General features: G+C 42.2%; 1 protein-coding gene across 1 annotated transcript; it reads right to left on the bottom strand.

Moving 5' to 3' along the window:
* Positions 1–6,275: 6,275 nt before the first annotated feature.
* On the bottom strand, positions 6,276–54,624 carry CCDC83 (coiled-coil domain containing 83). The gene is made up of 10 exons (XM_068979039.1): positions 54,530–54,624; positions 49,108–49,192; positions 39,885–40,047; positions 36,368–36,535; positions 23,294–23,385; positions 20,608–20,676; positions 15,302–15,423; positions 11,166–11,242; positions 10,418–10,626; positions 6,276–6,437 (listed from the first exon to the last, which is right to left on the bottom strand). Exons 1-10 carry the CDS (start codon positions 54,622–54,624, stop codon positions 6,276–6,278), a joined length of 1,242 nt encoding a protein of 413 aa, XP_068835140.1.
* Positions 54,625–107,696: the final 53,072 nt, after the last annotated feature.

Genomic DNA, 107,696 nt, shown 5'->3' with positions numbered 1-107,696 from the left:
AGGACAGAGGAGCCTGGCGGGCTACAGTTCATGGGATCGCAAAGAGTCAAACATGACTGCGCAACTAACATTTCACTTTCTTTCACTAATGTCCTATACACACAGTGCCTGGATGCAGGGCTCATTTAATAAATGTCTTGTTGAATAGTTAAGAGTGATAGGAATTCACAACTTTATTGAGATTTGCTTTGTAAGGTAGTCATCTAAGAAAGCTACCACATTAAGCTGTTAAGAATCTGGGTTGTTAGGAAGATCCAGATGTGTTTTAGAGATACCACTATCTGCAAAGTCTAAACAGATACACAAAAATGATATTAACAGAATAAAATAACATTCTTCCTTTTCTTTTTCCAAAGAATGTCTTTTCTACTCTGGCATCTTGGCAGCAAACAGGAGTTTTAGTCATTTGATATTTTCTTCTGATTCAAATTCACATTGTGAAGGAGAAGCTGCCACAGCTAAGAAATTAATGCTGGAATCCTACCATGTTATGCCTGGCTTGTTTTAATAATCTCATGGTCTGAACTTTCCAAGTGTGAGAGAAAAACAATGTCAGTTTCTGCTGACCTCCTGGAACCAGTGAGCTGTCACACAGGCTATATTTGTTAGTTACTGGAAGCTCTTTGGTTTGTCCCAGGGGAAGGTCAGTCAGTTTTTTTTTTTTCCTCCTCGAGAAATGTAAAGATAAATCTTATCTATAAAAAGTTTACCTTTTTTTCGCAAAAAGAAAATTGGCAAGTTCACTCCATATTGTTATTAACTTTTTCAAGGACATTTCTGTTTCTCTTGACCTTTCAAAGATTGTCCTAACCAAGAATTCTGTCTTCCTGTCAGGAAACCCTTGCTGCCATTCACTCTGTCAGTTCATGAAATAGATTGGAATATGGTTATTTAGGGGGTCCCTTTTTAAAAAAATCTTTTTGAATTATACAACATATCAGTCTAGCACACAAATCTTAAGTGTCTTGCATGATGAATGTTTGCAAAGTGAACACATCCATGTTAACTGTCATTCATTAAAATGAGCAGAAAACTCCTTTATGTACCTTTTCATCATTCCTCACCACAGAAGTAACCTCTCTTCTGTCATCAAGGTTAGCGTGCTTGTCCTGTTTTGGAATGTTGTGTAAATGAAGTCACACTGGATATGCTCTTTGCTATCTGCCTTCTTTCACTTCGATGTTATGTCTATAAGATCGATCTCTATAGTAATAGCTGCATCTGGAAGTTTATTCTGTCACTGCCATTTACTCAACTGAGTGAATATAGCACAATTTACTTACATCTCCTACTGCTGATAGTCATTTGGGTTGATTCAAGTTTTTGGCAATTATCAGTAAAGCTGTTAGGAACGTTCTTATTCATGTCTCCTGGTAAGCATAAGCATTTGTTCCTGTTCCATGTTACGGTAAGAGTGAAATTGCTGGATTGTAATGTGTGTGTATGTGTGCTTGTATGTGTGTGTATGTATGTGTATATATACACACACATATGTGTTCTTCCAAGGTGTTCGTGCAAGCTTATGCTCCTATCACAAACTGGGCGGTCGCAGTGCTCAGTCGTGTCCGACTCTTTGCCACCCCGTGGACTGTGGCCCACCTGGCTCCTCTGTCCGTGGGATTCTTCAGGCAAGAATACTGGAGTGGGTCGCCATGCCCTCCTCCAGGGTATCTTCCCGACCCAGGGATCAAACCCACGTCTTCTACATCTCCTGCACTGGCAGGCGGATTCTTTGCCACTGAGCCACCTGGGAAGCATCGATAACTATGAGGAGTTCAAATCTGTACCCTTATCAATATTTACTCATTTCAACTTTAGTAAAATTTAGTAAAATTTTCGCCATTCTAGTGGGTGTGTAATATTGTGGTTTTAATTTGCTTTTCCCTCATTACTAATCATGTTAATCTCCTTTTTAGTTATTTAGATATATACTCTTCTGTGAAGTGTCTGTTCAAGTCTTTTTTTCTATTGATTTGTACAAGTTCTTTATATATTTTGGATATGATTTTTTTGTTAGATATATGTATAGGAAATATATTCTCCCAGTATGTGGCTTGCCTTTTGACTCTTAACAGTGCCATTTAATGAAAAAGGTATTTTTTAATATTTATTTTTAATTGAAATATAATTGCTTTACAGAATTTTGTTGTTTCCTATCAAACATCAACATGAATTGGCCATAGGTAAAAATTGTATAATAAAATGCAATTTATCAATCTTTTTATGATGAGTTATTTTCTATTATGACTTCTATTTTTCCCAGAAAGGTGGTTGATTTAGGGAGCAGTAGGCTTGGTGGGACCCCGCAGAACATTGCTAAATCCACATATACCCAGGTACCAATGTCATTTAACATTTCAAGCATAGGTTTTGTGGATCCATTGGATGTGCACAGGGGGACATGAAGATATTCTTTTATTTTCTACTAAAAGCTTTATTGTTTTACCTTCCATATTTAGGTCTCTGGTCCACTTTGAGCAGATTTTTACTTACAGCAGGAGCTAAGAGTTAAGGTTTATTTTTTGCCATACAGTTGCCTCAGCATCATTTATTATTAATACTAAAAAGACCACACCCCCTAACTGAATTGTAGTGGTATCTTTGCAGAAATCAAGTGACTGTAAATGTGTGGACTTGTTTCTAGTTCCACTGGACTTATTCTTCATCCTTGGACCCCTGGGGTGCTGTCTTAACTAATGAAATGTTATATGAGGTCTTGCAATTTGGTACTGTTAAGTGCTACAGTTTGTTGCTTTTCTTCAAGATCGTCTTGGCTAATGTAGGTCTTTTGCCATGTTATAAATTTCCATAATAATGTCAGAAACAACTTGTTAACTTCTATAAAAAATGCTTTAATTTTGATCTGGATTCACTGAGTCTGCAGATCAAGTTGGAAAGAACAGGCTTCTTAACTATTTTGAATCTTCCACTTCATGATAATCATGTATATATTTATTCCATTTAAGTCTTTTATCTCAACAACATTTGTCTTCAGTATAGAAATTTGGCTTATATTTCATTACAAGAATTCCTTGATATTTGATGTTTTGATGCTATTGTATTTTATTGTTGCCAATTGTTTGTTGCTAGTATAAAGAAATACATTAGATCTCTACTGACCTTGTAGGCTGTGACCTTGCTAAACTCACTTGTAAATTCTAATAGTTTGTAAAATACTTTGCATTATCTATATACAAAACTTGATATCTGTAAGTAAGATAATTTGCTTCTTTATTTCTAATCTCTATATTTTAAATTTCTTTTTCTTGCCTTTAATTGGATGGGTTAGAACACTTTAGTGTTCTAGTCAACACTGTTGAATACAAGCATGATGATGGATATATATGTCTTATTCCTGACCTCAGTAGGAAAATGTTTAATATTTCACTATTAAGTACAATATTAGCTCTAGGTGTTTATTTAAAAAGATACTCCTTGCTTGCTAAGAGCTTTATCATATTGCTATAAATTTTTATCACAGTATTAAGTTTAGCAAATGCTGTACCTACTAAGATGATCATATGAGCTACCACCTATGTTCTGTTCATTATACCCTTAATTTTTTTCTTTTGAGACAACTGTAGATTCACATGCAATTGTAGAAAATAATACAAACAGATCACACAGGCTTTTTCTCCATTTTCCCTCAAAATAAGCATTTTTCTCAAAATTTAGTACAATGTCACAACCAAGGGACTGACATTGATCTTGTTCATGTTTCCACTCTGATTTTTGAATATTAAGTCAACCTTGCTTTCTTTATTCATGAAATATTATTTATTGTTATGTATTGCTAGATTCAATAAGCTAATATTTTTTGAATGATTTTGCATCTATATTCATGAGAGATATTGGCCTTTATTTTCCTTTCCTGAAATGATATTACCAGCTTTTGATATTAGGATTATAGTGACCCCATAGAGTACTTTGGAAGTGTTTCTTTTTTCTCTGTTCTCTGAAAGATTTTATGTATGTTTGATATTATGTCTTTCTGAAATGTTTGGCAAAATCCACCAGTAAAGCAAGCCAGCTGGCTTTGAAAAAAATTTAAAATATAGATTTGATTTGTTAAAACAGATCAAGGCCTACTCAAAATTTTTGTTTCATCCTGTTTTTCAAGAAATGTTTCCATTTAATATAAATTGTCAAATTTATTGGGAAAGTTTTTTTTCCCCCTTAATTTCTTCTTGACTTTTTAATAATGTCTGTAATCCTGTAGTGATGTCTTATTTTTCATTTATTTTCTCTCTTTTTTGGCTAGTCTTTCTGGTGGTTATCACTTTTAATTAACCCTTTTGGCTTTATAGATTTTCTCTTTTATATATCTACTTTCTATATAACTAATTTCTGCCCTTTATTTCCTTTCTTCTACTTTCTTTAGGCTTATTTTTGCTGCTTTCTTTTTTAAGGTTTTTGAAAAGGAACAGATGATTGAACTTTCAACCTTTCTTATTTTTAATATATAAACTTAAGCTCCGGGAGTTGGTGATAGACAGGGAAGCCTGGCGAGCTGCAGTCCATGGGGTCACAAAGAGTCAGACATGACTGAGCAACTGAACTGAACTAAGGTTATAAATTTCCCTTTAAACAACATTTACCTGGAGTTACAAGTTTTGATGTCATATTTTTCATTATAATGAAAAGTATTTTCCTTGTGATTTCTTCTTTCACCTATAGCTTTTTCATAAGTATCTTGTTTACTTGAAAATTATAGTTTTTTGTTATTGTTGTTGTGTTAGTTATTTTCTGCTGTGGTCAGAGAACTGTTCACGCATTTCAGCTTTTTGAATATTTGTTGCCACTTTTTATGGGCCAGGATACAGTCTATTTTTGTAAATATTTTGTGTACATTTGAAAAATATGTGTATTCTACAGTTGTTCACCTTTTTAAATCCTTCATGATTTGGGTGTTTTTTATTTTGTTTTGTTTTTGTCTATTAGTTACTGAGAGAGGTGTGACAAGATCTTCAAGCTTGACTTGGAATTTGTTTCTGCCTTTTTCGGTTTTTTATTTTGGTAAAATATACATAGCATAAGGTTTACCATATTGCTTTTTAGTTTGGTAAATTTGGCTTTATATATTTTGAGATTATGTTATTATTTAGAATTGTTATGTCATCCTGATGAATTAATCTGCTTATTATCATGACATATTTTGCTTCATTTTCTCTTTTTCTTAATACTTCTTACCTTAAAGTCTACTTTAATAGTTTGGTCATACCGCCTTCCTTTTGGTTAATGTTTGGTCAATCTATCTGTGGCCTTATATTTAAAATGTGTTTCTTGTAAAAAGCTTTACAAGCAGAAGTAGCTTTAAAATGAAATGCCAGTGTCAAATTCAGGTACAGTCAGAGTGTCCTTGCCTTGTGGTACCAATAACAGGGAAGTAATGAAGGCCTTGGAAGGGGCCTCAGAAGTCTAGATCTGATACCGCTGACAGGAGACGGACCCCCCTATTTTCAATCCTTTTCCCCTATGTTTATCTATGGCTGCACTGGCCTTGGTTTCTGGCTTTTCTTGGCTGGGGGCTGCTCTCGCTGCGGTGTGCTGGGCTTCTCGCTGCAGTGTCTTCTCGTGGCCGAGCACTGGCTCAGGCGCACGAGCTTCAGTAGTTCGGGTCCAGGGCTCGAGAGCGCAGGCTCAGTAGTTGTGGCACACGGGCCCAATTGCTCCGCAGCATGTGGGATCCTCCCCGGCCAAGCACTGAACTTGTGTCCCCTGCATTGCGAGGCGGATTCTTAACCACTGGACTACCAGGGAAGCCCTGGACCTCCCTACTGATGGACTATTTCTACAAAACAAACTACCACCCTCAAATGGGTTTATAAAATGTGTCGTATTCATTATAAATCATGTCAGAAGAGTGGACTTGAATTGTGGACTGGCTATCATCCAGCACCCTCTGGGTGGGAAAGATGTATAGTCAGTGCTATGCAAACCTCTGAAGTTTCCTCAGAAAATTTCTAAATGAACTATTTCATATGGGTATTCTAGATCAATCGGTAAAGGTCTAAGTGGTAAGCACCCTAGGGGACCATCTTGGTCCACTGTTATGCTCCTGAACACTTGAAATATGAAGTGTACTTTCATTTTTGTCTCTCAGGCCATGCAAGTAAATGAATAGCTGAATACTCAGAATTTTGATTTTAATTGTAATTATGACCTTTAGAAATATTCACTGCTTTAAAAATGGACCAAAGTGTAAATAAAATGGGCAAGTGATACACCTCAGTTCCCAAGAGAAAAGTACAGAAAATTGTTTTCACTTTTCAGTTTTAGAGAAAAGACTTCATCATTTTATAGGTGATGTGGCTTTCTGGGCTCCTGACATCTTCATAGAATTTGACTGGAGTTTCCTTCTCTTGGAAGTGGATGGTCATTTTCTTGCTCTCCACAGTCATGAGCTTCACTTCCAGGGGGCCCAGGTTTACATAATCCTGTGGTGAACAGACACAGAGCAGACAGGAGAGGTTATTTAGCAAGTTACCAGCCTTTGGCAGCCAGGTTTTATCTATTATAGTTGGCCTTTATCTGGCAGATTACATTGTGTCCTAATTGTCTGAATGCTGTATAACATGTGAAAAATAAGAGCTACTGTAAATAAAAAACTCAGTAAACGTATACACCCACTGGGTCATGGTAGGCAAGATCCCCCAAAGAGCAGGCAGCAAGGCTAGAAGGCTTGTGTCTTGGGGACTTGGGCAGTGGGTCGGGGTGGCAGGGTGTGGGGAGTTGGGAGGCATCAATAGAGTAGGGAGATATATCCTCTACAAGCTCTTTAATCAGTAAAATAAAGTATTGGCTGCATTTATATAGCCCTCTGCTGGCCAGGATATAACCACAGCAGAGTTTTCTATATTATTCACAATCAAAGGGACAGATTTGCTAACATCTTTGACAATTAAGATTAATACTGAGCAAATCCATATGAGTTTTACACATTTCACAGGATCTACTGTAGGTATGAAGCTTACCACATTCTGCCAAACTAAATATAGTTTAACATATCGACAAACAGAATGGGAAGTCTAATTGATATGAAATCCCACAGCTAACCCCAAACTGGGTTGAAACAGCTCCAGCCCTGTTCAATGTGTGCCTTCCTTTCGAAAGCTTCTCCAAGTCATACCTCCTCCTTTTGAACTCCTTCAACACTTCAGCAAACCTTTCCCAAGTGCCCACTGTGTGCCAGGATGTGTACCAAGTGCTGGGGCACAAGACTGGTCACGGAGACAGAGGTATACATTCCCCCTGAACAGTAGTCAGTGGTTGTCTTACCTGCTTTCTACTAGCAACATGTGATTTAGAGTAGGGCCTGCCACACGGGCATCTTGAGACTATACTTCTTCCTGTTCTTCCCTTTAAATTCTCAAGCATCTAACAAGTACTTGGCATGTTGTGAGGTTATCAATAGACATTTATAAGAATTTAGGAGAATCAAAGAATGGAAAAGGAAGGCAATGTTTTATTGCTCAGAAATGCATATAACTGTATTTAACTTTTAAAATACACAATTCTAGAGCTGCAATAAATGCATGAGAGAAGAAAAGCAAATTAGTGGAAATGTACCATATATTTCAGAACCGTCTAGAGCAGGATTCTGAAGTGAAACCCCATATTAGTCTGCTTGAGCTGCCACAGCAAAATACCATAGGCTGACCGACTGAAACAGCAGGACTTTATTTCTCACAGTCCTGGAGGCTGGAAGTCCAAGGTCAGGGGGCCAGCATGATTGGGTTCCGGTGAGAGCCCTTTTGCAGATGGCTGCCTTCTCACAGTGTCTCACAAAGCAAAACCTCTTCTTATAAAGTCACAGTCCTATCAAATTAGGACCTTTATGACCTCATATAACCTTAATTACCTCCTAAAGCCCCCATCTCCAGATACAGTCACAATAGGAGTTAGGGCTTTCAACATATGAGTTGGAGTGGGGGGCAGGAACACAGTTAAGTCCATAGCAATACAATACCATTTTCACCACATCAAGAACTTCCATGGAAAGTAAGAAGGTCTTAGAAGAGAACATAAGCAAAACATTCCCTGACATAAACTGTACCAGTGTTTTCTTAGGTCAGTCTCCCAAGGCCATAGAAATAAAGATGAAAATAAACAAATGGGACTTCAACTTACAGGTTTCTGCACAGCAAAGGAAGCCATAAACAAAACAAAGAGCCTGCAGATGGGAGAAAATATTTGCAAATGATGTGACAGACAGGGGCTTAATTTCCAAAATATACAAACAGCTCATACAACACGACAACAAAAAAACGAAACAATCCAATCAAAAAGTAGGCAGAAGACCTAAAGAGACGTTTCTCCAAAGAAGAAATACAGATGGTCGATAGACACACGAAAAGATACTCAACAATGTGAATTATTAGAGAAATGCAAATCAAAACTATAACAAGGTACCACCTCATACCAGTCAGAATGGCCATCGTTAAAAAGTCTACAGATAGCAAATGCTGGAGAAGGTGTGGAGAAAGGGGAACCCTCCTACACTGTTGGTAGGAATGCAAGTTGGTGCAGCCAATATGGAATCTAGTAGGGAGGTTCCCCAGAAAACGAAAAATAGAATTATCATGTGATTCAGCAAATCCCACTCCTGGGCATATATCCAGACAAAACTATAATTCAGAAAGATACATGCACCCCTATGTTCATAGCAGCAATATTCACAATAGTGGAAGACATGGAATCAGCCTAAATGTCCATCCGCAGAGAAACAGATACAGGAGATATGGTACATGTATTCAATGGAATACTACTCAGCCATGAAAAAGAAAAATAATCCCATTTGCAGCAACATGGATGCAACTAGAGATTATCATATTAACACTAAGTGAAGTAAGTCAGAAAGAGAAAGACAAGTACCATATGACGTTACTTATACATGGAATCTAAAATATGACCCAAATGAACCTACCTATGAAACAGAAACAAAACAAAATCAGGGACATAGAGAATAAACCGGTGCCTGCCACGGGGGTGAGGGGTGGCAGAGAGGGTAGGAAGGGGAGTTTGGGGTTAGCACATGCAAACTGGTATGTATATATAGAATGAATAAAGAACAAGGTCCTACTGTATAGCAAAGGGAACTATATTAATATCCTGTGATAAGCCATAATGGAAAAGAACATATCTATATCAGTCACATTATTGTACAGCAGCAGTGAACGCAATGTTGTAATTCAAGTTTGCTTAAATAAAACATGAATTTAGAAAAATAAATAAATTCAATGGATAAAGGCAAAAATAAAAGTAAAAAGGTTTTTCACTCAACCAAATGGTGTGGAATTTTGGAATTTTGTAGGCAGTTGTCCCCTAGCGTGAGGTCACTAACATGCCAGGTGTCCTGACACCAAGATACCCACGTGGGTGTTTGAGTGCTATAGAGTCTGCAACCATAGTCTTTAAATTGTCATTTGATGGTAGCAGGACTGAGTTGTACTTAGTTAAAATGGTTTTTATTGACATTCAGTTTCTGCTGCTTTCTAAATCACTCTTTCTCCTATCAGACTTTAAGTTCTGGGAGAACTTTTAAGGTTATTGGTAGTACCAAGAAGGAAAACAGCAAGAGGTGGATATGAAAGTGACTGGAAGGTACCGAGAAGGTTTTAAAATTAAAAGGCTTGATAATCCAGGTTTTGCCTAATGGTGTTATGTGGCCATTTGTACTTTCCAAAGATGGTCACACTGATACACATGTCCTATCCCATGCTTTTCTGAAAATATGATGCTGACCTTCTTCTTTCAAGATGCAGGAGCTATGTTATTTCCCTTTGGGTGGAAATTTATAGAAAATGATGGACTTGCTGGTGTAAGATTTCCACGTCATAGGAAACATTTGGTCTCTGGGACTGATGGCTTGGGAGAAGCCAGATACCAGAAGAAAGGGACAATAAAGGAGAGCCGTGTCTGTGAGGAGACCCATGTGGAGAGGAACTGAGGCCCAAGCTCCGCCAGCGTCACCTGGCCAGCCAGGTTGATGAGCCTCCTCAGAGGTGGATCTCCCTGCCCAAACCCAGCCTTCAGCCAGCATGCGGGTGCGCCTGCTACGGAACTCAAGTGAAGACGGACCACGGAAGACCTGGCCAAATTCCTAACCAACAGAAGCCTTGAAAAAGAATAAATGGTTATTGTTGTAGGCCACTAAGTCTTGAGGTAATTTATCACGTAGCCCTAGATGTACTGCCTTATACCATATACTGGTAATGGAGTTCTATCCATACATAGACGTAGCGAGCTGGGCAAAAGGAAGAGTGAAAATAGTATCTAGCAACAGGCGTGAATGGCAGGCTGCTTTTACTAATAACTTGCAAATAGAAATTTTCAGTATATTTTCGGTTAATTTTCTCCACTAATTAATAAAACAACATTTTCTCTAGCAGTGAAGATGTCTTCTCATGAATCTTACCTTGAAATCCTGCTCATCCTCATACAGTAAGTATTTCATATCAGAGGCCCCAAACTCTATGCTTGAACTCTCTTCTTCATCTATCTTCAGAAGCTGGCCGAGTCTGCTGTCCTTGTGACTAAGATGAAAACCACTGCTCCCAAATGAGATGCTTGACACGTCTCTGCTTTTTATGTCTATAGGTTGCGAGTCTGACTTTTCTGGGATGACTGCGAAGAAATCAATTATGTACAGCTTTTGGACAGATAAAAATATAGCACGTATTCTCTGTGACACTTTGAATTTGAAAGTCCTTTGAGAATCTCCAGGAGGAGATGAATTTGAGAATTAGAAATGTAGAATCGAGGTATCAGAGTGAGAGGGAATCCCATTGTTAGCAACCATGTCTTAGGTGCATGTCCCTGCATCAGCTAATAAGTTAGCATAATCATACGGGGGTCTGTGAGTATGCTGGCCTTTAGGTTGGTTGGCTGAACTAAAGTGCAAACCACACTGGTATAGACATCATCCTATCCTCTTCACCAGCTTCTAGTTCATTCACTGTGACACATGGTGACTTTGATTTGAAAACAGGGCTAAGGAAAGGAGATGGATTGGGTCAGCTCTGCAATGACAAGAGGAAGGTGGAGGAGCTGGCAGGTATCTAACCCCTGAATCGCTCTCAGCTATGAGATGCCTGTCCATAATAAGAACCTCAATAAGTGTTGGCCAAATTTTTTAAAAAATTACCATTACAATAAAATAATACCTTTATGTGTTTCTGACAACTCCAAAGGCACTTCAGGTGGTACTTCCTGCCCAACAGACTGGGTAAGATACAGTCGCCTACAAACAAATAAGAAAAGTAGTCTGTCAGCCAACAAATGTTGTAGCCCCTGCTCAGGAGTGTCTATCTCTCTGCTGGGAGCTGGAGATGCACAGAGGAAAAAGGGGCATCAGGCCCAGTGGGGTAGCAGACAAGATGACAGTGTTTCATGATGATGGTTTTTACCAGGATGGGTAATTAGCACAGTGTCAGGAGTGCTGTGGTCTTCCCACGTGGTACAGAAGTGAAGAATCTGCCTACAGATGCAGGAGATGCAAGAGATGTGGGCTCAGTCCCTGGGTTGGGAAGATCCCCTGGAGGAAGAAATGGCTACTGACTCCAGTACTCTTGCCTGGGAATTCCCATGGACAGAGGAACCCGGTGGGCTACAGTCCATGGGGTCAAAAAGACAAGACTGAATGACCGAGCACCCGGGCGTGTGCACACACACGCACACACACACACACACACACACACACGCACACACACACGAAGTGAGCACACACACACACGTACACACACACACAAGAAGTGAGCACACACACACACGTACACACACACACAAGAAATGAGCACACACACACACACACACATACACAAGAAGTGAGAGAAGCACCAGATTTAGTCTTAGGAGGTGAGGAAAGGTTTCCAGGAGGAGATGACACCTGAGTCAAGTTCTGAAACACCAAGAGATATTTGTCAAGGAAGAGCTTGGGGTAGGGGTGTTGTCCCATGATAAGGGAATAACAGACAAAGTCCGAGAAATGAGAGTGGTTACACCACCAGTTACATCACTGGTGCAGGAATCCAGATGAGGAATGATGGTGGCCAGCATGGGATGGATTTGAAAAAGAAAAAGAGAGAGAAAAAGACAAGACAACGAGCAGTAGGAAACCACGATGGCATCACGCTTTCACTGAGTGGCGTGTCCCAGCTACAAGCCTGGTGAGCTGTGCGTGTGCAGCTGCAGCTCTCTGTGCTGCGGAGGCCCATGGAGTTTTCCCTCAGAAGACACGATACCTTGGAAGCTGTGTGTGGCATTTCCATGAAGTTTACAAGTGACCCTTGCAGATACGCTAACAACCCTTCATGCTCAGCCAGCCAGCATCCAGAGTGAATCCCCTGGATTACAGGCTGTTAGTTTCTTAAAGCACACGAACAAAGTATCATCTGAGATACTTACAGCTCCAACAAATGATGTCACTGCATACGATAGTTATCTCTTAAAACCTTCTTGAGACTTGGTGAAGGTGTGTCTCGGTGAAGCTCTGGTCTGCGGGTGGTCAAGTCTGAGGCCACAGAGTTCTCTGCCTCTTGAATGACTAAGATCTTACTAAACACTGTGACCTTCACAAGTCTGGCTTCTCTCTTAACCATAGGTTTCTTGTCACTTTTGGACCACCACAGGGCAGCAGCACTTGGTGTTTGATGGTGCAGAAAACATTTCAAAGAATGCCATCATATGAAACTAGTGTTAGATAGATTTGAAGCACTGGTTCCCCTAGACTCAGCTCTGTGGCACTGAAGCCCCTGGGCAGTCACCTCTGGCTTACTCATCTAATGTTTCAAACAAATCCTGCAGTGCCTTATTGGAGTCATGAAGGAAAGCCTTGAGGGGGTCTGATGGGAAATAGAGGATTAATAACTATTAGCTAGAATACTCGATTCTTCATCCAAATAGGAAAGAAGAGAACTTTTTACATGTTCACTGGGTACACTTCACCTCTATTTCTCAACTAGAATAGACAGGACTAAATTCTCAACAAAGAGGTGGAATGGACAGTTGTCATAAATTACATACTATTTATTATTTTGACTTGAAAATGGGTACAGTAAAAGTTCCTAAGGACACTCGACATTTTCCTTGTGGATCAGCAGCGTAACAGATAACTAAGGGTTTGCACATATCTCTGTTTCTTTATGTGGTCTTTCTAAAGTGTCCTAAAAACTTCTCTTGAAGGAATTTACAGTCTAGGAGGGAAGCAGGTGTTAAGTAAGTAATCGCTAGTGTGATAAATGCTAGTTACAAAGGAAAAGTTCAGGGTGTCCTGGACGTATACACCAGGCACCTTCTAGAAACACAATCTGTGTTGTTTCTGTCCCCTTAGATGGATTTTGATTTTATCTCTCTCAACTCTGAAGCAAGACTAAGTATTCATGTCTCCCACTAAAGAAAGCCAGCCCACAAAGCGCAGACGAACAATGTGGGTTTTACCAAGGATTTCCGTGAGGGAAGCTAGAGGACAGGGCGAAATGACATCACAACAAATCACACAACTTCATGAAAGCCCTCTTTAAAACTTGCTCATCTCCCTTCCTGTCCTTGCCAAACTCTCTGTATCCTGGGAAGGAATTCCGCTTTATTATAATGAGCATTTCACCTGCACATCAGCACTGAATCTGGAACAACAGACCGAGCTGACCAAAGCATGAAGTGAGGTTGGCAGTTTACAGGGTATCTCTGGAGGTTTGGGTGGTTTGGAAGAGAGAAAAAGAGCACGGCAGGCAACAGGTGGAGCAGTGGTTAGAAGGCCTGGCTGGCAGAGATGCGTGATTACAAAGAGATGTGGGCAGCAGGTGCTACACGGCAGAGGCTGTCTGGGTGTGGAACTGGAGAGGTGTCATAGGGAAGGAGGCTGGCAAAAGACAGCATTGCCCCTGGGGGGACAGTGAGGCCCCCACCCCCTAGGGACCCTTAAGGGCATCAGCTCAAGAGATGGAAGTGCAGGAGTCCTGTAGGAAGCCAATTCATTCAGCCCGATCGCCCACTTCGCCTACTGGTACCTACCGCCCTGGGGCAGTGGACAGATTGTGGAAGGGAGCAGGTGACTCTTCCTCTGTCCTGCCCACCCAGTGTTCAGACTATAAAGTCATCCTGCTGTCTCCCAACTTCTCCAGTCTTGTATCTTGACAGCCATCATTTAGCTCAGCAAAAACAAAACAAAAACAAACAACCTGCAACTTACCCATATCCACCCTTCCTGGAACACATTAGGAAGTTTGCCATCAATAAATACTTTACTGGGTCTCAAACAGTACTTCTTCCATGCCACACAAACAACAGAACTACTTGGGTGTAAATGTTTTCCTGGGCCTTCCATCATGTTGAACTTCTCTGCCCAGACGCAGATATTCTTCTCCCATCTTGCACATGTACACCCTACATTTGAGTGGTTTGATTCCTCTATCTTTCTAAGCATGTTCTTGTTCAAATTATGAATGCCACTTCATTTTAATTCCATATTGTATGTGCTCAGTCACTCAGTTGTGTCCGACTCCTGGTGGCCCCATGGGCTGTAGACTTCCAGGCTCCTCTGCCCATGGAATTTTTCAGGCAAGAATACTGGAGTGCATTGCCATTTCCTCCTCCAGGGGATCTTCCCAATTCAGGGACTGAACCCACATCTCTTGCGTCTCCTACATTGGCAGGTGGAGTCTTGACCACAAACGCCACCTGGGAAGCCCAATTCCATATTCCAGGGCTCTGATTTTCCATCAAGATTGGTATATTAAGACTTATTTTGTCAGATAAGGAAAAGCAGTAATCTAAAATGCAAAGCCATATACACATTTGATTTCACTTATGCAGAAATAAATGTGACTTGGAATGCCAGGCTATTTTCTATGCCTAGAAAGTAGTTTGGCTCTTTCATTAACTGTCAGAGGAAACCGTTCTATAGTCTACAAGGTAACCAGGAGTCCCAAACACCTCCAGAAGGCGCCCACAAGTTGATCACTCCCTCCTCCTGTGCTCTGGCTTTGCACCCATACTTCTTCTGCTGTATTATTATGCATTTATTTTTATGCCCAATTCCCCTGCTGGCCCAGAGGTTTCTGAAGGACAGCAGTTGTGATATTCATAGTAAATGTTTGCTATTATGAACACAGTGCAATGTTAGATAAAGCAAGTCAAAGTTTGCCTTGTAGCAACGGTCAATGGTGATAAATTTACAGTTTCCCCATGGCCATTTTGTGAGTGTCTTTCTTTTCAACTATTAAAGAATTGTCATCTTAAAAAAATAACTTTTTACAGATCCAGATGTTTAAAAAAATATTCCTAACTATGTAATGACTCTCACCTGGGTATCTTGAGATCCACAAGTCTGCAGTTGAATAGCTGATCAATAAGCACCAAATTTTCTTCTTCCAGCTCATGAATAGCATTTTCCAGTTCTTCCACTTCCTTCCTGTGATTTGCAATCTATTCTCAGGAAAAGGAGAATAGGTGTTAGTTTTCCACAAGAAATTTAACTTTAAAAAATGCATTTGATGGAGAGGAAGATCTATCCTGTATTGTTTATTACTGTGTTTGCTCTAAGAAAGAAGGGATGGGGCGGACTTCATTCCAAGTCATTTTAGGCAAAACTTGGTTTCCTGATTAGGCAGTTATTACTGAATGGCAAGAATTTCCTTTCCTACTCTGCAGGAACATCACTGGATTTATGTTCCCTGGAGGCAGAGATAAATAAGAAAATAAGACTATTTATCAGTCTGGTATTAATGCTTAAATGAGGATCTGTCAAAGGTTAATGATAAACAACACAATGAAAATTAATAGCACTGGAGAAAAATCTGTACTATGGCATTTAAAAACAGAGAAGTACAAGCCTAGGAGTCCTTTCTATCAATTTCTGTATGACAACTATATTCTGAGTGTGCTGGAGTCATTCTGAGAAATATCAGATAGCTGAGATGTTATTCATTCATTCATGAAATTGTACTGTATACCTACAACGCATCAAAAACTATAGTGCACTTTGGGAACAAAGGACCAACAAGACGCAATAACCTTCAGGGGTCTCTTAGCTTAATGGGAAGGAGAATGATAGCAACAGAAGACAGCATGATGAAATATAATGATGGAAGCCATCCAGGTGCGGTGGGAGGAGGGCATGTTTCACCCCACGTCTGCCAGGTGTTGGGGGTGGGGGAAGGAGAATTAATGGAAGAGATGACCTCCATTCTGGATCTTGAAGGCAAAGAAGGGATTCTCTAGCCAGACGAGAGAGGATATATTCTAGGCAGAAGGAACCACACGTATTAGGCACCACTATTTTGCTGTAGATAGAAACAAAATGGGCGTGGGGACAAATAGGAGAAGAACTGGACAAATGTGGGAGCCAAATAATGTGAAGTAGTCTGATTTTTATCTTGCAGGTTAGGCAGTAGGTCCATTCATAGACATAGCAGGGTTAATTAACTTTAACTGCAGAAACGTGGCCAACTCAAACATGAACACAACTTGCTGGTTCTGTTGATACAGTTCCCATCAATCTTTAAGAAATATATTTTGATAATTTTTGGTCTAAAGAAGGCTTGATCATGGGGAAACTATATAGAAGAATGTTACTAGATAGAACCCCCAACTTACCTCTCTGCCCCCCAAAACAGCATGAGCTATGCAGGTGCTGGATTGAGTGGTGCTAATGGGTGGAAGTCAGGGTAATAGCAGAATTAAGAGTGTAAAATAGAAAGTGATCAGCTGGTGAGAATGATAGAAAGATAGCTGGGAAAGGTACTATGTCTCTCAAGGGAACATGATGAAAGAAGAAAGGCACAGGGGAGGCGTATGCATTATCTCTTATGAGGAGTTGCCAAGAGTGTAACTGAGATGAATACTTGGAAAGAGATGACTAACACAGTTTTGATTTGCAGTTGAAGTTACTGTATTTTGGAAGCATTCAGTATATTCCCACATTCATATCTCTTTCACATAAGTCATTTATTAAATGCCTGAATTCTTACTAAGGGTAAATTCTTGCTTGAGGTAGATGGATACAAAATTCAATGAAGCATGGTTCCTTCCCTCAAACTAGGAAAGAAATCTACAAATCCAGTGAACAAATACATAAACAATTATAAAACAATACCAGTGTCATAGAAAAGGCTTAAAGATGAAAAGAACAGCATCCTAACCAATTTCACAAGACAATTTAAGTTCGTAACTCTACATCACCAAGTTAATGGTTGGTGTTTTAGGATCTCATATTTTATGAGGTTATCAGCTTGATTACAAGCCTGAATGCCTTAAGGAGAAATTTATAATTTTCAAATGTCAAAGGATGAGAAAGAAATTATAGTTAGAGGTTATAAAAGAAAGAATGAATAGAATGTTTGGAAAAGTTTGACCTCAGGGCTTGGCATAACTGGGAGGCAGCATGTACAGTTCTTGGTCTTCTGGCAAGCAGGGAATGAGGGCCCTTGGGGGAGTTAAGTCCCATCTTTCAAGCTACAGATAACCTGTGATATCCCTTATGCCTTTAGAGTACTAAGTAAGGTTCTCAATTGTTGTCTCCCTCTCAATCTTCTGAAATGTTAGGGAAATGAAAACAAATTCCCTTTTTACAGCCGTATCAATACCTTTAGATTCTGCAGGAAGGGTCTTAACTGGTGCCTCAGATGGTAAAGAATCCACCTGCAAAGCAGGAGACCCAGGTCTCCTCCCTGGGTTGGAAAGATTCTCTGGAGAAGGAAATGGCAACCCACTCCAGTACTCTTGCCTGGAGAATCCCATGGATGGAGGAGCCTGGTGGGCTACAGTCCATGGGGTGGTAAAAAGTAGGACATGACTGAACGACTAATACCATCACACTTTTTCTGGGGTAAGAAAGTATAAAGAAGGAAATGGAAGACCTCTTTTCCCTCCCAGCCCTTGCTTCTCCCCAGATACCCAAGGAATGTACTTAAGAAATTGGAAAGGAATAATTCAGGCAACCAGGATCCTGATTAAAATGTATGCTCTTAAAATTTTCCCCTGCAAGAACCAAGTTAGCTTTATGCCTCCTCACATTTGAAACTTCGATTGCTAACCTCTTTGAATCTCTGTCTAGTTTTTCCAGCTTTCCATTTAAGTTCAAGTTATTTGGAAATTTGAATTTTCTTCATTTTTCTAATAAGCATGCTAAATAAAGATAAAGTCATTTAATGAGACCTAATATCCCTCCCAGAGATCTAAGCTTTTTGGTTATTGTTGAAGAACAGTTTAATGGAGAAATATTTGGGAGAGTTCCAGTGTTAAATATCCCTTGTTATTCATTCTTAACCTTCTTCAAAGAAATTAATTAGCATACATTGTTCTATTTCCAGGCAATTTTCAATTCCTGTGATAGTACTTATAACCAGAAATGGTTTTAATTAATTTTGTGAGTAAATTTAATAACAGTATAATGAATATTTATTGAAATAAAGAGAAATTAAATATATTGAATTTCTTTGAGATGATTTTGTTCTTTATTAATGAGCTCTTTTTGCTCATGATTAAATTAAACTTGACATCTTTCTGTCTTTTATTTCCACTGAATTATGAAAATTAAAAAATAAAACAAAACAAAATGTAATTTGTGGCTTTAGTAGGAAGGACCAAGGCACCAAACAGTCTTTCTTATCAGTCAGATATAAATTTTTGTAGTCATTTTCTCTGAACCTAATGTCTATGATATCTTAACAGAATTTAAGATCTGAATTGTTAAATTATTACTGGGATCATACTGTTATATTTAGTAAAAGTATAAGGACTAAGTTCCTCTATAATATTCTTGAACTGTCGAGCTCACCTTGAGTTTGTTTAAATTAATATTTATTTTTTTAAATTGAGGATTCATCTTGATTAGTTTTGGAAATAGTAGGAATTCCTACTCACCATGACTTTATAAAGGCAACTTTAAGATAATTGTCAATATCACAGAAAGCATATTTATTTAAACATTTTTTGTTTGTTAGACTCACCAACTCTATTCAGTCAAATGAGAGCAAGGAAAATAGAAATGAAGCTGATGGTGACAATTTTACCTTGGGTGTCTGAGCAAATGGTGAAAAAGGAAATGCAGGAAAAGATGATCTAAGAAGAAATGTAATAAATTTCAGGTGTGTTGAGTTTGAAGTACCTATGTGACATCCATGTGGAAATATTCAGTTATTGAATTGTATGAACTATTTGTATATTTTGGAAATTAAGTCCTTGTTGTTTGTATCATTTGCAAATATTTTCCTCCCAGTCCATAGGTTGTTCTTTCATTTTGTCTGTGGTTTTCTTTACTGTGTGAAAGCTTTTAGGTTTGATTAGATCTCATTTGTTAATTTTTGCTTTAATTTTTATTGTCTTGGGAGACTGAACTAAGAAAATATTGCTAAGATTTATGTCAGAGAATGTTTCACCTGTATTCTCTCCTAGGAGTTTTAGGGCATCATATTTAGTCTTATATTTAGCTATTTTGAGTTTAATTTTGTGTATGGTGTGAGGGAGTGTTCTAGCTTCATTGATTCACATGCAGCTGTCCAGCTTTTACAACACCGCTTGAAGAGACTATCTTTTCCCCAGTGTATATCTTGTTTTGTTGAGGATTAATTGACCATAGGTATGCAGGTTTATTTCTGGGCTCTCTACTCTGTTGCATCAATTCATATGTCTGATTTTGCCCTAGCCATGCTGTTTGGATTACTGTAGCTTTGTAGAATTCTCTGAAGTCTGGGAGGGTTATGCCTCCTGCTTTGCTCTTTTTCCTCAGGATTGCTTTGGCAAGTCTGGGTCTTTTCCATAAATTTTAGGATTATTTGTTTCAGTTTTGTGAAAAATGTCATGGGTAAGTTGATAGGGATGGCATTAAGTTTGTAGATTGCTTTGGGTACTATGGCCATTTTAACAATATTAATTCTTCTAATCCAAGAGCATATAGGACATCTTTCCATTTCTTTGAATCATCTTCAGTTTCCTTTATCAACGTTTTATAGTTCTCAGCATGTCTTTCGGCTCCTTCGTGAAGTTTATTCCTATATGCTATTTTTAAAGTGTGATTCTAAAAGAGATTGACTGTTTGCATTCCCTTTCTGATATTTCACTGTAAGTGTAAAGAAATACAACTAATTTCTGAATGCTAATTCTTGTATCCTGCTACCTTGTTGAATTAGTTTATCAGTTCTAGTAGTTTTTGTGTGTAGTCTTTAGAGTTTTCTATATACAGTATCCTGTCATCTGCATATAATGACAGTTTTACCTCTTCCATACCAATTTGAATACCTGAAGAGACGATTTAAAACCGGAGAGAATGAGGTTAGAATGATCCTTCAGCCTTGCTTCCATCAGTCAGGAGCAAATAGGGTCCAGAGGAAGGCCAGGTCAGTTTTAGAACGTCAAGAAGTTTTAGACACTTGAGCGTACTGTATGAAAATTGTGACTCCAAAAATGACTTCTGGTTATTATTGAAATAATTCATGGTGTTCATTGAGTAACAGCTTGTAATAAGATTAAGACTCCACTTGAATTTCATTTTACCTCGGTCAGTCACATATCCATGCTTTCCCCATGACTTCAGCTCATAAATAAAAGTCATTTCCGGTTCAGAAAAATGAGAAAGAAGAAATTGTATTCATTTTTTAAAATTCCACTTACCTCTTTTTTGAGCCAGTCATTCTCCCAGATCTCTCGATAGCTGCCCTTGTCAATGAACCTTAGAGCATTCTAAAAAAAAAAAAGATTTTTTTTTTCTGTATTAAAGAAGTGCTGCCACAAAGCATTTCACGTTTTTTTTTTTAGCAATGATGATACGCAATCAACTTAATCGAACATTTTAAATTATGGTTTCCAGTAACTTTGGGAATATCCCTAAAAACATTGTGTCCCATTGTTCTTTCTTTATTATCCTATTGTGCTATTTTTCCTGATTTAGATTGCCTAACGTAGATGATTGAAAGAACTGGACAGTGGTTGTCCAATCAATTTGGCCGCTGGTGTGACTGAATCTGACTGCCGTGGTAAAATCAGTCATGAAGGGACCTGCTTCGCCGTTACACTGAGTTAATTTTATGCACTCATTTTGGCTGTGCTGGGTCTTCGGTGCTGCTGGGGATCTCCTCTGGTTGTGGCGTGCAGGCTTCTCACTGTGGCGGCTTCTCGGGTCGTGGAGACGGGCTACAGAACGTGCCGGCTTCAGTAGTGGCCTCACCGGGCTGTGGAGCCCAGGCTCAGCAGCTGCGGCGCCCGGGCATAGTTGCCCCACCGCACGTGGGATCTTCTCAGATCAGGGATCGAACCCACGTCTCCTGCATTGGCTGGTGGACTCTTCACCAACAGGGAAGCCCTGTTCCACCATTAAGATGGCTAAACTGCAGTGATCAAACTTTCTTCAAGTTTATGGTCACAGGCATAATTTAACATGTAGCAAGAGCAAAGATAGATGATATAACTACCTTTTAAATCTGAAACATTTCTGCATGTCAATAACAACAACGTACCTATTTATAAACCTAATAGCAAATAGTTGCAGGTTAGCAGGCTATAGCTATGTCCTCTCCTGGAGAAAAGCATTTTAAATGAAGCAAATAGGGAAAGCCTTTCTTTATCAGTATGATCATAAAATGTAATTTCATCTTCAGTTACTAGAATCTTTACAGTTTCACCCAAAGGAATTTTATAGTGGACAACAGGTCACGTTTATATGTGAGGTACTTTTACATGGATGAAAGTGAAAGTTTAAGTTGCTCAGTCGTGTCCGACTCTTTACAACTCTATGGACTGTAGCCCGCCAGGCTCTTTTGTCCATGGAATTCTCCAGGCAAGAATACTGGAGTTGCCATGCCCTTCTCCAGGGGATCTTCCTGACCCAGGGATCGAACCCCAGTCTCTCCCACATTGCATGCAGATTCTTTACTGTCTGAGCCACCAGGACACCACACAACAAAGTAACTGAAGGACACAACCAAAAAAAGAGAAATTGAGAAAAATATTCAGGCTCATAAACATGGATTGAAAGAATTTATAACTATGTTAAAGGTAATTTTTAGTAAGTGTTTTGAGTAGGAAGATTTGCAATAAATTCCTTTTTTTAAAACTCACATTAATTAAACAAGAGTGAATCTCCATTTCCCAAGAACAATATAAAAGTTCAGCTCCAAATGGTAAGACTAAAGTTTATGTAGACATAGAATTTTCTTTGAACAAAAGTAGGAAGTAGCTCATAAATGAATTTAGTTAGCTAATGACCTATTTCACTAACAATGGAGTAGTGTTTCCAGCTTTGACTACACATTAGAATCTCCAGGATATTTTGAAAAATTCAAAAGCCCAGGCAAAGTCTCAGGCCAATTACCAGAGCATCTTTGCGAGTGGGACCCAGGACCCACTGGGGTTAAACAAATTTTCCAGGCGACTCTAATAAGCAACTGTGTGTTAGTTGCTCAGTCGTGTCCGACTCTTTGCGACTGTAGCTTGCCAGCATTCCCTATCCATGGAATTCTCCAGGCAAGAGCACTGGAGTGGGTTGCTGCCATTTCCTTCTCCAAATAAGCAGCTAAGGTTGCACAAAAGTAGATTTAGAAGTTAACTACATGATGAAATATGGGCTTCCTTGGTGGCTCAATGGTAAAGAATTCGCCCACAATGCAGGAGATGGAGGTTCAATCCCTGAGTTTGGGTGGTGCCCTGGAGAAGGAACTGGCAACCCACTCCAGTTTTCTTGCCAGTGAAATCCCCATGGACAGAGGGGCCTGGTGGGCTACAGTCCATGGGGATACAAAGAGTTGGACACAACTTAGTGACTACACCACCACCACCATCCACATGATAAGATGGTCAGAAAAAAATGAGAAAAATTCATTCACTTATGCGAGTGTTTGGCATTATGTGGAGAAAAGAAAACGTACAGTGTGATGATTAAGAGTAATGATCTGAAAAAGACTTCTTAAAGGTCAATTCTGCCACATGCAGAATTTAGGATGGACTGGGTGGATCTCCTTGCAGTCCAAACGACTTTCAAGAGTCTTCTCCAACACCACAGTTCAAAAGCATCACTTCTTCAGCACTCAGCTTTCTCTATAGTTCAATTCTCACATCCATAAATGACTACTGGAAAAACCATAACTTTGACTAGACAGATCTTTGTTGGCAAAGTAATGTCTCTGCTTTTTAATATGCTGTCTAGGTTGGTCATAACTTTTCTTCCAAGGAGCAAGCGTCTTTTAATATAATTTAAATTAATAACATAATAGTATACATCAACTATGTTTCACTTAAAATTTTGAAGTTCTGTGTGAGAAGAATAAAAATCTACTATAAAAAAGAAAAGAAAATTGACATATACCTCTGTGGCCCATTCCTTCTTTTGGTCCAGTTGCAACAAAGTTTCTCTGATTATTCTCTTTCTAGCATCTTCCAGGGTGATTTTATACTGTTCTTTAAACAGAAAATTAGAAAGCTTGAGATCCAAGGTAAAACGATCAAGTTGTAAACTTTATCTTCCATGATCCCCCCCCTCTCCTTTCTTCATGTTTTTTCCCCTGAATTTTCAAAGTACCATCTTACTGAAAAATCTAATACCTCTAATTAGCCAAAATGCGCCAATAATTTACTAATGCCTTAATGGGAATTTGTTGGAGATGGTATCTCTCATGAATGTCTGTATTTTTAAAGGATTTCCAATGCTTTAGTACCTCTGAAGCCGTCTACCCTTCATATCAGACAACATCTGATTCCACAACATAAATATGAAGAGATTTGATTATACACTGAAGTAGCATCCTGTACATTTCCAATATTCTTGGCACACGTTTCCTGGGCCAGGAAAGACAGAATGAGGAGAGGAGAGGGAGGCGGAAGAGGGGCTGGGAAAGTCAGCAGACTGGGTCTGAGTTGGGCTCAGGGCAAGAGGGGAGAACAGAGATGCAAACAGCAGGACGCACTGCCCTCTGCAGATTTGCTTACATTATAAATGTCGGAAATGAGAGAGCAAAGGATCACAAAATGTGGGGCCTTGAATGATGCTGAGAGATCATATAATCAACACTTCTGTTTAAGGAAACCAAGATAAAGTGACATGAGGGCTGCTTTAGGGAGTGGAGAGAAATGAATCTGGATACATGAGTCTCGTTTGTTCATTCTTTCTTTTATTCAGGAAATCATCACCAAGTTCTTTTGCTGTGCACGACACTATTTAAGGCACTGGGAATATTACCAAATGAGAGACAAAACTCCTGCCTTTATGACACATACATCCTGGTGGGGAAGCCAGTGAATAATATTTTAGGTGGTGAGGCATGTGATGAAGAAAAACAAAAATTCTCAGTCTGCCCCGGTGATGCAGTAGGTAAGAATCTGCCTGCCATTGCAGGGACACAGGTTTGATCCCTGGTCCAGGAAGATTCCACATGCTGTGGAGCAGCTAAGTGTGTGTGCCACAACCACTGGGCCTGCGCTCTAGACTATGGGGACCACAGGTACCAAGCCTACATGTTGCAACTACTGACGCCCAAGTGCCTGGAGTGTGTGCTCCCCAACGAGAGAAGCTGCCGCAATGAGAAGCCTGACCACTGCGACAAAGAGTAGCCCCCGCTTGCTGCAACGCAAGAACGCCACGCAAAGCAATGAAGACCCAGCACAGCCAAAGTGAAAAGGGGAAACAATAGGAAAACTAAAAATTTCTAGTTTAGATAGAGTGAGCAGAGAAAGCTTTTTTGAGGAGGTAATATCTGAGTGAAGACTGAATACAGTGATGTAGTGAGCCGTGTGCAACAGGAGGGCAGTGTATCCTCCAAATCAGATTCGTCAGAGTTGTGCTCTATGATGACATCAGTGTTATATGTCCCCATTAGGTGTGTTTTATTTATAACAGTTGGAAGATAATTATTTGGAAGTCAGAGACTACTGTCTTCTACAAATGATGTTGACAGTTATGGTTGTAGCCTTTGCCTCCTCCAGGGGATCTTCCCAACCCAGGGATCAAACCCAGGTCTCCTGAATTGCAGGCGGATTCTTTACCAACTGAGCCACAAGGAAAGCCCTAGATTTCTAGACTGGTCCACAGCAATTCATTTAACTTATTCTGTAATGAAACAATACTATTGTATTGAGACTATTGTGGGACATAACAGCCATTTAGGACATTATTTCAAAGGGAAAAATTTCCCCTCAGACCAAGTCAGCCAAAGTTGACTCTAAGATCTCTTGGGGGTCTTAGGCTACAGGGAAGATGTGCAGGTCTGGTCTTTCAATAGTTTGGAGGCAACCGAGGCTCTGAAAATGGGCACAGGGAGCTAGGCTAGAGCCGTTCAGCCCTCATTGTGTTTCATACTGGCATAACCACTTCCCCTATTCAAGGAAAACTCTGAGAGCAGAGTAAAGATTTCTCTTCCATAATCTTCTATTATTGCAATCCCGGGTGATTGTAGCCATGAAATTAAAAGATGCTTGCTCCTTGGAAAAAAACTATGACCAACCTAGACAGCATATCAAAAAGCAGAGACATTACTTTGCTGACAAAGCCCCATATAGTCAAAGCTATGGTTTTTCCAGTAGTCATGTATGTATATGAGAGTTGGACCATAAAGAACGCTAAATGCTGAAGAATTGATGCTTTTGAACTGTGGTGTTAGAGAAGACTCTTGAGATTTCCTTGGACTGCAAGGAGATCCAACCAGTCCATTCTAAAGGAAATCAGTCCTGAATATTCATTGGAAGGACTGATGCCGAAGCTGAAACTCCAAAACTTTGGCCACCGGATGTGAAGAGCTGACTCATTGGAAAAGATCCTGATGCTGGGAAAGATTGAAGGCAGGAGGAGAAAAAGACAGCAGAGGATGAGTTGTTTAGATGGCATCACCGACTCAAGGGACATGAGTCTGAGCAAGCTCAGGGAGTTGGTGATGGACAGGGAAGCCTGGTGTGCTGCAGTCCATGGGGTTGCAAAGAGTTGAACATTACTGAGCTACTCAACTGATTAACCCTGCAGTTGTAAATACTCCCAGATAAAGTGGGAGTATGTAAAAGTCTCCTCCCCAGAAAAGTCTGCTGCTAAGTCGCTTCAGTCATGTCTGACCCTGTGCAAACCCATGGACTGCAGCCTACCAGGCTCCTCCATCCATGGGATTTCCCAGGCAAGAGTACTGGAGTGCGTTGCCATTGCCTTCTCCTCTAGGACCCTGAAAATGGGAGATTACCACTTTGTGCTTTTAGACTCCTGGCTGCTCAGATGCCTGGTCCAACGTGGTCACTTCTCAGAAGCTGAAGTTTGCCCTCCATTGCTCGCCTTTCCTTCTCGTGTCTGGCTTTGCTTCAGCTCCACCCCACAAGCTTCGGGGAGCCAGTTGTTCACTCTTGACCCTCTTCTGGTGTCACACTCTTCTCTGGGCTCATCCTCTTCCATGTCGCTGGCTTCCTGTGACCCCTCTCTGGACAGGACTGAGCAGGGGCGGATGGTAATACTGGCCACAGAGCAGTTCCTTCAGGCAGAGTGGGTGTTAGGTAAGTCACAGAGTGGGGAGGACTATTGGAAGCATATAGGCTTAGGTCTGACACACCTGGGTTCACCTCCCATTTCCACTACTCCATAAGTCTGTGAGTCTAAAGTTGCAAACTCTTCTGGGCCTCTGTTCCCTCATCTTTAAACTGAGCACAGTAATATCTAACTCAAAGGGACTGGTGAGATGAGACAAGGTTTAGGAAACCAAGTCCTGGAGCCGTGAGTTCTCGTGGAGGTCCCTGAGGTGATCAGATGAAGAAACTGGCATTCAAAGAGGTGGACTTGAACTCGCGCCTTTTAACTCACTTAGTGCCCAGAGAGACTTTTAAGGATCCCTGTCCCACGCACCCGGTCAAGGATGAAAGGAAAAACTCTGTGACTCTAATATCTGCTGTTTTGTAATAATTCCATAATTTCTCTATTCCTGGGACTCATCTAAAGGTTTAATAAAACCCCAAGTTTTTTAAATAAATTAAAACATTTTTAAATTTTTTCAAAAAATTTTAAATTTTACATTAAAACAATTTAAAAAGAAGTTTAAAAAAAATCTACAATTTCCTTTTACTGAGAGCAAGAGCCCTGTCCTGGATGTCAGTGTGTGTGTTCTCTGCACCCAGTATTGTGACATCTCCTTTAAACTGAAGTCCGGGGAGGCAGGCCCAGCTGCCCCCTCCCCAGGCCCCCAGCGCTCAGGGCAGCCGCTGAGTCAGGGAGGCTGGACAGCTGACGGCCCGCGAGGAGTCCTGGGTGGAGATGTTTGGTCATCCTTAACTAGGTAAGTGATCATGATGACGCTCTTCAGAATTAGTCTGCAGGGAGCAAGGATGGAGTGGGGACAGGCAGAGAGGGCAGAGCAGAGGTGCCCTGAGGGGACAGTCACAGACCGTGGGCGGCAACCACGGGCAGGAACCCCATCCCTGGAGCCAGCACCGGTCTAACGGCCGTCTGTCTCCATCCCCCGTCCTCCTGTCCTTCACGACAAGTCCTGTGTCCAACCGACGTGACCACGGGGCACCGACAAACCTTGTTTTTCTCTTCCCTTCATGTTTCTGCGCATTTGTTTTGGCTTTGGCCTTACTGGGTCTTTGCTGCAGCCTGCGGGCTTTCTCTAGGTGTGGCACATGGTACAGCCTGTGGGATCTTGCTTCCCCGACTAGGGACCAAACCCGTGTCCTCCACACTGGAAGGTGGATCCTTAACTGTGGGACCAGCCAGGGACGTCCCTTCTCTCTTCCCTTTAAAATTCATACTGCGAGGCTATTAGCCCTCTCTCGACAGGATGCATGGCATTCCTATGATTTTTTCTGGTTCCTTTGTGATAACAAGATCTTCCAATCTGAAATTAAGATATCTAGTCTTTGTAATAATCAAAAGTTTAAGCTTCATTCAAAGTTATGGCTGTTCCCTTCCTAGCTTGAACCTACTACTGATTCCTCTGGCTTGAGCTGGCATGCCTCCTTCCCCCTCAGGGCTAAAGGGGAGCCTGGGAAGGACAAGAAAGCACTCACCTGACTGATTTCAAGCTATGGCCTTGACTATCTCACTTGACTATCTCACACTAAGGCCTCACTTTCTGGGTCCAGCTGGCATCCAAGATTGAGGCTCCTCTCTCGGGGGTGTTTGTGTAGGTTCTCTGAAGGACCAGCTTCCCCATCGCTAGTTATATTTCACCGGCACGCCCTTGATGCAGGGGATGTGCTGTTATTGGAGGCTGGCTGATGACTGTTCCTTTGGCCTCTGGTTCTGTCTCCTCCTCCCTCCCACATGTACAGGTGCCTATTTCTCTTTGGAGTCAACCCACAGGTAAAATTTAACAGGACTGTGTACCAGCGCTCTCAGACAACAGGTCCACAGGAAACACTCCACTCTTTGCCACAACCTTCTCCCAGAGTGCACGCTGCTACAGACTGAATGTCTGTGACCCCACCCCCTTGCCCAAATTGCTGGGTTGCAGCTTGAACCGCAATGTACTGGTATTCAGCAGGTCATTAGGTCAGGAGGCTAGAGCCCTCACGAGTGGGATCAGTGTCCTTATAGCAGAGGCCCCTTGTAACAGAGCCCTCTCTTGCCCCTTACACTCAGTCAGGTTACAGCAAAGAGACAGTGTCTCTGAACCAAGAAGCAAGCTCTCCCTAGGCACCCGACCCATCAGTCCCTTGACCCTGAACTTCGCAGCCCCCAGAGCTGTGAAAATCCAATTTGTGGTATTTTGCTATAGGGGCCCAAATAGACTGAGACACAGGCCCAGCCCAGGGCGGCAGCCACATGCCTCTTACACGCTCTGCTGTTGGAACAGTTACCTAGTCAGTCTCTTATCCTATAGATTTTACAGGGTGAGTCATAAACTAGATCTCACTGTCCCCCAAACTGGGGGGGATACATGTTGAACAGTCTGAAGAATTTCCTTAAAGACCTTCCATCTAGATTTGAGGTGAAGAAAGAATTACACTTTACCTGGCCTTTGGGGGATAGTGTACAACTTGCTGCACCCACAAGCTCTTTTAAAAAAATGTCCCATAATTTTTAACAGTTTTTTCATGGTCTCTTCAATGTCTTTTATAAACTGGAATTCAGTGCTTGAAGGTATGAAACCTGTTTTCTGCCTCATCATACTGGCAGTCTGCATAGCAGATTCTCACTTTATTTTGGAATGAGGTATCCATTATATAGGGGGCTTCCCAGGTGGCTCAGGGATTAAAAAAATCCACCTGCCAAGCAGGAGACATGGGTTCGATTCCTGGGTCAGGAAGATCCCTTGGAGAAGGAAATGGCAACCCACTCCAGTATTCTTGCCTAGAGAATTCCATGGACAGAGGAGCCTGGCAGATAGTCCACTGGGTCACAAAAGAACTGGACACTACTTGGTGACTAAACAACAACCACCACCCATTGTACAGACACCCAGATTTAAACAGATTTTTAAAAGTTTCATCTTAATATCCCATTTCACTTACAATAAAAACCCTTTCTGCTAAAGTACTTATTCCTTGCAATTAAAGCTGTCTCAGTTCAGTTCAGTTCAGTTCAGTTCAGTCACTCAGTCGTGTCCGACTCTTTGCTGTCTAGCTAACACAAACTCCATGGTCGTGGGTGTGGGAGGAGAATTTCAGAGAAGTCATAGAAGAAGGGGGAAGGTGGGGAAAAAGGGGGATGGTAGGAGTAAGACTTCAGACAAATTGATCTAGGCGTTCTATTCATATTCATTGTGTCCAACGAGTGGCCCCCAAAGTGGTTTAATTGTCCCCAGGCAGAATTGCTGCTACATGCTTGAAGTGAAAGTGAAAGTGAAGTTGCTCAGTCATGCCTCTTTGTGACTCCATGGACTGTAGCCTACCACGCTCCTCCGTCCATGGGATTTTCCAGGCAAGAGTACTGGAGAAGTGCCTAAAACTAATGGCAAATAAGATAAGCCTATAACAGCCATTCTCTCATGATACCTAAAGTTGGCCATATACCAGGGTTCAACCAGCAGCATAAAAATTTTATTACCACCACTCCCAAGTTAGCTACAACAGCATGAAAATTTTCAGCTCAGAGAAATCATCCAAATTTCTTTTTTTATCCATCTTATTTCTTTTATTATTTATTTATTTAGTTAATTTCTTTCTTTTTTAACTTTTTATTTTTACTTTATTTTACTTTACAATACTGTATTGGTTTTGCCATATATTGACATGAATCCACCATGGGTGTACATGCGATCCCAAACATGAACCCCCCTCCCACCTCCCTCCCCACAACATCCCTCTGGGTCATCCCCGTGCACCAGCCCCAAGCATGCTGTATCCTGCGTCAGACATAGACTGGTGATTCGATTCTTATATGATAGTATACATGTTTCAATGCCATTCTCGCAAATCATCCCACCCTCTCCCTCTCCCTCTGAGTCCAAAAGTCCGCTATACACGTCTGTGTCTTTTTTGCTGTCTTGCATACAGGGTCATCATTGCCATCTTTCTAAATTCCATATATATGTGTTAGTATACTGTATTGGTGTTTTTCTTTCTGGCTTACTTCATTCTGTATAATCGGCTCCAGTTTCATCCATCTCATCAGAACTGATTCAAATGTATTCTTTTTAATGGCTGAGTAATACTCCATTGTGTATATGTACCACAGCTTTCTTATCCATTCATCTGCTGATGGACATCTAGGTTGTTTCCATGTCCTGGCTATTATAAACAGTGCTGCGATGAACATTGGGGTACATGTGTCTCTTTCAATTCTGGTTTCCTCGGTGTGTATGCCCAGCAGTGGGATTGCTGGGTCATATGGCAGTTCTATTTGCAATTTTTTAAGGAATCTCCACACTGTTTTCCATAGTGGTTGTACTAGTTTGCATTCCCACCAACAGTGTAGGAGGGTTCCCTTTTCTCCACACCCTCTCCAGCATTTATTGCTTGCAGATTTTTGGATCGTAGACATTCTGACTGGTGTGAAGTGGTACCTCATTGTGGTTTTGATTTGCATTTCTCTAATAATGAGTGATGTTGAGCATCTTTTCATGTATTTGTTAGCCATCCGTATGTCTTCTTTGGAGAAATGTCTATTTAGTTCTTTGGCCCATTTTTTGATTGGGTCGTTTATTTTTCTGGAATTGAGTTGCATAAGTTGCTTGTATATTTTTGAGATTAGTTGTTTGTCAGTTGTTTCATTTCCTATTATTTTCTCCCATTCAGAAGGCTGTCTTTTCACCTTGCTTATATTTTCCTTTGTTCTGCAGAAGCTTTTAATTTTAATTAGATCCCATTTGTTTATTTTTGGTTTTATTTCCAGAATTCTGGGAGGTGGATCATAGAGGATCTTGCTGTGATTTATGCTTACAAGAGACCCACCTCAGAACAAGGGATGTATACAGACTGAAAGTGAAGGGCTGGAAAAAGATATTCCATGCAAATAGAGACCAAAAGAAAGCAGGAGTGGCAATACTCATATCCAATAAAATAGACTCTAAAACAAAGGCTGTGAAAAGAGATAAAGAAGGCCACTACATAATGATCAAAGGATCAATCCAAGAAGAAGATATAACAATTATAAATATATATGCACCCAATATAGGAGCACTGCAATATGTAAGACAAATGCTAACAAGTATGAAAGGGGAAATCAACAATAACACAATAATAGTGGGAGACTTTAATACCCCACTCACACCTATGGACAGATCAACTAAACAGAAAATTAACAGAGAAATGCAAACTTTAAATGATACATTAGACCAGTTAGACCTAATTGATATCTATAGGACATTTCACCCCAAAACAATGAATTTCACCTTTTTCTCAAGTGCTCATGGAACCTTCTCCAGGATAGATCACATCCTGGGCCATAAATCTAACCTTGATAAATGTTATAAAATCAAAATCATTCCAACCATCTTTTCTGACCATAATACATTAAGATTAGATCTCAATTACAGAACAAAAACTATTAAAAAGTCCAACATATGGAGGTTGAACAACACACTTCTGAATAACCAACAAATTACAGAAGAAATCAAAAAAGAAATCAAAATATGCATAGAAACTGATGAAAATGAAAACACAACAACCCAAAACCTGTGGGACACTATAAAAGCAGTGCTAAGAGGAAAGTTCATAGCACTACAGGCATACCTCAAGAAACAAGAAAAAAGTCAAATAAATAACCTAACTCTACACCTAAAGCAACTAGAAAAGGAAGAATTGGAGAACCCCAGAGTTAGTAGAAGGAAAGAAATCTTAAAAATTAGGGCATAAATAAATGCAAAAGAAACAAAAGAGACCATAGCAAAAATCAACAAAGCCAAAAGCTGATTCTTTGAAAGGATAAATAAAATTGACAAACCAGTAGCCAGACTCATCAAGAAGCAAAGAGAGAAAAATCAAATCAATAAAATTAGAAATGAAAATGGAGAGATCACAACAGACAACACAGAAATACAAAGGATCATAAGAGACTACTATCAGCAATTATATGCCCATAAAATGGACAACGTGGAAGAAATGGACAAATTCTTAGAAAAGTACAATATTCCAAAACTAAACCAGCAAGAAATAGAAAATCTTAACAGACCCATCACAAGCACGGAAATTGAAACTGTAATCAGAAATCTTCCAGCAAACAAAAGCCCAGGTCCAGACGGCTTCACAGCTGAATTCTACCAAAAATTTTGAGAAGAGCTAACACCTATCCTCCTCAAACTCTTCCAGAAAATTGCAGAGGAAGGTAAACTTCCAAACTCATTCTATGAGGCCACCATCACCCTAATACCAAAACCTGACAAAGATACTACAAAAAAAGAAAACTACAGGCCAATATCACTGATGAACATGGATGCAAAAATCCTCAATAAAATTCTAGCAATCAGAATCCAACAACACATTGAAAAGATCATACATCATGACCAAGTGGGCTTTATCCCAGGGATGCAAGGATTCTTCAATATCCACAAATCAATCAATGTAATTCACCACATTAACAAATTGAAAGATAAGAGCCATATGATTATCTCAATAGATGCAGAGAAGGCCTTTGACAAAATTCAACATCCATTTATGATAAAAACTCTCCAGAAAGTAGGAATAGAAGGAACATACCTCAACATAATAAAAGCTATATATGACAAACCCACAGCAAACATTATCCTCAATGGTGAAAAATTGAAAGCATTTCCCCTAAAGTCAGGAACAAGACAAGGGTGCCCACTTTCACCGCTACTATTCAACATAGTTCTGGAAGTTTTGGCCACAGCAATCAGAGCAGAAAAAGAAATAAAAGGAATCCAAATTGGAAAAGAAGAAGTAAAACTCTCACTGTTTGCAGATGACATGATCCTCTACATAGAAAACCCTAACAACTCCACCAGAAAATTACTAGAGCTAATCAATGAATAGAGTAAAGTTGGAGGATATAAAATCAACACTCAGAAATCCCTTGCATTCCTATACACTAATAATGAGAAAGTAGAAAAAGAAATTAGGGAAACAATTCCATTCACCATTGCAAAGAAAAGAATAAAATACTTAGGAATATATCTACCTAAAGAAACTAAAGACCTATATATAGAAAACTATAAAACACTGATGAAAGAAATCAAAGAGGACACTAATAGATGGAGAAATATACCATGTTCATGGATTGGAAGAATCAATATAGTGAAAATGAGTATACTACCCAAAGCAATCTACAAATTCAATGCAATCCCTATCAAGCTACCAGCGATATTTTTCACAGAACTGGAACAAATAATTTCAAGATTTGTATGGAAACACAAAAAACCTATGAATAGCCAAAGCAATCTTGAGAAAGAAGAATGGAACTGAAGGAATCAACCTGCCTGACTTCAGGCTCTACTACAAAGCCACAGTCATCAAGACAGTATGGTACTGGCACAAAGACAGAAATATAGATCAATGGAACAAAATAGAAAGCCCAGAGATAAATCCACACACATATGGACAGCTTATCTTTGACAAAGGAGGCAAGAATATACAGTGGAGTAAAGACAATCTCTTTAACAAGTGGTGCTGGGAAAACTGGTCAACCACTTGTAAAAGAATGAAACTAGATCACTTTCTAACACCGCACATGAAAATAAACTCAAAATGGATTAAAGATCTAAATGTAAGACCAGAAACTATAAAACTCCTAGAGGAGAAAATAAGCAAAACACTCTCTGACAGATTTCTAATCAGGATAATGGATTAAGTTAATATGAGGAATGCTAGAAAATTATTAAATGAATGCTGGAAAACTATTAAAATTTTTTAAAATACACTTGAACAGTAACATTTTGTTTTGGCCTTGCTGCATGCCTTATGGAATCTTAGTACCCCAACTGGGGATTGAACCTGGGCCCACAGCAGTGAAAGCACCAAGTCTTAACCACTGGACTGGCTGGGACTTCCCTCTGTGGCATTGTTGCACAAATACATAGATCCATGAAACAGAATAGAAAATATAGGAAGAGAGCCAAACACACATGGGAAATGAAAGTGGGATAAAGTCATCATTGTGGATCATAGGGTTAAAATGGCTCATTTAATAGATGATGTTGAGACAACTGGAAAGCCATCTGGCAAAAAGAAAGTTGGTTCCCTACTTCACAGAAAAAAATCAGAGATTTAAATATAAAGATGAAGATATAATAAATTCTAGAAGAAAATACTAGAGAATATATTTGTAATTTCAATAAAATCAAAGACTGATAAATTGGGCACTATAAAACTATAAATTTTCCTCATACAAACACCATACAAACAGAAGACTAATAATGAAGGGGGAAATATTTGTACCTTAAATCACATTTAAAGAGCTAATTTCCTTGGAAAGTAAAGAGTTCCACAACACAATAGAAAAATGAACAAAGGATGAGAACAGAAAGGAAATCCCTATGGTTCTTGAGTTTATGAAAAGATATTCACTGTTGCTTATAGGAAGAGAAATCGAAATTAAAGCTACAGAGTTACCATTTTCTACCTATAAGGCTGTCAAAGAACAGAAATGTGGATCACATCCCTTGTTGTTGAAGTGGAAAAACAGACATCCTCACCACACCAGCAGGAATACACTCGGTACAGCATCTACAGAGGGCCATGCCTATCAAAATAAAAATGAATGGGCTGTTTGGGCCAGCCATTTCCCTTTAGAGATACACATAAATGAAATTACATATATATAAGGATATTTGTCGCAGTAAAATGAGATTGTGTAAGGACAGTCATTGCAGAATTCTTTGTAATAGTAAGACAGGAAATAACCTAAATGCTTATGAGTAGGGGAGTAGTTAAAAAAATTATAGTACAACAAAACAAAGGAAACATTGGGAGGATGAGGCAGTACTAACACGTACCGATCTGTAAGGATGTCCATGTTGTTACTTGAATTAATAAGTGAAAAACTGCATCTGTAGCGTGCTGTTTTGTAACATACATGTATATTCTGAGACATGAAAAGGATCTTTCTGAAAGGTTACATAAGGAACTAGCAATGGTGTTACTATCTAGACAGGGGATCTCAGTAGCTGGGGGAACAGACAGGGGTAGGAGGGTGTCACTCTTACTCTCTTCTCTTGGGGGAGAAGAACATTTGGAAATATTTTAACTCCAGTTGCAGACTGATTTAGGGCCAAATTTATACCACCGATGTGGTGCAGAGGCCCTGAATTGAGAGACACACATTAAAATTGGTCGAGAACCAGGGTGACTGGGCACAGCCTCAGAGGGCATACTGGGATACCCACATAAACCCTCCTCCCACAGAACAAGCCTCCAGGACCAGCTGGGCTCAGAACCGCCATCCACCCACGCTGCTCTGTGAGGCCAGGTTTCTCCCATTTGCCCTACCCTATGACTTCTGTGCCTCTGGGTCTCTGGTGTTCTTTGAAGGCACTCTGCTTGGCCTCAGGAACAGACAGGTGCCCTCCGGTAAGGTCTGTTACCCCGATGCCTTCCTGTCCCACCCTCCTCCCTTCCTGTCCCATGTTTATTCTCCAGTTTTTTTCTGGCTACAACTTAGCATTTACTTGGCCATTTTTCTATAACAATTCTGATTGTCCAGCCTAGGTAGGTTGCCCTAGCTGGGCCTCAGGTGAATGTCTCCTCTAATACGACCCCTTTCCAGGACCCTCCTTCTGCGGTGGAACTGACCCAGAGCCAGGCATGAGAGCATGCAGACCCCACCCACTGGATGCAGCTTCTTCCTCAAAGTCAGTGGCAGGTTTCTGCCCACACCCCCATCCCTTCACTCCCCCTCCTCAGTTTCACAGGTAGTCCTGGGATAGTTTCTTTCCTTCCTCCACCGCATCCTTACTCGCAGTGCTCACGCTGACAGCAGAGCGTGATGGATGATTCCAGAGCACCTTTTTCTTCCTTTCACCAAATGTCTGCCCCCTAAAGATTTTTTTTTTATTGAATCGGAACCAGTTTTCTTGCAACTGACCTGACATTTTTTCGGCATTCTCCGTAACTCTGTTGATGTCGTTCTGTAAGGAGCTAATGAGTTTAGCATGTCGTTCACTCCCTACATTCTTGTATTCCTCCCAATATTCTTTCTCACTGAGTTTCTCAAGAAATAGCTTCTCAGCATTACTTATTTGGATGCGCATATCTGTTGAAAGAACATCAAGATTTGGGGTCATTTCTATTGTCCTTGCAACCGTCATTATGTGGCAGTCTGATTTTGTGAAGTTAAAGTCTGATATGAAAATATAAACTCATAAATACAATTTTATATCTACAATTTAGAGAAATCTAAACTATTCAAACTATTGTTTATCCCTCATGATTCAAAATCTCAGTAAAAATAAACTTCCAATTTTAAAGTAGATGGTGTGGTTTGGGGCTGTGACCAAGAATGACAGCATGCAATCAGCCTATATGCCTAGGGAGCCACAAGTTTAAATTATGCCTGTGATCGCTTGAGAAGCATACTGTTTTGTACAATGTATTATTTCACGGATACTTTTTATTGTAAATTGTCATTTTTCTGGTCATGATGTCTCTGGGCAAAGTAATTCCAACTTACATCCTTCCGCTGTCCTTGGTGACCTTTTTTTGTTAAGTATGTTGTTTGACGCCATCAACTACAGATCAACTCTTTGCGCTTTCCTTGTGTGAAATGACAGCATATGATAGCCATAATCACCTCGCTTCCCAGTTACCACATAGTAAGACTTCAGAGTGAAAGCTAAGTTCCTCAGTTAAATGTGTACACATTTGGAGCTGTCTCATCATATAAACCTTTAGTTTACCCCGGTGTACTTACTATACACAACATTCTACTCAGTCTTTAGGCTGAGTATCAGGCTGCTGAATATTCTGGAAAAGGAAGCATCACCAAAACCAGGTACAATGAACTTAATGGCTATTTGGCTCACTGTCCTGCCCCATCTTGTTTGAGAGCTCCTGAGGGCAAGACCACATTTTATTCATCTCTGTCAACCCAGCACTTGGCCGAGAATCTGGCCATTAGTTGAGGCTCAGTAAATATTTACAAAATGAGTGATGCATTCTTTCAAGCCAGAGAGATGCTCCTCAGGCCAAACATCCAGGACTCCAAACATGTCTTTGTTGAAGACATGATAATAATACATTTTTAATACATACTTAACATATTAATATTCAAAATATAAGACTATACATTTTCAAATTCCCTTAACAAGTGATTCTTGTTATTAAACAATTAAGAACACTACACGCCAGTGATCAGCTGTCCTCTGTGAGCAGACTGCCCCGGACTCAGCCTTGCACAACATTCAGTCTTTGCGGGGAGGGTTGGTTGATGTCACTGAAGCTTTTGAAAGACAGGTTGGGGTAGCAGCTGCTGTTCTGCTTTCTTAGCACCCCCTCTCCCTTTTCGTCTAGTAACACACGGCTCCTATCCCTTGTTGTGTAAATACACCGACTACAGATGCCCCTTTTCCCGGCCGGAGGGATTGGTCTAGGGCTGAGTGTGCACCCCAAGCTAGGCCTTGGTTCCGAGTCCTTCCCCAGAAAGGCTCTCACTGAAACTGGTAGGAAACATATCTCTTTTGGTCTCCACTCCACTTTGAGGTTATAAGGATGTACGTTCAGAGGTGTCTGTGGTCAGAGTTCCAGACTCACAGGGAGAACGTTCTCAGAAAAAGGAGCCAGCTTTCCAGGGGAAGGCAGAGAGAGAAGAGGGATGAGAGGAGGTGCGGAGGGACAGGGTGTGCTCGAAAGAGGGGGTGATGGTGGGGGGAGGAGCAAGAGAAGGAGACGAATAAAAGGAAGTTGAGCTCTGACAGCATGTGAGGCTCTGGGTTCAGCTCAGTAGCACCGTGCCTTTTCTGTCTGGTTACTTGAAGAGATTAACATCTTCTTTATGCTTGGACTAGTCTGGGTTGGATTTTTATCCTTGCAACTGAAAGCATCCCAGGTAAACATTGGAAGAGGGAGTTTTGTCAGCACTTCTCAAACTTGACTGTGCACAGAAAACCCGTGTGACCTTGTCCAAATGCAGACTCTTTGACTCAGCAGGTCCAGATGGCTCAGAGGCTCTGCACCATCCCAGGCTGCTGGCGGAGCTGCAGCCGCTGCTCCATGAATTGAAGTGAGTTGCAGGTGACTGCCTGGTGCCGACTGTGACAGCCTCAGAGACCCCTTGTAGACACGTCTGTTCCCTCCCTCTCCCTCTCTTCATCAGCATCCATGGGCTTCTTTCTCCCTTGGACCACTGCACACGCCCAGCCCTCCCATTCTTAGTCACCCAGCACGTCCCCAGTCTTGGGTGACACACAACCCAGCCCCAGCCCAGACTTCAGACAGTCACACCTCCACTAACCGGACCATTCCCTGCAAAGGCAGCTTAGTGAGCACGTCTGAGCATCGGCTGAGGTCTCACACCCATCTCAAGAGAGTTCATAAAGCATCCCTTGCACACAGAAGCACGATTCTCCTGGAGACGGCCTGGCCAGGAAACGCATCCACCACCTCGTGCCGTCACGTCACTGCTGTCGCTACAGGGGCTCAGCTGGAGCCGGCTTATGGAACAGTGGTGGAGAGCCCCTAAAAATGAAGCTTGCTGACTGACCTGTGGCCTTGGTAACTATTTCACCCAAAACGACAACTATCTACAAATGGAGCGCCTGCTCCGGACCAACTGCTTGATTAAGTAGGCTCTCTAGAGTGCTTGGGGAAATCCAAGAAAACCTAGCCCCTCGCTTTTGTCTCTCAGGTTCTCATAGTGCTTTCTGGTAGCACTCCAGTCTCTCCCCTGTTTTCCAGGTTCCTGGCAGGGATGGTATTTATAGAGGTTCTGGCAAAAAAAAAAAAAAGAAAAAATCTAGAAATCTGAGCAGCAAGCTCAAGATGAAGGAACAGGAATTTTTTTTCAATGCGTGTGTCAACACTGAGGGTCCAGCTCTCAGGACCCTGGTACTTCCTGAGCCCGGGGCAAGACTATGTCCTGCGTCTTTTACCTTCTCTACCAGCATCATTTCTATCCACGTCCTGTAAACATCCCCTTTTCCAAATCCAATCCCTTTTTCCCCATCTAAATAGGGGGCTTAGCTTCCCTAGAGATACTGGGTCTGGGGAGGAAGCTTTATACTCTCCTTACCATTCCCAAGTCTGAACTGAGGCTGAAGCCATTGAAGACACCAAATGAGACAATTTCCCCGCAAAAGAGCAGATCACCACTGCCTGGAGTTCGGGGTGGCAGCTCACAGGATGCGGGCTGGTGTTAAAGGCCAGAGGGCTCTGGTCTGTGTTTCTGACCACAGCTCTCCTCCTCCTCGCTGGGCTTCATTATCTCCACCCACTTTGCTATTTCCTCCTGTCGCCCACTTACCTCCATGGGTTTGTGGTTGTGGCAGTAATGATGTCCTTCGAAGTATGTCCATGGCATTTTGAACATATTAGGAGACAAAAGCATTGATACATTCAAGAAATAACTTGATATGGCTTTATGATAATTTTCTAGGTTCCTAAATCACCTTTCAAGTTTTGTTCCTGGTCTCTTTCAAACTTCCATTTTTCCTTCATTGCATTTTCAACCTCCTCTCTTGTTACAACTACGGATCCCTCTGACTTCTCTTCACTGAGTTCCTTTAGTAGGTTCCGTATGTGCCAAATTTGTTCATCCTTTAAGCGTTTATTCTGTCATGAATATCAAAGAGTTGTTAATTACCTCTGCTGTAGTATCTCCATTGTTTTCCCTCAAAACAGAATCACATGCTGAGACTTGCAAAATAAGAAATAGTTAATGAAATAATTTATTCAATAGTATCTCCAAAGAGCATGTGGAAGATGGAAGACTCAAAATTAAATCCATCAAATCAGTAGTCACTGAAGAGACCGTTTCCTTTTAAAACCTGTGTTAATAATCTGCCAGTCTATCACCCTATCATAGGATCAATGAACATTAAAATTAGACTTCAGAGGTCAATTTCTTCACCTCCCACGAATTATCTTTCTTTTCTAGGAAACGTCACCCATTTATTCAATATTTATGGAGTTATCTACCATATGCCAAGAGTCATCTAGACACTAGGCATATATTCGTGAACAAAATAGACAAAAGTACTGCTCTTGTGGGATTTACATTATTTTTTGCTTTTCTCACAAGTGACCCTAATTCTCTTCTTCTGGGGTGATGATCACTCACCATTCCAACACTCCACACCTGAAACATAAACCATATTCTTCTTGTGAATATCCCATCCATGTTTCCATGTTTCTTATTTAATCAACTTAGAGTTTATTTTTGCCCTTGCTAGTTTATTATGTATATGTAGAGATATTTTATTGTGTGTGAACCTAATACATATTTCTTGTACTTTTCTTAGCCTTCCTTTTTTTTTCTCCCTTTAAGTTTTAATACTCACTTCCCTGGGGTCTTTCCTTCAATTTCTTAAACCTAAGAAAATATATATACTTAAAATATTCTTATACTTCTTTTAAAAATTACTTATTTTCCTATAATTTAACATTCTCTGTACTATGGTTTTTCAACATTATAGTTTATTTCTGATATTCATGTTTTTATTCTCTTAACCTTCATAGGCAATGGCAACCCACTCCAGTACACTTGCCTGGAAAATCCCATGGACAGAGGAGCCTGGTGGGCTGCAGTCCATGGGGTCGCTGAGTCGGACACGACTGAGTGGCTTTGCTTTCAGTTTTCACTTTCATGCATTGGAGAAGGAAATGGCAACCCACTCCAGTGTTCTTGCCTGGAGAATCCCAGGGACAGCGGAGGCTGGTGGGCTGCCGTCTATGGGGTCACACAGAGTCAGACACGACTGAAGTGACTTAGCAGCAGCAGCAACCTTCATAGATACTCTACTATAAGAATATTTTCTTTCTCAAAATTGATTCTGTAAGCCAATACTTCTGAAACTTCAACATGTATACCCAGCACTTGGGGACCTTGTTAAAAATGCAGATTCTGATTAAGTTTGGTACAATGCCTGTAATTCTGCATTTCTCACATGTTCCAGGTGGTGCTGAACCTGCTGGCCCACAAGCCACACTTTGGGTAGCCAAATTCTTTCTGATAATCTAAATATCTGTGATTTATTGATAGTGCTGCAGCCTACTAAAACTCAGGTCTTTAACATTGAATCCAACAAACTTTAAAGTTGATGGCTGAAAAATTTGATTTCTGAAAATTGCTTAGCAAAATAGACACTAGTTTAATAAACTCCACAGAGAGGATTTTAATGTAACCTTAACGCTCTTTAAGTCGTTCCACAGGCTGATTGTCATATCAGTGCTTTAGAATTTTAATTTAAAACTTTGATAAACTGAACAAAAGCAACAAACAATTAACTTTATGATGCTCAGTATTGATAAATACAGCCAAAAAACAAAAAGACAGACTGGACAGGCTTTGAGTGACTTAAAAAAGTAGAAATAAAGATGAAAAAGATATGATATTCAAAATCCCACAGTTTAAATTCTCTGATCTTTTGTTTGCGATATTCTAAAGTATCTGAATTCTGTCTCTGAAGAATTTTTAGTGCCAAAGAATTCATGGTGTGATATATATCTGAAAACTGAATTTCTTTGCTTCTAATTTCGTAAAATCTTGTAGAGAATGACATAAACATAAGTGGTGGAATAAGACTTCTGAAAATCCGCTTCTTCATAAAGGCAATGAGAAAAAACTGGCAAAAATTGGAAAAATCAACTTTTCAGAACTCTGGAAATCAAAGGCTTTGCAGTAACTTCCAGGGAGTGTTTATTCAAGAAAAATGGTTGAATCTGAGTAAGAACAGTGAGTTTCATGGCATTTCAAACTTACCCTAAAAACCAGTAGCCCCACAATTATGGCAAAACCCAGCAATCTAGCAGCCTGTGGCTGAGGGTTGGGGAGAGAAGAGAGGCAGAACTCTTGCAAAGCCCAGTTCCTAAATAAGGGCCATTATTTGACTTATCTGGTAATTCCCTGGAAAATCCCACTGGCAAGCCTTGTCTTTATTCGACCTGACTCAAAGCTTGCCCAATGTCTTAACAGCCTTTTCCTAGATTGGTTTGTCAAAAACAATCAACAGTTGTTGAACATTACAGCTCCGTGTGTGTGTGTGTGTGTGTGTGTGTGTGTGTGTGTGTGTGTGTGTGTGTCCGGCTCTTTGAAGCCCTATGGACCGTAGCCTGCCAGGCTCCTCTGTCCATGGACTTTTCTAGACACAAATACTGGAGTAGCTTGCCATTTCCTCCTCCAGAGGATCTTCCTGACCCAGGGATTGAACCCACATCTCTTGCGTCTCCTGCATTGGCAGGCGGCTTCTTTCCCACACTGCCACCTGGGAAGCCCACAGCTCCCTGAGGTGTTAATAAAAGTTGAGGTAAACAACAAGCTGACCCCCACCCCCCAAAAATCTTCAGAAGAAAACTGGAGATGAGATGTCCATAGGGAGTTTTGACAGCTCTCATGTATTCCTAAGAATCTAAAAGGCCACATGCATTTAATAACATCTATATTAAACTTCCCAAATCCTGTATGAATTTCAAATAGAAAAGAAATGTGTCTGACAGTGTTACAAAATTCACTATATCTGAAAAATTATTTTGAGTGATATACTGAAATAAAATTTAAATATATCCACCAATATGCTTAAAAAAAGACATTTATCTTATGAAGTACATTTATTATTTGAGGTAAGACTAATTGTCATATTATAAATAGAAGAAAGGAGATTTAGTGTCTAAGCTATAAAAGAAGGATTATTTTTATTTTGTTATAAGGCCATCTCATGGCCTTTTAAAAACTTTTTTAGACTCACAAGAACAAGAATAGAAGTTGCCAAAATAGGACACACAATTCCCATCTACTGTCCACCCACCTTGCCCAAATGATAACATCTTATCTAATGATAGCACAGCATCAAAATGAGGAAATTGGCATTGGTACAATGTTATTAATTGAACTAGAGATTTTATCTCTATTTCACCAGTTTTTACATTTTTTCTTTTTGGTGTATGATTGTGATACCGTCATTTGTAAGAAATGTATGTATGCATATCTTTGATCACTCAGGTGACTAAAATGTATTTCTTTGTTGTTCAGTTTCGAAGTTGTGTCCAACTCTTTGCGACTCCAAGGACTGCAGCACGCCAGGCTCCTCTGTCTTTCACTATCTCCTGATAGTGACTCTTGTGTCCATTGAGTTAGTGATGCCATCCAACCATCTCATCCTCTGTTGTCCACTTTCTCCTCCTGCCCTCAATCTTTCCCAGCATCAGTGTCTTTCCCAGTGAGTCAGCTCTTCGCATCAGGTGGTCAAAGTATTGGAGCTTCAGCATCAGTCCTTCCAATGAACATTCAGGGTTGATTTTCTTTACAATTGACTAGTTTTATCTCCTTGCTGTCCAAGGGACTCTCAAGAGTCTTCTCCAGCACCACAATTTGAAAGCATCAATTTCTTGGCACTCAGCCTTCTTTATTGTCCAGCTCTCACATCCATACATGACTACTGGAAAAACCATAGCTTTGACTAGACGGACCTTTGTTGCAAAGTGATGTCTCTGCTTTTTAACACACTGTCTAGGTTTGTCATAGCTTCCCTTCCAAACAGCATAAATAGATACGAAAAATTTATGATATAAATATATATAGATAGATATATAAATATATATCTGTATTTCTTAGATATATTCTTATGGGTTTTTTTTTAATGATTTTCAACCATAGTTCCTGGCCCACAGTGCCCAAAACCCATGGAATTTTCTGCCATCACAATTGGGTTTATGTTAATGAAAGTGACTTTTGAATCTGGGAGAGAGAAAGGGAGAGGGCCTGATTGCCAGGAGAACTAATCAAGTTATTAGAGGATGGCAGCCCCTCGCGTTGATTTCCAGGGACAGGAGAGGTACTTGAGGTGGAATCAACTGCTACTAGCCAAGGATTTAGTCAATCACGATTATGTAATGAAGCCTCCATTAAAACCTGGAAAAGGAGCATCTTTTGGTCCTTTCCCAGAGAGCTTCCATGTGCTGCTGTGCCAGGCCACACGGGCAGAAGCTCCTTTGTTTGGTACTTTGCTCTCTAGGGCCTTCCCTGATGGCTCAGCCAGTAAAGAATCTGCCTGCAGTGTTGGAGACCTGGGTTTGATCCCTGGGTTGGGAAGATCCCCTGGAGAAAGGAATAGCTACCGACTCCAGTATTCTGGCCTGGAGAATTCCATGGAGTTGCAAAGAGTCGGACACGACTGAGCAACTTTCACTTTCACTCTGCTCTCTGTATCTCTTCATCTGACTGTCGATTCATAGCCTTTAATACCTTTTTAATGATCTAGTGAGTAAATGGGTTTTTCTGGTTCTGTGAACCATTCTAGCAAGTTAATCGAACCTGAGGAGGATGGGGTTGTGCAAGACTCTGATTTATAGCCAGTCAACCAGATGTACAAGTAACACCCTGGACTGGTAACTGGCATCTGAAGTGCAGGGTGGTCTTGTGGGACTGAGCCTTTTACCTGTGGAATCTGATTCTATCTCCAGGTAGGTAAGTGTTAGAATTGAGGTGAACTCTTGGACACCCCGCTAGAGTCTGAGAATCGCTTGTCGGTTAGGGGAAGCCTCCACACACACAAGTTGGAATTGGGTCAGAAACCCTTTCAGTAGGATTATAAATTCTGTCACATATGCATATGAGACATATCACCACAAAGACGGCATTTGAAGCTGTGATGTTAAATAAGATGATCCAGAGAGAGTTTAGAGTGAATGAGTACGTTTAAGATGAGAACATAGATAAATACTCTAATTAAAGGGTGGGAATAAATACTCTAATTTAAGGGTTTCTTTTTGTATTCGAGGGGGGAAAAACAATGAAAAAAAAGAAAAAGAAGAAATGATCAGAGAAGTAGAAGAAAATTCAAGAAAGAGTGATGTCCTGGAGCCCAAAGGAAAAAGAGTTTCAGGACGCCAGGAGTGACTGTCGGAGGAGTGGGGTGTAAGGTTAGGCCTCGAAGAGTACATTGATGTAATGTTAGTCACTTCAGTCATGTCCAACTCTGCGATCCCACAGACGGTAGCCTGCCAGGCTTCTCTGTCTATGGGATTCTCCAGGCAAGAATACTGGAGTGGGTTGCTGTGCCCTCCTCCAGATGAGTACATTGGGCCTGGCTAACTGGTCAGCACAACTTTCGCTGGAGCGGTTGTAGGGGAAAAGTAGGAGTGGAAGTATGTACTGGGAAGTAGGGACGTGGGCACAGAGGGCTGTGAGATGTCCAATGCTGTAGAGGAGCACGAACGCAGACAGAGAAGGAAAGAAAGATAGAGGTAATCATCTAAACAAAGCTAAACGCATAGGAAGAAACGATGAAAGAAGAGGGCATAACTTTTCTGATTTGGACATTTCCAATTTGGACATAACTGGAGAGAAAAATGTATCTAAAGAGTCATGTTAAACTTAGCAATTTAAATATCTGTGACCTCAAAATTTTTTCCTCCCACTGGTATTTGTGGATCAACCCAACAAATATTTATTAAACACCTACTTATGCTGGGCCCTTTGGAGAAACAAAGATAGGATTTGATTGCTAAAAAAAAAAAGAGAGAGAGATTTGATTGCTGCTACCTAAAGGGTTTTCAATTAAATAATGGAGAAATATTTTTATGCAACATCCGAGCTAAGATGGAGGGAATGAAGAGGAGCTACTCAAAAGAAGAGCATTCTGGGAAGAGGAAATGGCCTCTTTGTTGTAAAGGTACCATAGACAGAAAAAGATTGGGCTTCACAATATTTAAAAGAAGCAGGGGTAAGCAAAGGATGGGATGGCTGCAGATGAATGGGAGAGGTGAGTAGAGGTCAAATTTTGAAGGACCTTGAAGGCTTCAGGAAGATCTATGGATTTTATTTTCTGTGCAGCAGGATTTTAAGCACTGAAAGGTTTGCCATATTCCACGGGTCATTCTGGTTGCCCCATGGAAAATGTACTGGTTAGAGGAAAGATGGGTAAGAGATGACGCTGGCTTAAACTGTGGCACCAGCAGTGCACATGGAAAGAAACTGATAAATACAGTTGAGCTAGTCTGTCTTCCTATGCTCCTCACTGCTGGGTCCACTAATGACTCCAAGAGACAACTTAGACCTATCATGGTCTTGAGCTAATCCTCCTGGAAACAAGAATGTTGTCTCTGGCTCCAGTTGATGGGTTATGGGAAAGTGGTTCCTCAGGCCTGATCCATTGTCCTTTCCACAACCAAACAAAAGTCCCAAAGCTAGCCGGGGGTTCCAGTGCTGACCACTCCAGGGTGTGCATCGGCCTCCTGGTGGCAGCTCACTCTCCTGTGCCCTGGGACCTCTCTAAGTGGGACCTGCCTCCAGGTGCCGCAGCCAGACTTCCCCTTCCACTCGCATCCATTGACCTCAGTTTCTTAGTTCCTGCTGCAAGTGCCTGGTCCTTCAGAATCATGACAACATCAGGGTTGTCTTGCCCAGCATGTATTTGATGAACAAATGGACAAATTTGCCCCATGATGAAGACAGGAATCCTCGTTTCCCAAGGGGGAAACTGAGGCTTACACCAGTTTTGGCCAAAATGATACTAGCAGTGGGTTGTATGGTCAGGATGCAAAAATTCAGGTTTCTGACTAAAATTCCATTAAAATTTGTAGACACAGTCTTCTGTAGACAAAAGTCCGATAAAATAGCTGTGGAAGTTTCAAGATCTATATAAAGTAAATGTTTTAATAGGGGACACTCTCAGTATTTCCTCATTCTTGAGCCCCTTAAGGGCTAAGTTGGATGCACTATCATTTCCTGCTTCCCACCTTTATTTCTGTTGGTCCTGATAGTCACACACAGCACCCCTTTGACCTTCATTTTATTCTGATTTTATAAAGACAGACATCATCTTAAAAACTAAGTTAGTCATTATAACAACTGAAATCGTACTTTTCTGATAATATTTACATATGCACAGGCCGAAAATCTAAAAGAAAACAGATAAATAAATTTAAAATACAGAGCCCATGTTCTATCAGTTCAGTTCAGTCCAGTTCAGTCGCTCCGTCGTGTCTGACTCTTTGCGACCCCATGAATTGCAGCATGCCAGGCCTCCCTGTCCATCACCAACTCCTGGAGTTCACTCAGACTCACGTCCATCGAGTCAGTGATGCCATCCAGCCATCTCATCCTCTGTCGTCCCCTTCTCCTCCTGCCCTCAATCCCTCCCAGCATCAGAGTCTTTTCCAATGAGTCAACTCTTCGCATGAGGTGGCCAAAGTACTAGAGTTTCAGCTTCAGCCTCATTCCTTCCAATGAACACCCAGGACTGATCTCCTTTAGAATGGACTGGTTGGATCTCCTTGCAGTCCAAGGGACTCTCAAGAGTCTTCTCCAACACCACAGTTCAAAAGCATCAATTCTTTGGCACTCAGCTTTCTTTGCAGTCCAACTCTAACATTCATACATGACCACTGGAAAAAACAGCCTTGAATAGACGGACCTTTGTTGGCAAAGTAATGTCTCTGCTTTTGAATATGCTATCTAGGTTGGTCATAACTTTCATTCCAAGGAGTAAGCATCTTTTAATTTCATGGCTGCAATCACCATCTGCAGTGATTTTGGAGCCCCAAAAAATAAAGTCTGACATTGTTTCTACTGTTTCCCCATCTATTTGCCATGAAGTGATGGGACCAGATGCCATTATCTTCGTTTTCTTTAAGCCAACATTTTCACTCTCCTCTTTCACTTTCATCAAGAAGCTTTTGAGTTCCTCTTCACTTTCTGCCATAAGGGTGGTGTCATCTGCATATCTGAGGTTATTGATATTTCTCCTGGCAATCTTGATTCCAGCTTGTGCTTCTTCCAGCCCAGTGTTCCTCATGATGTACTCTGCATAGAAGTTAAATAAGCTGGGTGACAATATGCAGCCTTTACGGACTCCTTTTCCTATTTGGAACCAGTCTGTTTTTTCCATGTCCAGTTCTAACTGTCCAGTTCTTCCTGACCTGCATACAGGTTTCTCAAGAGGCAGGTCAGGTGGTCTGGTATTCCCATCTCTTTCAGAATTCTCCACAGTTTATTGTGACCCACACAGTCAAAGGCTTTGGCATAGTCAATAAAGCAGAAGTAGATTTTTTTCTGGAATTATCTTCCTTTTTCCATGATCCAGTGGATGTTGGCAATTTGATCTCTGGTTCCTCTGCCTTTTCTAAAACCAGCTTGAACATCTGAAAGTTCATGGTTCACGTATTGCTGAAGCCTGGCTTGGAGAATTTTGAGCATTCCTTTATTAGCGTGTGAGATGAGTGCAACTGTGTAGTAGTTTGAGCATTCTTTGGCATTGCCTTTCTTTGGGATTGGAATGAAAACTGACCTTTTCCAGTCCTGTGGCCACTGCTGAGTCTTCCAAATTTGCTGGCATATTGAGCGCAGCACTTTCACAGCATCATCTTTCAGGATTATAGTTTGGTTAAATAAGAAATTAAAAGATAAATGGGATTGCAGAGCTTTACATTTTTAAACATAAGATTCAGTGTCCTCATGATCTAAGTAACACAATTCAAGGTGACTTCCTTTGACATTATAAATAATAAATAGAAACACCAGTACCCTCTTGCCTCCCATGTACAAAAATACATTTAATCAGCTCTAAGCACTAAAGAAGATAATTTCCTAGAGTTCATTTCATTATAACTCAAAAAATTTTAAGCATTTGCATAAATGTTTAATGATTAGATATCAGCTTTATATTTTATACTCACTCTTTCATGATACTTTTGATTCTTTTCTCTAAGTTTCTTTATTCGAGCCATAAATCGTTCTAGTGAGTTTTCCTTTATTTGACAGCTAATAACAGAAATAATGTGTTACAATTATTTCCTTTAGGAAAAATTAATGAAAGAAAAATTTAAAATTATACTATTTGAATTGAAATAAAGTATTAAATATACTATAAAACCCTGTTTAGGGATAAGAATCTTTACTGATGTTGTATTTCTGAGTATATTTTACTCACTAAAATATGTATTAGAGAGATAACTTTCTAAAGTTTTAAAAAATATCAATCCTCATTTTTATTTCATAGTCATAACTTTTATACTTACTTTCTTATTATCTATAAATAATTCAGCATAAAAAGAACCTAGGAAAGGGCATACAGAAAACATGCTTCCTGGAAATCCAAAAACATTCAGACAAAAATGACAAGACAAACACTTTACAAGGGCAAGCGCAGCTTCTTGAAACAGTAGGCTAAACCAGGCTGACCTACTGGCCAATTCCATTAGTATACCATCTTGTCTATAGACAGTAAAAGGTTTCTTGACACAAGTATATATTTTAAATACCAAACAAATATTTGTTGAATGTCTACTAGGTATTAAATATAGAAAGCATGGAAAGACTCTGGTATAGGCAATTTGAAGAGTTAAGGGTATCTCTATTACCTCATAAATTTTACCACTTTAAATCTGAGACCAAAATAAAGGAACAGAACTAGCTCCATGTAAATCCCTTGCCTCTATTAAATATCCATCTCTCTATATATATCTAGCACCTCTGCGGTGTAGTGAACAGAGGGGTATTTACAGGATGAGAAACTCTGCTTTTCAACCTTGTCTCTTCCACTTCTTACCTACATGACCTCAACAAGTCAATTCTCTGAACTTCAGTTTCCAAGCTGTCGAGAGATAACAACACCAACCCAGCTCTATGTGTTTTATAAAGATGAAAATAAGAAATCATATGTGCATGTTTCTAGCACAAAGTAAGTGCTCAGTAAATTTCAGGTGAATTTTAATCTTATGTCCTCAGTCCTTCTCCTGGAATATCGTTTATATTTGTGATATTGTAAACTTAGTAGAGAGAAAAATAAAGCTCTTTCTTTCCAAATGAAGAGAAAACCAAAACATTTTAAAAATGAGCAAATCCTTTAGGCTTTGCCTTGAGTTGCTTCTGCAGGGGGCAGTTTGGAGAGGTCTGAGTGGCATCAGCAAGCCTGGGGGTGTGGTGGATTCTAAGATGCCCTAAAGGTTTGGCTGCTTCAACAGCCCCCTTGTGGAGCGTTCACCTAGCCTCTCCTGGGAATTCACTCCAGCCTCATCGGGCCTCAGAGATGATAAATTTATCAGGAAGCAGGGCTTCCTTGGTGGCTCAGACAGTAAAGAATCCACCTGCAATGCAGGAGACCTGGGATTGATCCCCGGGTTGGGAAGATCCCCTGGAAAAGGGAAAGGCTACCTGCTCCAGTATTCTGGCCTGGAGAATTCCACGGACAGAGGAGCCTGGTGTGGGCTACCGTCCATGGGGTCACGGAGTAGGACATGACTGAATGACTAACACTTTCACTTTCAGAGGAAGCTAAGCCTCAGGGCTCCCCACCATTAGCCACTGTGGGAATTCAAGCCTCCCTGGTCTCTGAACACTTCCTCCTTTTCACATCTCCCTTTTCTACTCAGTGCCCTAGTAACCCACGTGTCACACTAAATGCTGACGCGAGTGGGAAAATAAACCAATGAGGTTTATACTGAGCACTTAATATACACCGAAGTGCTTTGAAAAGGGTATTGCGCTGTTTTGAAGCACAGTGATATGGAATTAACGCTAATGCAATGCGTCGTCACCGTGTCCCTTCCTTCCTTATCAAAATGTTAGCTGATGGAAGGAATTTTCACATGTTGAGGCATGGGGAAGTCGTCCTGGCTTATTCCTGATTTGGCTTGGACTTTATGCTGACTAGAACGACCTGCGGCCTGTCAAGCATCTGTTGTTCATCTGCTTTAACCGTGACAGAAAAGAATGCTTTTGAACATGAAAACGGAGTGCCTGTGGTTCAGGCATTCAAAATGGAGCTGGGCGGCCACACTGGACGCAGTTTCAGACACATTTCCATATCACTGAGAACTCTGTTTTGAACTGTATCAAACTCAAAGATACCACCAGCCATTTTCAAAATAATATTTTTGCCAGGGGCTGCCAGCTGCAATTTTATGGCCTTAAAGTCTCCCTGGTAACTGTGTGATCATTTTGGATCCCAACCAATCCTTGCTTCTCACCAATTCCAGCCCTAATTCTTGACAAATATGTAACTGTGATTTGGGCCTGTATGTTGCTGTTGTTGTTAAGTCACTAATTTGTGTCCAACTCTTGGGCCCATGGACTGTAGCTCACCAGTCTCCTCTGTCCCTGGGATTTTCCAGACAAGAATCCTGGACTGGGTTGCCATTTCCTTCTCCAGAGGGTCTTCCCAACCCAGGGATAGAATCTGCATCTCCTGCATTGGAAGGTGGATTCTTTATCACTGAGGCACCAAGGTAGCCCTTTTGCCTACATAAGCCTCCCCATTTTGCAGTCAGTGGAACACATTCAACTGCTTCTTGCATCTGTGTCTCCTGGGCTACAGTCCTCAGTTTGGCTTGAATAAAACTCTCTCCTATTTTTATTATAGGTTGTTTATTGAGTATTAATGTAGTAATGTGTCAACTTCCTTCTTCCATGCAATTTTGTTAAAAATTCTGAGAAGGAACACAAATCTGGGTTCTAAAAAAGAATCTATACTCTTACTTATTATACTTTTAAAACCCTTAACTATATCTGTACCTATTGCTATACCTATGTCCATACTTGTTGAAAACTGGGTTGGGGGCAATAAATATAAGGGAAAAAATGAAAACCACCATCACCTAGAGATTTAGCATTATGCAGTAAGATATTTTGCTAAAGGGGAAGAGAGAGGAAGACCACATTCACATAACTTTAATATAGTATATTGTTAGAACTGTTCTATTTTATTATTATTCATTGTTAATCTGTTACTGTGCCTAATTTAGAAATTAAACTCTATCATAGGTATATACATGAAGAAAATACATAGTATATAAAGGGTTTGGTACTATCCATGATTTCAGGCATCCCTTGGGAGTCTTGGAACAAATTCCCTGAGGAAAAAGAGTGACTAAGACACGATCACTCTGCAGATTCAACACTGGCAGTCTCAGTTCTTTGCCAACAACCACAGAGGTCTACGGCCTTATTTTCTTGAGAGAGATTAAGAAAAGTTCAGTTGTTCAGAAGTCATGGACCACCTGCCCTGGGCCCTTGAGCTCTTTGTTAGGGGCTGAGGTTGTCTAAGAGAAATATAAGATGCTGCCAGGGACCCTTGGATGATTCTTCCTCAGATGGTGAGACGGGCGTCTTGACTATTCATCATGTGGCCATAGTCCCGTCACCTGGGACCTCAGGGAACAGCTGACGTGTCGCCAGAAGGGCGCAGGAAGGCCCAGGCTGTTCCAGTCCATGAGGCTGTTTACTTAGCTTCAACAAAGGAAGAAAATGGAAAGCATGGGAACGCTCAACTTCCGTCTTGTACTAGATCATGAGAATTTTTAAATGTGCGAAACCTCTGTTGAAGAGGAGAAAGACTGGCCTCTGGTTGACCCAGAGAAGAGAGAAGGAGCGGTAGCTGGATGCCATCCCTGTGGGCCGTGGGGAAAAGGTGAGAGGCCAGACTGCAGTCACGGAGCTGGGCTTTCTGCCCACCTCTCAGAAGCCACTGTGCGCCAAGTCTTCAGTTACGCTGCAAAACGAGCGCAGGGAGAATCTGGCCGTCGCTTAATGTTACCTCCAGTGTTAAGTAAAAGGGCACTTGGTGAAAAGTCCCTTCCTGTGGGTGCCATCAGTGTTCTGACTCTCTCACTCACCGTCTTCTAATAAGAACATACAGACTTGGAGTCTCACAAGAAGGACATTGGATTTTCCTTGAATGTCGTTGAGAACGATTCTCTTGAACAGAGACCTGGTCTCCAGCATTGCTCTCCAGTTTCAACCTTGTCCCCCTCCAGTAGACGGCCGCCTATTCCCAAGACCCACGTGTCCACGGGGGTCTGCTGATCTGACCCTGCGCTTGCCCGCTCTCGCTCCCTCTGCCTTCCGTCCATTCCTGGACTGCGACACGCCCTTCCTCACCCGCCCTCTTTATCTCTCTGGCTCTGTAACACCTGTTCCTCCTCTTTCCGAGATCAGCTCCCACATCGCCCCCTCAGACGAGCTCTTCCTGATCCCGGCGACTGAAATGACCGAGCACGCACGCACTGAGTCTGTCCAGTCCTTCAGTTATGCGATCGCGGAGCACCCTACACTGTTCTTCCGCAGCATCTTCTTTAAGGTATGCAACTTTTCAGGAAAGACCGGACTGTGTGTTTAACGTCCATCTCCCGTGCTTCGTTAGGAATGGACCGTGTGGGCCGGTTCACTCTTGTCCTCCAGTGATCAGCACTTGCCTGTTATGTATTTGGTTAACATTCAAATACTTGCTCAATAGGCATGAAGTGCCTTCTTATTTGAAAAAGAAAAAAAAAACTGTCATGTATTCATTCACTTCCTAAGTGTTACACATTAAAACACCAACCCGGGACCCAAAGTTGAAGTTCAAAAGCTATCAAAGGGCTTACTCTCCATCAGTTAGATAAAACAGAAACATATGACAAGTATCACCTCTAGTCTCGTCTCCAGCTCCTGGGATAGAAATATTAAGATATTCTTATTAAAGTGAAAGTGAAAGTCGCTCAGTTGTGTCCAGCTCTTTGAGACCCCATGGACCATCCAGTCCATGGAATTCTCCAGGCAAGGACACTGGAGTGGGTAGCCTTTCTGTTCTCCAGGGGATCTTCCCAACCCAGGGATCGAACCCAGGTCTCCCACATTGCAGGCAGATTCTTTACCAGGGAAGCCCATTCTTATTGAAAATAACTATAAATCATTTGGGTTTGATTTGTAGGCATTTGAGGACAATGCAAATTGCAATGTCTAGAAATAAAAAGTTAAATGAAGAAGAGAAGTGTGTGTACATTTACTCTTTTGTAAATGGACACTAACTGAGGTGTGCTCTATTTGAAGAGGTAAGCCAGCAAGTTGCTGTGCATTTGAGGGAGAATGACCAATAATTCAATGGAGGGGGTGAGGGAGCCAAAACCCATTCACGAATGCTGTTTCATGGCTTGGCTTGTGTTACTGCCAACGTGCCAAAACCTTAAAAAAATGTGCATGTAGCACGAGAGTGAAATTATGCCTCTAATCCGGCTTCCTTGACAGCTTTGGAAAGTTTCCTTTTCTGCTGGAATTATGTGAGTGTTAGCAGTGCTTGCCACTTATGCATGAGAACTTTAGGATTTCATCATCTAAACTTACTGATAGTCCAGAAGTGCTTCACTGATAGGCAATTTGACTTCTTTCGGCGGCCCATCTTGAATATCCCTTTTATTTGTTTTTGCCATGGTTTCCATTGTGTTGCTTAGCTAGTAAGAAGAATACCTGTTTGAAAAAAGAGACACAGGAAAAATAAATAAATCCCTTGTTCCTTTACTTGTGTTTATTAGATCAAGCACTTCTGGGACTTAACTTAAAACTGTTAAGATTGTTCTTGTGTCCCCAGAGCTGATATCGTCCATAATGCTGGGTCATCAGGAATCAACTGGATTCTTGAGTCTGAGTTCCATGCTTAGAGCAGGTCCAGACCAGGACCCCAAACTTTCTGAGACTCACTCACTTACACTATCCATCAACAACTGTTGCCCCCATCAAGCTTCTTTAAGAGCAAGTACTTAACTGTTTCAGTCATTTCATGTCTCCACAGTGTTTGGTAGAGTGCCCTGCCTGTAACAGCAGCTCAATGAATGTCTTTTAGTTATTAAAAATTAAGATGAAACAAAAGCACAACCTTCTATGAGGACCAGGAAACTTGGCTCCTAAAGAGTCAGAACAGGGATCCAAAGAAACTAGGTTTGGCCAGGGTTGCTATAAAGAGCAAATATAAGGACTTTAATAAAAATGTTTTTTAAATGGTTAAGAAGTTTCATAATAAGGATGATAAAAATAATGTATTATCATTACCAGTGACTGTTTATCAGCTATTAATTGCTTTTGTATAATAAGAAACATCAAAAATAATGTTTTTTAAAAGGGAAAATCAGACCCACTGTTTTTAGTTTTTATGGTAAGGAGGAACACTTTGAGAATTTGGTATGAGTACTAATGCACATCTTTTAAGATCATAGTTTTTCTTGACAGATTTTTATCTTTGGATTTTTATTAATGTATATTGTCACTCTGCTTATTAACTTATATGCAGAGTATATCATGTGAAATATTGGGCTGGATGACTCACAAGCTGGAATCAAAATTCTGGGAGAAATAACAGCAACCTCAGATATGAAAATGATACCCTTTAATGGCAGGAAGTGAAGAGGAACTCAAGAGCCTCTTGATGAAGCTGAAAGAGGAGAGTGAAAAAGCTGGCTTAAAACTCAGCATTGAAAAAACTAAGATCAAGGCATCTGGTCGCAGTACTTCATGGCAAATAGATGGGGAAACTATTGAAACAGTGACAGACTTTATTTTCTTGGGCTCCAAAATCACTGTGGATGGTGATTGTGGCCATGAAATTAAAAGATGCTTGCTCCTTGGAAGAAAAGCTATGACAGACCTAGACAGTGTATTAAAAAGCAGAGACATCACTTTACCAACAAAGATCCATCTAGTCAAAGCTATGGTTTTTCCAGAAGTCATGTATGGATGTGAGAGTTGGACTATAAAGAAGGCTGAGTGAAGAATTGATGCTTTTGAACTGTGGTGCTGAACTCTTGAGAGTCCCTTGGACTGCAAGGAGATCCAACCAGTCCATCCTAAAGGAGATCAGTCCTGGGTGTTCATTGGAAGGACTGATGCTGAAGCTGAAGCTCCAGTACTTTGGCCACCTGATGCGAAGTTCTGACTCATTGAAAAAGACCCTGTTGCTGGGCAAGATTGAGGGCAAGAGGAGAAGGGGACGACAGAGGATGAGATGGCTGGATGGCATCACCAACTCAGTGGACATGAATTTAAGCAAATGTAAGGAGATGATGAAGGACAGGGAAGCCTGGCGTGCTGCAGTTCATGGGGTTGCAGAGAGTTGGACATGACTTGGCAGCTGAAAAACAACAACAGACCTCAAGAAGGTAAGTACCTAACCTGTATTCAATGTATTACTAGGTGGGTGTGGCAGGAAAAACATAACCTTTGTAGTTATTTGTTAAAATGGCTGGAGACTCCATGAGAGTGGGGATGATGTAATTCTTGTACATTACTGTATTTCCCCTCCTAGCACAGTAGATGTGGTCCTTGTCAAATGAACAATTAGATGGATGAGTCAGGTAGACATATTTTAATCCTACATCTACCACCTACTATCTAGGTGACCTTGAGCAGGCTACTTAATCTTTTTGAGCTTCAGTTCCATCATCTGTAAAGTGAGAACAAAATTCTTATTTTAAACACTAGTAAGGATGAAATGGTGCTTCCCTGGTGGCTCAGAGGGTAAAGCGTCTGCCTGCAATGCAGGAGAAGGAGGAAATGGGTTAATATTTAAAGCATCTGGCATAGTGTCTGCCATATAGAAAGAACTTAGTACGTATTTTTGCCCCTTTAGTTATGGCTCCAGAAGCATAATCTGGTAAATTTTAGGTAGCTAAAGCAGACAAATGCTGCCTGCTGCCAAGTAAGAGGTGAGGTGTAAAAACAAATCCATGTGGTTTTTGACCATCAGCCTTCATCACTGATTTGGATCACCGAATAGGCAATCTACATAAATCATTCAGATCCACAATGGAAACACTCTCTGAAACAAAAACACACTTTTCCCCTGCAGACGTGCTGTTTGCATAACCAGACCTCTAGCGAGGTTCAGTCTTGGTACCTAAGACTTTTCTAGGCAAGTGTGTTCATCTCTGTATCCTAATAGATTCTAGGATTTGTGAATGCAAATATTCTACAATATATTTGCTGAAACCACAAAGGTGACATATCAAAAAGATTCAATTCATTAAGACAGGTTAATATATTGTGTTACCATCTTGGATGTGGAAGTATTGAGAATGATTCCATAGGCCGCATACTGGCACATTTCACAGAAACTTGTCACTAGGAAGACAAAATTGCTATCTTTTGTTTCAGGAAAACGGAATTTTTATATTACTTTCTATTTTAAAATTAGCATTTTTAACTTAACAGCTACACAAAACCATAGCATGCTGTCAAGGGTTTCATTTTACAAGAACTTAGTGTTTAACAAAAACTTTTACTATAAAACATTCTATTTAAAAGCGGAAACAAATAACATTAACCTCTAATTTTCTTTTGAGTCATATGGAAGAGATCAAGTGTTATGGTTCCCACCTGTGGTACCCATCTGGTGCTGCAGGAAAAATGACCTCATTTTGCTCAATTACTTCTGTTACCTGGTTCTTACATTTCTGACTCTCTGACCAATGTACAGTTAGTTACCTAACTGCAGCTCAAGGAAAACGATTTTAATAAAATATGAGTGAAAATGTGGATCCATTAAGCATAAGTGGTTTGTGCATAAACTATAGTAAGATTCATTGTTTCACACACTTTATAGAAAATTAGTAAGCCATTTGGGTCACCTGCTTAACAGTTGCCTTTTTGCAGTGAGCTATGTTGGACTGTGAAGAAGGCTGAGCGCTGTAAGAATTGATGCGTTTGAACTGTGGTGTTGGAGAAGACTCTTGCGGGTCCTTTGGACTGCAAGGAGATCCAACCAGTCCATTCTGAAGGAGATCAACCCTGGGATTTCTTTGGAAGGAATGATGCTAAAGCTGAAGCTCCAGTACTTTGGACACCTCATGCAAAGAGTTGACTCATTGGAAAAGACTCTGATGCTGGGAGAGATTGGGGGCAGGAGGAGAAGGGGATGACCCAGGATGAGATGGCTGGATGGCATCATGGACTTGATGGACGTGAGTCTGAGTGAACTCTGGGTGTTGGTGATGGACAGGGAGGCCGGGCGTGCTGCGATTCATGGGGTCGCAAAGAGTCGGACACGACTGAGCGACTGAAATGAACTGAACTGAACTGAATGACATTCTGTCAAAATGTACTTTTGCATTAGATAATGTCCTACAAACAGTGGGGATTTTAATAAACATTGACAAGGATTTACAGTTCCTGACCACCTAGAGGATTCCTATCTCAGGGAACGGTGAGAATTCTAGAAAAAACAGCTACAAAATAACTATCCTCCAAGAAGATTTCACTTAAAATAATTCCTGACAAACGAAAACTTGTCAGTAACTTCAAACATCTATTAAGTGCTTGTTCATCTGTGGCAATTTTTCTGGCCTGTAGTTATAAAATATAAAAGAGGTGAGACCTCTACTTAGACTGATAGGAAGAAAGAAGCATACTCCAATAGACCTTAAAAAAAAAGGAGTAACTCTGAAAGGCTTTAGAAAACCATACAAGTCATAAATGCTAGAGAGATACTTCCCCAGGGCATGATCTTTTGTGCTTGTTTTTCCTCTCCCAACTCTGTTGGGGCATCAGTAACATACATTATGGGTGGCACTAGTGGAAAGAATCCACCTGCCAGTTCAGATGTAAGAAACACCAGTTCGATCAGTGTATCAGGAGAAGGAAATGGGAACCCATGGCAGCATTCTTGCCTGGAAATTTCCATGGAAACAGCAGCCTTGTGGGCTATAGTCTATGGGGTCACAAAGAGTTGGACATTACGGAGTACACGCCCACACACACATACACACACGCAGTGAGGGCCGGTGAGGAGGCTGGGTTTGAAGGACTTGGGTATCCAGCCTTTTCAGAGACTATTCCATAGTCATTTTCTATCATGAAATATTTCAAAAATATTCCCCAAGTGCTTCTCAGTGAAAAGTAAGAAGTCTATTTAGTAAAAAGCAATATATAATAAGCCATCGTCTTCAAATATCCTCTCATCCCATAATGCTTTGACTCTGTAAAGTGTGTTAGTGCCTCAGTTGTGTCCCACTCTTTGTGACCCCATGGACTGTAGCCCACCAGGCTCCTCTGTCCATGGGATTTCCCAGGCAGGAATACTGGAGTTGGCAGCCATTCTCTTCTCCAGGGGATCTTCCTGACCCAGGGATCAAACCCAGGTCTCCTGCATTGCAGGTGGATTCTTTACCTTCTGCATTATCCCCCAAACAAGGAGTCTGTCCTTTCCTGCACCATCTCAGGGTCCTGGCTCGATACCTAGAAAGTTCCTCATGACTTTGTGGCGTCATGAATATCCAGAAGCTTCCTAATGACTCCTTTCACAGTTCTGTGGAGGCTGGGAGCGGCAGTTCTGCCCTAATGCCTTTCTAGACATTTGAAGTGGATCCTGCTGTTTGCTAGCTAATGTTTCATAGATAGATTGAAATGGTGGATATTTACTTAGTAGCATTAGTACTGATAAAAGTTCTGAATAAGATTCCATCAGGGGTTGAGAGCATGATTTAGTTAAAAAAAAGATCTCTCCATGAGTATTGGAAGTCTTGAAGTCTAGACATGGCTTTGTCATTAACAAGCTATAAAATTATGTCAGTCTAACAACAGCTGTAATAATGCAGTACTTCCAAAAGCCTTTGTTAAATCTGACATCTAACCATTAAGGGACTCATCTTCAACAAAGTATAACTCCTCAAATACTGAATGGTAACTACTTCAGCAACTCATTTAATTCAAAACAGATATTAGCATATAGGTCACCATCTCCTGTGGGCACAAACTGGGTGCTCAGGTCTGATTCAAATGCTTGACTGGCAAATAACGCACAGTCACTTTCTTTCCTGACGGTCCTATTTATTTGCTCATAATATTGTATATACCCTGAATTTGGAAAGTAAAATGACTTCTAAATTCAGATTCTCAGTTAGGCTATGATACATTTTTAATACAATCTAAAATGTTGTAGAAATGCTCTCCAGCATATAAAAAACAAAACAAAACCTGAATTCATTTAAAGGCTCTTAGTAGTGATAATATCACCTAAATTTAGTCTCACAAAATTTCAGACCCACCTCTTTTGTATAGATTATGTACATATAGCCCCAAACAACTTTAAAATGTAAGAGACAGCCAATTTGGAAAAGAAACATAGCCGTGAAAAGAATATTGTGAGAATAATGGACATATATACATGCAGGACTTTCCACACTCTGATGGCAAAGGAGAATGAAAAGACCTCTCTCCTTCAACAGTGAATAAAGTGTACCAACTGGGGCTGGGTCTTGGGGGTGGTGGAAAGAAAACAATGAGCAATTATTACACATGTTGATAAATACCTAGTCTTATTCTTTTCCTTCTCTGCCTTCACAGGAAGCTTTCTCTCTCTCTCTTTTTTTCATCAGATGTGACATGTTCTCTCACCTCCCAACTGCTTTCTCAACTCTCTCCACCCAGCGGAGAATTATGGGGTAAGAAGGGGAATGAGGAAACAAACAAGCTGCTATACAAATCTAACAGATTAATGAAAGAAGCCAAGCGTCCTATTTAGAAGGATGCTGCCAGCAGCCAGGGCAAGAAGCCGAGGGTGAAGGGCCATCAATGCCACACCCAGAGCTTATAAAGCTCCTGCAGCGGGAGGGCTCCATGCTGGTACTAAGGACGCAAGGATTTGCGGGGTCTGTCATCGAAAGCCTTTCACCAGACTGCGGATTCAGCGAGAAGAGCACTAAGGAGATTGGAGTCTAGACCTAGCTCCTCCATGAGGGAGTTTTATAACCTCGGACAGGTCGCTAGACCTCTCTGACCCTCGCTTTCTCTTCCATCTTTCCTACCTGTCAGGATTATTAATGAGGCTTAAATGCTTTGGGAAAACTGCCAAGCGATAAAGCCCCATACGAACAGAAAGCATGATTAGTCTACTGAGCATCCGTTGTGTGCTAGAGGCTGAGGGCATCACGAAGGTTACAAACCTGAGTGAAAGTCAGATCCTGCTCTCCGGAGGAAAGCTGAGATCTCAGAAAGGCAAATGAGCAACGTATCCAGGGGTTCTACTGAGAGGCGGAAAGAGAGATGCATTAGTATTCTGATCGGATCCAAAAAGTTCTTCCTCCCTCTGTGTCTCCTAGGTGAAAAGGTTAGGTTAGCGGCTCCTAACCGCCCAGCACTTCACCCAATGTTGGACCCCCAGAAAGTCAGAACCCCAGGCCCGTTTTGTGGCGGAGCCAGCCGCAGAGCCAATGGCCCGGCGGAGATGCTCATAAAAAGTCTTAAGAGTCAGACTGGAAGGAGCCGGGGCCGAGCAAGGAGGCTAGGTAGTGTCCTGACCTCCCCTGGACGGCTTCTGGGTGTGGATACGCAGCAGTGGACCCGAAGGCAGCGCGCACGGCGGGGGGGCGGACCCGGCCCCTTCACTCCCGGGCAGCCGCCAGCCTTCCGTTTCCAAGGCGACCGGCGCGCGCGGGCCTCCCCCTTCCACCACCACCAGCCGCGAGCGGCGGGCCGGGCGCGCCCCCTGGTGGCCTCAGCGGGGAACAGTCAGGTCGAGAGTCCGCGCTCCCGCGGTCTCCCCACCCGGTTCTCACCGTCTCAACTCTCGCAGCTGCACCAAGACTCCCTCAGTTCAGTTCAGTTCAATTCAGTCGCTCACTTGTGTCCGACTCTTTGCAACCCCATGGGCTGCAGCACGCCAGGCTTCCCTGTCCATCACCAACTCCTGGAATTTACTCAAACCCATGTCCATTGAGTCAGTGATGCCATCCAACCATCTCATCCTCTGTCGTCCCGTTCTCCTCCCGCCTTCAATCTTTCCCAGCATCAGAGTCTTTTCCAATGAGTCAGCTCTTCGCATCAAGTGGCCAAAGTATTGGAGTTTCAGCTTCAACATCAGTCCTTCCAATGAACACCCAGGACTGATCTGTCCTTTAGGATGGACTGGTTGGATCTCCTTGCAGTTCAGGGGACTCTCCACAGTCTTCTCCCAAGACCACAGTTCAAAAGCATCAATTCTTTGGCGCTCATCATTCTTAATAGTCCAACTCTTATATCCATACATGACTACTGGAAAAACCATAGCTTTGACTGGACAGACCTTTGTTGGCAAAGTAATGTCTCTGCTTTTTAATATGCTGTCTAGCATATTAGGTTGATCATGACTAACCTAGGTTGGTCTAGGTCTAGGTTGGTCATAACTTTGCTTCCAAGACTCACTCGCCCACTTTTAACTCCCTCCTGCAGCGAACTGGGAAGCCTCGAGTGGTGTAGAGGCTTGAGATCTAGGCTCTGTGTTGCAACTGTAAGCTACTCACTGTTTCTTCCATTGTAAAGTTAGACATCAGGAGTGGACAGTAGTTTTCCGACACCTTGTAGGATGGGAAAAGGATATGAGTTCTGCCCTCTCTCCGTGCCCACCCCGCTCCTTCCACCACTGAGGCCTCTCTCCTACCTGCTTTCATTTTGTGTAAGCATTCTTCCGGGTTTAACTCCAAGGAGAACTGCAGACCCCTGGACTAAATGCTTTTAAGGTAACTTGCAGCTCTAAAAGCCCTTAATCCTGCTAATGTTCCTTCTCGTTTTACCTTTTTTTTTTTTCGCTCCAAAACCTCAAGAAACCCCGTATAGATTTCGTCTTTCCCTCTCTTTCCACTTTTGGCAGCTCTGGTTTTGGAGAAGACTCTTGAGAGTCCCTTGGACAGCAAGGAGAACCATCCAGTCCATCCTAAAGGAAATCAGTCCTGAATATTCATTGGAAGGACTATGCTGAAGCTGAAACTCCAATACTTTGGGCACCTGATGTGAAGAACTGACTCACTGGAAAAGAACCTGATGCTGATGACTGAGTGACTGAACTGAACTCCTAATTTCAAGGGGGAAAAATATACATCTACAACCTCTGAATTTCCCCTTTTTCTCACCTGGGTTCATTCCCATTTCCTGCCTCAAGACAATTTCTTATATTCTGAGAGCACTTAGTTACATTTGAGTCAGTTAGCCATCCTTTTTGTCTTATAAGTCTGCCATTTGGCATCCTTGAATTTGATTTTTTTAAAATACATTTTCATATATTTCATGATTAATGTTGTTACATGAATACATATTAAGAGCTTATGGATGAGAACTGCAGCAGCGAATAAAAATATTAATTACCTTTGGTTAAGGTAATTTTTCTAAGTAAAAAGTCACCTGAAACCTAGCTAGTTTGAGGTCATTTATGTCTTCTATCTTGTTCAAACTGCCCTTTATTCTATTAGTGTTCTATATTTGTTCAGTGTCAATTATTTGCTGTGTTCTACACATCTGATAAGTGTTTTTAGTTCCTTGGTCTTCTCTAGAAGAGCAGCAACAGGTTGGGGAGTAAACGAATTGAATAGAGTACAGATGTAAGAGGAAAAACGCTACCGCCATCCCAGTTTTTAAAGCACGGGGATTTTTTGTTGTTGTTACACGGAAAAACAATTTTGTGATTCTTCAGGACTTTGAATTCATTCCCAAATCACATTCTATAAATTCTAGGCCAGCTTCTTTTGCTAGAGTCTGGGCCCATGGTCAAAAATGCACTTTTACCCTATCATTTATCTCCTGTGCAGTTTTTCTTCTGGTGTTTGCCAGTTGGTGGTCAAACAGTGAAGCCAGATAAAAACCATTTGCTGAGTTTCTTCATTTGGCCTTGATTTTCTGTTAGCCTTTCCGTGTTGAATGATGCAAAAATAGAGGTAGGAGAGTGTCTGTGGTAGAAAAAGCCAGCTGTGTTATCTGATTTTGATAGAAACACAAAGAATTTGTTTGGTATTTCTGTGGCTAAACATTTTATACTTTTAAACTTATTTTCATTACCTCTGCAAATAAACCATAAGGCAGTCAACCAAATGTATTAAGTTTCACAATAATTTTTAGAAATATGAGCTAGTGATTAACCCACTGATTTTGTAAAACAGTTCAGACTTCTGGTAAATCAAAGCTTTAACTGACAACAAAGTTACTTTTAAGCACTGGAAAAGCCCTGCTGAAACTTCTCATCCAAAAACTTGGTTGCCGAAAAATTGGAAGCAGTTAAACTGGTGTTTTGCAAAAAAGTCATGAAGTAAAATGCTCTCTTGAGAGGAAAAGTTTACATCACCTTTAAGCAGGCATGGTGACAAACTTATTGAAGGGATAATGTTTTGACCTGTCATCCACTGGTATGATTATAAAATGGGGTTGTTTCCACTTTATTTATGCGTGCTTAGTTGCTCAGTCATGTCTGATTCTTTGCTACCCTTTGGACTGTAGTTCGCCAGGCACCTCTGTCCATGGGATTTTTCAGACACGAATACTGGCGGGGGTTGCCCTTTCCTCCTCCAGGGGATAAAGGTTGCATTTCTCTTTTTTCCCCTTCAGGCTGGAGGTATGGCTCTTCAGCCTACGTCTCGTCATCTCTTCAAACCAAGTTTAAACTGAATGAAGAGTACTCTGGCAAAAAAGAAATCACTTCTCTTCTCTCTTACTGATCTCCTCTGAGTAAGTTTGGAAATTAATTGTGTGATCTCTGTTCTCTCTGGGGAAGAGGAGCCCAGGATGCTAAGTCGGAGAGAGGGTCATGTCCCAGGAGCTTGAGCCAGGTGCTGTGCATGGTGCCTGGAGGCTTCAGTGTGTGGTGTCACAAGAGCAATTCAGCTTTCAGGCCATTTTCAAACATGACCACATAGGATAAACATTCAAGTAAATGTGTGTGTGCGTGCTAAGTCACTTCAGCCATGTCCGACTCTTTGCAACCCTGTAAACCATAGCTGGTCAGGCTCTTTTGTCCATGGGATATTCTCCAGGCAAGAATACTGGAGTGGGTTGCCATGCCTTCCTCCAGGGTATCTTCCCCACCCAGGGATCAAACCCTTGTTTCTTGTGTCTCCTGCAGTAGCAAGTGGGTTCTTTAACATTAGTGCTACCTGGGAAACCCCATTCAAGTAAATAGAACATGAGCAAAAAATCTGGAAATACATATAGCCAGTTGCTTCAGACAAAAATGCCAAGGTAATTAGCAAAAGGATATTATTTTCAACAAATGCTACGGTAGCAATTGCGTATCTGGGGAGGAAAAAAATGAGGCTTACTTTGACCATACACAAGGAAATTAAAATGAATCATAGATCTGAACATAAAAGCTGAAGCTATAGAACTTTTAGAGTAAAACACAGAAGAAAATCTTTGGGACCTTAGGTAGGCAAAGAGCTTGAATCTAAAGAGAGAGAGACATAATAATAATAATAATTTGGACTTAATAATAATAATAATAATTTGGACTTAATCAAAATTAAGAATTTCTGCTCTTTAGTTTCTTTAAAAAGAAAATGGAATTTTAATCACTCACTTGGTATGTTTTTAAGGTCAACAGGCAGGAATTCTTAAGAAACAGTTACATGAGTTTCAAAACAAAGAGTCATCATGCACAGTATTTTGTCTTCTGGTTCCTTGAAGTCAAATCAAATTCAAGAATGTTCTAGGCAATTGTGGAACATTTCATTGGCACGGTAAGAAAATCCCCTGTATTTGTATCCAGAAGTTATCTTGGGGCCCCCATGAGTTGAAAAAGAATAAATTTTATGGAAGAAGAGGAATATAAATTTGAGAAAAGAGGACTAGGGAAGAGAAGAATTTTGAGCGCAGTCCTCAGGGATGAAGGGGAAGTGAGAGCAGAGGGGTTTTCAGTGCTCAGTGCATTATCCTGGGAAGTCTCTCAAAGGTTCAGACAAGCTTCCTCTTTCACCTAGGTGGCAGCAGCCCAGTGTCAGTCACACAAGCTCAGTTTTAGGTATCAGGCTCCTTCCTGCTCGAGGTTTCATTTGGAGATGGATCTGCATGCCCGAAGATGGCCCAGACTGAGAAAGAATTTAGGAACCTTAGTTTAGGGACCACATACTTATTTACTCGATTTTGCAAAATTGTTCTGTTTCCAAATATGAGCAACTTTATGTTTAGCAGTAAAATTCCCAGGTGTTTAGTCTTCAATTAGTTTTAAGAAGATGAAAAGGCAAACCACAATCTGGAAAAATATTTTCAATTTATATACTTGACTAAAGGCTGGTATCCATAATTTATAAATAACTTCTAAAGCTCAGTAATGAGAAAATTGAATAGTCGGATATAAATGCCAAACGATTTGAACAGACACTCTGCAAAAGAAAATATATCATTGGCCAACTGGTATATGAAAACATGCTCAGCATCATTAGTCTCAAGGGAAACACAAAATAAACCCCAATGAGATGTCACTATTTACCCGCTAGAATGGCTAAACTTAAAAAGACTGATAATACTATGTGTTGACAAGGATGTGGAACAGCTAGAACTTTCTTGTATTACTGGTGGAAGAGGAAGATGACACAACCATTTTGGAAAACAAGTTGGTAATCTCTTATAAAGTTAAACATATCTACTGTATGACCCAGCTACCACACCCTTGTTTTCCCTTGTAGCTCAGTCGGTAAAGAATCCACCTGCAGTGCAGGAATCTGCCTGAAACACAGAAAACCCAGGCTTGATTTCTGGGTCCAGAAGATCTGCGGGAGAAGGAAATGGCAACCCAGTACAGTACTGCATGGAAAATCCCATGGACAGAGGAGCCTGGTGGGCTATAGTCCATGAAGTCTCAAGAGCTGGACACAACTTAGCAACTAAACCATCACCATACCCTTAGATATTTGTCCAAAAAAAAATTAAAATGAACGTCCAAGCAGCCTTATTATGATAATCTAAATCTGAAAACAACTCAGATGTACATCAGCAAGTAATTGCATAAGTAAAAAGTTTACATTCATACAATAGAAGCTACTTAGTAATAAAAAAGAAATTAACCATCAATACATCCAACAGCATGAGGGTCATAAAAGCATTTAGCTAAGTGAAAAAGTCAAGCGTGAAAAGTTATATACCATATCACAGAAAATTCTAGAAAATTCTGAAAGCAGATCACTGGTTACGGAATGCTGATGGGGGTGGGGGTGTGGGGGATGAAGGGATTGACTATAACAGGACAGGAGGAAGGAAATGTCCTAGAGCTCGATTGTGGTGGTGGTTACAAGGGTGTATGTATTTGTTAAAACTCATCAAATTATCTTTAAATGGGTGCATTCTATCATATAGAGATTACGTGTTTAAAGTTAATTTTAAAATGGTTACACGTTATTTGATAACTCCTGTCATCAAGAAATGGGATCTGTTTCCTCTCCTTGAATCTGGGTGGTCTTATGCCTGCTTCAACCAACAGAATATGGCAGAAACAACTCTATGTTGCTTCCAAAGCTGGATCATAAACACACAGGCAGCTTCTTCTAGGTTCTTTTGGGATAAAAGAACTGTGGGGGAGGTCAGCTGCCTGTAGAAAGTCCACTCTGAGTGACCATACTAGATAGACCAAGAGTATGCTCCGTGGTCAACCAGCTGAGTTCTGCCTTCCAGCCCCCAAAGTGCTAGGTACGTGAGTAAAACCAACTTGGCTCTTCCCAACCAGCCCATCCATCAGCTGAGTACTGCTGAGTTGATTTCAGCTGAAGCCACAAGAGAATCATCAGATACTAACCTACAGAGTCTGGGATATGGTTGTTTAAAACCATCGAGTTTTGATAGTGCATTGACGGTCCATTACTACATAACAGATTATCCCACATTTAATGATTCAGACAACAATAATCACTTACTATCTCACAGTTTTTTATGGCTCAGGAATTTAGGAGCAAGTTGACTGGGCAGTTCTAACTTGGGTTATCTCATGAGGTCAGATGTTGGACAGATTCTGACTCTTGCCTGGAGGAGGTTTCAGTATAGAGGGGGAAGGGGCAATAGAAGCAGACTTGGGTAACCCCTGGAACAGGGGTGAAAGCTGAGTGTTAAGGGAAAACCCAGCCCAGTCTTGAGACTCAGGGAAAAAATTCCCAGAGGAAGTGAGCTTGACTGTCAAGCTAAACCCAGCTTGACAGTGAGCAAGAATGAGTCGTTTTGGAGGCTGGGACTTGAGAGGGGCTGGGACAGAGACAAGGGTGTGTCCCAGGGCCTAGAGGTGGAAATGAGCATGATGAGTCAGCTCCTTATGGAGCTGGGGAAACGGTTAGGGTCTCAGAGAGAGAAATGGAGCGAGAGGGGAGGCTAGGTGAGCCAGCAGGGACACACTTGTACGATCAGAAGTGTTCACGCTGGCTCCAGTGTGGAGGAGGGTGGGGGAAGTCAGATGAAGACAGTTTCCAGGATGAACTCCACTGACCATGTCTTTTTCTGCCTCAGCGCCTCTCACCTAAGGTCTAGTTTCTCAGGCTCTGCCTTTTGCCAGAGGGCAGTGACTGGCAGAAAGAATGAGCTCATCTCCTGGGCTCAAGTTATCAGCTTGCCCAATCTCTGGAGCCTTCTCTGAGCCTCAGGTGGGATGCCCACCCCCGCACCAGAAAGTCGTCTATGAAACTCTGCCTCTAACAAACATATTAAAGGAATCAGAACATGTGGAGTGACACTGCCTCCATATGGAGAACGGGGCCATATGGATAATAGCTTCCATCTTTAGAAGCTGTATTTGTATAATTGTTTTTCACTTGGTTTTCTTATTATTGTGGTGAAAACACATGTGATATGCCCTCTTAAAGTCTCAGGTGTATACTAACAATATTGTTAACAATAGGCACTCTGTCTAACAGCAGATCTCTAATATTTATGCAGCTGCATAACTGAAACTTCATTCCTGTTGAACAGCAGCTCCCTGTTTCCCCTTCCTGTGAGTCTGAGTATTTTAGGTATTTCCAAGAAGTGGAATCATAGAGTATTTGTCCTTCTGTGATTGGCTTATTTCACTTAGCATAATGTCCTCCTGGTTCATTCATGTTTTTGCAAGCGGTAGTATTTCCTCCTTCTATTAAAGGTACATAATAGTCCATTGAATGAATATACCATGTTCTGTTTATCCATGTATCTATCAATGGACATTGACGTTATTTCCACATTTTGGTTATTGTGAGTAATACTCCAGTGAACTTACAAGTGCGGATGTCTCTTTGAGATCCTAATTTCAGTTCTTTTGGATAAATACTCAAAAATGGGATTGCTGCATCATATGGTAGTTCTATTTTGAATTTTCTGAAGAACCTCTATACTGTTTTCCAAAATTTTAATTCACAATTCCATAGCTTTCCTATCAGAAACAATGATTTAGAACAGACTATGGGAAAATATGCCATATAAAAATATCACAGAAAGAACAGAGTTTATAATACTGATAATATATATTTAAAACCTAAATAATACATATATTTTAAAGCTCTTAAAACTTTTGAATTAGCATATTTCATTGGAAAGGAAATACTATGTACCTAAAGAGAAAATATATAACATTGAAGAATGTCAATGTCAGTCCTTTCCAAATAAATGTTTAAGTTTAATGCAGATTTACAAAAAAATATTTATTTGCAGAAGAGAAAATAGTTGGGACATTTTCAGGACTATATATTAATATTAGCAAATCCAAGGCAGTGTGTTCTATTTTTAAATAGAAACAACGAGGCTTTGGATTATTCCCTCCATTTCATAGGGTGTTGAAGAAATACTAAACATTTTACCTTTTATACAGCACACTAAGAAAACCTTGCAAAAAACCACATGATGTAATTTCTTTTAGATGCTATGTCCGGAAAAAGCAAATCTACAGACAGAAATCGAGACCTCAGTTTGAATTGTACACAACAGGGTTACCAGCAGGGGGACCACTTGGAGAGAGAACTGTCCAGATGACTGCTGAGGGCCCTGAAATGGGAAGATCCTTCTAGTGAATGCACCTGACTTTGGAAATTGCTCATTGTGGGGTGCAGTGAGGCTGAGAGATGTAGGATGCAGAACCACTCTTTGTTGATGCTTATTTTCTTTAAGGCCATGAAATCTGAAGTAAGATCGTCCAGAATTTTTCCGAAGCTGCTTACCAGCTGTGTGACCTTGAGTAAGTAACTTCACTTTTCTGCACCTCAATCCCTCATCTATAAGTGGAGATAATGTTTCATACTGTTCTGATGATTAAATAGGCACCTGGTACAATTCCTGGCACGCAGTAGCTTCTCCATCATGCTGGTGGTTTAGGCACTAAGTCATGTCCGACTCATTGAGACCCTGTGGACTGTAGCCCTCCAGGCTCCTCTGTCCATGGGATTTCCCAGGCAAGAATACTGGAGTGGGTTGCCATTTCCTTCTCCAGAGGATCTTCCCAACCCAGGAATACTCCTTCACACTCCATCATAGTCCTTCTAAAATATTACTTTAGAGAGAACTCCAGAAAGTAGGGGAAGTAGAGATCTTCTGGGTCATATTTCCTATGTGGCTGGTCTGGTGGGACCCAAATAGGCATCTCTGATGTTATTGCTGAGTCATGTCCAACTCTTTTCGACCCCCTGGTCTGCAGCATGCCAGGCTTCTCTGTCCTTCACTATCTCCTGGAGTTTGCTCAGATTCACATCCATTGAGTCCATGATGCCATCCAACCATCTCATCCTCTGCCACCTCCTTCTCATTTTGTCTTTAGTCTTTCCCAGCATCAGGGTCTTTTCCAATGAGTCAGCTCTTTTCATTGGGTGGCATTAAGTATCGGAACGTCAGCTTTGGCAACAGTCCTTCAATGAATATTCAGGTTGATTTCCTACCCAGCTCCAAACCTGTATAGTCAACTGCCTACTCAACATCAGTTAGATGTCTCACACGTATATCATGCATCAAACTCATCTCCTACCCCCTGTATCTGCCCCTGCTCCTCGAGGCTATATCCATATTCAGCAAATAGAACCAGAATCCACTTAGCTGTTTAATTCTGCAGACGGGGAGCATTTTCAGTTCCTTCCTTTCCCCCCAGCCCCAGATCTAATCAGTCTTTGAGTTCTGTCAGTCTACCCTGAGATTGGGTAAATTGTGCCCATTCATTAATTTTCATCCAAAAATATTTGTTAAGTGGCTCACTATGGACCAGGCACCAAGTCAGTCTCTGTCTTCACTGCCTCCTTTCTAATATGGCTCACAATTTACTCCTAATTTGACTGAAGAAATAGATTCCCAACTAGTTGCCTCAATCGACTTTTTACCTCCTCTAATCCTTTCTCTACATCCTTCTAGAGATTCAGTCCTTTGCTTAAGACCTTAGTGGCTTCCTACAGAGCCCTTAGGAAAGAATTCCTGACACCGTTGGTAAGGCTTTCTAAAATCCCATCCGGTCTATGGCAGGCCACCGTTATGCGCTCTGGTCATTGATTGGGTTCCCCTAGAAGGATACCTTCGGAGAAGGCGATGGCACCCCACTCTAGTACTCTTGCCTGGAAAATCCCATGGACAGAGGAGCCTGGTGGGCTGCAGGCCATGGGGTCGCGAAGAGTTGGACATGGCTGAGCGACTTCAGTTTCACTTTTCACTTTCATGCATTGGAGAAGGAAATGGCAACCCACTCCAGTGTTCTTGCCTAGAAAATCCCAGGGACGGGGGAGCCTGGTAGGCTGCCATCTATGGGGTTGCATAGAGTCAGACATGCAGACTTAGCAGCAGCAGCAGCAGCAGCAGCAGCAGAAGGATACCTTGAGATTGAAATTTGAGTGCAAACTGTTCATTTGGGAGGTAGTCTCAGGACACTCTGGTGGGAAGACAGGAAAATGAAGAGGGAAGGAAAAAACCAATTCAGCATGCATTAGTGAGCAAGTTCCTGGGAGATGGGTAACTGGGGCTCAGCCTCACTGGAGAACTCTGGAAGATGGTATATGCTGTGGGCTGAACTGTGTTCCCCCAGAAGGTGTATGTTGGAGCCCTAACCTGAACTGTGACTGTGTCTGGAGATAGGGCATGGTGGTGGTGGTGGTTTAGTCACTAAGCCGTGTCTGACTATTTTGACCCCATGGACTGTAACCTGCCAGGCTTCTCTGTCCCTGGGATTCTCCAGGCAAGAATACTGGAGTAGGTTGCTGTTTCCTTCTCCGAGATAGGGCATATAAGGAGGTAATTAAAAATCAAGAAGGTCCTACAGTGGGATCATAAAGGTGGGGCCTAGATATAGTAGGGTTAGTGTCTTTATGAAAAGAAGCACCATATTTGCAGAGACGTGGATGGACCTAGAGATGTCATTGAGAGTGGAGTCAGAGAAAACCAAATATCGTCTATTAATGCATATGTGTGGAATTTATATAAATAGTATAGATGAACTTATTTGCAAAGCATAAATAGAGACAGACATAGAGAACAAACGTATGGCTAGTTATCAAGGCAGGAGGGGAGAGCAGGGTGAGCTGGGAGACTGATATTGACCTTTACAAGCTGCTGCTGCGGCCTCTTAGTTGCTCAGTTGCGTCCGACTCTGTGCAACCCCATGGACTGCAGCGCCTTTGTCCATGGGATTCTCCAGGCAAGCGTACTGGAGTGAGTTGCTGTGCCCTCCTCCAGGGCATCTTCTCAACCCAGGGATTGAACCCAGGTCTCCTTCTTTGCAGGCATATTTCTTACCACTGAGCCACCGGGGAAGACCCTGACATATACACACTGCTATGTATAAAATAAACTGTGGAAAATTCTGAAAGAGATGGGAATACCAGACCACCTGACCTGCCTCTTGAGAAATCTGTATGCAGGTCAGGAAGCAACAGTTAGAACTGGACATGGAACAATAGACTGGTTGCAAATAGGAAAAGGAGTATGTCAAGGCTGTATATTGTCACCCTGCTTATTTAACTTCTATGCAGAGTACATCATGAGAAACGCTGGGCTGAAGGAAACACAAGCTGGAATCAAGATTGCCAGGAGAAATGTCAATCACCTCAGATATGCAGATGACACCACCCTTATGGCAGAAAGTGAAGAGGAACTAAAAAGCCTCTTGATGAAAGTAAAAGAGGAGCGTGAAAAAGTTGGCTTAGAGCTCAACATTCAGAAAATGAAGATCATGGCATCTGGTCCCATCACTTCATGGGAAATAGACGGGGAAACAGTAGAAACAGTGTCAGACTTTATTTTTTGGGTCTCCAAAATCACTGCAGATGGTAATTGCAGCCATGAAATTAAAAGACGCTTACTCCTTGGAAGAAAAGTTATGACCAACCTAGACAGCATATTCGAAAGCAAAGACATTACTTTGCCGACTAAGATCCGTCTAGTCAAGGCTATGGTTTTTCCTGTGGTCATGTATGGATGTGAGAGTTGGACTGTGAAGAAGGCTGAGCACCGAAGAATTGATGCTTTTGAACTGTGGTGTTGGAGAAGACTCTGAGAGTCCCTTGGACTGCAAGGAGATCCAACCAGTCCATTCTGAAGGAGATCAGCCCTGGAATTTCTTTGGAAGGAATGATGCTAAAGCTGAAACTCCAGTACTTTGGCCACCTCATGCGAAGAGCTAACTCATTGGAAAAGACTTTGATGCTGGGAGGGGTTGGGGGCAGGAGGAGAAGGGGACGACAGAGGATGAGATGGCTGGATGGCATCACGGACTCGATGGACGTGAGTCTGAGTGAACTCTGGGAGATGGTGATGGACAGGGAGGCCTGGAGTGCTGTGATTCATGGGATTGAAAAGAGTCGGACATGACTGAGCAACTGAACTGAACTGAATGTATAAAATAGATAACTAATGAGAACCTAACTCCACTCATTGCTCTGTGGTGACTAAATGGGAAGGGAATTCCAAGGAAGAGGCGATATATGTATATAAATATATTTAAAATCAATATAATAAATATATTTTACATTTAAATAAATATTATATATATATATGAGGTGAAAGTTGCTTAGTCGTGTATGACTCTTTATGACCCCATGGACTATACAGTCCATGAAATTCTCAGGCCAGAATACTGGAGTGGGTAGCCTTTCCCTTCTCCAGGGGATCTTCCCAACCCAGGGATCTAACCCAGGTCTCCCATATTGCAGGCGGATTCCAGCTGAGCCACCAGGGAAGCCCATATATATATATATAGACACACACACATGTGGCCAATTCACTTTACAGAAGAAAGTAATAAAACATTGTAAAGCAACTAAAAAAAAATAAGGAAAACACTGGAGACCTCTCTCTCTGTCTCCCTCTGGGGTCACACAAGAGGTCACGTGCGCACACAGAGATCTGGTGGCTGCCCACACGCCAGGAAGAGAGGCTTCACCGGAAACCAGCTATGCTGGCAGCCTAATCTCAGCCACCCAGCCTCTCAGAACTGTGAGAAAAAATGCTGCTGTTTTTGGCATTTTGTACTGGCAGCTCCAGCTAAGGCGGCAGAGAAGAGCCTCAGAGTTGTGGGAGGTCGCCCCAGGGGGGAGCGGGGTGATTAGTTCTCAGTCCTCTTTTGCCCCCGGGGCAGCCCCCCGGGGCCCTGACTCCCCCGCAGTTAAGCCTGCGCCAGGAGAGGGCCGAGCTCCTGTTCCCTGTGGTCAGAGGCGCTCCTGCGGGGAAGGAGCCTTGCGTCTGCCTGGTGGGTGCTGAGCGGACGCGGGAGGGCCAGCCGTGTCCCCACGGCTCCCGGAAGGCGTCTCATCTCTTCGTGGCTCTCCTCGCCCTGGCCCGAGTCATCGACTCATCTGTTAGCTCTGTAAGGGCGTAGCACAGCACCTCTCCGCTTCCCCAGGGTACCACCAGGGCTTAGCACAGAGCCAGATATGTGATAGGTGCTCAAGAGATATTTAGTGAATGTTTGGATAAGTGAAACATGATCCTTTCAGAAAGGAACCCAGTCACATCATGTTTTGTATTTTGACAAAAAAAAGAAAAAATTAACACAGGCAGCAACAAAAGCTCTAACTGTTGTTAAGTCTGAATCCCCACACTCACATACATCACTGACATTTCTTAATAATGCCAACAAAAGGCCTAATTAGACTTTCTAAGTAAAACTTCCCAGGTGGTAAGGGATCCACCTGCCAAGCAGGAGATGCAGGTTTGATCCCTGGGTCGGGAAGATCCTCTAGAGTAAAGAAACGGCAACCCACTCCAGTACTCTGGCTTGGAAAATTCCATGGACAGAAGAGCCTGGTGGGCTATAGTCCGTGGGGCTGCAAAGAGTTGAACACGACTGGGTGACTAAACAACAGCAACAGACAAAGCTTAGGGTGTGCATTTGTATCCCTTTGCGACCAGTATGGTCCCGGTGTCTTTCATCTAGTCCCCGGCCACTCCACACGCTGTGCCAGCACCAGGGAGCTCGAAACGCCCAAAGCCCACGCAGGCGGAGCCGGGCTCAGCCCTGGAAGCTGGCTCCCAGCTACTCCTCAACAGCAGGACGAGCAGGTGGAGCCTGCGAAGGCGGCCTCCCGGAGCGTGGACTTTCTCCTGCGGGCACTGTCGGGCCGTGAGGAGAGACTTCCCAGCAAGCTGAAAGCACGGCTGCCGAGAGAGATGTGGAACGGTGATGTTTAGATGGAATGGCGTGGGGAGAGGCTGGAGGCTGGGGAACAGATAGCAAAGAGACTGAGATGGCGTGACTGACGGACGCTGGGGCCACGTGAAGCTCTCCACCGCAGGTGACTGGACTGGCTGGCGACTGAGAAATCGCAGAGGTGAATGAATCGAAGTCTGGCCCTTCCTGTTATCTTCTCTCTGAAGTTGTTTCCCAAAGCGCCGAAGGGGTGTTTCAAAGAAGAGTAAGGTGTGTGCCTGTGTTCAGTCACTCAGTCGTGTCCAAATCTTTGTGACCCCGTGGACTGTAGCCCACCGAGCTCCTCTGTCCACGGAATTTTCCAGGCAAGAATACTGGAGTGGGTTGCCATTTCCTTCTCCAAGGGGATCTTTCTGACCCAGGGATCGAACCCGCGTCTCTTGCATCCCTTGCATTGGCAGGCGGTTTCTTTACCACTGGCACCACCTGGGAATAGCAGTCACAAAGGTTTCCCACAAACAATAAGAATGCAAGTTCCCACAACGGTGCAGGTTTAAAAAGGAGGCAAAGTGGCACTGATTTTAGTGTGCTCCCAGGATAATGCATGAATGCCTCCTGTGTAGCACACTTGGCTTTTTCTGAAACTAATAAATTTTGTGCTTTTAAGGGTAAAACTTGGCTTAGACTTAAAATATCCCTCTTCACATATTCTGTATCTTGATTTAGTGGTGATTACACTGATATTCTTGTATCAAAACTCATCAAATTCTACACTTAAAATTGGTGAGTTTGTATGTTAGTTATGCTTCCATAAAGCTGATTTTTAAAAATTGAATAAAGGTCAAATATATCCAAGGGAAATCAGGCAAATAATACGTATGTGTGATACCATCTGAGGTTCCCAGGTGGCACAGTGATAAGGAATCCACCTGCCAATGGAGAAGATGCAGAGACAAGGGTCAGGAAGATCCCCTGGAGGAGGAAATGGCGACACAGTGTTCTTGTCTGGGAAATCACATGGACAGAGGGGCCTGGCGGGCTACAGTCTATGGAGTCGCAGAGCATATGACTGACACACACACACGATTCCATCTATATGAAACTCCAGAAAATGCAAACTGATCACAGCACAAGAAAGCAGAGCAGCGGTTGCTTTGTTATAGATAGGGTAGTGAGTCTGAGCAAGCTCCAGGGGTTGGTGATGGACAGGGAAGCCTGGCGGGCCGCAGTTCATGGGGTTGCAAGGAGTCAGACACGACTGAGTGACTGAACTGAACTGAGGGTTAGGAGACAGGAATTAGACAGGATCATGAGGAATCTTATAGCAGTGTTGGTATGTTCATAATCTTTATCATCTTTATCATCTTTATACATATGTTAAAATGTATTTCAGTGAAATGGCCAGTCTGTCCCCCTGATTATTAAGTTAATGATGCTGGAAACATGAACTTCACTGCTATAATCTCCAACATCTAACCTAGAGCCTGGCATATATTTGTTGAATAAATTAACAATTTGGGAAATAGCATAGTGGGATAACTCTCACTCCCGGCTCGGTCATATTCTAGCTAGCTAAGTGTCTCTAACCTCACTCAATGTCACTCAATGTCTCTAATCTTGGTTTGCTCACTGGTGAGACAGGATTAGTAATATTGATCTCAAAGGATTGTTGTGATGGTTACAAATGATGTATCTAAAAAGTTACAAAATAGACCTTGGCAACGATAGATGCTAAGTAAGTGGTTCAGTTCAGATCAGTTCAGTCACTCAGTCATGTCCAACTCTTTGCAACCGCATGAATCGCAGCACGCCAGGCCTCCCTGTCCATCACCAACTTCCGGAGTTCACCTAAATGCATGTCCATCGAGTCGGTGATGCCATCCAGCCATCTCATCCTCTGTCTTCCCCTTCTCCTCCTGCCCCCAATCCCTCCCAGCATCAGGGTCATTTCAAATGAGTCAGCTCTTCGCATGAGGTGGCCAAAGTATTGGAGTTTCAGCTTCAGCATCAGTCCTTCCAATGAACACCCAGGACTGATCTCCTTTAGGATGGACTGGTTGGATCTCCTTGCAGTCCAAGGGACTCTCAAGAGTCTTCTCCAACACCACAGTTCAAAAGCATCAATTCTTTGGCACTCAGCTTGCTTCACAGTCCAAATTTCACATACATACATGACCACTGGAAAAACCATAGCCTTGACTTTACAGACCTTTGTTGGCAAAGTAATGTCTTTGCTTTCCAATATGCTATCTAGGTTGGTCAAAACTTTCCTTCCAAGGAGTAAGCATCTTTTAATTTCATGGCTGCAATCACCATCTGCAGTGATTTTGGAGACCCAAAAAATAAAGTCTGACACTGTTTCCACTGTTTCCCCATCTATTTGCCATGAAGTAATGGGACCAGATGCCATGATCTTTGTTTTCTGAATGTTGAGCTGTAAGCCAACTTTTTCATGCTCTTCTTTCACTTTCATCAAGAGGCTTTTTAGTTCCTCTTCACTATCTGCCATAAGGGTGGTGTCATCTGCATATCTGAGGTTATTAATATTTCTCCCGGCAATCTTGATTCAAGCTTGTGCTTTTTCCAGCCCGGCGTTTCTCACGATGTACTCTGCATATGAGTTAAATAAGCAGGGTGACAATATACAGCCTTGATGTACTCCTTTTCCTATTTGCAACCAGTCTATTGTTCCATGTCCAGTTCTAACTGCTGCTTCCTGACCTGCATATAGGTTTCTCAAGAGGCAGGTCAGGTGGTCTGGTATTCCCATCTCTTGAAGAATTTTCCACAGTTTCTTGTGATCCACACAGTCAAAGGCTTTGGCATAGTCAATAAAGCAGAAATAGATGTTTTTCTGGAACTCTCTTGCTTTTTTGATGATCCAGCGGATGTTGGCAATTTGATCTCTGGTTCCTCTGCCTTTTCTAAAACCAGCTTGAACATCTGGAGGTTCACGGTTTACATATTGCTGAAGCCTGGCTTGGAAAATTTTGAGCATTACTTTACTAGCATATGAGGTGAGTGCAATTGTGCGGTAGTTTGAGCATTCTTTGGCATTGCCTTTGGGACTGGAATGAAAACTGACCTTTTCCAGTCCCGTGGCCACTGCTGAGTTTTCCAGTTTTCTGGCATATTGAGTACAGCACATTCACAGCATCATCTTTTAGGATTTGGAATAGCTCAACTGGAATTCCATCACCTCCACTAGCTTTGTTCATAGTGATGCTTTCTAAGGCCCACTTGACTTCACATTCCAGGATGTCTGGCTCTAGGTGAGTGACCACACCATTGTGATTATCTGGGTCGTGAAGATCTTTCTTGTACAGGTCTTCTGTGTATTCTTGTCACCTCTTCTTAATATCTTCTGCTTCTGTTAGGTCCATACCACTTCTGTCCTTTATCCAGCCCATCTTTGCATGAAATGTTCCCTTGGTATCTCTAATTTTCTTGAAGAGATCTCTGGTCTCTCCCATTCTGTTGTTTTCCTCTATTTCTTTGCATTGATCGCTGAGGAAGGCTTTCTTATCTCTTCTTGCTATTCTTTGGAACTCTGCATTCAGATGCTTATATCTTTCCTTTTCTCCTTTATTTTTCGCTTCTCTTCTTTTCACAGCTATTTTTAAGGCCTCTTCAGACAGCCATTTTGCTTTTTTGCATTTCTTTTCCATGGGGATGGTCTTGATCCCTGTCTCCTGTACAATGTCACGAACCTCCGTCCATAGTTCATCAGCCACTCTGTCTGTCAGATCTAGTCCCTTAAATCTATTTCTCACTTCCACTGTATAATCTTAAGGCATTTGATTTAGGTCATACCTGAATGGTCTAGCGGTTTTCCCTACTTCCTTCAATTTAAGTCTGAATTTGGCAATAAGGAGTTCATGATCTGAGCCACAGTCAGCTCCTGGTCTTGTTTTCGCTGACTGTATAGACCTTCTCCATCTTTGGCTGCAAAGAATATAATTAATCTGATTTCAGTGTTGACTATCTATTGATGTCCATGTGTAGAGTCTTCTTTTGTGTTGTTGGAAGAAGGTGTTTCCTATGACCAGTGTGTTCTCTTGGCAAAACTCTATTAGTCTGTGCCCTGCTTCATTCTGCATTCCAAGGCCAAATTTGCCTGTTACTCCAGGTGTGTCTTGACTTCCTACTTTTGCATTCCAGTCCCCTATAATGAAAAGGACATCTTTTTTGGGTGTTAGTTCTAAAAGGTCTTGTAGATCTTCATAGAAGCATTCAACTTCAGCTTCTTCAGCATTACTGGTTGGGGCATAGGCTTGGACTGCCTTGGAAACTAATAGAGATCATTCTGTCATTTTTGAGATTGCATCCAAGTACTGCATTTCAGACTTTTTTGTTGACCATGATGGCTACTCCATTTCTTCTAAGGGATTTCTGCCCACAGTAGTAGATATAATGGTCATCTGCGTTCACTTCACCCATTTCAGTCCATTTTAGTTCGCTGATTCCTAGGATGTCGATGTTCACTCTTGCCATCTCCTGTTTGACCACTTCCAATTTGCCTTGATTCATAGACCTAACATTCCAGGTTCCTATACAATACTGCTCTTTACAGCATCAGACCTTGCTTCTATCACCAGTCACATCCACAGCTGGGTATTGTTTTTGCTTTGGCTCCATCCCTTCATTCTTTCTGGAGTTATTTCTCCACTGATCTCCTGTAGCATACTGGGCACTTACCGACCTGGGGAATTCCTCTTTCAGTATCCTATCATTTTGCCTTTTCATACTGTTCATGGGGTTCTCAAAGCAAGAATACTGAAGTGGTTTGCCATTCCCTTCTCCAGTGGACCACATTGTGTCAGACCTCTCCACCATGACCTGCCTGTTTTGGGTGGCCTCACACGGCATGGCTTAGTTTCATTGAGTTAGACAAGGCTGTGGTCCGTGTGATTAGATTGGCTAGTTTTCTGAAGCGAGGTGGCTGCGACGGATCATGCAGAAGCACGGCAGAGAGGAGCTACCCCATGCCCAAGGTCAGGGGCGGTGACCAAGAGTGCCAGGCTGCGACATTGCAGGAGTGGCCGAGAGGAGCTACCCCATGTTCGAGGTCAGGGGCGGTGGCTGAGAGGAGCTACCCTACTCTGAGGTCAAGAGCGGCGGCCTGAGGAGCAACCCCACATCCAAGGAGCGGCAGCTGCGCCGGTGCAGGAGGGCCGAGAGGAGCTACTCCACGTTCAAGGTCAGGAGGGGTGACCTCATCCAAGGTAAGGAGCAGTGGCTGTGCTTTGCTGGAGCAGCTGTGAAGACATACCCCACGTCCAAGGTAAGAGAAACCCAAGTAAGACAGTAGGTGTTGCGAGAGGGCATCAGAGGGCAGACACACTGAAACCATAATCACAGAAAACTATTCAATCTGATTGCATGGACCACAGCCTTGTCTAACTCAAGTAAGTGGTAGCACTTATTGTTAATACTATTTGCGAGATATGCCTCTAAATTCTGGAGATTGGAATTTACTTATTGTTTTGCACCTATATACTTTGGAGCATACTCACATAGCCATTTAAAATAGGGAGTAATGTAAAGAGCTTTAGCTCATAGTGGTCACTACATAAGTGTAATTAATAGATTATTCCAGAAGTTGGATTTAAAAATGATATACACTTAAAATTAGGTAGACTTGTTTTCAAAACCAAGCCAGCACAGTGGTTTCTTGGGTGCATGCCTATGTCAAAATTTGTACTGCTATTATATGTCAGTTATGCCACAATGAGGCTGTTTTCTTTAAAAATTAAGCCACCAACAATAAATTGAATTAAATACATGAAATAGCTCTATTATTTAGGATACAATTTGATTAATTTAATTATGTTTTAAACCAAAGGGATCTGTCTCCACTATTTGTCTCCAATTTGAGGACAATTTAATTGTTTTTGCGATAGTTCTTTTTTTAAATTGAGATTCAAACTGCAGTTTGACAAATGTTGATGTCATCACTGCTGAAACTCCACTCCTTAAATGTAAATATTTGCTGAAGGTTAATCTTGCTTTAACAGTACAAAAGGAAACTTATCTCCATTTCAGAATTGATGGTTGCTTTTTATAGTCATGCCTGAAAAATATTCATAATGCCAGGTTTTTTCAGCTGTCACCCTTCACAGATCTGGTACTACATGAACTTGGGCCTCTTTCTAAAGAGTGACTATTTAGGTGTACAGTTAATGAGGCATGAGTATCTGCATGTGATTCAACAGTCTGTATTTTTGCTACTGTTATGGCAGCAGCAATCGTTGTATCATTTAACACCCACTGAGTGCACTGAACTTGGCTTTGTTGTTGTTGTTGTTGTACTTTAGTCGCCCAGTCGTGTCTGACTCTTTGCGACCCCATGGACTGCAGCTTGCCAGGCCTTCCTGTCCCTCACCATCACCCAGAGTTCATGTTCCTTGCATCGGTGATGCCATCCAATCTCATCCTCTGATGCCCTCTTCTCCTTCTGTCCTCAGTCTTTCCCAGCATCAGGGACTTTTCCAATGAGTCGTCTGTCTGCATCAGACAACCAAAATACTGGAGCTCAGCATCAGCATCAGTCCTTTCAATGAATATTCAGGGTTGATCTTCCTTAAGATCGACTGGTTTGATCTCCTTACTGTCCAAGGGACTTTTTGGAGTCTTCTCTAGCACCATAGTTCTAAGGCATCAATTCTTTGGCCTTCTGCCTTCTTTACAGTCCAGCTGTCACAACCATACGTGACTTACTGGAAAGACCATAGCGTTGACTATATGAACCTTTGTAGGCAGAGTAATGTTTCTGCTTCGCAACACACTGTTGAACTTGGGTTCAGTTCAGTCAGTTCAGTCGCTCAGTTGTGTCCGACTCTTTGTGAACTTGGGTTCAGTTCAGTTCAGTTGCTCAGTCGTGTCCAACTCTTTGTGACCCCATGGATTGCAGCACACCAGGCCTCCCTGTCCATCACCATCTCCCGGAGTTCACTCAGACTCACGTCCATCGAGTCCAGCCCCAAAACCTTTAAATAAAGCCCTCGGGCATAGAATGGAGAGGTGAAAAAAAGCAGATATGGGTCTGACAGCAGGTGATGCTTCCATGAATTTCGTGAAGAACTTGGAGTGTCTTCATTTGTATTTCCCCAAAAGCAGATTCTGAGATAAGAGCTTGCAATCCAGATAGTTTATGTAGGAAGTGATCCCTGGAAGCACAAGTAAGGAAGGGGGAGGAGTGGATGGAAAGGGAGAAATGCCAAGAAAGGGTGCACTAATGAGCAAGTTGATGCTGTGGGAGACTGGGGCTCAGTCTCACCAGGGGCCCTCTGAGGAGTCATTTGCACAAGCTTCACAGTTGTCCCCCAGAGAGATGGTGACTCTGGAGTATTTTTCTGCAGTGTCATAGCCTCGTTGTTTGAAGGTCACCCTGAAAAGTGGGGATATTAATTACACACACACACACACAGTGCTTGTGGACTGAGCACGCTCTTGTTGACTAAAGAAAGTCCCCAGACAGAGACACCAAGAAATGTTAGCTGTTGAGGTGGGAGGCTGGCAGTGAGCATGCAAACCACCCAGTGCAATTGCAGATGAGCTCAGAAGCTGGTGAGGGGCTGTGGGCTGGAACGCCAATGCCATCTGCTACATGGATCATTTAGGATCTTTGATGTGATAGAATATCAGTGCTAGCTGGTGAGGAATGTGTAGTAATATGGTGAGAGCAATGGATTTATAAATTCTGAAGGAGGAACTTCCTTTTTACCATTTTCCCAGATTGAAATAAAATGGATGAATGTAACAATTAGCTGGCCAATGCAGTTGACTTTTCTGTTGTTTTATATCCTGTAGACAAGTGGTTCTCAAAATGTGTTCTCTGGTTCAGCATCAGTATCACCTGGAATGCAAGTTCTCAGACCCGACCCCAGCCCTACTGAATAGAACCTCTGTCAGTGGAGGAAGGTGGGGGAGAGACTCAGAACTCTGCGACCAGCCCCGCAAGTGTTCCTGATTACTCGCTAAAGTCAGAGAACTTCAGGGGCAGACAAAGCACCGTACTGAGAGGATTAACTTTTATCCCAATCGAAAAGACTGGTTTCTAGCCTTAGTTGAGTGTGAACAAGAATAAATTATGTGATCTTTATGGGTCTTTTCCAATCTATAAAATGAGTAGTTTAGATTAGTATTCTGGAGTTTCAAACATCATTTCCTTTCAAAGAAATTTTACCTGAGACATAAACACAGAGCTCGTTTGGACTAGTAGCCCAGGACCCAGACTTCTCACTTTCCTAGAGTGGTTTCCCAAGTATCCCAAGTATCACTGTGGACCTTTAAGTTTCTAAGAAATAAAGTTTGAGAATCACTGCTCTAGAAGACTCTCAAGGTCCCTCTGCAGTGTGACCTAAGACATTAGGTAGACTTAGCCATGGCTTACCTGATGCTAATAACACTGAGATAGACCTGGGGTCAGCAACTTGGGGTTCAAGATCTGGCTGAATCCCACTTGCAGGATGACCATGAGCAAGTCATGTAGCTTCCTCACATATAAAATGAACTTAATGCTAATTCTTGTTATACCTGCCTTACAGGACTGTTGAGAGGATCAAATGAAATCATATGTGTGAACACTATAAATTGTTAAGTCCTGGAAGGGATTATTGTGGGAGAAATTATCCTTTGCAGGTAGTTTTTCTTTGTAACTGGTGCCAAAGATGAGTAAAGATAGAAACTGTAGATAGTTAAATAGCCTGTAGTTTCTTATCTTTCAGGGACACAAATATAATTTTCCTTTTTAATTAAAAACCTGTTTACCAGGAAGTGTTACTTGAAATAAAATGATACTTAAGCAGTGTCAAGTTAACCTGCTGAATCATTCTACAATGCTTGTAAAAGTAATTTTGGGGGTAATACTATCTCAAGACATAATGAGTTCTCCTTAGTAATCTACTGCCTACATACTAAGAAGGAAAGGAAATTTGTCTACTTAAATTCTTGCATATTCAGAAAAATTTTAGCACAATGTTAATTCATATTTATTTGGTGTTTTTTTTTTTCCTGTTAGATGGGTCTTTTGGGAGAGATTCGTTCATCCACCAGAGATGCCTTAGAAATACCAAACACTACGTTTTATGGCTGTATTTTGTCATCAGGTAAGTTGTGCATAATTCCTTGTTAAATCTTCAGAAGATTACCTAATGGTAATGTCAAATATGGTTACTGGGGTTAAGAGCGCTTCCTTTTCTATTGGAGTGCAGTAGCTTTACAGTGCGGTGTTGGTTTCTGCTATACAGTGAGGCGAATCAGCTGTATCTGTATACAGTATATGTATACATACAGTCCCTCCTTCTTGGACCTTCCTCCCACCCTCCCCCACCCACCCCTCTAGGTCATCACAGAGGACCACGCTGAGCTCCCGGTCGGATACAGCAGTTTCCCTCTAGCTATCTGTTTTACACATGGGAGTGAATGTATGTCAATCCCAATCTCCCAGTTCATCCCACTCCCCTTTTGCCCCCTACCCTGTGTCCATCTGTTTGTTCTCTACTTCTGCGTCTCTATTCCTGCCTTGCAAATAGGTTCATCGGTACCATATTTCTAGATTTCACATGTATGCATTAATATAAGACATTTGTTTTTCTGACTTACTTTACTCTGTATGACAGACTCTATCTAGGTCCTTGTCTCTACAAATGACCCAGTTTTGTTTCTTTTAAAGGCTGGGTGACATTCCATTGTATCTATGTACCACATCTTCATTCATTCATCTGTCTGTGAACATTAAATTACTTCTGTTGTCCTGGGTAATGTTAATAGTGCTGCAATGAACACTGGGTGCACGTGTCTTTTTGAGTTATGGTTTCCTCAGGGCATATGCCCAGTAGTGGGATTGCTGGGTCTTATGATAATTCTGATGGTAACTAGAGATACCAAAAGAATATTTCATGCAAAGATGGGCTCAATAAAGAACATAAATGGTATGGACCCAACAGAAGCAGAAGATATTAAGAAGAGGTAGCAAGAATACATAGAAGCACTATACAAAAAAGATCTTCATGACCCAGATAATCACTGGTGTGATCACTCACTGAGAGCCAGACATCCTGGAATGCGAAGTCAAATGGGCTTTAAAACATTACTATGAACAAAGCTAGTGGAGGTGATGGAATTCCAGTTGAGCTATTTCAAATCCTGAAAGATGATGTTGTGAAAGTGCTGCACTCAATATGCCAGCAAATTTGGAAAACTCATCAGTGGCCACAGGACTGGAAAAAGACAGTTTTCATTCCAATCTCAAAGAAGGACAATACCAAAGAATATTCAAACTACCACACAATTGTACTCATCTCACACACTAGTAAAGTAATTCTCAAAATTCTCCAAGTCAGGCTTCAATAGTACATGAACCATGAACTTCCACATCTAAGTTCCTTTTCTAAGTTGGACTTAGAAAAGGCAGAGGAACCAGAGATCAAATTGACAACCTCTGTTGGATCATAGGAAAAGCAAGAGAGTTCCAGAAAAACATCTACTTCTGCTTTATTGACTACACCAAAGCCTTTGACTGTGTCCATCACAACAAACTGGGGAAAATTCTTCAAGAGATGGGAATACCAGACCACTTTACCTGCCTCCTGACAAATCTGTATGCAGGTCAAGAAGTGACAGTTAGAACCGGACATGGAACAACAGACTGGTTCCAAATTGGGAAAGGAGTATGTCAAGGCTGTATATTGTAACCCAGCTTATTTAACTTCTATGCAGAGTACATCATGTGAAATGCCAGGCTGGATGAAGCACAAACTGGAATCAAGACTGCTGGGAGAAATATCAATAACCTCAGATACGCAGATGACACCACCCTTATGGCAGAAAGTGAAGAAGAACTAGAGCCTCTTGGTGAAAGTGAAAGAGGAGAGTGAAAAAGCTGGCTTAAAACTCAACATTCAAAAAACTAAGATCATGGCATCCAGTCCCATCACTTCATGGCAAATAGATGGGGAAACAATGAAAACAGTGACATACTTACTTTTCTTGGGCTCCAAAATCACTGCAGATTTTGACCACAGCCATGAAATTAAAAGACACTTGCTCCTCTGAAGAAAAGCTATGACCTACCTAGACAGCATACTAAAAAAACAGAGACATTACTTTGTCAACAAAGGTCCATCTAGTCAAAGCTATGGTTTTTCCAGGAGTCATGTATGGATGTGAGAATTGGACTATAAAGAAAGTTGAACACTGAAGAATTGATGCTTTTGAACTGTGGTGTTGGAGAACTCTTGAGAGTCCCCTGGACTGCAAGCAGATCAAACCATTCAGTCCTAAAGGATATCAGTCCTGAATATTCATTGGCAGGACTGATGCTGAAGCTGAAGCTCCAATACTTTGGCTACCTGAGGTGAAGAACTGACTCATTGGAAAATACCCTGATGCTGGGAAAGATTGAAGGCAGGAGGAGAAGGGGACGACAGTGGATGAGATGGTTGGATGGCATCACCAACTTGATGGACATGAGTTTGAGCAAGCTCCAGCAGTTGGTGATGGACAGGGAAGCCTGGCGTGCTGCGGTCCATGTAGTTAACAAAGGGTCGAACATGATTGAATGACTGAACTGAGCTGAACTGAACTGAATGGTAGTTCTATTTTTAGTTTCTTAAGGATCTTCATATTGTTCTCCATAGTGGCCATATGTTTTCTAAACTCTTAGTGTGGCAGTAGGTCAGGGTGAGGTCTGAAAAAACTGTCATCATAAGAAACATCTGCCAGTCCCCGTGACCCCTTCGTAGGCAGCTATCCCATGGACCTACCAACAGTTTTTAAGGGTGTCTCATTTTGCATTTCCTAAACACACTTCCGCCATTACCTGGATCTTTCCCTTCCACTGCCCTATACCAGTCAGTGTATCTGGGTGACTAGGGGGCATCTGATGCTGAAGATGCCTGAAGCATTATCTATTATCCCCTATTATCTCCTGAAGCGCAGCCCACTCCTGACTGAAAACACACAGGGCCAGGGTGTGAGCAAAAGGCCCTGGGAATATCTACCCAGTTTTTCACAAAAATTGCAAAGCTAGTCTCTGAAATGTTCACTTTCCCACACTGTTGTCTCTCAATCAGCAGGACAGGAACCTACTAGCAAGTGTCACGCCTGCCCTTACTGTAATGTCGAGCCCCGTCACGTGGACTACAGAAACAGCTGCAAAGGCCCGCCCACCTACACAGTGAAGGCGGGAGACCCAGAACAAGGAGCAGGCTTTCCTGAAGGGAGAGCTCACTGTCTTACCCGTCAGCTGCTCAGTGAATATTAGTGCGTGCGTGCCAAGTCACTTCAGTCGTGTCTGATTCTTTGAGACCCCTCTGTACCCCACCAGGCCCCTCTGTCCATGGGACTCTCCAGGCAAGAATACTGGAGTGGGTTGCCATTTTCTCCTCCAAGGGATCTTCCCAACCCAGGGATCGAACCCGTGTGTCTTACGTCTCCTGCATTGGCAGGCGGGTTCTTCACCACGAGCGCCACCTGGAAAGCCCTGAGTATTAGTAAAGTGGCTGTTTCTGTTCTCTAGGCTCTGGCTCCGTGCACCAGCATGACCGGTTTTAGGTTCTCTCACCTGATGCCCCTGGACTTGACTTCTTACTTCCTTGACCTTGGACATTGCCTTCGAGCCCGGGCTGAGGCTCTGTAACTCCACCTCCGCCCATGGGCGCGCATGCTCAGTCACTCAGTCGTGTCCGACTCTTTGTGACCCCGTGGACTGTAATCCCCAGGCTCCTCTGTCCATGGAATTTTCCAAGCAAGAATACTTGAGTGGATTGCCGTTTTCTTCTCCAGGGGATCTTTCCGACCCAGGGATCAAACCCGCATTGCCTGTGTTCCCTTCGTGGGCAGGCAGGTTCTTTCCCACTAGCGCCACCTGGGAAGTACCCCCCACCTCTGCAGTCTGCAGGCAGCCAGGCCGAGGTCATAGCTCCTCTGATGCAGAGCTGTCTGGCCATCAGCCCAGGCCCCGATGGACAGTGGTCACAATTTGAGAAATCACTCTGGACACCACCTGACAGATTCTGTCTTCCCCTGTCCCTCCGGGCTGGAGCCACAGGTGCCCTCTTCCAGGAGACTCGGGCCTGCTCATTCCTCCCATTCGTCCTGACTAAGCGGTGCTTCTCAAAGTGTCACCTGTAAACAAATCTCCTGGGGATCAGGCCACAGTGGATCTTCTGATTCATTAGCCTCGACTGGGGTTAGATAACCTGTTGCTAAGAAGTTCCCAGGTGATGTCAAGGGTTCGTAACTTTACTTTGAGTGGTAAGAATGAGAATGGGTATAGACTAGCAACCTTAGCCTTACCTGGGGGTAGGGTCTTGGTATACATTGGTTTTGGTTTTTTTTCTTTCATTTATTAGTAAACATTTACTTAACACTCTTTTTATTCAGCCATTGCTGTGCTGCTAAGATTCATTCTTTGCTTTCAAGGAGCTTATAATCTTTTAATTCCTTTTCTTTTCTTATGAAAGCAGTTAATTTACAATGTTTTGCTAGTTTCTGGTATACAACAAAATGATTCATATATATGTGTGTGTGTGTATGTGTAGATTCTTCCATTATAGTTTATTGCAAGATATTGAATGTGGTTCCCTTTGCTATACAGTAGGACCTTGCTGTTTATTTTATATATAGTAGTTTGTATCTGCTAATCTCAAACTTCTAACTTATCTCTCTCCCCACACCTTTTCCCTTTGGTAACCATGTCTGTAAGTCTGTTTCTCTTTTGTAAATAAGTTCATTTGTATCATATTTTAGATTCCACATATAAGTGATATCATATGATATTTGTCTTTCTCTGACTTATTTCACTTAGTATGATAATCTCTAGGGCCATTCATGTTGCTGTAAATGGCATTATTTCACTCTTTTTTTCCTTCATGTTTTTTTCAGTTCAGTTCAGTCGCTCAGTCATGTCCAACTCTTTGCAACCCCATGAACCACAAGCATGCCAGGCCTCCCTGACCATCACCAACTCCTGGAGTTTACCCAAACTCATGTCCATTGAGTCGGTGATGCCATCCAACCATCTCATCTTCTGTCGTCCCCTTCTCCTCCTGCCCCCAATCTTTCCCAGCATCAGGGTCTTTTCTAATGAGTCACCTCTTCACAGTAGGTGGCCAAAGCACTGGAGTTTCAGCTTCAACATCAGTCCTTCCAATCAACATTCAGGACTGATCTCCTTTAGGATGAACTGGTTGGCTCTCCTTGCAGTCCAAGGAACCCTCAATTTTTATAGCTGAGTAGTATTCCATTTTATATATATACCACATCTTCTTTATGCATTCACCTGTTGATGGACATTTAGGTTGCTTCCATGTCTTGGCTATTGTAAATTGTCCTGCTATGAACATTGGGATGCATGTATCCTTTTAAATTAAGACTGTTCTCTGAATGTATGTCCAGGAGTGGGATTGCTGGATTATATGATAACTCTATTTTCGTTTTTTAAGGAACCTCTATACTGTTCTCTGTAGAGAGAATTTATGCTCCCATCAGTAGTGCAAGGGTTCTCTTAGCTCCACACCCTTTCCAGCATTTATTATTTGTAGACTTTTTGAGGATGGCCATTCTGACTAATGTGGGATGATATCTCAATTGTTGTTTTGATTTGCATTTCTCTAACAATTAGTAATACTGAGCAACTTTCATGTACCTATTGGCTATCTGTATGACATTTCTTCTTTGGAGAAATGTCTGTTCTGCTCTCCTGCCCATGTTTTGATTGGGTGGTTTTTTTTTTTTTAATTGTAAGAGCTGTTTATATAATTTGGAAGTTACATCCTTGTTAGTTGCATAGTTTGCAAATATTTTCTCCCAGTCCATAGACTGCCTTTTCATTTTATTTATGGTTTCCCTTGCTGCGCAAAAGTTTGTAAGTTTGATTAGGTCCTGTTTGTTTATCTTGCTTTTATTCCTCTTGCCTTGAGAGACTGACCTAAGAAAACATTGGTGCAATTTATGTCAGAGAATGTTTTGCCTATGTTCTCTTCTAGGAGTTTTATGGTATCACGTCTTATACTTACACCTTTACGCCATTTTGAGTTTATTTTTGTGTATTATGCAAGGGATTGTTCTGACTTCATTAGTTTACATACAACCGTCCAGCTTTCCCAACACCACTTGCTGAAGAGACTGTTTTTTCTCCATTGTATATTCTTGCCTCCTTTGTCAAAGATTAATTGACCGTAGGTGTGTGGACTTATTTTTGGGCTCTTTATTCTGTTCATTGATCCATATGTCTGTTTTTGTGCCAATACCATACTGTTTAGATTACTGTAGCTTTGTAGTATTGTCTGAAGTCTGGGAGGCTGTGCCTCTAACTTTGTTCTTTTTCCTCAGGATTGCTTTTGTAATTCTGAGTCTTAAATGGGCTTCATATAAATTTTAGGATTATTCTAGTTCTGTGAAAAATGTCATGGGTAATTTGATAGGGATATCATTAAATTTATAGATTACTTTGGGCAGTATGGCCATCTTAACAATATTAACTCTTCCAATCTAAGAGCATGGGATATCTTTCCATTTCTTTGAATCACCTTCAGTTTCCTTTATCATGTTTTATAGTTCTCAGCTTAGAAGTCTTTCACCTCCTTGGTCAGATTTATACCTAAGTATTTTATTTTTTGATGCAGTTTTAAAAAGGATTGTTCTTTGACTTTCCCTTTCTGATATTTCATTGTTAGGGTAAGAAATGCAACTGACTTCTGTATGTTGATCTTGTATACTTGCTACCTTTCTGTGTTTATCAGTTCTCGTAGCTTTTGCATGGTGTCTTTAGGGTTTTCTATATATAGTATCATGTCATCTGCATATAATGACAGTTTTATCTATCCTTTCCAATTTGGACACTTTTTATTTCTGTTTATTTTCTGATTGTTCTGGCTAGGACTTCCAAGACTATGCTGAATAAAAGTGATGAGAGTGGGCATCCTTGTCTTGTTCCAGATTTTAATGAGAAGGCTTTCAGCTTTTCACCACTGAGTATTATGTTGGCTGTGGGTTTGTCATAAATAGCTTTTATTATGTTGAGATATGTTCCTTCTATTTATTTAACTTATATGCAGAGTACATCATGAGAAATGCTGCACTGGAGGAAACACAAGCTGGAATCAAGATTGCCGGGATAAATATCAATCACCTCAGATATGCAGATGACACCACCCTTATGGCAGAAAGTGAAGAGGAACTAAAAAGCCCCTTGATGAAAGTGGAAGTGGAGAGTGAAAAAGTTGGCCTAAAGCTCAACATTCAGAAAAAAAGATCATGGCATCCGGTCCCATCACTTCATGGGAAATAGATGGGGAAACAGTGGAAACAGTGTCAGACTTTCTTTTCTTGGGCTCCAAAATCACTGCAGATGGTGACTGCAGCCATGAAATTAAAAGACGCTTACTCCTTGGAAGAAAAGTTATGACCAACCTAGATAGCATATTCAAAAGCAGAGACATTACTTTGCCGACTAAGGTCCGTCTAGTCAAGGCTATGGTTTTTCCAGTGGTCATGTATGGATGTGAGATTTGGACTGTGAAGAAGGCTGAGCACCGAAGAATTGATGCTTTTGAACTGTGGTGTTGGAGAAGACTCTTGAGAGTCCCCTGGACTGCAAGGAGATCCAACCAGTCCATTCTGAAGGAGATCAGCCCTGGGATTTCTTTGGAAGGAATGATGCTAAAGCTGAAACTCCAGTACTTTGGCCACCTCATGTGAAGAGCTGACTCATTGGAAAAGACTTTGATGCTGGGAGGGGTTGGGGGCAGGAGGAGAAGGGGACGACAGAGGATGAGATGGCTGGATGGCATCACTGACTCGATGGATGTGAATCTGGGTGAACTCCAGGTGTTGGTGATGGACAGGGAGGCCTGGCATGCTGTGATTCATGGAGTCGCAAAGAGTCGGACACAACTGAGCAACTGAACTGAACTGAACTGAATAGCCACCATGGTAAGAGTTTTCATCATGAATGGATGTTGCTGCTGCTGCTGCTAAGTCTCTTCAGTCATGTCCAAGTCTGTGTGACCCCATAGACGGCAGCCCACTAGGCTCCTCTGTCCCTGGGATTCTCCAGGCAAGAATACTGGAGTTGGTTGCCATTTCCTTCTCCAATGCACGAAAGTGAAAAGTGAAAGTGAAGTCGCTCAGTTGTGCCCGACTCTGAGCGACTCCATGGACTGCAGCCTACCAGGCTCCTCCATCCATGGGATTTTCCAGGCAAGAGTACTGGAGTGGGTTGCCATTGCCTTCTCTGGAATGGATGTTGAATTTTATCAAATACCTTTTCTGCATTTATTGAAATGATTATGTGTTTTTTTTTTTCTTTTATTGATGTGGTTTATGTAGCACATGGATTGACTTGTATGTATTGAACCATCCTTATGACCCTGGGTCCAAGGAATGAATGAATCCAACTTCATTGTGGTATATGATCTTTTTCATGTGTTGTTAGATTCAGTTACTTTTTGAGAAGTTTTGCATCTATATTCATCAAAGAAACTGGGTAATTTTCTTCTTTGGTAGTGTCTCTGTCAAGTTTTGGTATCAGGGTGATGGTGGCTTCATAGGATGACCTTGAGAGTGTTATCTCCACTTCAGTCTCTTGGAAGAGTTTGAGAAGGATCAGTATAAGTTCTTGTTTGTATGTTTGGTAGAATTCCCCAGTGAAGCCATCTGGTCCTAGACATTTGTCTGCAAGGAGATTTTTTTGTTTGTTTGCTTTTTGTTATCTTTCTTTCCTCTTTTTTTTTTTTTTTTTTAAAGATTTTATTTTACTTGTAGTAATTGGTCTGTTTAACTTATATGTTTCCTCTTGATTCAGTTTTGGTGGGCTGTTTCCAGAAACTTGTTCATTTTTTTCTAGGTTGTCCAATTCGTTGGATAATTGTTCATAGTATTCTCGTATTTATTTATTTATTTGTGTGTGGTATTGCTTGTTTTCCCCTCTTTAATTTCTCATTTTGTTTATTTGAATCCTCTTTCTTTTATTCTTGGTGATCCTGATCAGAGGTTTGTCAATTTTGTTTACCCTTACAAAAAACCAACTCTTGGATTTATTGATTTTTTTTCTATTTTTAAAATCTCTATTTCATTTATTTCCTCTGTGATCTTTATTATTTCCTTCCTTCTGTTGACTTTAGGTTTGTCAGGGAGCTTATAAAAGGAAAGAAGTGTTTATTTTCAACCTATATACTTTATGGGCTCCAGGTGTCTCAGTGGTAAAGAATCTGTGAACCAATAAAGGTGTTGTGGGTTTGATCCCTGAATTGGGAAGATCCCCTGGAGAAGGAAATGGCAACCCCCTCCAGTATTCTTGCCTGGAAAATCCCAGGGACAGAGGAGCCTGGCAGGCTACAGTGCATGGGGTTGCAAAGAGTCAGAGGTGACTTATCAACTAAATAACAACAATGTACTTTATATAGCTTAATTCTCACAATATACCTATGAGATTATTACTGTACCCATTTTACACATGAAGACACAGAGCCTTAGAGAAATTAAGGCACTTGTCAAGGGTTACACTAACGGAAGTGACGGCCTGAATTTCAGTTCTCAGCTCTCTGACTGTGAGCACTGTTTCCTTAATCTTTTTGTGTTGCCAAAATCCATACAGTTGGACTCCTGCCTCAGTTTTCTTGCCTAATATTTTAGCTCTGGCTTCGGGTGATCCTTGCTCCAAACCCCAGACTATTTGGCTAGAAATCGTGCACCCAGTTCTTTCCTCCCCACCCACCCATCCCCCAGTTTGGGTTCTACTGTAGACAGTCCAATTAACTGGAAACACAAAGTATTGCATCATGTTGCAAAACAGCTTCTAGGAACTAGCCAGAGGAAAGTTACCTTTCCTCTATAATTCACGGTCATGATTCTTTCCAGTTTCATACTCAGCATCAGATACTTCAAAAAGTAATTAAATTATGTAATAGGCAAAGTGAACAAAGAAAGAAATGGCACTCATTATGAAAACTTTTTTCTTTGACCTCTTAACCCAGGGCAGCATACCTAATGGTCCCAGCATCCTTTCCCTATGAATGGATGTAGCAGATGGTAGTGATTATGATGTGACTTGTCCTCGACCTCATCTCAGCTCTTCCAGTCTCTGTCAAGGCTCTGGGAAATCTAGAAAGAGTGGGATAAACTCCAGGGGAGTCATGTGTCCAGGATGGATGTCACATAAATCACCAGGGCCCTAGTCTGTGGTCATAGCTTTGAATTCTTATAGTCTTCCTCACTCTCTCTTCCCCCTGCTCCTCTTAGCCTGCTTCCCAGGAAGCAGGGAGCTTACTTCCTATTGGTTCATTTACTCCCACTGAATTACCCAGTCCTGGGGGAGAGGGGATATTTGCTTATCTCAACGCTCTATCTTACTTAGAATGGTAGAATTTAGCAAGCGTTAGGTATTCAAGTGTATCACTGCAAGTTCTCTCTGATGGTTATAACATTTTCTCTGGTACTCAATGCAATCCATTCTACTCCAAGACACTCAGAGTGACATTTAGTGAGAAATCTTCAACAAAATTCTGTCATCCATTCCCCATATTTAGACAGACACTTTTGATGATCATAAACCAGACTTCTGTACACCCTATGTTGCTCTGAGTGAGACCTGTTACTGACTTAAGTGTCCCTTCCTTCCACTCACGTGCCCAACAGAGGGTAATACCTGCCCAACCCAAGTTCAAGTTCTCCTTGGACCGTCTGAGCCTCTCACTGTGTGTAGCTGGATCCTTTCGTTGCATTTCCCCAGTACGCTTCCCCTGGACACTGTTAGGCTGCTTTGACCTCACCACAGGCAGCAGCTTTGAGAGTCACTCAAACTCTTTTGCATTCACCCACCCTCCTTCAGACAAAACATAAACATGTTGATAGTCAGCAATTTGGTGGGTTTTGGTTGCCTTTAATTCAAAGTTAAAGCCCCTCTCAGGGTTTTCCATGGCTTCTCTGCAAGCTCCAGAATTGCTATTTGTTTACTCTGAACATGATGGTGGTTATCAGAGCTGTAACCTGACTAACCACAGCATCCTGCAGTCTGCATGTGGATGATTTGGGCTTACACAGACTTTTGAGTCTTATTTGATCTAAGTAATCCAAAGTAAAATTTCCAAGCTTCACATCAATCTTTTCCTTTTGGGACTCCACCCAATTCTAGAAAAACTTGTGGTCAAACCCCATCATTCTTTTGCCTACAATGTTAACTGTGTAATTTTTGCAAAATTCAGGCATGTGTTGTTGCAAATTCTTTTGAAACCAGTGACAAATGCTTAAACCATTCCTTCTTGAAGGGAGATTCTATGGCCTCCTGGGGAGTCAGTCTCAGAGTTTTGATAGAAGTCCAAAAAGACGTTTGGCTATTTAGGCTTGAGCAAGTAACTTAATCTTCTTATAACTCAGTTTCTCATCTGTTTTCACTTGGAGCTACTTAGATGATTACACAAAATAAATAGGTAAAATCATTTAGTCAGTACCTGGCAGATAGGAAGCACTTGATTAGTGGTAGCTATAAAAATCTAGTAGGATCCACTACCATGTGTAAAATAGCTAGCTAGTGGGAAGCTGTATAGCATAAGGAGCTCAACTCAGTGCTCTGTGGGGACCTGGATTGGGTGGGATGAAGGCTGGAGGGAGGTCCAAGAGGGAGGGGATATGTGCATACATACAGCTGATTCACTTCATTGTACAGCAGAAACTGACAAAATATTGTAAAGCAACTGTTAGTTCAGTTCAGTCGCTCAATTGTGTCTGACTCTTTGTGACCCCATGGAGTGTAGCATGCCAGGCCTGCCTGTCTATCACCAACTCCTGGAGCTCACTCAAACTCATGTCCATCGAGTCAGTGATGCCATCCAATCATCTCATCCTCTGTTGTCCCTTTCTCCTCCTGCCCTCAATCTTTCCCAGCATCAGGGTCTTTCAAATGAGTCAGCTCTTTGCATCAGGTGGCCAAAGTATTGGAGTTTCAGCTTCAACATCAGTCCTTCCAATGAATGCTCAGGACTGATCTCCTTTAGGATGGACTGGTTGGATCTCCTTGCAGTCCAAGGGACTGTCAAGAGTCTTCTCCAACACCACAGTTCAAAAGCATCAATTCTTTGGTGCTCAGCTTTCTTTATAGTCCAACTCTCACATCCATACATGACTACTGGAAAAAACATAGCTTTGACTAGACAGACCTTTGCTGGCAAAGTAATGTCTCTGCTTTTTAATATGCTGTCTAGATTGGACATAGCTTTTCTTCCAAGGAGCAAGTGTCTTTTAATTTCATGGTTGCAGTCACCATCTGCAGTGATTGTAGAGCCCAAGAAAAGGAAGTCTTTCACTGTTTCCACTGTTTCTCCATCTATTTACCATGAAGTGATGGGACTGGATGCCAAGATCTTAGTTTTTTGAATGTTGAGTTTTAAGCCAGCTTTTTCACTCTCCTTTTTCACTTTCATCAAGAGGCTCTTTAGTTCTTCTTCAGTTTCTGCCATAAGGGTGATGTCATCTGCATATCTGAGGTTATTGATATTTCTCCCAGCAATCTTGATTCAAGTTTATGCTTCATCCAGCCTGGCATTTCACATGATGTTCTCTGCATAGAAGTTAATAAGCAGGGTGACAGTATACAGGCCTTGACATACTCCTTTCCCGATTTGGAACCAGTCTGTTGTTCCATGTTCGGTTCTAACTGTTGCTTCTTGCCCTGCATACAGTTTCTCAGGAGGCAGTTAATGAGGTTTGGTATTCCCTTCTTTAAGAATTTTCCACGATTTGTTGTGATCCACACAGTCAAAGGCTTTGGCATAGTCAATAAAGCAGAATCAATGCAGAGAAATAGAGGAAAACAATGACTGGGAAAGACTAGAGATCTCTTCAAGAAAGTTAGAGCTACCAAGGGAACATTTCACGCAAAGATGGGCACAATAAGGGACAGAAATAGTATGGACCTAACAGAAGCTGAAGATATTAAGAAGAGGTGGCAAGAATACACAGAAGAACATAAAAGATCTTCATGACCCAGATAACCACAATGGTATGATCACTCTCCTAGGGCCAGACATCCTGGATGTGAAGTCAAGTAGGCCTTAGGCAGCATCACTATGAACAAAGCTAGTGGAGATGATGGAATTCCAATTGAGCTATTTCAAATCCTAAAAGATGATGCTGTGAAAGTGCTGCATTCAATATGCCAGAAAATTTGGAAAACTCAGCAGTGGCCACAGGACTGGAAAAGGTCAGTTTTCATTCCAATCCCAAAGAAAGGCAATCCCATAGAATGCTCAAAGCAACTGTACCCCAATCTTCATGAAAACCTCAGACTCATCTTAGAGTTTATAAAAAGCTTAGTAAGAATGCTAGAGTGGGTAGCCATTCCCTTCTCCAGGGGATCTTCCTGACCCAGGGATCAAAGCTGGGGCTCCCACATTGCAGGCAGATTCTTTACCAGCTGAGCCACCCGTGAAGCCCAGGGCTTCCTACAGATTATTATCTTCTCATCCGCATCAAGTGTAAAGGGGCTTTTAGGCAAGGTGAATTTTTTAAAAAGTAAACAAAAAAGATTAGGAGTTACACTCCTATTAGAGGAGATCATATTACTAAAGTGAGGTGGTTTTCTACTTTTAAAAAATTGTGGTAAAATATACATAACAAAAAACTCTGTAACTGGGAAGGTCCCGGGACAGCTCTGCACCCCACCCCCATCCTCTGCTGTAGCTCTTCTCTGTAGTGCCCGGTTAATAGTATCTCATGCGTATTTCCTGGGCTTTTCATTTGCTGAAAACCACCACCAAATGGAAGAAATTAACTATCTCATGCTCATCAGCACCTAGCCCCCAGGCCTGCTGGTGACTCAGGATTGTTCACCGTCAACCAATCAGAGAATTGTGCACAGCTGATGACACACCCTCCAGGATGCCCATCTCTCACCCAGCCTTTCAAAACGCTTTGCTGAAGCCCTTCAGGGAGTTTGGAGGTGTTTTGGGCGTGAGCCCTGCAGTGACCCCTTCTCTGCTGCACACTCATTTGGTTCGTTTGACCCCTCTGTGTTTTGGGCACACAACTTGCGTTAGGTAACGGATCTACCACTTTAACTATTTCTCACTGTGCAGTTCTGTGGCACTGAGTGCATTCATACTGTTCTGCAAGGGTCCTCATCACCCATCTCCAGAACTTTTTCAACATCCCACAATTAAACTCTGTGTCCAGTAACTTCCCATTCCGCCCCCTCCGCCCCCGTTCCCTAGTCCGTGGGAACACTTTTCTTCTACTTTCTGCCTTTTTGTGTTTGACTATTCTAGGTATTTCATATAAATGGAGGTCTTTATTTTTGAAGTAACGTTATTTCTTTGAATATTAAGGTTGAGAAAATTTGTTCTGAAATACTGATAGAGTAAACCTAGAAATGTTTTTAAAGAATAATTAATGTCAGAATGCATGTTGCTACCCACAGATGACAGGCACTGACGTAACAAGTTATGATTATTACACATCAGAGAGAGATGAGCACCATGGAGGTTTTTCTTTACTTTTTTTTCCCCTATTTTTTTGTGTGGCATGTGATATCTTAGTTCCCTGACCAGAGATCAGACCCATGCCCCTTGAAGTGAAAGTGCAGCTTCTTAACCACTGGACCACCAGGGAAGTCCCTTTCTTTATTTTTTAAAAGGAACTCTGTGAAAAAGTATACACATGAATGTAAATTAAGACATGTCTGCATAAGACTGTTGCTCATAAAGCTTATAACTAATGATGCCAAAATGTTCATGAAAATCAGAAATCTCTGGTTTACAGATCCCCGGCTGTGTCACTAGTGTGCCATTTGGCCTAAGCCTAGGGCCTGATCCTTTCAAATCCCTCCTAACTTCATCCGTAAAATGCAGATACTAATAGCAGCCCTTCGTACATCATGGCGTTGATGTGAAGATCAAACGAGATAATCAAAGTGAAAGAGCTTTGAAAAATACAAAGCCTTGTTAGAAATGCAAGGCCTTATTAAAGACTGTGGAGAGACTGCTACCACAATTTAAGGCCAGAGTTTGTACTTCCAAAAGTTAAAATGATAGTCAGTATTTGCAAATTGCTTAGGAAACCAAATTCCAAAACCCAGTACTATGACTGAATTATATTCTAAATGTTGTACATTTGATCCCTACTGCTTGCTATGTCACCTAACCACATTTCCATACTAGATGTGATTGTACAGCATTTTGCAACGTCTTCCGTTTTTTGTGGGTAAGAAGTTATAAATTCACATAGCTTAAAGATAAACGCATGTCTTCCCTGGAAGATTTTGTTGTTCTGTTTTGTGTCACTTTTCCATGGTGGCAACAGTGCTGTTCTCTGTAACGTGGTTACTATGAAATGCAGTTTAACAAGCATTGAGTTCCTATGGTGTACAGTCATCTGGGGTAGAGGTGGGGGTGGCGGACGGGTGGAGGTCGTGAGAAGAAGCACAAAGAGAACAAAGGGGTCCCTGAATTGGAAAAGTGACAGTCGCTGTGCCGTGTCCCACTCTTTGCGACCCCATGGACTGTATAGTCCATGGACTTCTCCAGGCCAGAATACTGGAGTGGGTACCCTATCCTTTCTCAAGGGATCGTCCAGACCTCAGAAATCAAACTGGGGCCTCTGCATTGCAGGTGGATTCTTTACCAACTGAGCTATCAGAGAAGCCCCTAAATTGGAGAAGCTTTAAAACTGGTGAGGATAGCAGCCATTCTGACTGGTGTGAAATGGTACCTCATTGTGGTTTTGATTTGCATTTCTCTGATAATGAGTGATGTCGAGCATCTTTTCATGAGTTTGTTAGCCCTCTGTATGTCTTCTTTGGAGAAATGTCTGTTTAGTTCTTTGGCCCATTTTTTTGATTGGGTCATTTATTTTCCTGGAATTGAGCTGTAGGAGTTGCTTGTATATTTTTGAGATTAATTCTTTGTCATATGTGAAACGAATTGCCAGTCCAGGTTCGATGCATGATACAGGATGCTCAGGGCTGGTGCACTGGGATGACCCAGAGGGAATGGTATGGGGAGGGAGGTGGGAGGGGGGTTCAGGATGGGAACATGTGTACGCCTGTGGTGGATTCATGTTGATGTATGGCAAAACCAATACAATATTGTAAAGTAATTAGCCTCCAATTAAAATAAATAAATTTATATTAAAAAAAAAACTGGTGAGGAGTGGCATATCCTGTGACACCTAACTATAAAGACACAATGAAATCAATGCCAAGGTTTAAGTAATACATCATGGGGGTTAGAGAGATTCAAAGGGTTGATTCATTCAACCTAGGAGGGTAGATTCTTGTGACATTTGTCAGTGGTCCTTATGGCTGAAAAGGATTCCTTGGAATAGAAATGTAGGTGAGGATGTTCCAAGCCTGCAGGAACCACACCTAACCTACCCCACAAATATTTACCTAATTGGCTGATAAAACTAAACTTGGCAAAGAGCCTGTGACTCTACAAAGTCACAGTTGGGTGGTATGAGGGGTTAAATCCCAGATTCCCATTTGAAAACAAGATCTTTGGCTTTCTACCATCCCAAGAGGCCAGCACAGAGGGCAGTCATACACAACTCTGCAAACAACACTTCATTCTATTTTAGTTTGTAGAGTTGCAAGAATTTTATCTTTGTTCAAACTGAGGCCCCAAATTTAAATAACCCACACCCAGTTGGGAAACTCCCCAGGCTTGAGCTCCACCTTTGGGTTTCTAAGCTAACTTCTGCCCCGTCCCAATCAGTTTTTTTTCACAGATCTAGCTCCATCCTTTCTGATTAAGTTTAGTTTGGGGAGGGATTGCATTTCCCTTTCCAATGCATTACTATCAGATTACTTTTCCCTTTTTCCAAAGTATAAGGCCTCTCTTCTAACCGTTGTCATTATCGTGTGTGTGTGCTAAGCCGCTTCAGTTATATTTGTGACCCTATGGACTGTAGCTCTTTAAGGCTCCTCTGTCCATGGGATTCTCCAGGCAAGAATACTGGAGTGAGTTGCCATTTCCTCCTCCAGGGGATCTTCCCAACCCAGGGATTGAGCTCACGTCTCTTATGCCTCCTGCATTAGCAGGCAGGTTCTTATCACAAGTGCCACCTGGGAAGCCCTGTCTTACTATTGGCTATTGAGATCTTAACCCACTCCAGTGTTCTTGCCTGGAGAATCCCAGGGACAGCAGAGCCTGGTGGGCTGCCATCTATGGGGTTGCACAGAGTCCAACACGACTGAAGTGATTTAGCAGTAGCATTGAGATCTTAACTGGGCCAGGCAGTGTGCTATGTGTATTACAGTGTCTTCCCTACATGAGATAGGTAATCTTACTATTTCCATTTCACAGAAGAGGAACTGAGACTTAAAGAGGTTATGTGATTTGTCCAGAGTCACCTGGGTAGTTCAGTGGTGGAGTCCAGTGGAGTCAGGACATGGCGCTTGTCCCCACTGCATTGCATTATCCCTACCCTCCTTCTCTTTCTCTTCGACATCGACAGAGAATTCTGTGAAATCTCTGTCACTTATAAGCAAACCACTTTGAAGAGTGGCAATCCATAGGTTAAGAGAAACAAACCACCCCGGACTTGCTAGGATCATGTTAACTAAGATTTATTCAACACACTCTGTGTGCAAGGCACCCTGCTAAACACACGCACTTTCTCATTTTAATTTTCACAGGAGCCTTAGAGAGGAGCAAGATTATCATCTTCTCAACAGGTGAACAGATGGAGGCACAGAGAGGTTAAATAACTGAACTCAGGTTCTCTTAGAAAATGGTGGGTTCAGTGTTTGAACTTTGGTCGTTTGACGTCAGAGCTCTAGCTTTTTAAAAAAAATTTACTGGCCTTGAGGCATGTGGGATCTTAGTTCCCCAATCAGGGATGGAACCCATGGGATGGAACACAGTTTTAACCACTGGACCACTAAAGAAGTCTCAGAGCTCTAGTTTCAACCTCTGAGCCATATAGCTCTGGATGAGTTCAGAGTCCCTAAAGAGACCCTACCTCAAAATTTCTCCCCCACCTGCCTGCCCCAGAACCTTAAGTGAGAAGCCTTAGACCTTACCTTGCCATTGGGAGTTGCTGTCTGTTTGCTGGGGAGGAGTGACACAGAATAGCAAGCACTGGGTTCTCACTAAGCCTTGTAACAGGTGATGCAGGGTGGGGAACGGGGAGGGTGGGGAAGGGGGAGGGTGGGGAGGGCCCAAGACCCAGTGCCTGCCCTCCAGGCTGGAGAGGAGCAGGGAGATAAACTCTTCTCCTTCCTGTGCAACTACTACACCAGTTATTGGGAGCGGGAGAAGGGGCTGACAGAGGATGAGATGGTTGGGTGGCATCATGGACTCAGTGGACATGAGTCTGAGCAAACTCCGGGAGACAGTGAAGGACAGGAAAGCCTGGTATGCTGCATGCGGTCCATGGGGTAGCAAAGAGCTGGACACGGCTGAGCAACAACTCTACACTCAACAACAACTCTACACTTAAATTGTTTACAAATTTGTCTTTTCAAAGACTTAATCCTCTTTTGCATCTGCAGTGCTCACCCAGCAAGGGGACACATTTAGGCTCTTAAAGCTTGGATAAAAGCCCAAATACCCACATTAACCCAAGGCAAGGATTCCTAGGACAGATGGGCAGTGCTGCACCCAGCCTGAACTAGTCCTTTGGGGATCAGCATTTGCAAGATTGGGAGAAGGAAGGTCTCTGGAAGGACCCAAGGCAGACATGGGTTACCTTCAAATGGATGTTCAACAGTGACTGGGGAGATGACCAGAAAGCAAAAAGCCTTAAAGTTCACCAGTTTCCCAAGTTTGCCTGAGCTGGCTTTATCATCAGTAACTTTTTTTTTTAAGTGGCCAAGATACAATATTGTGTTTATAGGCGTACCTGCTTCTGCAGCAACCAGCACCTTCCAGAAGTGTGCCAGTCCTTACTGCGCCCCCACTGAGTAGTCAGACCGAACAAACCGCCCTCACCACTTATCCAGGTATTACTGTGTATACATATAAAATACATAGACTACCGCTCCCCGCCCCCCACCATTTTTTGGCCAAGCCACGCTGCATGTGGGAGTCTTACCTCCCCCACTAACGATGGAACCTGTGCCCCCTGCAGTGGAAGCACGGTGTCTTAACCACTGGACCGCCAGGGAAGACCCTGTGTAAGGTATTTTTAAATCATCAGCTCATTTAATCCCTCCTACAACCTGTGATGGACTTCCCTCATGGCTCAGTCGGTAAAGAATCTGCCTGCAATACAGGAGACCTGGGTTCGATTCCTGGGTTGGGAAGATCCCCTGGAGAAGGAAATGGCAATCCAATCCAGTATTCTTGCCTGGAAAATCCCATGGACAGAGGAGTCTGGTGGGCTACAGTTCATGGGGTCGCAAGAGTAGAACACGACTGAGCGACTAAACCACCACCGCCACCACCACCACCTGTGAAGTACTTCTCTGTATTTCCCTGGTGAGGGAACTGGCATCCGGGGTGAAAGCATCTTGTCGGGTACCACTTTGCGCCCCTTTCTCCCGCGCAGGGGCGGGCGGGGAGCTGACCCCCGATCTTAGAGTGGAGGGGCTTCTGGCGCTCCACGCTCTCGGACTCCAAGGACCACTAAGGCACAGGAATCGAAAAATAACCGTGTTGCGGTCTTGATCTGCAGAGTGAAAAAGTTGTTTCGGAGTAAGTTACGCCTGAGATGGAGGCCAAGAAGTGGAGCCCAGGGGGAGAGAATTAAACAGGAGAGGGGCGGAGTGGGGTGGAGAGAAGGGCGGGAGAGAAGGCCGGAGCCCACGCGCGCGGGGGCCGGGCCGGGGCGGGGCGCGGGGCGGGCGGGGAGGTATTGGCCGGCGCGTCCGGGAGTGGCCCCCGCGCCCGCCCGCCGCCCGCCCCGGGAGCCCGCACGCGCCGCCCCGCGCGGACAGCTGCCGGGCGGTACCTGGATCGCCGGGCGAGCGCGCGGGGCAGAGCCGCCTGCACCCCGCCGCGGGAGAGGAGGCGCGCAGCGTCCGGTTCCGAGGAAGGTAACGCAGCGCGCCGCTCCGGGGTTAGGGGGCCCGGGGTGGGGTTCGGGGTTTGTACCGCCCGCCCGGGGTCTGGAGCCGAGAGGACACGGGGAGCAGCGAGATGCTCTCTTCGCCCGCCTGCCTGCGCCTCCCCGCAGCCGGTCCAGCCCGCTCGCTGTGTTACCTCGAGGAGTTCTCTTTCCCTCCCTGGTACTGGTTCCTCCTCTCTTAAATGTGGGAGTTGCTGTGGTGTGACGCTTTTTGGTTCTGAGTTCTGAAACGCGCTGCACTTTGTTGCGGCGTCCCGCAAGCGCCCTTGCTTAGTCTCCCACACGCTGAAGAGCCAACTCTAGTGCCCGGGGGGCGAGTCTCCAGGAGGCCGAGTGCTCGGGTGGGCGGCGGCTCCTTGCGCTTTCGAGGACTGAGCTTGGCTTGGGGCCGGCTGCTGGGTGGACCTGTCTGCAGGCTGCCCCTCGGTTGCTCAGGTGGGGTACGGTGGGGCGTGAGGACCTACCTACAGGCGGGGGCTGGGGAGGGCGAGTTGGGAACCGACTGTTGCTGCTTGGAAAACAAGCCGGTTTGTTTTGGAGTTCTCTGCCTGCACCCAGCCCTTGCACCCAGCCCTTGTCCCGCGGTTGAGATGTGTATTACAGGAATGGGCTTTATCGTCTTTTCAAAGTGGAGAAACCAACTGCCTCAGCAGCTAAGACAGCGGGCTCCACCAGCATGTAGGAAGTGGGCCCCTGTCTCTGCCCCACCCCGCCTCCTCCCGCTTCCCTTTCCTCCAGCCTCCCTTTGTAAAGCCCCTTTGACTTCGAGGGGGCTCCCTTCCTGTCTGCATGACAAGTCCTCGTTTTCACTTATTGCTGGTCTGTGACCAGCAGGCTCCAGGGCTTGGGTTCTGGGTTGAGATGCAAGCAGAGATAAGAAGAGACTATGAATCATGCTGCCAGCCTCCACCACGCGGAGATGTGCAGAGGAAGCCCAGACAGACACACACACACACACACTGGAAGGCTGGATAGATTCCAACTGCTCTTCAGCTTCCTGTCCCCTTGGCAGGCATTCCCAGCGAGGCAGGCAGGTGTCTGCAGGATGGAGCTGCCACCCAGGGGAGGAGAGCTGAGCGGAGCAGAGGGCCCTGGTGGGTTTCTGTAGAAGGTGCCCTGTGTGTCTTTCGCATCTCTTTCCCTCTGCCCTCAGTGTGGTATCCGGGTGAAACTAGATTCCAGGGCCCATCAGAGGCAGCAGAAGGGGCCATGGAGGTGGCAGTATTGACTTTATGGGGGCCCTTATGGGCCAGATATTCTGTTGTGTAAAACAACATATCCTTAATTCTCACTGAGCTATGAGAGGGCTAGGATACTGGTATTTACTCCATTTTACAGATAAGAAACTGAGGCTCAGAAAACTTGTTTCCCTTAGTCACATAGCTAGTAAATGGCCGAGCTGGGATTCAAATCCAGTCTTTCTGATTTGAAAACCTGTGTTCTCCACCCCTCCCCCCCCCTTTTTTTGGTGCTCTGTGAATAAGGGCAAGTTGGCATAGTAACAGCAGAAATGACTGTTACTGAGCTTACACAAGGTGCCGGGTGCCATTCAAAGCACTTTGGAGGTGTTATGTCATTTAAGGTGCGAGGGGTCCGGTCATTCTGCTGGGAATCCGAGATGCATTAGGCTCTCTCCAGCGGCAGCCCCCTTCCAGAATGCCCCTGCCTGATCCCGCCCAGCTGCTGGTGCCTGGATGGGGTGGGGGCCCTGTTTGCTCTATCCTAGAGGTGGTTTGAGGTCTAATGAAAGATTGATTGTCCACAGCTGATCCGTTAGACCTGACCGTTGGGTTGTGAATGATCCCACTGTCCCCTGAAAGGCCTTTCTCAGGCTTCGCTCAATAAACATTTGTGGAATGAATGAATTAGCACGTTGTGCAGAGTGGTCTGCCGTCCTACAGAAGTGGGCAGTGGCAGCCCGGGGCCCCCACCATCCTCAGAACCCCAGGATGCCAGGCCAGATTGTTTTCCTCCTCAGGTGAGGAAGGTAGGGTGAACTGTGCCCCTGTGGGCTTACAGATTACCCTGGTAATATGTTGACTGGCACCTGTTTTGTAAAGGAGTTTTAAAGATAGTGGATGAAGACGAATTTGACTTTTTAAAAAAGTGAACTGGAAAAATGACTTAGTTTTAATTAGGTCTCTGCTCTTTCAAGAAGAGGGGAAAACAGGACGGTACTATTCGTGTTCCAGCTTCCCAGACTTCTCCATAAAAAGTCTCCAATAGAAAAGAAGCCTAGCAAGTGCTCCTGCGCATTGGGGTATGTAGTTCAGACGGGCCCCAGGCAGCTTGAAAATGCTTTTAAGGTTTTATGCAGTTTTTATGTGATTCCATATGCTTGTTAGGTTTGTTTTTTTATATACAAATATTTGTATATAGTTTTCTTCCCCAAAATATTTGTGTAAAATTGGTGCCCTGGCATATTGCTTTATATTCTTGGGGGCTGAGGGGACACAAATGGAGAAGCAGGGCAAAGGTTCTGGTCTTGGGGCTTTAAGTATTTGCATTTTCTGTTCACTTGGTTTACAGTAATAGAGCTTCCCAACCTACTGTGATGATTACCTCTTTTCCCATTTTTTGGAGTGAAGAACATATTTAAAAAATAAAAACAATCATTGTTTTCCCTCCCCCAAGTCTTATTAAGATACAGGTGATACACAACACTGCGTAAGTCTAAGGTGTGCACATGATGGTGTTATATGTGTATATGTTGCTTCTGTGTTTCTTACAGTGCGGACGTTTGCAATTTACTCTTAGCCACTTTCAAGTATGTAATACAAACTCCAGTCACCATACTGTATGTTAGATCCTCAGACCTTACTCATCTTATAACTGGAGATCTCTATTCTTTGGCCAGTATCTCCTCATTTTCCCCCACTCCCCAGCCTCTGGCAACCATCATTTTACTCTGCTTCTAGGAGTTTAGCTTTTTTAAGATTCTCCATAAAAGTGAGATCATTACTGTTTGTTTTCTTATTATCCAAACTATAACCTGTTCATTGTAGAAAAAGATAAAGTACAGATTAGCATTAATAACAGTAATACATCTGTACTCAGACAACTAATACAAAACTTAATGTAGCCTTTCATATCTTTCTCTGCATCTATACAAGTACATTTCAAAAAAAAAGGAGCAAATGAATATAACCCTTACTTTTGACTCTATTATTGTCAGAGCTAAGAGCCATTTCAAGTCGTTTTGAATAATTAAAGCCACCATAAAGGTTA

Source organism: Capricornis sumatraensis, chromosome 8, assembly GCF_032405125.1.
Source record: "Capricornis sumatraensis isolate serow.1 chromosome 8, serow.2, whole genome shotgun sequence".
NCBI lineage: Eukaryota > Metazoa > Chordata > Mammalia > Artiodactyla > Bovidae > Capricornis > Capricornis sumatraensis.
The sequence above is the reverse complement of the archived record's forward strand: the minus strand, read 5'-3'. Positions and strand labels throughout refer to the sequence as shown.

Bases quoted from the DNA above. Each gene is read 5' to 3' on its own strand.
- CCDC83 (XM_068979039.1), bottom strand. From the start codon at position 54,624: ATGGAAACCATGGCAAAAACAAATAAAAGGGATATTCAAGATGGGCCG. The intron at 11,243-15,301 runs GTGAGAGTCATT...ATTTGTTTGTAG, and splicing joins GTGGATCTCAAGATACCCAG to GCGACTGTATCTTACCCAGT. The intron at 10,627-11,165 runs GTATTATTTTAT...ATTTCTTCGCAG, and splicing joins GTTGTCAGAAACACATAAAG to TCATCCCAGAAAAGTCAGAC.